The sequence below is a fragment of the Rousettus aegyptiacus genome, unplaced genomic scaffold (genome assembly GCF_014176215.1).
Source record: "Rousettus aegyptiacus isolate mRouAeg1 unplaced genomic scaffold, mRouAeg1.p scaffold_m13_p_3, whole genome shotgun sequence".
NCBI classification, from domain to species: Eukaryota; Metazoa; Chordata; class Mammalia; order Chiroptera; family Pteropodidae; genus Rousettus; species Rousettus aegyptiacus.
In genome coordinates this window covers 112,945,478-113,089,656 of record NW_023416306.1, presented here as the reverse complement: position 1 = coordinate 113,089,656, position 144,179 = coordinate 112,945,478, and the positions used below count along the sequence as shown (strand labels likewise).

Genomic DNA, 144,179 nt, shown 5'->3' with positions numbered 1-144,179 from the left:
CCAAGCCCACCAGGTGATTCCGATGCACACTGAGGTGTGAGAATCACTGAGCTATAAGCATTAAAATCACCAGGAAAACCTACCTACCTAACCAAGTAAGGCATAGCGAGACTATCGATAGAGGATAGTACTAAATACGGCCAATCGAGGACTGAGATTCAGCAGTAAGCCACCCATGGCCAGAATGCGTACCAATCTCCTCACCATAGTTTTAGTCACAATTGTTTGTTGCCTGGGCTATAATAGCTCGATGACCATCTGTCCTGGTTTGGCCAGGGGAGTCCTGGCTTGAATCTGTTGTCCTGGTCTAATGAAAAGAAGTCTCCCTTTCACTCTCAAAATTGTCCAGATTTTAAATATATGGTTCCCCTGGTAATAGCTTCCTGCCCATTTTCCCTGCTTTCATTCTCACCCATCTCCAATATGTTCTTTTCCCAGAAGCTAAAAATGTAAATCATTCATGTCGCCCATCTTCTTTGAAACCTTTCAATGACTTTTCTTTGCTGAGATAAAACTCACAGGCCTCACAATAGCCCACAGCACTTAACCTTCCATCTTCATTGCATTCCTTATTCTCACTTGTTTTCTTTGTTCCAAGAACATTAGCTTCCTGTTGATACTTTCACAAGCCAAGTTCATCAGACCTCGAGGTTTCTGCACATGCTGCTGATCCTTCTTCCTGTATTGTGCTCAATCTCCATCCCTCTTCCAATGTCAGGTAGTATATTTTCATTTAATAATATTTCAAGTGATTTCTCAAATATCCTTTGAAGATATTATTTTAATAATTGTATAATTTCCTATCATATGGATTTGACATAATTTACTTAACCACTCCCTAATATTACTGATTAATATCATTCTCTATTTTTTTTGCTGTTATTGTAAAGCTGTTTTTGAATCAGTCATGCTTGGTTTCTGGTTGCAACCAACTCAAACTATCTCAGTACAAAAAGGAAATTTATTGGAATGATACAAGGGTTTTTCTATAAATAAGAGTTAAACAATGAAATTGCAGAAAAGGCAAGGTTAGAGAAATAATTGAGACCAAAAGTACAAATGTTGCCAGGACACACTGGATAAGCAGGCAGATGGATGGATGGGTGGATGGATGGATGGATGGATGGTTGGATGGATGGATGGATGGATGGATAATTAGATAGGCAAAAGATAGAATATACATGTGTATATATATGCACATACATATCCATATATATATACATATTATATATATATATATATATATAGAGAGAGAGAGAGAGAGCCACACTCATATATGTATATATACACACGTATTGAAACTCTCATTTGTCTCTTCTTTCCTCTGTGTGCACTATTACTCTTTCTCACTAGAATAGACTCATCCCCTTGCCAATACTCTCAAACCATGGCTCCCAACATCAGAGAGAGACACTGATTCATACTCTCTAGTCCCAGGTTCAAAATTCCCCAAGGAAGGAGTCTAATTGGCTCGGCTTGGGCCATGTGTCCTTTCTTGGGTCAATTGGCTATAGCAGCATTTATACAAACACCATCACTGCCAAGGAAGATAAAACCTAGCAAAAGGGTCTGTTCTTCCCAAAACAAGAACAGAGCGAACACAATTATAGACACGACTACAGAGAAATTGTAAGAATATGGTGGAGAAGATTTTTTTAATCACATGCATATTTTTAAATAATTTAATAAAGATTTAAAAGAAAATGACTTTTAAAGTCCATAATTTTGATCTCTTAAAAATCTCATTTCTGATAACCTTTTCAAATATCTTTCCACACGTATATATAGTTTTATATAGTTGCATTCAAATTAAATATAAAATCATATATTATGGCTTTAAGCCATTTAACATTTTATGCAATATTTTTTCATACTTCCGCAGTCTTTCCTGATTTTTCTTTTTATCTCACTATAAAAATAATACTTGATCACTGTACTATGACTCCTACTAATAATGGCTAACACTTTTATGGGACTCCTATGTGCTGGACACTGTCCTACACACATTATGTACGTTGATACATTTAATTTTGGTCCATCTGCCTGATTCTGGACCTTATGAGGTAGGTGCAGTTATTATCGCTGTTTCTTTAGAAGAGGAAATTGAGGCACAGAGACGTTAAGCAACATGTGATAGTAAGTGGCAGAGCCAGTATTCAATCCCGGCTCTAGAGTCACAAGAGCAACAGTGGAAGGAAACATACCACATAAGATCCTGACTCCCCTGTCTACATACATTTCGCTGTATCATCCTCCAATCCTTTTCTTAATTTGCAGTCTTCTTCTGACACCGTTGAAATTATAACGTGAGATAGATGGCAAATATTTGGCAAGTATTACATCACTCCCTACCCTGCCCCCCCATCCCATCCCATGTCCACTTTCATTATGGTATTCTGTCCCACTGAGCCCAGATGTGGCCTCAAAATCTATCTGAAAAAAAAAAAAAGTCACACACAATCAATTCTAGTTGATATACAAGGTAAAACTATATATAATTTCTGTACTATATATCATGATTTCCTCATGTTGTTAAAAACCTTTTAAAACATTACTTTTAAGGTAAAATGGCTTGTTCGCTTCCTAAAGATAATCATTTTAGTCATTCACTTTAGTTGTTTAGTCGTTTACCATTATAAATTGCAGTTATATCAAAATAACATATAATACTGTAATGAATAACAAATTTTATTTTTATTTCTATTTTCTCCCCTTAGTATAGGTTCCAATAAACAGCATAAATGTCAGAGCTTTTATATCGCAACTTCCCCAATACTCATTTTTTACATTTATTTCTCAGGCATCTGCATGGTTTGGGGTGCAGAAAGGGGAGGTGTGAATTGATGCAATGGGAAGAAGGGGGATGCTTCTTCCTTACTCCCGATGTCACCAGTGGACCACTCCTGGCCCCTCTTCCCGTCCTCTCATTCACTTTTCCCTCGATAGGAGTTGAACAGTGACTTATATGACCAGCAACTTTGGCTAAAACTTAGATCTGTTTGGCATTGCCTCATCCTTTCTGATCCAAGCCTACCTTCAGGAAGCACCTCTTCTGCTTGGCCCCTCCATGCTGGATATTCCTCAGAACAGACACCCATGTGGAGAAGACACTTGTGGGTACAGCTATCTAGGCCTAGGGTTTAGTTAGGAAATCCAGTAGTCCGTAGACATAAGTCAGGTACAGTCTCCAATAAGGGGAATATTTTGGCCCATCTTCCCAACTTCTGACTGTTTCTAATTTAGTTCAGAACTTGGGCAGAGACGATGGGTGCTATTTACTGAACTCTAAGCCCTCAGGAAGTGGAAATAGTTAAGGTATTTTTCATGCTGTTTTCTAAAATCTAACGTATTTCAAACTATCTCTATATTTTTGTACATAGTTGTGCTGTGTATAAACTTACTTGCTTTTGACCAGTTGGCCTCACAACTTTGGCAATTTTGCTACATTTTCATCTGGATTTTGTTTTATAAGTGAAAGTTCTGTGGCCAGCCTGGGTGCTCTTTCTTTGTAGGTAAGTTTTACCCTGCATGAATGTTTTTTAAATCATTTTTTAAAAATCACTCTTTTTATAAATTTCAGTTTATGCTTAAAGATTATTCTCCCTTCATTGATTTTGTCTGAAATGTGGTAAACTAGTTCTATTTATATATCACATTTATTTGTTTTGAATTTTTAAGCTCAGGAAAATTCACTTTGATCATGGTTTGTTTCCATTTTTTTTTTAATTGTCAGAAGCATCTATTATTGGTGGATTAGAACTCCAATGCCTATCCTCCATGTTAATCATTTTCATCTCTTTGTACTCCCTGCATTTTTGAGAATCTTTTCAATTTTTTCTTCCACATTTCTGATTCAATTTTTACCACGTTTAACTCTGTTCCTTACTGCTTCTATACAATGCTTAGCATATATGTGAGCATTAAATGTTTCCTGAATAACAAATGAATGATTAGTATGGAATTTTACTTTTTCTATTTGTTCTTATTCTCCTCTCATGTACCTCTTTTCATTTAATGCCATTGTTTTTTCATGTCAGCTAAACGTTCTTTCTAGTTTTTTTATACCCATTTCATAGTGTCATGTCTTTCTGCATCCTAAGAGCACACCAAACAATTTTCTCCTGGTTCTTATGATAAACAAACCATTTTTCAGATGTCTGTCCTTTCTCTGGGTATTTAGAATGATGCTTTCTTCCTTTTACTTGGGGATACTTCCCCTACCCCCCACCCCAAGATCTACACTTCACTCTGTCTTCTCATCCCAGAATGAAGTGAACTCCGTTCATATGTTGTGTTGGCTAATACCTACATAGCACCCACACTTTACACTCGGCCCTGCTCCAAGTGGGGTGGTGGACTGAGTTACTTTCTCAGATCTATATCTGATGTCCATATATGAAGAGTTGATGCACAAAATTTTTAGCTAGTACCAAATTTCTAGCAGGAGTTTATTTAATAGGAATATGCTAAAATGAAATAGAATCCTGCCCTGCCCCACTGTGTGACTCTCAGATCCTCTAAACAGATGGAATTCATAAAGCACGACAGTCCCCATGTGCCGACAATGCTTGTCGATTGCTCCCACCGCAGCGCTTTACTTGTGGGAATCAAACCTCCCAGGATGAAATTCCGTTTTCCCTTACTTCCTGCCCAGTTGTTTCCTGAAAGTGTTTTATTCTGCTGAATACAGAAAAAAAAAAAAAAAAGGTACAGATGGGAAACAGAGACAACACTGGCTGCTTCAAGAGAAAGCACCAACACAGGGGAGGGAAGACTGCCCATTTTTTCATTTGGTACAGATCTTCTGTAACAGACAAAAAGGTGGTTTGCCTCATCTTTGTTCCAGTTGGCATAGCACAGAATAAACAGATCTCCAATCATGTTTTCCAGATCAGCTTCTTAGGCTTTAAAATTGCTGTAAAAATTTCCCAGAATCTGGCACAGGGTTAATCAATCGTCGTCCAACATTTGGTGATGGTTTTCAAAGTGTAGGTTCCTAGAGTCGGAAAGGCTTCCATTTGCATCCTGGCTCCTCTACTCACCAGCCTTTTGACCTTGGGAAAGTTATTTCACATCTCCCAGCCTGGTTTTCTTATCTGTAAAATGAGGATAATAATAGTATTCACTCTATCAGGATGTTGTAAGAAATAATTGGGTTAAGCCTTTGTCATAAAGTAAATGCAGAAACTCTTAGTATTATTGTAAGTTTTTGGTGCTATAATGTTTTCATCTTTATCTAACTACATAGATATTATCAACTAATTTTTATTTTTCTTCCACAATTAATTAATATTTATTTTATGATTCTGGGAAGATATTGTCAAACAAAAAGGAAAAAATCAAATCACCTAGAATCCTACCATTCAGAGGAACGCTTTTTCAGTTTCTTCCCAAGAGTGGACTGTGTGGTGGTGGAGGGGGAGGTGTGAGTTTGTGTAAACAAAAGCAAGCTCTTACTATTTTCCAACTTATTTCTTCACTGTTTTCCACAAACATTTTTAATGTTACTATTATTTGACACAGTTCTAATGGCTGCATAATATGCCATTACATGGATATGTCATAGTTCATTTTATTTAACCTATCATTGAACATTTAGGATTCCAGGAATTATTTTACTACTAGCAACGCAGAATGAATATTCTTATAAATTTTTCCTCTTCATCTATGTTTAATTTCTTAAATAAATAAATTCCTAAAAGTGGAAGTATTGGAGCAAATAACGCATAAGTTTTGTAGGTACTTCTTACATATTGTCAAATTACCCTCCACAAATTTATAGCAATTGCCAAATGTATTACCTTCAAAAACATAAAAATAACTCTTTTTTTAGTGTGATTGTTAGTAAGAATGAACATTTTAATGTTTCTTGGCAATTTAAATTTCTTTCTCCCCTTTCTGGAAATTGCCTATTTTCATTGTTTTTCTGTTTTTAACGAGGCATTTTTTTCATTGATTTCAAGAGAACTCTTTATTTAATAAACATTTAATCCCTTATCAGTAACAGATATTTCTTTACTAAATGTTTGGTACAATTCACTGGTGATGTTATATTAGCTAGGGGTTTTTTGGTTTTCTTTGTGGGAAGGTTTTTAATTACGGCTTCAATTTTTTCAATAGGGATAGGACTTGTCCGATTTTCTAAATTTTTTACATAAGATTTGGTAAACTATGTTTTCCTGGCAATTTGTGCAGATTATCTAAAATTCCAATTTTTTTGCTAGAAAAAAATTTATAGTATCCTTTTTGATATTTCTAGCTTATAAGATATATACTAATATCCCTTTTTGCATTCCTATTGTTAGTAAGTTGTGATATCTCTCTTTTTTCCCTTAGTCTTGCCAGGAGACTCTCCATCTTATTAGTCAGTTTGTTTTTACAGGTGTTTGTATCAGTACTATACTGATTTACAAAAGCTTTATATTGTTATGTAAATCCATCCTTTTCTTTCCTTGTGATTACTTTCCTATTTTCGCCTCAAAATCAGATATTTATCTGTATTTTCTTTTAGTTGTTTTTATTTCTTTTATAGTTGTTATTAAATTAAAAAATTTAAATAAAATAATATATGCACATATTTAAAGAAAATAGACACCTCAGAAAGGTGTAAGAGGAAAAAATTCTCTCCCTCTTCACCCCCACTCCCAGTTTCACTTTGCAGAACTCTTGTAACGAGTTTTTGTGTAAACTTCCATAATGTATTTATGCACAGACCAGAGCGTGTGTGTATGTGTATGTGTGTGTACTACATAAAATATATATTAACACATTTTGGGACCAGTAGTTCTAAACACTATATATGTATTTATATGTTGTTATATTAGATATATGCTTGTAACCATAATGATTTTGTTCTTCTAAATTAGCAATTCTCAAACTTTAACATGCATCAGAATCATCTGCGAGGTTTATTAAAACACAGATGGCTGGGTGCTACCTGCCAGAGTTTCTAATTCAGTAGGTCTTAAGAGGGGCCAGATTATTTGCATTTTTAACAAGTTCCTTAGTGTTCAGATCCTGCTAGTCTGAGACCACTTTTTAAGGACCACTGCACTAAATAATCATTTCAGAGCTCCAGAGTGAAGACCCCATTCAATGTATTTAATGAAGAACAACAGAACCTGGGATGAGTGGTCACTGATATGGTATGACCTACTCAGGAATTCCCTCTACTATGAATGCCGGCCAGCCCCCTTTCTACGCAGACACCTCTTGCAAAACTGACATCCAAGCAGGGAGTGTCCTTCATTTATTTCCTAATAATACGACCTCGAGAGACAGGAATTTAAGCCATTACATGAGACCACATCATTTTCACTGAAAATGATGTGGTTGCAGGGGAGAGCTCCATAGGGCAACTGTGTGGAAAGTGCAGTCCTGAGATCTACATCAGCATTGCCAGAGACACTCGCTTGAAAGAATCTGAACATGGGACCCAGGGAACCTGCATTTTTAAAAAGCACCCAATGCAATTTTTCCGTACCTTCCTTCACATTTTATAACTCTGGTCTGAGGAACAGAGCAGACAGCAAGACCACCAGGGGAAAGGTTAAGGAAACCTGTAGAAGTAGGGAGTAGCAAAACAAAAAGGAAAAAAGAAACTGAAACAAGGGGCTGCCTACCACCCCCAACTGCCATTTATTAGGTACCTCCTAATTACCTAGCATTCGTTTAGGCACTTCATATACTTTACCTCCTTTTATCCGCACAAACCATGATAAAAATGAGGCTGCAGAGTTGAAGGAAGGCCTGGTAAGTGGTGGCACTGAGATCTGAACCTGTGTTTCACTCCATTGCCTATGTTCCTTTTCTATTTCACGCTGCCTCCTTCAGCATTTCACCTGAGTGAAACAGGAGTTAGATGAGTGTGCTCCCACATGGACTGTCCTTTGAGTGGGAAGGTGGTGATAGTGGCGGAACTGTTGGTGCTCATTACGTGGATGTGCCAAGTGATGAAGAGGATAAGAATGACTGAGTCACTGGTGAATCTGGTGATATGGAGAGCCAACCTGAATGAGTAGAGCTCAAGTAGAGTTTTCAGTGTGAATTGCTCAACTTGGCCACTGGCAATGCCTCATTTCTCAGACAACTCTTCAGTCGACCATCCTGTGAGTCACCATCACAAAAAATCTGAGGGTGATTATGCCACCAGGCCCTAAGAACAGCAAAACATTGGAGTCTGGGAAGGCCCCAAACTAACATTGCCAAGATCCCCTTCCTTCTGATTTTTAAGCCCATGTGCGCTTCTTGGAAAATTTAATCCACATGTTTTGGGATTTACACTTAACCCATCAAAATGCAGTTTTATAAGAGCCATTTGATGTCTCTTTCTTTTTAAAACATAAGCCTCTAAAAGCACATTCTTTCCTACCCTTATCCCCAATTTCTGAAGCTGGAAGTTGTATTTTGTCAATAAAAACTAAGCCTAGAATCTGAAAACAGTCAACCTCAGGCCTAACCTAGCCTATGAAAAGTGACAAGTTTGAAGTCTGGACAAATATGTTCTCTCGTTTCCCAGAAAAGTGCCCTTGCAGCTGTGGGAAGAAAGCCCACCATGCTGCAGATTCGGCCTCCTCCACAGACAGCCCTCCGCCTGGCAGGGGAACACAAGATGTATTCCAGACCCTTGTTTTTAATTCAAAGAGCTCTACCCGCTTTTCTCAGGGTGGCATTCTGAAAGCCCAACTTACTGATTCATTCCAGTGAAATCCGCAGGACACCAAACCATGATGAATAGACTCCAAACTGTTTCCGTCTCACTCCCATGGAAGTGTTTCTCTGCGAAGAGCTCATCACCCACAGCCTCTCCAGGGACACCTGAAATAGAAGGAAAATGGTGAGCATTACCAATAACACAGTTCTAAGTAGGGAAAGAGTAATTCTATTCAAATCCAGCATTCATAATTTATTTCATATGCTCTATTTCCTTTTTGCTTTGCTAGGTTGGTTGTATTGCCATATAGCTTTCCCCAACTTGGGGCTATCATAATATTACTAGCATCTAATGGACTGTTTTCAGCTGTCCTTCAAAAGCAAACCCAAATAATTCAGGGTGAACTGTTCCCTAAAGATTCCATTTTAAGTTAAAAGAAATACATTGATAGAAAACAGTGTGGTGATCCCTCAAGAAATTAAAAATAGAATTACTGTATGATTTAGCCATTCCATTTTTAGGTATATATCCAGAAGAATTGAAAACAGGATCTCAAAGAGACATTGTACACCAATGTTCACAACAGCATTATTTACAAAGGCAATGATAGAAGCAACCCCAGTGTCTATTGACAGATAAATGGATAAACAAAATGTGGTACACATACACACACACACACAGAATAGAATATTATTGAGCTTTAAAAGGAAAGGAATTCTGACACATGCTACAACATGGATGAACCTTGAGGATATTATGCTAAGTGAAATAAGCCAGTCACAAAAAGAACAAATACTGTCTGAATTAAATTAGATGAGGTACCAAGAATAGAAAAATTTGTAGAGACAGAAAGTAGGATGGTGGTTGTCATGGGCTGGGAAAAGGAGAATGGAGAGTTATTGTTAACGAGTTTACAGTTTCAATTTTGCAAGATGAAAAAAATTCTGGAGATTTACAGTGGTGATGGTTGTATAACACTATGAATATACTTAACACCACTGAATCACACACTTCAAAATGGTTAGAATGATAAATTTTATCTTAATGTCTATTTTATCACATTTTTTTTTAAAGAATAAGTTGAACCCAAGCAGGTGAAGAGTGACTAGACTTGAGGTGATTTTTATAACTTATCGGCATCTGCTTTGGGAAGTTTTATCTTGTTTTATCTCCCACCTTGGAAATCATTTTTGAATGGATAGGAATACTAATGTGTTCCATGGTTTTTACTGTATCTTCATGGCTATCATTGTTATTTCTTACCCTTAATATTAATGCACAACTGGTAAAGCCTCCTTGAGAAACTCTACGAAGTAATCGGTTGAATAGTTCTTTTCCTCCCAAAGCAAGAGGAATCAAAGCCTTCCAGAATAGGGTGCCAGAGTGAAATCAGATTTTTAAATGTTATTCCTCAAAACCAAAGAAAAATGATCTCAAACTAAGTAAAATCAAGTAAGAAACACAGGAGCACAAACTCATGCTATGCTCTTTAAAAAGTGGTGACTGGAAAAAGAACAATTCAGAAGCTGACTTAATACTTCTACTTTACTCCTCCAACATAACCCCCCACAACAACAGTGGAGAAAAAAGGAGTGGAACGATATCCCTGAATCAACAAGGTTAGGGGTGGGTTGTGCTTTTATTTTATGCATGTTACCCTTTAAAACATAGTTATACTCTAGAGTTATGGCACAGGATGATAATCAACCCATTGATTCCCTTTGACTTGGACTTTTGACCTTCACCCATAACATTTTCAATAAGGCAAGAATTCGGATGGCCCTTGTGACAATGGAGAGAGATGTCATGCAGAGAGTGAGAATCAGGGCAAAGCAATTGCAAAATAGCCATAGTTTCTAGTGTCAGAAATTGGAGGGGGTGGGGGGGAATGGGAAACAAATTTAACAATGATTTTTTAAAAAGAGAGAAGGGGAAGGTGCAGAAAAGTTAGAGAAGAAAATGTATGAGACTACAAGAGGGTCTTTAGAGACTTATGTGCTGAAGAGGAAGGAAACAGGTCAAAGAAATCGTGAAAGAAGGTTTTGATCACAGATTGAATACTGGGTGACAAGCACATGAGTTGTTACACTCACCTTGTGATTATCTGTCTGGAAAGTCAAAGTACAAACCAGAGGACTTGAAAGCTGATCGGGGAAAGCTTTTAGTGGAAATATGAGAATTTGGATCTTTGCCATGGGAGAGGTTCAGGGAAGAATGATGAGAGGATCCCTGAGCTATTGTCTATCATACAACCAGAATAACACCTCAGCCCTCCCACAGTGAGTTCCATCTTGAATACCATATGCAGAAACCACAACCTCCTTTTGATTCTCAACCACTGCCTGACCAAACAGGAAGCTTGTCCTAATGTCTACAGAATTCAAACTGTTTGTGAAAGGTGGAAGTCTTGCCAGCACACAATGAGTCAGCTGCCGTCAACCAGAGGCGTGAGTTAGGGCAACCACTTTGGACAATATGTTATTTTGGAAGTGAGGATTTCTTTTACAACATTTGAGCCTGGGAACATGGTGTGCTTTATATAAAGCAGAAAATAAATAAAAGATTTCAAGGAATTCCTCTGCCACATGACCAATTCGAAAACCCAAGCTGACAAACCCAAGTACTAAATAGATTCAATGAGCATGCATTAGCTCCGACTTTAAAAATACAATACACATGAAATCATTTTAGAAGTTTCTCTACTAAAAAGGGAAGTCACTGAAATGGAAACTGGCCGCAATAAATTGTTTTTTTTTTTTAATATTTTTATCAAGTATATGCACTGCCTCTCCTATATTCCCTAGATATATAGGAAAGTTGTTAAGAGAGTAAATCCTAAGAGTTCTCATTGCAAGAACTTTTTTCCTTTTCTTTTTATTGCATCTATATGAGGTGATAGATGTTAACTGTTGTGGTAATCGTTTCACAATATATGTAAATCAAACCATCATGCTATATACCTTAAAGTGATGTATGTCAATTATTTCTCAAAAAAAAAAAAAAACGGAAAAAATTAAAAGAATATGTAATAGACAATATGTAAAGAAATGAGCATGTTTGTGTTCCAATAAAACTTAATTTACTTACTACATTATGTATTACTTTATGTATGTAAGTCTACATTTTATGGGTGGTGGGTAGGCTGGATTTGTTTGACTCACAAGCGACAGTTTGCCTTTTTCCCTCTAGAAGAACTGATTTCTCCAGACTCTAAATCCTGTTCTTTTTTTCTCTGGGCTAAGTTAAAAATAAGTAAATAAAGCACAAATCCTGGAGTAAATCTCTGTACTAACTAGTTGTGCTCATAAGCATGGACTCAAAAGAAAGAAAAACATCATCCTTGAGCCAGAGCTTCCATTTACCATCCATTCCTCACATTTCCATTAATCTACAAATGATAAGTGCATGGCATCTTCACATCACTCTGTTCCATGACATAGATACCATTAAAAAGAGCACATCCCAATTGTAAATAAACATGACCTCTAAATCAAGTTGAAAAGGGGGAGGAGGAAGGAAAGGCGTTTCTTGGAAACTCTACAAAGGAAGACATTGTACTTGGTCCTGGGCAGAACTGTTTTTCAATCAGTCTTTTGGTTTCAAATACTTGATGCTTCTAATTAAGCTTGGTTAATAAATTAATTAACCAAAAATATAAAAGTTAGTAGAGATAATAATATGTAATATTTAATGAACCTTTAGTTCAAGTCAGGCACTCTGATACTGCATGCAATATATCACATCGAATCCTCGTAAAACCCAGTTTACCCAAACACCCCATTTGATAAATGGTAGCAGGCAGATTGAGGAAGAAGACCAGAATTCAAACCAAATTGGCAGTTTACCATTTTCTTTTCCCTCTCTAGTATCACCAGACCTGAATTCAACATAGTTCAAAACCCGGAAATGGGCATTGGTCTGAACAGAGTTCTAGGTGAAGCCCCCTAGATTTGGCTCAGGGACAGGAAAGAGAACTCTTAAGCTCAGAGAGGATGTAGAGGCCCCCCTCTCCATTTTCTTGAACCCCGCGATCATGGTAGAGGTTGCAGAGGCTGCAATTCAACAGGTGCCAGCATTATAAGAGAAGGGAGATTTCCTCTCCATTTGGTAAAGCTGTGATCTCAAAAGAGTGTGGTGAACTTGGATGCCAGTTTTTTTCTTTGTCTCCAATCTTCCACCTCTTGGCCCTATGGATGGCAAAGTAGGGTAACTAAAGCCACAAGATTCTGGCCAGAGGACAAAAGGGTAGAGCCCAGGGAACCAAAAATTATAGGAAAATTACATAGATGAATGCGCTGAGGAAATGTGAACCTATAAAGTTTTTTGTGAACTACTGGCCTCACCTCTAGTTGTACTCACATGGGTCCGATCCTAATGGGCATAGCAAAGACTTTGAGAACAGGACTAGCAATTGACCACTACCCAGATTGCAGGTCAACCGCTGGATGGTGCACATGCAGGGAAGACAGCAGGTGTGACTATAAAGAGTTAGAAGGAGGGAATTTTTCCTGATATGAAACCGTTCTGCATCCTGACTGTGGTGGTGGTAACATGAACCTATGCAGATATTAAAATTCGTAACACTCTATACTTAAAAAAAAAACTATCTGGTACGATAATTTAAAAAACAACAAAATCAGTGAGATTGTGTTATCTCTCACATTTCTTAGACGTAAGCATCAGAATTGACTCTGGCTAACTTAGGCAGAAAATGCTTTTTTTTTTTAATTTTTATTTTTAGAAGACTAATATTGACTGGCTCAAGGATTCACAAGTAGGGCAAAGAACTAGGACTGGGAAGGTGATGCTGTAGAAACCTCTGGCTAGCACTGGGTGCTTAGTTCACCATAGCCACTCACATCTATCTGCCCCTTTGGCTTCCATACAGATTCCCAGAATGGGCAGGGGGACAACTGTACACAAGAGGAGTGCAAAAATAAACAAATAAAATACTATTACTAGCCTCTCCCACAGATGAGAAAACTGAGGTGTGCAGACCTTCTATAGCTTCTCTGAATTCACATGATTTACCAAGGCTCCAAACTTGGGCTCCCAACCACTAAGCAAAGATCGCTGAAAATGTCTCCAACCTTAGGAGAGCTTTGTCAAAACCATGTTGCCCATCTAAAAACAAAGAAGAGAAGTAATTTGAAGCAGAAACTCCAACTTCCTCTTGGCTCTGCAATTCAAGGGAATGCAAACCCAGCTGTTTGTTTTTCTTTTTAACCGTTTGTTTTGTCTTTGAAATATAAACACTGAAACTTTTTCGTGTATGCACTGCCTCTGATCTATTCCCTAGAGCACTAGCATACAAACTTTTTTGATCACATATCCATCAGCAAATATTTTTGAGCATTATCCTTAAAATACACATTTATTTACAAGTTATATATATTAGAATATTTATATATTATATGTATTCTAAAGAGCATCTAAAAGGGATGAAATAATATTTTTAAATAACATTAAAAGAGCAAAAAATCATTTTTATTTCATTAAGAAATTATTAATGTGAGCAATGCCACTGAATATGTTTCAAACATCTGATCCTAAATTCAGCTAGATTTTAATGGAAGCTATACTTAGAAAAAAATTTACAAAGATATGTAAATCTGAATGAAAGATGTACATCATTAGCTATGCTGATTAAACTGTGGTGCTTACTATTTAAACCTCATCTACTAATTATACAAAAAAAGTTTTTGTGTGTGTGTGTTGGGGGGGTGAGCAGAAGAATCTCGTTAGTAAATTTCCACTTTTGCTGCTATTGGGTAAACAATTGGAAGATGTTACGTTTTTGTATTTTTAACACATGGCTTCAAGACTCATTGAAATTTTTTAGCTAGAAAAATTTAAATAGGTTAGAAAACCATGATACCTACTTTTTTAAAAAAATTATTTATCTATTTATTTAGATATTTTCTACCCTTTTTAATTCCCCCCCCCCCACACACACACACACAACTTCCATCCCTGACCTATGGATGTTACCCTTTCCCCTTAAGAACTGGATCTCTGAAGGCGGAGCATCTCCTCCCATGCGCTTGCATGTACCCGAGGCTTGGCGCACCTGGGGTATGGTCCGTGGCTCCACCTGGAGTGTGAACCCAGGACCTTCAGCATGTAAAGCAGACGTGCTAACCACTACTCTATGGAGCTATCACCAATGATACCTAATTTTTAACTGCTGTGCAGATGAGAGATTTTATAAGTGCCAACCTGACATCATTTACAATAACAAAATCTTGAGATGATGGAAATGTTTTTCAAACATTTATTTTAAAAATTCTCCATAGCACAAATTTCTTTTAAAAAATGCTTCCTTGCTAACTGATAAAAAATCATCTTTACCTTGAAGAAATAGATCAAGAACATTTATTGTTTTTTTAAAAAATCTGCTAGGACACATCTTTGGCCATGCTACCCTGAACAAGCCCAATCCCATCTGATCTTGGAAGCTAAGCAGGGTTGGGCCTGGTTAGTACTTAGATGGGAGACCACCTAGGAAGACCAGGTGCTGTAGGTGTAAAAAATTAAATTTAAGGGATTGTAAGCTGACAAGGTCTTTGCAATCTGTGAGGTCAACCAAGGGTTTCCTCACATAAAAAAAAAAAAAAAAAAGCTGCTAGGATGCATACTATCAATAACTGTATGATATCAGAGAAAACATCAGCAAATTTGGTATATTTCACCTTTCCTAAAACAAATCTTGTACTTCATCTTTCCCTTTCAATGGAATTCTGGTTCCAGCTTGGTGGTCTATATTGTTTAGGAATTACTTTTTCATTTAAAACAACTAGAAAAAGTAAACAATAGCTCTTTGAAGGTCTTAGAGAGCTACTAAGGTGGACCAAGACCCAAGAGAGAGGTGAGCCCAGAGAGGCAAGCCTAGCATTTCAAGTTGCTTTTCCCTTGTAGGGAACTGCCCGTCTAAAATGTAACGGACAAAAGGCTCAAAGAGCTTTCAATAGATTCATAAGACTAGGGGAACAAAAACCAGAGGAGGAGCTCTGGTAAATATTTCAGGGACTAAACCTAGAAGTAAGGTGAACTAAAAATAAATCATCTCTCAAGGATTGAAGCCTAACTTCAAAACATGTCAATCCCTGTTTGAATCACGGGGATCTGCAATTGTTAGCATCCCTAGCCTAAAAAACTGCCTAAACAAAAGTAAATCTTCTTAGAGGAAGATAACAATCCAGAGCTTTAGACTATTTCTTCAATGTCAAGATCTCAATAAAAAATAACAGGTATAAAAGAAAATAAAAATAACTGAAAATTAAGAGAAAAAAACACACAATATATCAAATGCACAAGGAAGCCAAGTAATGAAATTATCTGATACAACCCTAAAATATATATGATTAATATGTTCAAGTAATTAAGAGACAGTATGGAAATGTTGGTAGAGACTGAAGCATGAAGAAGTAAAAGGATAGAAAATAAAGAAAGGAGATATTTAATTTGTGATATAGATGTAAAAACATCTATAATTAGAAAAGAGAGAAAGTTGGGGCAAAAGAAACATTTGAAAAAATAATGACAGAATTTTTCATAACTGATGGTCGACATTAAGCTACAGATTTAAGTGTGTTGACACAGGTAACGAGCAAATTTCTCTGAGATACAAAGTTATCTCATTGATGACATCTTATGGCTCTGCAAATTCCTGGCATTACCCATTTTTGGAGCAATAGCTTGCCTATGAATCAGGTAGAGGGTTAATTTCATATATGATGCTATATTTGTAACTCCAGAATCCTTTATTATTCTGGTCAAAGCAGCCACTCTATTTAGTGGTTACGTGTATACAAATTTTCTATAAATATGATATTTGTTAGCTTTAAAATATCATGTATTATTGAATACGAACATAGTTTTTATATTTCGTTATTGAAAAATTCCAGGAATTACAATATACTTTAATATATTAGGACCATCTTACTTTTCATTGAATTCAAGTGTCAGCAAACTTTTTCTATAAAGGACCAGACAGTAAATATTTTGGGCCTTGAGGGCCACTTATAGTCTGTCATAACTACTCAATCTGCTATTGTAGCATGAAAGTAGCCTCAGACAATACATAAATGAATGAGTAAGGCTGTGCCAGTAATATATCATTTACAGAAATAAGTAAAGGGCTAGTTTGAAAATCGGGCCATAATTTGCCCATCTTCTGATTTGACTGGATAGCAACACTTCGTTCTACATGTTTTCTTATATTTGTACCTTCATATTATCAGCAATGATTTATTTTTTCCAACAGTATCTCCTAACCACCTCATTTCTTCAACAGAAATTTGAAAGGCAGAAAAAAGTAATTGAGAGACAGAAGAGACATACCAACTAATTAAAACATTTGAATCTGAATTGTATATGGGTCCTTATTCAAACAAGCAAATTGTAAAAACAAATTATGAGACAAACAAGGAAATATGATGTGAACGTCAACTTAGATATTTGTTGATAGTAAAAAATTACCATTGTTTTTAACCGTTTATGATAATAGTATTGCTTATATTTTCATAGTAGTCTATATCTTCTAGAGAAACATACTGAAATATTTCTAGATGAGATTAAATGTAATCACTTTAGAATTTTCTTTAGAATATTTGAGGTGGAGGAGAAAGTTAAGGTATATATAAATAAGATTAGGCATGAGCTAATTATCGAAGATGGGTGATTTCCATATCGAGTGATTTATCTTTTTCTTCTTATTCCATCTACTTTGTTTGGTTTAAAATATTTTATAAAAAAACTTTTTTTAAAAACTAGTATGCTGTCTCAAATACAAGGCCTCCACTTATGGTATTCACAGGACACCAATCAGGCTAGTAGGGACAGAAGTCCTGCCCTGGCTGGCCCCTCTTGCCTAGCCATTTGCCTTGGAAGGCAGTGGTGACAGCAGGAAGAAGAAACATTTTTTAATGGTTCACTTGGGTCATCTTTTTGCTATTCGTAGTGGGACATCATCCTTTAAAAATCTGCATACAGGTGACTATTAGGGGGCTCAGTTAGGGGTGGCACTCAAGAGGTAGTATCACTGAGGACAACGTCTTCTCTAATTTGAAGAACTGCAGTGGAGCCAGCAGCAGAAGACAGGTAAGACTCCATGACAACAGCACCTATCACATTTTTCCAAGACACAGCAACATTAGAAGGGGACCCGGTTCACACAAGCTCATAACCACTAGGAGGTGCGTTAGACTCACTGCAGCCTCACTGATAGGCGGGGATAAAAGGCATTCTCAGTTCAAGTAGGAGCTTTGGACAAAGCTCTAAGCATTCACCTAGCAATTATATTCGAGCCTGTCCAAGGCGGAGATAGCCTCAGGAAACACTAGCTTACATAACACAGGCATATACAGCACCTTGCCCCAAAGCACTCATAAATCTTGATACCCTCAGGATACTGGCTAATATCTCACAGGTAGCTATCCACTGATTTCAGCCAGCTCTGTTAACCTGTATATTCCCAGCCTAAATTCATGTTCATTAGGTAACTAAATATTAGCAGCCTAGCCTTCAATAGGTACATTTCAAATTGGTGATTGACTTTTTTTTAGGTCATTATTGTTTCACAATGGCTAAAGATGTATTGAAATTGCAGGTGGTCAGTTAATTGGAAGTCAGCCTCATCACACTGCTGCACACACAGTATCATTCTCAATGCCCCAACTTATACTCAAGCACAGCCGCACACCCACACAGCCTCGCACATGTTCCCAGGCTGCATGTGCCCAGCAGAAGAAAATCCCGGTTCTCAGACTTGCTGCATAGGGAGCCTGACTCCTCGGTTTCCTCCCTGGTGATTTCCCGACTTGGCTTCTGCAGGAAACAGATCTGCTTTACTCCCAAAGGAGGCCAAATGTCATAACAGAGGAAAAGGCTGCTAGCAACGAGGGGGCCCAGAATGAGAGAGCAGGGGAAAGGTTAGACCCAAGAACCTGAACAGATCATTTTACTGGAATGGAGGAAAATAAAAATTTTTCTAAAGCTGATTCATTGACTCCAGATAGTTTTTGTTCCCATGTCTCTGCATTCCTTCCTGGATTCCGTCCCCCCCCCCCATTTATCCCCTTCATTGCTAGTTCTGGAAATCAATGAGTGATAGGTTAGCATGGTGCTCATCCCATGGTGTCACCTAGCAACATGGTGTTCATAAATAGCTACAATCATCTCTTCTACAAAAACAGCTGAAACTTCTTTTAAAGACATCAGGAAAAATGCTTAGCTCTTTCAGAGCTAGTGTGAATGTCCCCTTCTCTCCTATTCCCAGCCTTTCTCTTCCCCTTCTCAGTTTGACCTCCCAGCATGTTTATTGTTTATACTCTGCCTTTTTTTAAATGCACATTTCCTTCTACAGGGTCACATAACAGCTGCCCATGTAAAAGTCTCCCAGTAGTTTTGTGAACTTCATTCAGCTCAAAAACAACTCAAAAGCCAAAAACATTCCTACTTCATTCTCATTCCTTGCACTTTAAAAGAACTCGAACTAAAATTCATAGAATACTAAGGCTGAGAAAGAATCACTTCTAGATAAGTTAAGAACGTACTAATCAGATAAAAATTTTATACTTTATTAAGAGTTTAAATATGCAAAAACAAAAGGGTGCCTTAAAGTAGACCAATACCCAGAAAACCTTAATTAACTCGTAAATCCAACATATGTATTTTGGGTATCTATTATATTTCAAATACTGTGCTAGGTAATGATACAAAGATGAATAAGGTTCACAGTGTAATGAGAAATGTCAGGATATTCTCCTTGCAGGAGAACTAAATAGCATTCAGGAGAAGCCCCAGTCTTCTAATTCTGTAGTTGTTACAGATAGAGAGTCACAGATGAATAATCTTCAGGTAAAAAGCATGAGGAACCAGCAAAATGCTTGATATCTTATAATAGAATTGAGTCTTAGGTCCTTGGTTTGAGCGAGAGCGTGCACACTGGTGCCATGCACTGTGATGGGAGGACTGGGAGGTTTAGGACAAATAGGGGTCCTGTTTGGGCCATGTTAATGCCACAGCACAGAACTGTGACTGACTCTAGGCCTAACGGGGCAAGGAAAGGAAGGGTGGTCTTATCAGAAGCGAGAAGGAATAGCTATGGCCAATGGGGTGGGCTGACCTCAGCAGAGAAACACCTAACCCACGGTGAGCAGGCAAAGAGGAAGACAGAAAGATGCATACCCTGAACTCATTCTCTTCCTGCCTTCGCATGGATTGCCAATGCCTCCCACTGGGAAAACCCAACTGGTGTCCAGAGATAAGACAGGTTGGTGATGTAGCACATAATGGTTAGCCTCATAGGGCACAGAGCAGGGAGGAGAGGGAAAGAGAGTGGACCTGAAGGGGAAAATAAAAAATATCCACACCCATATTGCTGCATTTTCAATAACATGGAGAGAGCCTGAAATAATCATACTAAATGAAATAAGCCAGACAGAAAAAGTTGAAAATCACTTGATATCACTTATATGTGGGATATAAACCTAAAAGCAACAAATAGCAGGACAAACAAATAGAGACTCATGGACATGGATTATAGACTAGAGATTACCAGAGAGTAGGAGGTAGGGGAGGAGCAGGGAGGTAGACAGGGTAAAGGCGGTTGGGGGAGGGTGAAGTGGATAAAGGGGATCAAATATATGGTAGCTGAAGGAAACTGGACTTTGGGTGGTAAACACACAATAGAATATGCAGACGTCAAATTATAATGTACTCTTGAAAATTATATAATTGTATTAACCAATGTAACCCCAATAAACTTAATTAAAAAAAATATCCCACACCACATCCGAATGGAAATGTTGAGGGGTTTTTTTGTTGTTGTTATACAAGCCTGGGAGTCAGGGGAGAGGTCAAAATCAGAGATATAAATTTGGGAGCTCTTCAGTTAATAGATAGTAATTAAAGCCATGTTTCCGGATGAGATCACTCAGAAAAGATAAAAGGGCTGTGGCCAGGGATACAATTTAGCCTCTTATTGGAGAAGGAGGAGGCAACAAAGGGGCCTGGAAAGGAAATGCCCAAGAGTTTAGGGAAAACCAGAGAATGGTAGCTCCAGAGCTAAAAGAAGACCGTTTCAAGAAAGAAAGAAGTGTTAGTCCACTGTCCTGAAAGAGGTTTGTGAGGTTGAATAAATAGGGGAATATCTTTCACTTACACATATAAGAAGAAATACCATGCACAAATGAACAATTCCATTGAATAGCAGAACTTTAAGGGTACAACAAAAAACCACTTTATTCCCTGTCTCACAATTGCCTTAATAATCCTGTTGAGTGGGTTAATTTGCCTCACCCACATATATAAAATTTAGGCAAGGCTCATGATTTTTTTGGTCACACTCAGATATAATTATTTTAATTACATGGCTACCTGAATTTTCTCCCTTTTGGTTTTAAGAATTGGAAAGGCCCTAAGAGCTCAGGAACCAGTGGGTGGATGTCCTCTGTTCATGTGAGACCTCCAAGCAGACAAACCAACATGCAGAACCAATCCTGGGAACCAGGGAAACAGCTATGTGTCTTACCTGATCTTCAGCAATTGCTACTGCACCTTTCAATGTTCACTCTGCACTCTTGAGTGACCTGCAATACCAAATATACAATGATCTCAGTGCTCCTCTAGGTGGTTACTGTCATCAGGAAAACAGGTCTGATAACTTTGAGTGTTGTCTGGTCTCAAGGTACTTGGGATCCTCAAGGGAGGATCAGGGGAATAGGGCAATGCTTAACACTATTCATTTATTTTAAAACTATTTATTGAGCTCTTACTCTGTTAGGTGTTGGAGAGTCAAATGGTAAGCAAAAATAAACATGGTCCCTGGTCTCACAGGAGAGGGTGGGTCCAGAAGAACCACTGGGTTTCTAGATTGCTGACTGGTCAGGTGGTGATGCCAACCACTAATTCATGGAGCAAGGAAAGGCCAGAAAACCATTAGTAATGTAAGGAATGTTCTACTCTTTATACCATCTCTCAACAGAACCCACTTTCAGTCATTTCTGTCCTTTGTAGGTCACCATTTGTACAAAACAATCACCAGTTTTGTTCAGGAGATAGCAAGCTACCAAATGCAATGTTTCACTCTTCAGTATGGGCAGAACTTTGCATAAAATGCATAAACATTTTCAAAGCATGTCTGCATACAGCATATTATTTTATCCTCACCAAAATTTCATCAGTTCCCCTAATCATCCTTATTTAAAGATTGGCACATTTACAATCTTGATAGAATTGTGGTGAGTATTTCTGGGCACATCATCAAAAACCTGCAGCTGCTAAATCCATTATGAAATCTCAGAATCTCAGAGGTTTAAGAGAACATTAGCTCTCAGTTACTTCCAAACCACTTATTTTGCTGAGGCCTAAAGAGCTAGCTAGAGGCAAAGCCAGGAATGTAGTCAAATAAAACAAAGTACATATCCAATTAATACTCAAAATTTCTGATAGTTATTACATTACTTTCACATACAGTTTTTTTTTCTGATAGTTATTACATTACTTTCACATACAGTTTTTTTTTTTAATGCATGGAAAATTTAAGAATCACCTAAGCACATCCCCATCACGCGAACATGACCACCCAGTTCTGTTGACAAGTGGTCCTCATCAATCAGCAAGAGGTGTGTGGCTCCACGCAACATGCTGTGTGCACCAAGAGACAGAAAAGACTCAATCCCCTCGCCTCTGTCCTGCCCCATCAGCCCCACGCCTGTACTAGGAATTCTTGACTGCCCTCTCTCAGAAAGCTGCCTCCAGGACTCCAACAGAGAACCATAACAGATGAGGAGAAAATCAGAACTGCCTGCTCTTGTAGGCACCCAGGATTGAAGGTGTGCTAGGGTATTGTAAATTGGGTAGGAACTTGGAATTTATAGGTTGAGGGGTTTAAGGGCAAGAAGACTGCTAAAAAGAGAGGAGGGGATGATGAGTGGTGCGGTGGTACAAAAATAAACAAACACACCAAGGTTTATAACTTGCCCTTGATGTATATATGTATGTGTGTATGTATATATATATATATATATATATATATATATATATATATATATATATATATATATATATATAATTGACCTCAAAATTCCCAAGACCACAACACTCTTCAGGATGAATTTTTGTGACTACTTTACTCTTCAAACTTGCCCTTGATGTTTATTTAAATTTGACTTTTTCTTCAGAAAAATGATGGAGGAAAGAGATGAGAGAATTCCAAACAGAATTTGTCTCAAACTTAAAACATAATCCTCACCCTCACCCTCATGACTCACCCTTCTTTGGGTCATGAATTAAAAAAAAACATTCCTTTGAATACTCATCAGTGCTAGGTTTTGTGCTAAGGTTTGGGGACTTGATATAAACATAGATTAGTCATTCTCCCTGTCTTCAAGGGGACTACAGTTTAGCAGTGGACTCCAACTGGTAAACAGCTATACAAAGATGAGTTCATTGGCATGTGAACAAGTGCTGGAGAAGGTACTAGGAGAGACTGTTGGGGGATGCTTCATAAAAAGATGGCATTTCAGTAAGTTTTAAAGAGTACATGTAATTTGATAGGCAGCCAAGGGCAAGAGGGTAGGTATAGTGCGTGCAAAGTGCACAGAAACATGGAGTCACTGGGAAGAGACTGTCAGGTAATGGCAGGAGGTGAGAGACCAGATCATGAAGGGCTCCTAGGCCATGCTGAAAAACAGAAGCAATCCATTGTAATATACTCTGTGTATGCTCAGTAGATGCTCATTTTGCTGCAGTCATGGTGAGGAACAAGTAACTTTGAAATCTCAGTGGTTTCCAACAACGAAAGTTATGTCATTCATGTTACATATCAGCAACGAACCCACTGGGGTTCAGCAGCTTTGTGCCTCTGAGGTTCTGCTCCAGGTTGCAGGTAGACTATGCCAACCCCAGGTGTCTTCCCAATCTAGGACTCAGGCTGACAGAGAAGCCTCTTTTAGGGCTGCTTTCATGCTCCAATGGCAGAGGTGAGTAGCTGTACTTGTGATGACTGTATGACCCACAAAGCGTAAAATATTTACTATCTGGGCCTTTACAGAAAAAGTTTTTCTAACTCTGCTCTAGAGTACAAGCAAAGTGATGCTGTATAACTCCCCAGGCTAGATCATAAAAGGTGAGGCAGCTTCTGCCCTGTTGACTGAATACTCAGCTTTGAAGGATGCCACAGCAGCAGCCTGAGTGCCCTGGGGTCGCTGTGTTTTAAGAATGCACAAGGCAGCTGACATGCAGAGTCCCTGAGACTACCGGAGAGTGGTTCTAGTCCCACGATTCCAGCGCCCCCAAACTCCCACTGCAAGTGCACCATAAATTCCCAAGTCAGAAGTATCCAACTGAGCCTCTCCTGAATTCTAGACCCACAGAAACTGTGAGGAAACATTAAGATGATTGTTTTGTTGCTTGAAGCCACCACATTTTGGGGCAATTAGTTATGCAGCAACAGGTAAGTGGAATGCTTTTTTTCCTTTTCACCACTACAGCAGCCTCTTCCTTGCTCCCAGGCATTTGGTAGCACATTGTGTTGTCATTTTTAAGTGGTTGAAAAAAATTCAAAATAATATTTCATGACATGTGAAATTCACATTTCATTACCCATAAATTAAGTGTTCTTAGAACATAGCTACCCATAAAAACCATTCTTAGTCTGCAGGCTATGTAAGGCCAGCCTTGGCCCACAAGCTGTAGTTTGGCAATCCCTGTCTCACTGGTAAGATACTCAGTCGGGTATGTCCACTGGCAACTGGAAACACAGGTTTTATACTCATAAGAAATATCTGGGCAGAATTATAGAGTTAGGTGTCACTTGCATACGGGTGGCAGCAACAACTCCCCACGTGTATGAGATTTCCCAGTAAGTGTGCATTGAGTAGGAAGCGAAGATATCCTGGGATGGAATCTTTGGGACTTCAGTGTTCAAGGGATGATTAAAGATGAGGAGCCAATGAAGAAAGGGGAGAGGACCACAGCCCAGGTCCTCATTCACCTTTTTCTCCACTCTAATTTTAATCTTCTTGTCCCCCTATTCTTCAACCCCAAACTCTCAACCCTGGGGACTATTTTCAAAGTTAGAGGTAGAGAGCAAGCATGTAATACTTGAAATTCGGAGGAAAGTATTCTTCATACTCCTTTCTGTCCCATTCATTCAGGCAAAAAACACATTAACTTTGCGAAATCATATGTTATTTAAATACTAGGTAGCATTACTGCATGTTGATTTTCTTAAAGAAAGCTGGTATAATAGATATTTATAAACCATAATAATTTACCATGTAGAGAAACAGACCAACAAATTTAACCATATAAATTACTATTTGAAAACATTATTTTCTGTACCTTACTGAGAAGGAAAAAAAAATTCTCTAGAGGAGGCATTAAATTGAAGCCTTTGGGAAAGAGAATGAGAGTTGCTTAACTATATTTTCTCTATTTCTCCATTTCTTTCTCTGAAATCTGTTCAGAACTTCTTCAGAGAAGAGACCCTAACACTCAGCAAATAACTGAAGTAATGAGTTTTTTTTGTATTTAATGTTGGGGAGAGGGTGAGAAATGATAGCTGTCTTGACACATAAAAGGATAAAAGGTCTGTGCAGAACAGGCAGTAATATTTGAGAATAAAGTATTAGACGGGAGCACAGATAATTTCGCGAACTGAAGCCAGGATAAAAACAACAGAGAAGCAGCAGAGTGTCAGGATGCAGCTCAAAAGAAGCAAGACAGAAGCAGCTAAATCACGTGACAAGTTCTGGGAAGATAGATTTCTAACTGTGGAGTGGGAATATGGAAGGAGAGGAGGGACCTGAGCTTCTGTGATTCAATTACTGGTTCCATGTGGCTTTCAATAATATGTAGCCAATCATTCATGTATTCAGCAAATATTTAGTGAACTTCTAAGCTGAGATAGAAATAAAAATAAAAGAGTATACTGTGAGGCTGAAGGATAAGCAATATTTAAATAACATTTAGTCCCTGCCCAAGTGAAATTATACTTTGTTAGGGAAGATTTGATATATAAATAGAACTGCTCTGGACTGAGAACATAAAATTTCTATTGACCTCCATTCGATGACTGAAATTAGTAGAGGCAGAAGCCCTGACTAAGGAAACTATAATTTAAAAACTCAGTTTGCTTGTGGTGCTGAGAGCCAAGGACCAGGAGGTCGGCACCTTTAAGAAAACACCTTTATGAGTATTTTTTCTTGTTTTGCAAGTCAGGTGCTAGGGACCCCTTTGAAGAACTAAAGCTTTCCAGTCTAGTAATGTAAGAGGGTTACCTCCTTTATGGACAGCAGAAATCTTCCTGTAACTGTTTTTGCTATTTTAGAGGTTACTTTGGAATTCGTAGCATAAATATTTACTAGTCTGCCTTTAAGTGATAATATTTCATTTATAGTCTAAGAACTTTATAATTCCATGTCTTCTCTCTGAGCTTTTGTACTATTGTCATATATTTTATTTCTATATCTGTTAGAAATCACATACTACCTTGTTTTTAGTTTTGGTTAAACGGTCAATATCCTTTTTAAAAGAACTGAACATTAGTAAAGGATTTATTTAATCATGTGGTTACTACTTCTGGTGCTCTTCATTCCTTTATTTAGATCCAGATTTCTATCTGGTATCTTTTTCATTCTGGCAGAAAGACTTTGTTTTTACATTTAGTGCAGTCTGGGTCTGCTTATAATGAATTCTTTTAGCTTCCATATATCTGAACAAGTCTTTACTTTTGTTTTTGAAATGTTTTCGTTGACTATAGAACCCTGATATTCTTTATTTGTCCCTAGCTTATTTTATCCCTAGCTTATCTGATCCAATTTTACCAGTGGTTTATTAATTTTATTAATTTTTTCAAAATCAGAAGTTGGCTCTGTTGATCTTCTATATTGCATGTTTTCTAGTTTATTAAATTCCAATCTTTTCTTATTTCCTTCCTTTATAAACTTTGTTTATACTATTCATTTTCTAACTTTCCGTATTGACTCTTTAGTAGCTCATTAGTTTTAAGACTTTCTTCCTTTCTAACATTAGAATTTAAAGTTATAAAATTCTCTCCAAATACTGTTTTAGCTGCATCTTACATGTTTTTTTTTAATTTTTGATGTTATTTTTATTATTGTTCTGATTTAAAGAATCTTACATTTTTATTAAGCCCCTCTTTGAACCAGCTATTTAGCACTGTGAGTCTAACGTTTCTTATATATTTTTTCTAATTACCTTTTTGTTTCCTAACTTCATTGAGATTGGAGATGTGTCTCAACTAATTTTTTAAACTTGTTAAAATTTGTTTCATGGCCCAATATATAGCCAACTTTTGTAAAATTACTAAGTGTGTTTGAAAATAATGTATATTCTGCAATTTTAGGGTACATGTGTTCATAGATCACGCTTATTAACTATGTAATTAATAACCCTGAGTCCCACAAAACAAAAATTGAAAGTCAAGGCAAAATCATCTATATACCAATTTCACATCTTTAAACCTGGTTGCTTCTCAAAACTATATTCATAAAGTACTCACTTAACTTCTCTACTTGGATGTCTAATACTCCTATCAAATGTTTAGTGGACTTCCTTCCTTCCCCCACCAAGACGTGTTCCTTCCCCAAGCTTGCCCACATCAGTCTTTCTCCAGTCTTAAGCCTAAAGATTATTCTTTCACTGATTCCTCCTCCTATCCATTGATACTTCCTCCAAAATGTACATAAAATCTGTCCACTTCTTTTCATCCTCACTACCACCACCCTGATCCAAACAATAGTAATTTACCAAGACTACAATAGCCTAATTGACTTTCCTGATTTGTTTTGCCTCCCTCCTCCCTAACCAGTTCTCCATATAGGTGCCAGAATAATCTTTTAGGATTGTATATTATAAAATGTCATGCCCTAGTTAAAACCCCCCTATCATTTCTCACACTTAGAATAAAATCAAAACTCCTTACCTTAGTTTACAAAGCCAGTAAGATCTGGCTTCTGACTGCTTCCCCATGCTCACTCTGCTTCTATTCTGGTCTTCTAGCGCTTCCTGTAACCCACAAAGCTTGTTCCCACCTTAGCGCCTGCATTAGACAGGATAGGGTAGGTTATGCTGCTGCAATAAACAATCCCCAATCATACAAGTATCCAGTGGGGCTAGGCAATTCTTTAGGGCAATCGCTGTCTGTGACTCAGTAATTGAGGCTGCATCAATCTTGACTTTCCACCACTTCAGTATGTGGCCTCATCCATAACTATGTGGTAGAGGAAGAGTACTAGAGACTCTTATTTTGGCCTGGAAATTATTTCTATCACATCTTTTCACTGCCCATTTTCCAGAACGAGTGAAAAATCCCACCTACCTGTAAGATGTTGAGAAAGTACACTCCTGTATGCCAAGGAGAGGCAAGTCAGATATAGTATCCAAAGTCTACCACATAACTGTTCCCTGTTTCTAAAATGTACTTCCCTCTAATTTTCACATTTGGGTTTCATCTCAAAAGTCACTATCTTAGGTTATCATTGGCCACCCAGGTACTCCCTATTACAACTAAATATTAATTTTCTGTATGTAACTTTCAACTCTCTGATTTGGTTGTTTCTTGAACTCGCTCTCCTTTATCTGGAATATAATCCCCGTCAAAGCAGGTAGCTTGTCTGTATTGCTCACTTTTGAATCCCCTTAATATTGGTTGAATAATAATCAATCATCAATGCAAGTCTGATTATGGTATCCCCCTCCCATTAATGGATTTTTATAATCTGCATGATAAAGTTTAAACTCTCTGGCATGACATATGAAGGGAAGCTCAAACAAGGTAGAGAAACACCCAGATGCTGGATAAGCACCAACAATCTCTGGCTTAATCAGGTCATCAATTATTCCTTTAATCCTTTCCATCCACACAAAGGACACAATCCATTCTCAAGTGAGACAACCTAAAGTGACATCCTTTTGTTCCAATCAGCTTAATGTCCTGGATCTCCAAGTGATCTTTATGTTTTTCTCCTTCGAGACCTGTTTGTTCTCCACAGATCTGTGAGCCAAAAGAGTCAATTTATTTGTCTCACCCTCCAACACATCTAATATACAATGCTGAAGCAAGAACAGGATAACTATGATAAAAGCTCTCATTTGAAAAGCGAAAGAATAGCAAATATAAAGCAATCAATAGTCTACAGTTGTTCTCCCACCCGAGACACACCAGGAAGATCTCTTATCCTAGGCATGGAAAAGAATCCTTGATTAGCCTGATTCTGCTGAGAAAATTTCCTTTATCCATTGTTTTCTATGACCCAATGCTCTGCCTTTTGAGAGGTATGGTAATTTTCTGTGCTTGTCATAACAAATTACCACAAACTTCAGGGCTTGAAAAAAAAGAGCCCTAGAGGCCAAATTTTCAATTAGAATCACTGGGCTGGAATCAAGGTGTCAGCAGGGCTATGCATCCTCTGAAGGCCCAGGGTGAGGGAGAGCCCTTCCTTCCTCTTTTAGCTTCTGGTGGCCACCAGCATTCCTTGACTCAGGGCTGCAGCTCTCCAATCTTCCAATCTCTCCCTGCTCCATCTTTACATTGTTTTTTCATGTGTGTGTATAAACTCTTTTTCTCATAAGGACCTTTGTAATTGTATTTCAGGTCCACCTGAATAATCAAAGATAATCTATCTCCAGATCCTTAAATTAGTCATACCTGCGGAGATCATTTTTTTGATATAAAGTAATATTTACAGGTTCCAGGGATTAAGATCTACTATCTTTGGGGGCTACTATTCAGCCTACTGCAGGAAGTTATTCCTTTTTTTAATCTTCTATCTGACGTGGGACTTTGGAGGATACACAGCTTCCTCAGCCTGCTTCTTGCTGCTCAAAGTTTACTGGTTCAAGGATTATTTTTGTCTTAAACACTATTTTCCAGAGTTTTTGTTCTTGATTCAGTTTTACAATTTTCTCAATCGGATGACTTCTACAGAAGCAAAGAGGAATTTAAAAATTAGATACGCCTAATAAATAATAACAATTTAATTCTGGTTAAAAACACTATCATGAATTATTAGGTTTCCTCATTAAAAATTGCAGAAAATTAAGTCTAAAAAAAATCATTGATATAGAAGAAAGTGATTTTTAAATCCTGAAAAGGAGAAATTCTCTATCAAGATACACAGATTAAATCTACACTGTCATCAGAAGTAGAGATTTTAATCAACTGCAAATCAAACTATAGAAAGTAATAGATGGGTGCCAGTACTTACTAAGCAAACAGACTGAATGTTGCTCTGTTACCAGGAAGCAAATGAAGACCTCTTTGTCAGAAGGTAAGGTATTGCAGGAACATGCTACAGAGGCTGAGTCTGACCAACCAGTCAGTCATTTTCTTCGTATGTCTTCGAAGCAGAGACTTTACATATTTAAGTGGCTTTGACATCAATGGCATTCATGAAGCTAATCCTACATAGACTGTCCTTGGAAAAGTGACTATTACTTGAGTGTCACTAGTGGGTAAGAACAGGTCAGTGAAGATAATAAGAGAAAATGCAGAATAATGAGAGACACTACAAAGGCAGGAATTTGAGAGAAAAAAGACAGATTGAGCAAAAGCAATAAAGTAATAGAAATCAAAGTAGAAACTGATCAGGCACTTAAGGACACAATGGAGGAAAGCACCACAAAGAATGCCTGCCAGGAAAAGTGGGGAAGTCAGAAAGATCAGAGTGTGAACTTAAGCTCCCACATTTAATTACGAACTGATGTAAGTTTCTTAATTTCTGTATATCCTCAGTTTCTTCATCTATGAAACAGAAGTAATATCTACTTCACAAAGTTTTCGAGGAAATAATATGTGTATGTTCAACAGTGCCTAGTACTGCTAATAGGCATATAACAAATGTTCTCATTCCTCATTACTTGTTCACAAAGTACAAGCAGTAAGGAAAGGTACAGAGTAAGAGAAATAATTGCCAAATTATGAAAAAAAAATGTAATAACAATTCTGAAACTACGATAGGAAAAGATAAATATTCAATGAACATAAGGTAATAAATCAGTTCTAGAAATAAAAGATCAAGGCCACATGGTTAGTGTAAAAGCCATTTTTCTAATTCTCATAAGTTAGAAGTGAAAGGAATATACATGAGTGTTGGATGGGGGGAAAAAGTAACAAGAAAAGAAAGATCTAGGAGTGAAAGAGTGGAAGCAGGAAGCTGTTAGAGAAGTCTAGGGAAGAAATAATTGAGGCTTGGACTGGATGGTAGTTGTGCTCATGGTGAGAACTGTTCAGATTTGGAATCAATCGCTGAGTCTCTTGACGACAAAAGACTAATTCTTGGAAAAACTATGTAAATTATGATAATTTCTTATAATAAGGCAACGGGAAGTGGAGCAGATTTAGAGGGGAAATCAAGAGTTGTTTTGGCTTTATTAAAATTGAAATGGAACCAATGTTACCCCAATAAACTTAATAAAAAATAAAATAAAATAAAATTGAAATGGGAGACATCTGAGCAGAGATATCATGTAGATGATCTAAATAAGGTTACTAGCAATATATTTATGACAGGTAATTAGGATTGAATGAGATCCTCTAAGAGGAGAATATTGCTTTAAAAAAAAGGAATTTCCAACTTACAGAGATTGAACAGAAAATGATCTAGCGAAGAATGGAGAAACCAGTGAAATAGGAGGAAACCAGATTAGCATAGTGCCAAGGAAGTGAAGAATGTGTCATAAGGTGCTCAGTGAGGTGATGTCTAAGAAACATCAACCAGACTTAGAAACATGGAGGGAGAAACGAACTTTGTTGAGAGCATTTCAATAGAATGGTTGGGACAAAGCTTGAGGTAATACAACATCTGAAACTAGAATTGGGTTTTCTATTTAAAATAAATTTTTAAAAAGGCCACATAGCATCTAGAACATGAAATGTCCCTATTCTAAACCTTCCTATATTACCCTCAGAATAAAATCTGAACCCTTTCCTACGACCTACAAGTCTCAAGATCTGGCACCTGCTGTTATCTGTGAGTTTACCTCCTTTTGTGAGCTGCCTCACTCTGCCCTCTAGACAAACTTGCCTTCTTGCTATTCCTTAAACAAGCTAAGCTTCTTACTATTCAGAACCTTTGCATTTGTGATCTTCCTTTAACTCAGATGATTGTTTTCCCACTTATTTGCATTACCTTCCTTGACTACTATATCTAAAATGGTACCTGCCAAACATCCTTGAAGTAGTCAGCCTTGCCTGGAGATGTGACCTTCAAAAGGGAAATTCTATACCAGGTAGGCTATTTTTGATTTTGCTTTAGGGAAAAATGATTTGTAAAAACCAAAGAAAATCTTTTTAATAAGGGCTTACTTAAGTATTGATTTACTTAAAATGCTATTGGCAATAAGATTTCAAATGTTTCCACTAATGGACTCTTTTCTTTCACCCGAGCTCTCAGAAAACCATGACCACTACAAGTAGACAATGAGCTTATATTACATAAAAAGGGGGAATGGGTTTGAGGAAAGGCGAATATATATATACACACAACTGAGTTTATCATTTTTGTAAGTTTGTACTTTATAATTCAAGTTCATTCAGTTCCTCATTTTGACCATGAACCATTTATTTAGTCTAAATCTGGGGATATCTCAATCAGAAGATATCAACTTTTTATCACTGTTTTGTTGCAGGCTTAAGTTATTTTCATCTTCCAATCATATTTAAAATGTAGACCACTTTTTATTAAAGATCTCCAAGTGATTCAATTTCAAACCTCCAATGCTAGATGTTTGAGATAACTTCTATCAAGATAGTGATAGTAAGAACAGATAAAGGAACACTGACAGATTTGAGGGACACTTAGGAAATAGGACTACAGAAAACTGAGAACTGATGGTGAAAAATGAGGGAAAATGAGACATTAAGGATGATGACCAGGTTTCTGGCTTATTGACTGCTGGATGGGCAGTGGTGCCACCAGCCAACCACCCAGAGGAGAGAGAAAAAATGGTTTGAAGAATAAGAAAATTCAGCTTGGGGAATATTGGATTTGAGGTTCCTGCCAGAGATGTACTCTAGGTAGTTGGATGTATGAGTTTAAAGTATTATTAAATGAGTGAATGAATGACTTCGTATTACTATCTTAGCCTCCGTGGGCTTGTTTCTACATTTGTAAAATAAGGCTGTTGTACCAATAATCTCTAACATGTCTCACATTCGCAAAATGTCAATGAACTCAATTTTATCAGTGATCTTAATTTGGGTTGCATCCCTATTTCTTTCTTAAATCTTTGGCGTATCATGTCGTGTTCATTTTACTTTGTCAATTTAACAAGAACTTTAACTATTAACTAGCTGGGAGCTCATGAATTCATACAACTTTGTTTTCTCTTAAATTTTAAGAGAGTGAAACACTGGTTTCCATAACCGATAAAAGACACAAATTTAAGATGACTGGCTTTTCTTGAGAATATAAGAATTTTTAAAATAAATATAATATACTGTTAAAATTCCTTCTCAATGTTTTTTTCCTCTCATAGAGTTGGAGAAGTTGGAGACATTATTCCTATAACAGGGAAAAGGAGGTAGGAAAATACAGAAGGCGCAAAAGGGGTTTATGTTTCACAAGTAGAATCCGTATGAGCTTCTCTATCACAATATATTTTTTCACAATTAAAAAAACATTTAGTATCTTGCAATTTGGCAATGCAAAATTAAGAAGTAATGTTAACAAAAGTTATGCAGGTCTCCTTAAGTTTTATTGCCCAGAGAAGAATTATCTTATTTCAATATTAGAAATTCTGGAATTATTCTTATCCAACTTCTTTCCTAACTGCACGCAACCTCTAGGTTGTGAATTATTTCTAGTTTAAAACTGAGTTTGAGGGAAGAGGGTATACTAACCTGATCACTGTGATATAGGTGCAAGAAATAGCTCTGCTACTAAATTTAACTCTGGTTCAAAGACAGGATGTATGGAATAACTTACATGTGAATGCTGGCTATTTTGAAAAAGGGTGTATAAAATACAGTAAAAGACTCATTTGAGAGCACTGTTTTCTACTGCCTCAAAAGGAAGTATTGCTTTGGTGAAAAAGAATCCCTCCAACTCAAAATCTTTAGAGAAATGTCACGAATTGAGCTAACTGAACAATACCACACATTGAACTGTATATATCTTTAGTGCTTTCTATTGGATTGGCACACAATTGATACATATAGAAGCATTATCCCAATTTTACTTTCCCAGTTTTAAAGATCCCACAGACCGTACTGTGGATGGTATACAACCTAGTAAGAGAGATAAACAGGGGGTCCACAAATGAAACAAATGAGTGGGAATTAAGAAATTATTCCCCTATAATATTATTTGTTTAAAAAAATAAAATTGCATTTTAACAAAAAAATGTTTATTCTATAAAGTACATCTATAACGACAAAAGGAAAAACTGGACTGTGACTAGAAACAAGAGCATTGGAGTAAGCAGAATATATAGTTCAAATCCTGGTGCCTCTTTTGTGATTTTGGGAATTAATTTTTACCCTCCTGAAAGGAGGGTAAAAAGAGGAAAGCCTAAATTTCCTCTTTAGAAAAAGAAAGAGGATAATACTTACATTATAAGATTTAAGGATTATTTAAAATACATAACAAAAACAAAGATTGCTAAACAAAACACCATTTCAACTATGATTTTGCAGTCAGACTTTTATTAGGAATATATTTAAGCCATCATTTCAAGGGTTTAAAACTGCGAATCTTAAGAGCATTTAACTTTAAAGATGTCAACTCCAGCTTTCGTATTATTGTTTTTTTAAGGACCACTGTGTGCATACTATATTGATGACCAAGGAGAAACCCTAGTTTTACTTTCTCTAATGTAAAAACTATCCTACTTACTTGTGGGTATTAACTTGATGTGAAGAATATAGAGCAAATTTCTGAAAACCTGTAAATAAGCAAATGAGATTATATTTCATAATTCATGGTAAAGGTATAAAGAGTTCATTCTTAGCTTTTCAAACAAATACAATTATAATAGTAATCCAAAAGTTATTCTGGTGAAATACACTATTAGTTTTTGAGTAGTGTCCTAACCGTTTTTCATTTAGAATATTAGCTATCTTTGTTTATATTATAATTTAAGCAACACTGAAACTGATTAGGACACACACAAACAATTAGCAGTCTTGGGTTAAAAATTTCCCACATATTATTTCAAGTGGTTAATCTAGACTTAGCTGTAACATATCCCCAAACTAATAAATGTATTAGGTAACAGACTATAAAAAAAATCTGGGTACAATCAAGGATGAATAAATAAGTCATTAAGATGAACCACACATGAACTTTCAGTTAAAAAATTATGAGCAAAAGCTTCCACTTCTATTCATTTCTCCTTTGGTAATTATTATCTCTTATGTGATAGTTTTATCCTCTAAAAGAGTAAGAAAAAGTCCTTTCATATTTCATGACAGGTTTAATCAGGTAATTAAAACAAGTTATTTGATATTATCGGATATGTCCAATTACATGGGTATGATGTAACAAAAACAGTTACAAACTTATATATGCATATTTACATTATATACCCAAAACTATCAAGCTAGTCAACTATATCTAAGGAGATACATTATGACATGAATTAAACAATATTTCATTGCTTATTATGCAGTCAAGCTTTTAATGGAAATAATATACAAGTGAGGCACTTTTGAGGTCAAGAATAGAAAGCAAATGACACTATATACTGGCAATGTTCACAAAAATCTATGTGTATCTTTAATACAAAAGCTTTTCAACTAGATTATTTTTGAAAAATTGCAAAACTAGCAACTTATGCATTTTAAGGAGCTTTCAGACACAATGGCTAACATCAGTGTATCAAAGCATATGAAAGTTTTATAACCACCTGGCTGCTTGGCAAACAGTACCTTAATACCTTAAAGCCCTTTTTTTCTTCTTCTTTTTTTGGTTTATATAAATCACCTCAGGTTGTGATTTATATTTTGACTACAAAACACCTTATGGTGCTATTATTATTGTGGTTTATAGACCAATTTAAGTGCAACAATAACTTAAGTTTCTACTGCTTTCCCTTATACTTAGAAATATGCTCCTAGAGGTCAAATTAAGAATGAGAATATTTAGCGAAGAATCTGTCTTCCAGGAACTAAGGTTTTCAAAGTTTTATGTAGAAAAATGTTATACTTAATGTATCTCTGGGCTAAAACTAAAAACCCAATCTTAAACATATTCCAAAATGTAACTGTGAGACCAAAAATATTTTTCAAAAGCATCCTAAAGATTCTTTAAATTGCCCATGTGGAGAAAGTACATATTTGCTGTACTTTGGAGACTTAGATGGATATTAAGAAACATCTCTGTGCTATTCAATTAAATGATGGTGGGATTGGGGAGGGAGGGTACAATAAAAGAAAAAGACTTACCTAAGATATCGCATGGCACTATAACATCAATTAAAAGTGCATTTGTATTACTTCAAAGTTCATATTAGGCACTGCTGAATAACCAATAAAAATAGGTAGTTTCAAGTTTTCCCCTGTAAATTTTAACCCTTGCCCCAGTATCCCAGAGACATACACACACACTCTCTCTGAAATTGTCTTGATGTATTACAGGTGATATTTATTTAAATTTTCCCTGACTAGTCATGGGAAGAAAAATAAGAATACCATTTTGGTAATGGCTTGAGAAAGTTAAAAGAATTGGTTATATAAATGCTTGGGCACATTCATTAACTTTGACTGCCAGTTCCAAATATCAATAAATATTCTAAAACAGGATATATAAGAAAAAAGTGCTAAAATCTTTCTGAAACCAACAAGATACATTAGGGAAAAGATTCCTTTTAGAATTCCTTTGAGATATTTCTTACTCCACCTTGCTCAGTTTGGAGGTGGCCACCACTTAAATAGCCCTTTACTGGTAAAGGGGCTGGAACCCTGTCAGATCCCAACTGCCACCTTATTTCTCTGCCCTATAAATCATCCAGTAGGTGGTGCCGAAGTTCCACATCTCATGTTTTTTCAGAAGTCAAATGATCCTCCCCCCAGGCCTCTGCCACCTCTAACCCACCCATCTCTTCCTTTAAGGCAGGAGAAAAGTCATTTAGGAGATACCAAGTCTGAACACAACAAGCCATCAGTCATGCAATCTAGATGATTTCACTTTCAATAGTTACTATCCCTTAAGCAGTTTTGTTTACCCATTTGCTTATACTACCAGATTAAAAACAAAGAGGTTTTAGAGGAAAAGCCAATTGGCAGTGCCAAATCTGTATATAGAGTAAAAAAAGTCCCTAAACATACCTATACACTTTTAAGATCATGAAATTTAAACTACTCATTAGTTTTCACATAAGCATTCTAATTTAATCAAGAGAAATTTTCCAAATAGGGATTCAGATAATGTTAATATATTATCAGTTAGTGTTCTAGATCAATTTGGAAACTGGGTATGTTAACTATAAAGATCCAAGGTGAAATAAAAACCATTTTATTATCACCATAGTTTTTAATGAAGAAACTTGTTTAAAATTGTAAAGGAAAAAATGGGGATGGGACGGCAAAATCTTAGCAGCAAAGTGGTTAAACAATTTGAAAATATTAATGCACAAACATTAAAATATTAAAGCATATATGTTGCATATAAAATACAGTACAGAACCAGGAGTTGCACTATACTGATTAGTGCTTAACAGAAAAAATGATTAAATTTGTTCTTCCCAGAAGTATATACACAGTTCATTTCCACAGCATTTTCCTATATAGCCAGCAAGTTATTTTCTTCAGTTAGTCACACCTTGCTCAAACCTGAATTATAAACTCTGCACTTACAAATATGAAAATTGATTCAGAAGGAAAACCAATATTCCCATCCCACCAATAAAAAGTAATTTTGAAAGTTAACAGTCTATTCTGGATAAACGAGTTTAGCTGAAAACTTCAGGGATGAAGATCATCTGGTGTAGCAGCGTCCAAATATATAAACAGTAAAAATAAGACTTAAAACTGCTGCTACAGTGTGTCATGTTTGGATTTAGTTCATCCAATTGATTTTTAGTACAAAACTAGAAATAACCTCTTCTTCATAACATCTATAGTTATCAATATATTTTTCTTCTTTTCAATGTGAAATAATACTTCAAGATGATCTATATACACAATGTCAGTTCAAGCTGTCATATAAATATAAATGCTTTCTTAAAAAAAAAAGTATTTTACAGACAGATAGTGTTATATACATTGTTCAGTTTGATCTGGGGCAAAAGAAAACAGCTAACCCAAGCTAAAGTGTGAATGTAAAAAGAATGATACATAAACGACATTTAAAATCCTGCATAGAAAATGAGCTTCAAATGGTAGTGTGATTTTAATGTTTTTCACTTCTGAAACTTCAAGCCATTAAAAAAAAGGCACGCTTCTTAATTTTATCCTCTAAGGGAAAGTTCTTCAAGAACCCCTTACTTGGTTAGAGTTTAAATGTAACACAATATGAAGGAAGGAAGGAAGGAAGGAAGGAAGGAAGGAAGGAAGGGAGGGAGGGACGGACGTAGGGAGGGAAGGAGGGAAAGAAAGAAAAGACAGAAAAGAAAAATAAAAAGTAAAAGAAAAAGAAAAAAGCAATTTGACCCCAAAGTACTTTAAACAATTTGTTGGAACATTTATCCAACTACTTTGTAAATAAAACATCCAGTAATACAATGCTCTGCAAAAGAAATAGATTTATATGTACAAGATATTCCATTTACAATGTTGGATTTAAATACTTTCCTGGGATAGTTTAGTACACGCTTTAACATAAAATAATTTTGCTTTAGGCCGGTTTAAATAAAATGCAAGTGAGAAAGTTATTGTTATGTGAATAATAAGCACTGAGGATTAAGCTAAAAAATTAGTAACACAGCTGAACAAATTCTGGTTTAGCAGAATGATAAATGGAGATCTCAGAAGGAAACCTTTACACTAACTATCCAGTTATACTTTTTGCCTTATAAATATTTGTAAATGCAATATAATTTTTTGAAGGAGGAAACTGAAAGAAAACAACTTGCTGGTTGAATACCACAAAAACAAAACAACAACCCCAAAACCTCATTTTTTTTCTATAATGTTTGCTCAGTCTCTTTTTATATAAAAATAAGTGTTACGTTCCCATCAAAACATTAGACAATTACATCTGTGCTTTAAAAAAAAGTTGGTCACTCAAGGCTATTAGAATATTTTTAAGGATTTTAGATTACCAGAATGTACAGATATAACTCAATATAAACTGGAGCCAAAGGGAAATGAGGATGAAAGTATCAAATCATTCACATGGAATAAAAACGTTATTAACTAGATGAGTAAAATATTCAAAACATAATGGAATGTGACAGTAGATATATGTACATCTACTTCGGAACTAGGAAGGGGAAGAAAAGTTTAATATGTCATAATTCGTACCTTATATTTAGTTAAATATAAACATTTGTTATTTATACATAAAACTGCTTTCAAAAAACAATGATTTAGTTGCATTTGTTTAACTTCTTATAATTTCCAAGTGTTAACTTTTCTTAGATTGAAATCAGCTGTCCCCTAGTGCACTTTTTAGTTCATGTCCTAGAATTCAAACCTTTAAAAGTCCCATCACCTAATGCATAAATATACAAAAATGCCAAAAATTAATCCCTTTTAGTCAGATCATATTTTATGTTCACTTTTTATAGCCAATAACCAGAAATGATTTCCTTTCACAAATACTCTTTACAACCTGTAACAAAACATGCCATGCACTCAAGGGAAAAGTTAGGCATGGCTAGCATTTGTGAAATGCCAAGAACGGACGAGATCTGCTTCCTTCACGTGTGGCCCCAATGACACCAGGCAAGATTTCATATTGCTTGCCAAAAGCTTCCATAAATCCAAGTTAGCTAATTCCTGGAAACAAAGATTTTAAGCTCATTCTGGCACTGGATTCTTTCATCCAGCAGCTTTATGTTTCCCACCACAGCACCCACATGCCTCACCACAACGATGGCACATTCTCAAAGGGACGTAGCAGCACATACATGGTACAATGAAAGACAAAGCTACTAGGGCTAACCATCGTAAGCAGAACTTGTCATCGCTAGTGTCACATGAACAGGGATCTGAAAAATCTCCCTCTGAGTCTGACATACAATGATACAACATGCTCTCTGCACAGAGCATGCAACTAACTTGATATATGCATCTTTTAATAGGGTCTGGAGCATCCTGACATTTTCCCCTGCCATTTTCTTCATGATTAAACCTTTCCTGGCAGTATACGCAGCGAGAACGTTCACCATCTTCTTTTCTTCGTTTTGACTTCTTAAATTTTAATGAGGAAGGCTGTGTCTTAAATACCACAGAGTCTTTGAGTGAACTTAACTTAGTCTCATCCCCGTAAGAGTAGAGATAGTCTGATTTTTTACTGTCTGGTTTAGAAAACTGAATGTTGGAGTCAGTATCATCTCTCTCCAAGTCATTTTTCCACATGTCAGGATGTCTGTAGTCTGCATAGCGACGTATTAAAATATCTCGAGGGTTTATTCTGACAATCTCATCCTCATCTTGAAAGCTGACATGTCGGATTGATTTCAAAGGGACCTAAAAAAGAAAGAGATGAAAATTGCAATAAGGGCTGTGAATGCTAATTTTATGTGTCAACTTGACTGGGCCATAGTGCCCAGATATTTGGTCAAACATTATTCTGATGTTTCAGTAAAGATGTTTCTTGGATGAGATTAACAATTAAATCGATGATCTATGATGAGTTAAGCATATAATCCACCATGACATAGGTGGACCTCATCCAATCAGCTGAAGGCCTTAACAGAAAAAAGGCTGACTGGAACTCTTCCCTGGGTCCCCAGCCTGATTTTGCAACTGTACCTTGCAGATTTTGGAACTGTACCTCTACTATCACATAAGCCAATTCTTTAAAATAAATTTCTCTGTGTGTGTGTGTATGTGTATATATATATATATATATATATCCTATTAATTCTCTTTGGAGAACCCTGACTCATATGGATTTTGGTGTAGAGAAGTGAGTTGCTGTAACAAATACCTAAAAATGTGGAAATGATTGTGAAATTGGGTAATGGGTAGAGGCTGAAAGTTATGAAAAGATGATCACTTGCAAGCCAAGGAGAGAGGGCTCAGAAGAAACCAAATGTGCCACAAAACCTTGTCTCTGAACTTTTAGTTTCCAGATTCACGAGAAAATGAATTTTTGTTGTCTAAGCCACCCAGTCTGTTGCATTTTGTTATGACAGCCCTGGCAAACTAAAAACAAAGATATGTGTTTTTAAAGTTTGGCTATGTAGGTCTCTGAAAATAACCTAAAATGCACTGTACCACATATACATACACGTACATGTATGTATGCGGGTGCGGGAGTGCACACACACACACACACACACACACACTCTCACTCACTCACACTCTCTCTCTGTCTCTCTGTCTCTCTCTCTCTCTCTTTTCCCTTCTGTTGATACACTGTCTCCTTGAGGCCAGGGAACAAAGGAAATCTTGTAAAGATAAATCATATTAGTCTAAATAAAAATCACCCTTCCCTTTACCCACACTGATAAGCTTATTAGTACTCACATTTGTTATCTCCTAGCCCCTGAACATACAGTGACTTATCTACAAGTAAGCACCTGACCCTGGTTGGAGCAAACTTCCATTCCCTAGATATTTGGTATTGGGGAAAAAAAACCTCTAGATCTGGGCTAAAGGTGGAGTGATTAATGCAGTCTATTAAATTTACAATATAAAATTCTTATTAGTTTTGTCTGGTGATAAATATACACTGTGGCAATCACCCAGATTCAAATAAAAAAATTAGAAGGAATTTAAGTAATAGGATTTATAAGCATGAATGTAGCAAATCCATACACTAATTTTTTTCTAGTATAATTCAACTATATCGAGAATTAGAAAGACTATAAAATTTCACGAAGATTACTTACCCTATTTTGGGACTTTAAGCTTCCGCATTCCTTGGATATTTGTCGCTGTACATATTCTATACTTCTGCCCTGAATGTCTAGGCTTGGATGGCTGAACGTTATCTAAAATACAAACAGTTTCTACTTAATTGACAAAAGAATGAATTTTTTATGTTTAATAAAACTACATATATTGTATATTCCAAAATTCCATAACTTATTAGTAGTAAAGTTTTCCAAAATGATTTAATAAAAGGCATTATTTGAGTCTTATTTATTATTTAAACTTAGGTCTTTCCTTATACATTTAAAATTTAAAAAGTAATACAGACTTCTGGTTTCAGGTTCTGCATGTAAGGAGCTTGGAAGTTGCCACTCTGTCCTAAGAAGTAAAAAGCTAAACAGGAAAAAAAAATCAGCAGCTCTCTTTGGGTCCACAACAGAGAAAAAGACAAAGGGCAAACCAATGTCTCCAAGATTAGAGAGACAGATAAAAGAGATAAAGGGGAGTAACCACTTAACAGAGTGGACTCATGAGTGGTAATTGCCATAGAAGCCAGTGCTGGGTTAAGAAAAACCAAACTGTAATTGATGAGTTGCTGGAAGCTCAGTGTGGACAACGTTGAAAGTTAAAAACTCCAGGGGTACCCAGTCATAGTGAGTCACCCAACTTTTGTGAGTTATCTGAGGAAGCTCAACCAGGTTTCCACAGTAAATAACAGAAAAATCTCTACAAGCTTCCAGCAGGAAAGAAGAAAAAGAACAATTTTGAAATTAGAGAGCACTATTCTTAACAAGGCCTGCCCTCAAGAGAAAACTATTTAACCTGAGCCTGACCTACTGGGAATACTTTTTGCTTCAAAACTGCAAGTAAAAAGGACAAAGACTAAAAGAAAGAAACAAAACATTTAAGAACTGTAAGACAACTACAAGAGGTGTGACATACGTGAAACAGAAATACCAGAATGAGGAAAGAATAGAAGAAATATCTGAAATAATAATGCCAGAGAAATTAATGTCAGACACCAAACTGCAGATCCAGGAAGCTCAGGAAAGACCAAACAGGATAAATGCCTTCCAAAAGTTCACCTAAGCATAATATTTTCAAACTATAAACAATCAAAAATAAAGGTAAAATCCTAAAAGAAGCCAGAGGAAAATACACCTTATTTAAAAAGAAGTGAAGATGAGAATTACATCTGACTTCTTAGAAATTAGGCAAAAAGAAGAGAATGGAGTGGAACATCTATCAAGTATTGAGAGAAAAAGCTCACGGACCCAGAATTCTGTACCCTGCAAAATTATCCTTCAAAAGTAAAGAAAAGACTTTCTTAAGCAAACAAAAATTGAGGAAATTTGTTGCCAGTAGACATTCTGTGCAAGAAATGTTAACAGAAGTTCTTTAAAGAGAAAGAGTAATTTATTAGGTCAGAAACCCGGATCTACATAAGAATGGAAGAGCAACAAAGAATATGTGAAAATAAAACCCTTTATTTTTCTAATTCTTAATTGATCTAAGAAAAAAGTTTGTTCAAAAAAGAGCAACAATATATTTGATTATGTGTGACTATGTATGTATGTATGCTTATACACAAAATGAAATGAACAACAGCAATGATACAAGGGATAGGAGGAATTAGGATTATTTTGTTATAAGGTACTTGCACTACTTGTAAAGCAGTTCAGTCTATTTGAAAATAGACTTGAATTAATTGTAAATATATAATGTGAACTATAGAGCAGCCACTAAAAAAAGTTTTTCAGAAGTCTGATATGCTAAAAAGGAGAAAAAATGGAATTATGTAAAATATTCAATAAATCCACAAAAGATGAAAGAAATGTAAGACAAAAATAGGAATAAAGAACAAGGGTAACAAATATGATAGATTAATTCAACTGTATTAATAATCATTATTTTTATTAATGGCAAAAACATACCAATTAAAAGATTCTCAGAGTGAATAAAAAAATAAGATTCAACTAAATGTCGTCTATAAGAAACACACTAAATATAAAGGCACAGAGTAAATGGATGGAGAACAACATATCATGCTAACACTTATCAAAAGAAAGTAGGAGTAGCTATATTAATTTCAGACAGAGCTGACTTCAAAACAATAAAAGGTATCAGTGATGAAGGACATTACATAAAGGGACCAAATCTCCAAAAAGGCATAATGATACTTAGCATGTATGTGCTTAACAAAAGTTATGAGACAAAAACTAACAGAACTGAAAGGAGAAACAGATGCAGCACTCACAGCTGGAGACTTCAACACTCCTCCATCAGAAACGAACAAATCCAACAGGCAGAAAATCACTACAGACATAACTGAACACAATAACATCACCAATCAAATGTGACATCTATAGACTATTTCACCCAGTGACAGCAGAATACACATTCTTCTCAAGCTCAGATGGAACATTAATCAAGACAAACGACATTCTGGGCTATGAAACAAGCTCTAACAACAAAAAAAAATGTTTTTAAATCATATATCTGCTCTCAGACCACAAAGGAATTAAATTAGAAATCAGTAACAGAAAGATAACTGGAAAATTTCAAAATACATGTAGATTAAGCAACACACTTCTAAAACATGGGTCAAAAAAAATTGTTGAGAGAAATTAAAAGGTATTTTGAACTACATGGAAATAAAAACGTAACTCAATCAAGTTCATGGGATACACTGAAGTGTTTAATGAGAAACCGATGGTACTGAATGCATATATCAGGGAAAAAAAAAGAAATAACAAGAATTAGAATAGAAATCCATACAGAATATTAATGAAACCAAAAACCAGTTCTTTGAAAAGATCGACAATATTGATAAGCTTCTAGTTGGGCTAACTAAAAAGAAGACACAAATTACTAATATCCGAAATGAAATAGGGAACATCACTATAGATCCCATAGAAATTAAAAAGGATAATAAAAGAATACTATGAATAACTCTACACCCACAAATTTGAAAGCCTAGACTAAATGATCAAATCCTTGAAAGGAACCATCTGCCAAATTTAATAGACAATCTGAATAAGCCTACATCTACTAAAGAAGATGAATCAATAATCTTTCAGAACAGAAAGCTTCAGATTCAGACAGGTTCACTGGTTAATTCTACCCAACGTTTAAGGTACAAATTATATCATTTGTCTATAATCTCTTTCAGAAGATCTGTCCAAACAGAGGAAATACTTCCTAATTCATTCTATGAGGCCAATATTACCTCAATACTAAAAACAGACAAAAAAAACATTATAAGAAAAAAACCTACAGACCAGTATCTGAAAACACTGATGCAAAAATCCTGAACAAAAGGTTAGGAAGTTGAATCCAAGAATGTAGAAAAAGAATTATATGCCACAACCACAGGGGATTTATTCCAGCTGGTTTAACATTAAAGATCAATTAGTGTAATACAACAATAGAATAAAAGAAAAATCACATTTAATGATGAAGAAAAAGCATTTGATAAAACCCAACAACTATTCAGGACAAAAATTCTCAGTAAACTAGGAGTAGCAGAGAACCTCCTCAACTTATAAAGAATATCTACAAAAAAACCTACAACTAACATAATTAATGGTGAGAAACCTGAAGCTTTCCCACTAAGATCAGGTACAAAGCAAATATGTCGTCCCCTTTTACCCCTCCTTTCCTACATCATACTGAAATTTCTAGCATAAGACAAGAAAATAAAAGGTATGATTTAAGGGAAGAAACACAAATGTCTCTATTCACAGATAGCACGGTCATCTATGTAGAAAATCTAAAAGAACAGACAAAATATCTCCTGAAACAATTAGTGATTACAGCATAGTTATAGGATAAAAGATTACTATATAAAAGCTAATCACTTTCCTATAAACCAACATTGAACAAGAGGAATTTGATATTAAAATCACAATTCCATTTACATTAGCACCCCCCAAAATGAAATACTTAGGTATAAATCTAACAAAATGAGAAAAACCACAAAACTCTAATGAACAAAATCAGAAAAATAAATAAATGCAGAAATAGTCCCATGTTCATGTATTGGAAGACTCGGTAATGTCAAGTCAGATTTTACTCACATGGTCTGTAGATTCAATACAAGCCCAATTAAAATCCTGGCAAGCTATTTTGTAAATATTAATGAACTACTTCTGAAGCTTATATAGAGAGGCAAAAGATTCAGAATAGTCAGTACAAGACTTACCGTAAAGATACCTTAATCAAAACAGTATGGTATTGGCAAAAGTATAAACAAATAGATCAGGGGAACAGAAGAGATGACCGTGCTTATGGTGATGACTTTTTAGATATAACATCAAAGGCATGATGATACATGAAAGAAATAACTGATAAACTGGACTTCATTAAAATTAAAATAGGATGTCGAGAGAATGAGAAGATAAGCCACAGACTGGGAGAAAATATTTGTAAAAGCTATCTGATAAAGGACTATTATCCAAATATACCAAGAAATCTAAAAAAAAAAAAAATCAACAATAAAATGACCAACCTAATTAAAACATGGGCCAAAGACTTCAAAAGATACTTCGCTAAGGACGATATACAGATGGCGAATAAGCACACGAAAAGATGCTCAACACCATAAGCCATCAGAGAAATACAAATTAAAACAATGAGATACCATTACACACCTACAGTAAGTCCTCACTTAACATCATTGATAGGTTCTCAGAGCTGTAGGAAAACAACTTATAACAAAACCAGTTTTATCATACAATATCAACTTATCGATTGGTATAACTTATCAATTGACATAAACAAGAGTTAAGTTCCTAGGGCATCTCATCCAGGTTATAATGAAATGATATTGAACAAAACAATGTTATTTGAGGACCTGCTGTATTAGAACAGCCAATATCCAAAACACTGACAACACCAAAAGCAGGAGGGGGTGTGGAGCAACAAAACCTCATTCATTGCTCATGGTAATACAAAATGATACAGCCACTTTGGAAGACAGTTTGGCAGTTTCCTATAAAATAAACGTATTCTTTTTAATATGATCCAGAAATTGTGCTACTTGATATTTACCCAAAGTATTTAAAACTTATGTCCACACAGAAACCTGTACACAAATGTTTATGGCAACTTTATTCATAATTGACAAAACTTGGAAGCAACCAAGATGTCCTTCAATGGGTGAATGAATAAACTGTGCTACATCTAGACAACAGAATATTAGAATATTATTCAGGGTTAAAAAAAGAAAGAAAAGAGACACAGAGGAAACGTACATATTGCTAAGTGAAAGAAACCAATCTTAAAAGGCTAGCTACACACTACATGATCCCAACTATATGACATCCTGATAAAGGCAAAACTATGGAGATGAGAAAAAGAATTAGTAGTTATCAGGGGTTGTGTGAGTGTGTGTGAGAGGAGATGAATAGGTGGAACACTTAAGGGTTTTAGGGTAATAAAAAACTGTATGATGTTATAATGATGGATACTTTCATTATACATTTGTCTAAACCTACAGAATATACAACACCAAGTAATGCAAACTATGACTTTGGGTGATTTTGATATCAATGTAGGTAATTGTAACAAATGCACCACTCTGGTGGTACCTTCCACTTTTTGGTTATGTATTTTGGCTATCCACACACATGCATGCATGCATGCACATATGTGGATCTTTAAAATTTAAATGTAAATAGGATGGCCAGATGGGAGGGTGCTTGGAGAACTAAGTGGAAAAAAAAAGTGAAAAGATTAAATACAAATTGGTAAGTACAAAACAGTCAGAGAGATATGAGGTACAGTACAGGGAATATAGTCAATAATACTGTAATAACTACATATAGTGCCCGGGGGGGAGGGTACTAGATTAATTGAGGGGGATCACTTCATAAGTTATACAAATGTATAATAACCAGGCTGTATACCTGAAACTAATATGAATCTCAACTCTAATTGAAAAATAAAAATACATACTTAAAAAAAATAGCACCTTTGTACTATGCTTTGCTTTTTCATACTTACTAACCCATCATGGACACTTTTGTATGTTTATACATATAGCTCTACCTTATTTTTTTAATAGCAACTTAATATTCCATTGAATGGATACTTTTAAGTTATTTACCTAGTCTGATTAATATACACATAGGCTGAATTAAAAAGCTGGTATACTTCAATTCAAAACGGAATTTAAATGGATATATCCAATTTGAACCACCTACTGGGGTAGTACTGTAAACAGAGAAGGAAGTTTAGTAAAAACAGTTAAAGACTAAAGAGGTTATCTCATTCCTGGCCTTGTTTCCTATAGTTTTGCAATTTTACTTTCATTAGCATTCTAATCACACAGAAGCATAAACAAAAGCATTCAAATTTTAATTATGCTATAGAACTATAGGATTCATATGGGATGAAGTAAGATTTCTGCATTGAGTTTATTTTCCTCAGCCTCTCTCTATTATCCATTCTTCTATGCCCAGTTACCTATACCTAGTATAGAAAATTATGAGCCAACACTTCCCACTCAATTTTTCTTTTAGTTTCAATATTCAACAATATCTCTAATTTCCTAATAAATACACAGTACTAGTCCCTTTGGAAGGCCCAATGAAACAGAAAAACAGCTCTTATACTTACAGGTAGAATGATAAAGCAGTTATATAACTATATTATAAAGAGTTATAAAACTACAACTTAAGGTATATTACGTAAATTATATAACTACATATATACATATACAGCTATATAACTATGCTTTATCATCCCACCTGCAAAATTCTTTATCTATTACTGAAGGTGGAATATGTAAGAATTCAAGAATTACTGGAGGAAGAAATCACAATGATTAAATGGTCTGGGAAGGCTTCATGAAGGAAAAGGAACTTTAAAGTAAACACAGAATAAAGTAACCATCTGTTCAGACTTTTCAAAAGATGAAAGAGCATTATAGAAAATAGAGGAAAATTTTTGTTTTCCTGAAATATGTATTTCTTATAACTACAATAACCACGTTATATATTAAATGTACATTTCCAAGATTTTTAAAAGTAAAAATGTCATTTTAACTTATTTCTCTAATTCACTCAGAAAAAAAGTCAAACACTACCAAAACACATTCACACTTTGAAACTACCTGAGTTAATAGAATCTATAAATATTAATCCTCTCACATGATCTTTATGTGAAAAGACAAACAATGTTGACTCTTTACACTTATTAAACACAGAAGTTCTAAGATACACCCCAATTCACTACTGCTTTTTAATACCCTAGGAATGTGATGCTGTTGCTATAGGTCTTTAGAAGAATTCATCAGCTGAAAAAGCCATGGGAGATGCTTCTTCAAAGTTGGTCACAAATAAAATTTTAAAAGGATTCCATTTATAACGTTAACAACAACAAAATAGTACAAAGAATAAATCTTATAAAAGATATACAATACCTTTTCATGAAGAAAATGTAAAGCTCTATTGAGAGATTCAGAAGAGCTAAACAAAGAGATATATCATCTTCATGACTAGGAAGGCTAAATTCCACCCCACCTCACAACCTAATATAGACATTCGGTGCATTTCAAATACAAACTGCAAATAGACTTTTCACCAAACTTGATAAGTGGATTCTAATATTTTTGGAAGAGTAAACAGAAAAACAAAAACAAAACTAAGAAGAAAAAGAAGGTAGAAGGACTTACTCTACAGATATTAAGTTTTCTTATAGAACTAAAGTAATTCTGTAGTAAAGAAGACAATATGGCAGTGGTGTAGGGACAAACAGACCAACAGATTAGAGAAACCCAAAACATCTCAATGAATATGGAAACTTGATAGATGACAGATAAGCAGTCCACATCTGCTGTGAAAAAGGTTCTAACAAATGGTGCTAGAACAATTATTTTTACATATGGTAAAAATAAAATTGGATCCCTATCATAGAAGAGAAGTCAGTTCAAACGGGTATAGTCAAAACTAACTTTCCCAACAAAATCCGAAGAAAATCTCTGGAACAAGGATTGGGAGGAGTTTGTAAAAAAACACCAAGAATGATAAATTCAATTGCATTAAAATTCAGAATGTCTGTTCACTAAACACCATAAAGGAAGTGAAAAACAACCACAAACTAGGAGATTCTGGACACAAATAAAACTCAAAAAGGAGAAGTGACACTGCAAATCTTATTACTCAGCAAGATTATTATATAAGAACATGTTGTTAAAATTAGTTTGTAAAGGAACAACCATAGCTATTTCTGTTATCTTTCAAATGCTCAACACATCTCTCTTGTACTCACAGAACACATGAATCCTATTGACTTATTTATCTCAGTGCCTTTTGTAGCACATCAACCTCATGAGCTCATTCCTATACACCCCAAAGAAACTCCTAAACATATAGCTGGGGACAAGAAAGTTTGTACTAGCAGCATGCCTAATAGCAACAAAAATATGAAATATCCACTGGCAAGAGAAATATAAATTGATAGAACTATCAAGAAAAGAACAGGAACACTAACCAAACAAAATCAAAGTTAATGGCAACCTCTAGGATAAAAAAAGTGGATAGGAATGGGAGTGTTCCTTTTTGTTGTTTGGTGGTTTCTCAGGTGTTAGTTACCTATGTTGTTCTCTATGTATTAAATGTCATAAATCTTTGATCATAAACTCATTGATACATATTGTCTTATTTCTCTATAGTGAAATGACCTCCAGGAACTTGAAGGTAAGAAAAATTGAGTAAAAGAGCCATAATAGCTTCTAGACCTATTAGGCTTAAGTAAAACCTGAATGAGAGTATAAGCATTTTGAAAGAATGAACCTTTCCATCAAAAGGACTTAAATAGCCCATGGAAGCACAGAAAATGAGTCAAAGACAAACAATGACAATGCCTATTTAAGCATTACTAGAAGGAGAAACCTAAGCCAGTGTTAGGCGACAATTCTCTATGGGTCTCATTTCTGCAGATCTAGTGGGCAGGGGCACTGGTCTGCCTTTGTTTCAGACTGTTTTCAAAGATGTGTGTTTAATGGAACTCTTGGAAGGTACAGTGTCTCCCCTGTGACATTAGTTTGTTTAGTATCCAGTGTAACAAAAACACTGACTCCCTCCATGACAAAAGTCAGGTATTGCCCATTATGAAAGACCTGGGTTCCCTAAGCTCAGGGGTTCCAATGCTGTGATGTTAAACCACCATGTGTGCAATATCCACCTGATCAGTTCAGCACAGTTCCCCTGGGACTTGGGAGGCAAGGGGAACCAATACAAACATGAAATTCCCACCACTCTACTGTGCTGTGAGTAGTGAAGTCCTTTGCCTCTGATCAAGTAGTCTTATGTCTTCTGGTAGCATCCATATAACTAGTTGGCAAATTAACTTGTTAACTTATATAAATAGGGTTAAATCTTTGACTCTTCATATTTTTTGACAGTGAGGAAGTAAGTAGTTTAGTCCTTTTGGCAAGGTTGTTCCTCTCTTGTAGAAAAGGGTGAAAGCATTTAATTACCCTGCGGAACACATTTACATAGCCAGCTTTTGACAATGATGCAGTAGTACATCATGAAGATTTATTTTATGCAATGTACTAAACAAACTGTTAATAATACTATGAACAACATGATGGCTTAAATTAAAACTTTATATTTGGCTTTTTACATATCATTTTCTAAAACTTGATTATTTTAGTCTCTGAAAGATGACTCCAGTTCAAAGAGCATGACAAAACAAGGTTTCTGGTTTGAAAGTTGAGGGCCAGGTTCTGTACTATGGAAAAATTCACCCTGTGAGATCTTTCGAGTGACATCCAAATGGACAACTGGTACACAACCCTAACAGTATTGCACTAAATGCAAACGTGCATTTATTATTCCTGTTAATAAACTTCTGCAATAATTACTAAATGTATAGCTTACATCTTTTGTAGCTTTAAAAGAGAAAATCTATTCCATCTTAATTCCTAATAAACTGAGTTCACTTATTTCAACAACAAATGTGTAAATATCTAGTTATGCAAAATCATACAATATAACCCTTGTTTCTCTATGTCACATCAATCTTGGAGGTAAGGAGAAGTATTGACAGTATAGCTGGAATTCAGAATCAAATAGTCTGGCTGCCTCTAGAAGCCATATTCAAAGTCCCCATACTAAGAGCTATCTGTCAAACACTGTCCACATCCCTCTCTACAGTTACCCAGTACTATTTTGTAGTTTTCTACATGGTGACTACTTTTAACTACTATTACCATTATTGCCATTTTGGGAGAGGGGTACAGTTCTCCCCACCCCCCTGTCCAACTAATCAAAAAAAAAAAAAAAAAAAAGCTAAAAATTTAGTTCCCTAAGCTAAAGAAGGTAAGTCAAGTAAATTTCCGGAGTCTAGATGATGATATTAGTCTACTGTAGTTTGGGTTACATTCACCAAGTTCTTTCTCCCTGTTCATCTCTATGAACCAGCGACCTACCTCAGGATGTGTGTATCTCCACTCTCCCCTCCACCAAAATGAGTTTCTCTGCCCATCGTTCAAGATATTAGAACATATTTTATACTTAGAATTGTTAAAGTGGGTACCTCCAGACTTATTTCCTAAGATTCCTAAGAGCTTATAAGCAAATATGACTCCAGATATTGTTTTGATATCCCCAAATTCCTGAATAAGTGGATTACTTTTTGCTTTTATTCTTGCTATCATTTTGCTCAAAGTAAAACTGGTCTACAATTACTTTTTTTCTTTCTGGTACCAATATTTTAATTATTCTTGCATTTTTAATAAAATTTCATAATAAACTTAGACAAAAAAGCATAAGTTATAGATAATTTTTATCCTCCATATAAGGAACCTTGTTATATGGGTTGTGAGGATTAAAATGAATTATATTAGTGCTTTAGACAGTACCCAGCACATAGTAGGCACCAGCTATGACTAAGATTAACAAACTACAATTAACAGATTTAATAAAGTAGAAGGCTGACTGTTTACCATAAAGAGAAATATTTTAATCTGAGCTAGAATACAGCGGAGGAGAAGAGGAGGACATTTACTTACCATTTATAAGTAACATTAGAATTCCAATAATTCAAAAATTAACAACCTTGGTTCAGGTACTTATATTCTATGCATTAATTTCTTCACTGATTTTAAGAACTAAAGATATTAGCTTTTCTCAAATGAAATATTGAACTCAAAAGCACTTAGTGAGGCACCAAAGTACTATAAAATTTCCTTAACAGTCTTCTCGATTTCTTAAGACAACTACAGAGGAAGAATAAATTATTAAACACAAAAACACATAAACACTTTAACTGCTATTCTGAAATGAAAGTCACCCCCCAAAAGTAGAATGATTCCACGAATGAGTGTTGCTTTCAATAGCTTTCAGTAATATTTTTATTTTCCATAAAAGTTAATGAAAAACACCAGGTAGGAATAACAACAGGTTTATTATGCCATTTCACATACTGTTTCTTCTGTAACATATTAGAGGGAAAAAAAAAAAATCAAGTATATCAGTACAAACTTCAGTTCTAACATTCTAAAGGAATAGACACTCTTTTGTCTGTTGAATAGAACAACAAATTAAGATAATCAAACATTATCAAAGAAACAAGAGTCTTGTCTTTTGAGAAAAATAAATCCTCCTAAGCAATAGATAACAAAACTAATGTGTTTCAAAAATGGCTGACAGGAAACTGAAAGGTGCTATAAAATTTGATGTGAGTAGGAAAAGTACAACTTTAGTTAAATAAATAATTTAAAACTATCTGATCACAAGAAATACTAAGGATGATTGTCAAAAAAAATTAGACAACAGGATCCATGCTGTTACTGTGACTCTTGCTGAAACCAATTTTCCTTGAGTGACCCTCAGTTCCTAGAGGGTTAAAAAACTATAATCTTTAATTACTCTGGCCATGGAACTGCACTCCTCCTTCCTTCCTCATTAGGAAAATAAACACCACTGATGTTTACTAGTATTTTATCTATGTCTTACTGAGTCTGTAACCCAGTAAGATCATAAATAAGGTAAATGTTTACAGATTCTTAATTCACTCAGAAGAAAATCAGCAGAGTTATGTTATCTGTAGAATTAGGTTTGTCCTTAAGCCAGATCGACACATTGACCCACCAGTCAGACCAATTATCATGTCCCCTCCCCAAAAAAACACATATGCTCACGAGCATATCTATGTGCACATGCACACACACATACCCTCTGAGAGTAAGCCAATTACTGGTCCTAAGCCGAGGCAAAGGCTGAAATAGCAAGTGTTCTTATCAAGACTGTCTGCTAGCTCTCTACTGAGGAAAGCTCATCATGTAATCATTGTCAAGGAACCCTAAAGATTTAAGAGGTCAACTTCCATACCAGTTAGGAATGTATGGCTTATTTTACATAAACAAACAACAACAGCAACAATAAAATGTATTAACTATTTGCTCTGTCCTGTAAGCAGCGCAGTAACAACGAAATTAGAAGTAGTATCTTAGGACATATATATTTCTTCAACTTTATCTCTTCAGACTATTTCAAACCATTACAATGTTTAGAAAATTTACTTTTTTCTTTTCATTGTTTTTAGCTTAAATTATCATTTATCTCTCCTCTTATTGCTCTGTTTTTGAGAATTTTGTTCTTTAAATGATTGGTTTTATTTTTTCCTTTTTATGCTACTTTTCTTTAAGTTTTTATACTTTTAATTTCCCGATTCACACAAGTTTGGGGATTTTACTTTATATTCCATCTATTCTTCATTAAGAAATATTTATCATTTTTTATCCTCAATTTCTCAGTTTCTGGTTCAAATTTAGTTTTAAATTTTTAATTTTAATTACTTTTAAAACTCCTGTTTTAAAAGTACAAGTCAACTCCTGTTTTTTATCTACTTTTTCTGGACATTTTAGATTTTATATCTTCTTATGCTGAATGTCAGGACAAGCCATGTCTTTTATAGCCACTAATAATCATGACAGTTTATTTAATCATGAAATGTAAATATAAATATAGGCAGCTACCTGTTCTAAAATGTCCATGGTTTCTAACACACAACCTTTGGATATTAGGCAAATCACTTACTCTATGCTCTCTGACAAGAACAGGAAGTGGTAGCAGTGTTGTATTGGTGGTAACAAAGGTAGTCTTCTTCCCCAATCTTCATTCAGATGATGGTATTAACCACCTACTCGACTGCTTGGACCTCAAACTCATAAGTCACCCTTGACTATTTTTTCTCTCATATTCCATATCCAATCTATTATCATGTGGTTTTATTTTTTTCAGGTCTTCCTCCAGAATTTATCCCAAATTCAACCATTTCTCATCATCTCTACGTAGTCCAAATCACAATATCATTTACCTAGACAAAAACAATAGCCTTCTAAACTGGTATTAAGTCTGCTCATGACCATATTCTGTCCATTCTCCACACAGAGCAGCCATGTTTTAAAAATGCAAATTAGACCTTTATTAGAGATTAAAAACCTTCCAATAGCTTCCCTTTAACACCAGAACAAAATTCCAAGTCTTCCCGATAGCTTACATTATCTAAACACTACTAAGTTCTCTAACTGTAATTTGTAGTATTACCACCTTAATTCCCTAAACTATAGCCTGTTTCTCTAAAATACCAAGCTGCTGCTTGGATTATTCCCGCCCCTCCCTGCCCCCAGATTTTCATATGGTTGTTTCATTTTGAAACTTCATATATCTGCATATAAATATTTCTTCAAAAGCTTTCCCCAATCATGTTACATTCCTGTATAAGTCCCCCTACTATTCTATTTCCCATTACTTTGTTTCATAGCACTTATTACTATCTGAAATAGTATTGATTTTTAAACTTATTGTTTATCTTCCTCACTAGCATTTACATCCTCCATGAGACTAGGGCTCATATCCTTGTTCACAGTGCTTCCCAGGGTTTAGAATAGAGGCCTGATATATAGGTATTTGAAAATTTATCAAACGTATATGTATCATATACTTATCAATATGAATGACTTTTTTTTTAACTCCTAAAATAACACTATGGGAATCTTACTATTATTGCTATTTACATATGAGGAGCTTTGTAATTTTAAGTTAAAAAGCCTGTAAGTAAAATTAGATCTGCCTGCATCTAAAGTGTGAGATCTTACCCATTACTGCAAAAACTTCTATCCAGGGAATAACTTTCCCCTAATGCCCAATTTAAGTAAAATAAGTAAACGAACCTTAAAGAAAAATGGCAGCATAATGAGTCTATGCAAGACATGTAAAACTCACAGCTCCAATTTGTACAAAGCAGCAAGAAGCATCTCCTTCCTCAAAGGCTGCCATTGATTAGCCATGCAATTCTCCTCTCAACCAGCCGTAAAGGATGTAGCACTTGACACAAAGGCAGGCCATGTGCTTGTAAGATAGACTAGAACAATAGCTTTCTCTAAAAGTGGCAATGTTGGGTGGAGTGTGTATCATTTTATCTCCTCTCTGCCTAAAATCTGTCTATCCTATAAATCTTGGAATGGACAGCTTTGTGAGCTATATAAACCTGCCCTAAGCAGAACCAATCAGCTTTCTTGTTATAAGAGTATGACGCTGGTTTATAGAATAGGGATCTAGTATAACCACAGAACCAGCTCAAAATGGTCCTATCCTCTTTCAACATGATACCAAGTTGCTTTACAGCAACAACAGACTGAAATTACAAGTCATGCAGCTGAAGCATGTGCAGAGGAGAGAACACTAACCTCCAGCTAGACCCGGAACCAAAGTCTCCCCCGTACTCCACCAGAACCAAAGGAGCAGGACATAAATAGAACCTGAACACTAAAACCCTTTCAGAAACAAAGAGTCTGTTGTCCTGAAGCAAAAGATCCATTGTTCAGAAGATCTTGTGTTGATGCCCTTTACCATAAATGGCCAAGCTCCAAAGTCTTCTAATTAAAACTTGCCCCATCAGAGCTTCTGCATACCTGTTTCCCTTAGACCCTTAAAAACCTGCCCTGAACCCTGGATCAGGGAGTTCAGGCTTTTGAGTATTAGCTTCCTGTTCTCCTGGGTGGCACCACTCATAATAAAATAGCCAATCTTTCTCTATTGCAATTCTTGGCGTTTAGTGTTCAGCTCTGCCAGTGCTGGGTGGACAAACTCTCTCTGATCTGATCTGTAACTCTAGGTTGGAATATCATGTAGATTAAAGGGCTATGCCTGATATTCTGATAGTCATGACTGTTTATAAACTGCTGAGGCAACAAAGAACCTAAACTATAGAGAAAAAGAATGAAACAGATGTGTAATGAGAAACAAAGATAGATGATCACATGGGGTATGTGTGGGTAGAACAGAAGAGAGGAGAGGGAGTGGGAAAAGAGAAAAGTTACCTAATACCTTTCAGTTCCCAAAAGTCCTAGCTCTATTTATTCTTAAAATGAATTCTGAGAAATGCCATTCTGTCATTGAAATAGTCTTCTTCCCTTAAGCTAGTTTGAATGGATCTGTTACTTATGACCAAATGATCTTAAATTAACCAAGTTTCCAATACTGAATGATAACAAGACTAGGAATAAGCTGACTCAAAACACCTTTCACTTCCAAGGTGAAGCTGTTAGCATTTATTCATTTTCTCTCAACAAATGTTTACTGAATGCTTACTCTGTTTCAGAAACTTCTAAGTTACAGTAAATGTGAACAAACAAAAAATTACAAATAGAAAAAATATATATAAAGTCCGGAAGTAATAAGTATTATGAAAAAAAATAAAGGAGAATAAGAATATAGCAATGGAGAGGCTGCTATTTTATTTAGAGTGCTCAGGGAAGGCTTCACAGAAGAGGTGATCTGAAGTGAGTGAGAAACTAGCTCTATGAAGACCTGGGGGGAAAGTGTTTCAAATAGAGGAAAGAGGCACAGATGAATTCTTAATACATTTAAAACATGGAAATTCGGGGTATTTGAGACAGTGAGAAAGATTAATAAAAAATAAATCTGGAGAAGCCAAGAAAGAAATCATCTATATAGTAGCTTTGTTAAAACTCTGAATATTATTTAAAATGAGATTATACACTTTTTGAAAGTTTTGAGCAGGTTGGTGATATGATCTAATTTATATCTTTGAACAATTACTTTGGCTACTATGTGGAAATTGGAGATGTGTGTGGGTAAGATGGGTAGAAATACGTAAGAAATTACAGAGGTAAGAGAACAAGAAATATACTTTGAATGTAGAGCTTACGAAATTGCTGACTGGTTAGGCAGGGTGTCAGAAGAGAGGATGAGTAAGGATGAATTTAAATTTCTGCCCTGAGCAAATGAATAAATTATATACTGAAACAACAAATACTGGTAAGTAGAACTAATCCGAGTGAAGGAAAACCAACAGATAACCCAAAGTAAAGTTGCAATTTTGGGAGAAACAGCGAGGTTGTCTGAATATATGCTTTTATCATTGTATTTGCCCAGGTGCTTACAGTAAGTCCTAACCATCTTGAAATAGCCTGAGAATATATGTTTCTTGCAACCTTTAATAACCTAATCAGATCTATTAGCAAAGAACCTTTCACAATCTGTGTTCGACTTGAATATTTCAAACTGTATTTATATGCCATAGTATGGCTGTATTGAAAGTTGCTATTAGAAAAGTTCCCAGATAATCTATAAGGTTTTTCATTTTCTTCTCAACTGCGCATCCCCCTAATCCTATTCAAGTCTTTAGGATTTAAAAAAAAAAAAAAAGTTAAATTTTAGGCTCATCCATGAATGCTAGGGTCCACAATGCTGAATTGATAAAGACTAAATTTAATTAAATTTGTCTCCTTTATAATAAACCTGTAATTCTAAATAAACTTTTCTTTGGCCTTAAAGGCTGAAGTAATGATACCTCCTTAACCCGTCTATTTGTTAGCCTCCTTTGCTCTTCTACTCTATCATTCTCTATCCTAAATCTTTATCTTCTCTCCTTTATTCCTTCAAGTTATAAGCATTTTCATTCCTTGGCCCCACACACCTCTAAGCTCTAAAAAAAAAAGAACTTTATAGTCATACTTTTTGAAAGGAGCCCATAAAAAAGAAATATGCTTCCTCTCCTGTCATGAATGTCTCCTAATCCCACTAAAACTGTGCTGTTACCAATTACTGTTTTAGAGATGAATTCAAATTTTATTGGGTCATTTAACTGCAAGACATTAACTACTCTATCATTTCCTTTCAACTCTCCTTCCTAGGCTTCTGAAACATTACCCTTCCCTAATTCTCCTACCTGTGTGACCATTTTTCTTTACCTCACTGTCTTTTAATATTTAGATATCCCAGTGTTCTAGTTCTGAACACTGTTTTTAACAAAGTAATTCTAACTGTTCTCATAGTTTTAATTTCCATCCTTGAATGACAATTTTCGAATTTTATCTCCAATGCTGATCTCTCCTCTTAAATCTCAGATCTAAAAATATTATTTGAAGAGACACTTGGTGGAGAAATTTCTAAATCTGTTCAAATATAAAAAGGCACAGATTCAGGAAGTTCTATAAACCCAAACTAGATAAATAACATATTATCTAGACACAGCAAAATCAAACAGCTCAAAGCCGAACATAAAAACAGTATTTCTTAATAGCAATGATGGAAAATTATAAGACAATGGTATGACATCTTCTAAAGTGTTAAAAGAAAATAAATGTTAACTTAGACACAATAGTCAGCAAAACATCCATCAAAAATGGAGGAAATAAAAGATGTTTCCAAAAAAAAACAAAAATTGAGATTGACAGCAATAAACAGCAAATAATACTAGATGGAAGTATGGTAATAAACAAGGGGTTGAAGAATATAAAAATTCATAAATAAGTAGATAAATATGATTATTGACTGTTTAAAATAATATTTTGTGAGGTTTTTCATATATATATATATATAAAGAGTGATAAAGTGAATGAAAATGAATTAAAATTCATGACAAAACCACAAAAAGTAAATGAGGGATAAATGGTGTTAAGGTATTATAGGATTCCTGCATTGTCCAGGAAATAGTAAAAAAAAAAAAAAATTAAATTAAAAAAAAATCAATTCTAAGGAGCCAATGACACATACTATAATATTTAGAATAATTAATATAGAATAATCAATAAAAATATAGAACTGTATTACTAATTTAAAAAGAGGAAAATTAAGTAGTTAAATAAGCAAAGTGAAGAAGGGAAGAAATATACAGAGAATCAATAGGACAGACAGAAAACAAATAAGATGATAGATTTATAATTAAATTTATCAGTAACTGTAGTAAAAGTAAATGAACAAAAACCTCAAAGACACCTAGAGAAAAAAAGTCCAACTATATATGGTTGAAAAGAGACTATATATATATATATATATGAGATACAGAAATGTTCCAAGTAAAAGGATGGGAAAATATGTACTGTGCTAACAAAAAAATAACTGATGTAACCATACTAACATCACACAAAGCAGACTTTCAGGCAAGAAGTATTACCAGAGATAAAGAAAGATATTTCATAATTGCAAAAAATCCAATTCAAAAAAAGATAGAGCAACTGCAATATTATATGCAATGTATAACGACTATGAAAAGCAAGAGTTGATTGAATTAAAAGATGATTCTACAATCCTAGTTGGAGATTTTTAAACATACCTTGTTTAGTTACTGACAAATTTTTTAAAAAAGTATAAGTATATATATAAAATTTGAACATAAATTCAAACAGATGTCCAACAACAAACCTGATCTAATATATATAAAGAACACTGCATCCAACAATTAAGAACACACATTTCAAGAGTACTAGCACTTGACCATACATTGAGTCATTAATCAAACAACAAAAATCTTGAAGGACAAAGTTTTAGGACATAACTCCCAGATTCCAGAATTACTATAAATCTGTATAATAATTTTAAAAGTCTGGTAAAGGTGAAAAATAGACAAATATGCTCAGGGAACAGAACAAAGATTAGAAATAGATCCTATTAGTCATGTGACAAGTGCAATGCAGTTTTAGAAACCACGGACTTATCACTAGATGATGCTAGATCAATTGGCTCCCCAGGTTGTGGAGAGATCTTGACCTAATCTCACACCATTTATAAAGATCAAATGAAAGGAAAAATAGTTAAGCTTCTGAAGACAATATAAAATATCTCTATGATCTGGTGAGGGTACCCAAAGATTTCTTAAACAGCACATAAAAAAACGTTAACAATAGAGGAAAAGATTACTGAGTTGCTTTTATTAAAATTTAAAACTTTTACTCAGCAAAAGGCATTACTATGAGGCTGAAAAGGCAAACCACAGGATAGAAGATACACCTGCAATATATAAATCCAACAAAGAACTTATTTGTAAAATAAAAAGAATGATTATAAGACAACTCAATATAAGAATGTGCAAAAACAAAATAACACTTCACAAAACAATTTCTAAATGGTCAAGAAGCATATGAAAAACAGTTGCTCAATATCACTAGTAATCAGTTAAGTATAAATTCACAATATAAGTATTCCTTTACTTCCATCAAATGACTAAACTGGGAGAAAAAGAAGACCAATACCAAGTGTTCAGGAAAATTCCCACCACTGACACACCACTTGGGAATTTCTTGTTTTTGAGTAAAACTGACACTCCATAAAAATCCACTGTGTTTATAAAACTGTGGTTTCTTGTGTCTTCTGGTATGTGACCATGTACCCAGATTTGTGGGGCAACAAACAAGATAAAGTCCAGGTGTTTTTGCAGAACATAAAAAACATAACAATCTGGGTCTTCATCCTATCTTCCTCTTTTCTACCCTCCACATTGTTTTTTTCCCTAGACTGTGCATGCTTTTATTTATGTTGCTTCCTGTTATGAACTAAATGTTTATGTCCTGCCAAAATTTGTATGAAAAACTACCCGTGTGATGGTATTTAGAGAGATGAGGCATTTAGAAAGTACGTTGTCATAAAGGGTGTGGTCCTGGTCTGATAGAATTAGTGCCTTTATAAGAAAGAGACACCAGAGTATGCTCACTTTAGTGCTCTCTCTCTCTCTCTCTCTATGCCACATGAGGACACAGAGAAAGTAGCTGTCTGGATTTGATTCATTATAAATCATATTTTCCTAGGTTCCTACTGTTGTTCATTTTGTCTGGAAAAGGGTAGATGGCTTCGATGTTCTTGTCTAACAAATCTGATTTCTATTCATATGAATAATACACTGAAAATTATCTTCTCACCTGATTGGCTTGGCTTTGCAAGTAGACTCTTCTGGCGTTCAGATCTTCAAAGGGAGAAGGTCTTGAGCTTCTATAAGGCTCACTGGTAATAACTGTCTCTTGCTGGAAAAGATGATCTTTCACTAGAGTACTGGGAGTATCCTCTTCAGTTGCCTAATGAGAATAATTCCCAAATCATCAGTTGCCAGAATATAAAAAACAATAAAAAATTAGATACTTGGGGGGAGGTCGATGGGATAAAGGGAGTCAAATATGTGGTGACAGAAAGAAATCCAACTATGCGAGGTGAACAAATAGTGTAAATATATACATGCCTTACTGTTAAAGTGTACAGCTGAAACTTACTGGATTTCATTAACTAATGTCACTATAAAAAAAATAAATTAAACAAAAACTTACATATTTTACTCTCTAACAGATATTTTGCAAATCAGTCAGAACACACCACCACCATCGCAATGAATAGAAACTCCCAAAATTCAAATGTGCATGATTCTGAGCCAAATCAAAGTAAAATTTCAAAAAAAATTTTTAAATCGATTTTACGAGCAAACTAGGCTTTCTTACAGAAAAGAACTTAGGAAGAATAAGAAGGCTAACCATTCCGTGTGAGAGAGAGCTAATTATAATGAAGCTTTTAATTATAACTAAAGGTGGTATCATACACAGAAAATGAAGAAAACATTAGGAAGAAAATACAAATCAACAAAACTTTTGCAAGTCAAAAGAAAGGCATGTAACAAGGACTGTGCTATCGTATGTGATAGAGGGGATCAGAAAAAGACAGCAGTCCATGATCTTTTTGAATAATGAATGAATCAATCAAGTAGCCTGAACTTGCTGATTATTTAGAAATATTAAAATCACATGAGGTAGGGGATATGCTCAATGACAGTCAGTAAAGAGTTGCCTTTAAAATTTCATAAACAATAATTCCTGTGAAATAAATGTTAAATAAGGGAAACAGCACACTACAAAATGAAAGGTCCTACACGCATTTTAATTGTTTCTTTTCTTTTTTCTTTTTTAAAGAAATGAAATAACTATTTGATGTAACTTTTCCTATTACAATTATTTGGGAAAAAAACAGTGACAGCCAAGCAAAAATGACAGAAAACACTTCCACTGGTTCATTCTAAAATAATTTAGAGAAATCATAATAGGGCTAAAAATTTTAAAGGCACAAAACTTTATAAGTTTTTAAAATAAAATTTTAAAAAATTAAATAATTTTGGTGTTACTTCTAAAATTAAGCAATAAAGTTCATTAATGTCTAAGATCCTTTAAATTTATAAATTCAAGTTCTAGTCTTTGCTCTGAAACAAAGTAACCTTGTGACATTTAATTTCTTTGGAACCCAGTTGTCTCAATTATCAAATAATTATAATTCCTATACTCTTTTATGACATAGATTATCATAAAAACTTAGTGAGATGAGAATACCTATGAAAATATTCTGAAAATTCAAAGTCATTATTTTATTAGGGAAGAAGATATTAAACTTCAAATATGTCTGAGAATCTACTGTCACTTAAAACTAAATATGTAAAACCCAGTTAGTTAATTGCTATATTAAGCTAATTTTCATAACAGTTATCCAAATGTGTTTCGACAGTTAATGCTAAATGACTGGAAAGGAGTTGGCTAAATACTGGTATCCAGCATACATTCTTTTGAAATGCATGATCAAAATTTGGAAGAATAAAAACACACTTATTTGTTCCAGAGAGTTCTCAAAACAAATAATTCAAGTACTTGTCAAAAATTAAGCAAACTGAATAGAAGAAAACACCAGGAATAAAAAGAATGAGAATAAGGGCTTAGGCTGGAACCTTGTCTCATCCAACTAGGTAATAAAATTTAAGCAATTTTCTCCTCTGAACCACAATTTCTTTTTATTATAAATTGGGTATAAAATTCATATTAATAATCTCAGGGTTAGTTAAGATTCTCAAAGGATTAAAAACTACAAAAGATGTTTACTGTTTTGTCATTATATAAAAATGTGTATATTTGGGTAACAAATGATTTAGTTCTGCTTAAAAGTTTTAACCAAAATAGCTGAAATTAACCCATTAACTAGAAGTATTTCATATCGCACAGTGAATTCAACTATATACCTAAGTGGGTCTCAGCTAATAAAATAACTAAAACATCTTTCGGATGTCTGATATTGTAAAAACAAAAAACAATAATCCTCACTGTTTGAGAATGCAGTCTACAATCTATAATAAGGCACATACTATGCATGAATTGTGAAAACAAACATTTTTAGAGAATCCTAAACTAAAAAGAATATTTTCCTACTATTTAATTATGTATCTTTCAGCAAGTTATGAATTTAGAAGTATATTAAATTGATAGTTAAAAAAAAGTGGTGATGAATGGTCATTCTTTCATTGCTAATTCTATATACAAGAATAAAACCTGCGACAACCATTTTGAAAAACCATTTCAGTAATATATAGCAAAAGCTTTTAAAATATTCACATATTTTAACCACTTCCTGAAATTAGTTAAAAAAAAGTATTACGTGACAGGAGATTTAGGCACAATATATTTTTCTCAGAACTATTTTTAATAACGAAAATGAAGAAATAACCTTAATGTCCCAAAATAAGGAATTGGTTAAGTAAATTACTGTATGCCCAGTTAACAGTATTAAGTGGTCACTTGAAATTAGGTTTATGAATAGTATCTACTATGTGGGAAATGTTTAGTGTTAAATAGTATATATAGTTTTATTTACAGCAGTATTATAACTATAACAATATAAAAGACTGATTTTTCTACTTGGAACCTTTCGAGGTCTCCCATTATAAAGCTGTGTTGGGAAATCTCGCATATACTGGAGAGTAGAGGAAAGACAATCAGTATTGTCTGAGGGACACTTTCATAAAATACGTAATTTACACAATCCACAGAAATGGGCCCTTTCCCCCTAGAAACACTGATGTACAGAATATAAGTTCAATTTTATTTTATAGAGGAAAAACAGACGATGAGTATATGAAAAGATGCTAAACTTCCCTCAGTTAAAGACATCAAAATATGCCAATTTTCTATATAGATTAGAAAGATGGAAAAGATAAATATTCAATGTTAGCAAAAGTTTGTGGAGAAATAGGAATACTTTTACACTGTTGGAGGTAGTACAGTTCTTCTTTGAGAAGGTATATAGATAGATATATACACAAATAATCACGGTAGCTCTATTTTTAACAACGAAAAAGACAAAAATCATATGGCTGTATCAGTAGAGGACTGGGTAAAAAATTATGATATAAATATATGATAGAATTCTGTGCAGATATTAAAAAGATCTGTATGCAGCACTCACAAGATATTGTTAAATGTGAAAAAGCTAGGTGCAGAATTGTCAGTATGGCATGATCCTATCTGTTTAATTGATAGGTGGACAGGTATTTTTAAATTTTATATCAGGAAGGATATATACCAAACCACTGATATTTCCTTAAAGAAATATTATAAGGGACTATACATATAATAGCATAAAAATAATGAAATATGTATACTTGTCACCCAATATGAGACTATAACCAACACAAGTAACTCCAATGCGTTTTTCCATGTTAACATCTCCCGTATCTACCACTTGCAATGCCAACAGGTAAACAGTATCGTCAAGTTTATTTTTTCATTTTCTTCCTCTTCCTTACAGTATTCCCACAAGGTATTATCCATAAACTGTAGTTTTAGATGCTTCTGAATTTTATTTGATTGATATCATGCTATTTGGGACATTACAGCAATAGCTCTTATTTTTACTCCTCTGTAGCAATGATAACTAACACATATTGAACATTTTCTATGTATCAGACAGACATTGTTCCAAGTACTTTTATATGCATTAACTTATTTAATCCCCAAACCCTTGGAGGTAGATAGTATTATCATGTCTCTGTTCCATATGTAGAAACTAAAGATCAAAGAAACTACATAACTTGCCTAAGATGAAACAGTTAATTTTTTGCTATTTCAACATGTTTCTAAGAATATTCTTGTACAACCCTCACGGTACATATGTACAAGAGTTTTTATGGTAATATATCCAAGAGTGGAAATGCTAGATTGTAGGATATACATATGGTCCAGTTTACATAATAAAAATTACTTTCCAAGTTGGTTTTAACAATGCACGTATACACAAGCAACACTCCAAATTCTCACCAAGAGTAGACATTATCACAACTTTCACTCATATATCTGTATGTTATTTTAATTTCTATGATAATTTCTGTCTCACTAAAAATTACATTATTTTCTTTACAAACAAGAAATTTTGAGAATGAACAAAAGAACAATAATTGTTCCAACAAATGAATGAATGTATATGTTTTACTTTTTACTTTTTCCAAAGAGGTTCATTATGGAATTACTTTTTGTGTACTTTGAACTTTTAACTTATTAAAATTAATTCTTTTGTGAATGAAGATTTTTTTTGTTGTTGAAGAGTTCTTTTATTTTTAGAAATGTATGAAATAGTACATGACAGAGAGACCATTTCCTTACACATCTGCCCACATTGGGCATTATCATTTACCAATCTTTGCCAATCTAATTAAGAAAAAAATTTTACTGTTATTTTCCAAGAAGAGTATCTGTACCACTTCTATAGGTAAAATTAATAATAACCAAAACATTTCCTTAATTTGGATGTGCAAAGTAAAATGTTTCCAGGCTTAGTCAAGTCTTGATTTTTTTTACTGGATTATAATCCTTAAAAAACAAACAAACAAAAATAACAATTACTATGGGGATGTGGACAGAATCTAAAGTTAGGTGTGGGAAAAGCCAAATATCTTTCACAAGAGTAGAAAATTTAATATACAACATGTACAAATACTGCACATACATTTGCATGATCTTCACCTTTTAAAAAAATTGTCTATAGCAGTTATATGATGCACATTCAATGCTTTTAGTATTGTGCTGCCAGAGGGTCACCTGCATCATCTATAAAGTATCCCACGCAAAGTTTAATGTACAATGGAAAACTGTTTCACTCTCAGAGGTTGGTATAATAATTATTCTCCTATGGATGCTAAGAGATTGTTTAGCTCTTTCTTTTTCCAAGACTACTATAGCAATTTTGTTTGTAGAGGCAAAGGGATATAGGTAAAGCAATAAAATAATTCAGGCTGTAGAGAAAACAAACACAGACTTTGCTATTCTCCTCCCTTTGTCCCTTTTCCCTGTATTAATTCTGAGGCAGAGGAAATGTCTGAGTTGTTCTGCAAACCTTTTTAACATGTATTTCCCAATAAATAATCAATCAAACATGAAAAAAGTGATATCACAGTCTACTTATTGCTCAAGAACTTCATTTGTACATAACAAATCAGGTTTGAAAATGTGTAGCTGTGTCATATCTAACAACAGAAGTTAATAATTATACTCTTAGTTAATTTTAGCATTATGAAAGAATTTTAAATGTTCTTTGATAAAGAAATCTTGTATTTTAGCTCTGCATGTTGAAAATGTGACCAAAACTATTTTTGGCATTTAAAATTATATACTGAAATTATACAAAATTAGCACAGAAAATGGAAAAAAATTACTAACAATTCCACGAGCCCAGTGAAATCATTGTTAACATTTTGGAGTAGTATCCAGTAGCAGCAATTCAATGCATTGTCTCCTATTTGTTCATTAGATTCCTTTAGTTACTTTTGATTAGTTTAAGGATATGAATGAACTGACCCTTGAGTTTCTAATTTTGCATTTGTCTGTGAGCTTTGCCTGAAAATATTAATAACATACGTATTATTTTGTTTAAGCAACCTGAACATAGTAATCAGTGATGAAACATGAAAGTATAAGACATTTACCAAGATAACATGCCTAGCAAAAAACTGAAAACAAGTCCTTCACCCTATCAACAACAGAAAAACAGAAAACTTAAAGCACCTTTCTAATTGAAAGTTTAGTCTGACTTAAAAGTGAATATTAGGTTTTCAGGGATTGTTCATTGTCTATAAATAATCTGTTTGTGTTAATAGGCAGTAGTTACATAGTTCTTGATAACTACATAAATCTCTATACAATCTTTTAACTGGAAAATATACTTCTAGAATTTTATCCTAAGGTCACACTCATAAATACCAACAAAAATTAATTTAAAAGGCTGTAGAAAATAAAGTAAATATTCAATGAAACATGAATGGTTAAATAGACTGTAGTACAGTTACATGAAATAATGGCTAAATCCAAAGACTATGAAGATAGACTGTGTGTGTTCAAATTTTATATACTGCATAAATTCCAATTACCACCATCACTCACTATAATCACCAATACAAAAATCTTATCAATAACAATCAAAATGGAAAAGAGATCAATCTCAATGGTGTTTTTAAAAAAGATGTATTTAAATACAACATGAAAGACTAAGACAAACATACCAAACAAAAGGGGTACCTAAAATATTAATAGCAGTTATGTCTGGCTGGGGACAAATGATTCCGGATTTCTTCTTGATAATTTTCTAATTATTCAAAAATTGTGCATAAAGATGTATTTGTCTAGGAGTCAAGAAAAATTTAAATAATGAAAAAATGTTATGCAAAAAGGTTATATAGGTTTTATTTTGTCCCCTCATTAGATAGCAAATAAAACTCAATCTAAAATGTACTAAGATGTTGGGAACTTAGCTATAGAGTATTACTTAATGTAGGATGGTGATTAAGTCACAGTAATATAAAATCCATTTTGCTAGCTAAATAAAACCTATCCAGTAACTTAGAAGTTTTCAGATATAGAGCCTTATTAAAATGTTACCACCTTTGAAAATAAGTACATGAACAATTTATACCCCCTTGCCTAAAGCAAAATTACCTTAAAAAAGTTATAAATCACAGCCTATTAATCATTTTGACTCAAAAATGGCATTACCTAATTATAAAAAAAGAGTAAGTTAGTCAAGTACTTCTCACTTCAGATCAACTAAGTATCATCTTTCTTCTGCCTCAAAGCATGAAATCTGATCTCTTTCCCCTTAAAACCTGAAGTGTGTTTTGAAGTGAGTTTTATGGGTTTTGTTACCAATCTAGCATATCTGAACAATTAGAACTATTGTAACTGACGATTCCAGTGAGGAAGATACTAAAAATGATCTTAAAACAAATATAAACTTGCATTAAAAAACTATCAACAAAAACCCTTAACTGGCTCATTAGTTGAAAAAAAAAATCAAACTTAAAGGTCATTCCTACCTTATTACTGCTTATGATTTAAAAAATTCTAATTTTAAAGAATTTTCTTCAAAAAAAACCTTTCTTGAGTAACATTATGTATGTGATCAGCACTATAATAAACATCAGGGATAAAAGATGGGCAAGAAATGATTTTATTAAATTCAAATGATGTTATGAAACCCTTAAAATATAGATATGAAATAGAAGGTAAATGTCTTGTTGATTTATGCTAACTGATAAGGATAGGGAATTGTTGAAAGCAGAAAGTTGCCCACCAGCAAATAGCCAAGTGTCTAGCTATTTATTGGCACTGAATAGGTACTCAAATATTTGCTCAATAAATGAATAAATACTCAAAATGGAGAGGATTTCCTCTCTGATAGTTAATATCTTTGACACTTGTGATCTAAATATAGCATAATCATTACCTCCTCGGGTTTAAAATTTTAGATAACAGGTTACTCATTTAACACCAATTTAATCACCAATAAAGTAAACATGACATAATCATTACCACAAATCAGTCAATTTGTACTCAAAATAATTTCAAAATGTTTATGCCAAACCCATAGGTGAATTATGAAACAAAGATGTACTTTAAACCTAATAAAGTAGCTCAATAAATTAGAATACTTTATACCTCCAATATACTATTCCAAAATAAGAGTGAAAAGCAAAAACTTTGACATAAGATAATAAGGCAAATTTAAGAGTTTTCTTTGGTAGTTTTAATTTTAGACATTGGTTCTTTTGAAAAATTTTCAAATAGGTGTTCAGAAAATTTTCTCTCACATATTTGCTAGCATCTCAATACCTCCCCACCCTTTTTTAGTATGTTACATGACAATGAGTGGGCTCCAAGTCCTGGCGCCTCTATGAATGAGTGATGTCCAAATCTTTTTGACTACTATTTTAAGTTGAATTTTTACCAAATTTACTTTCTTCATAGGGAACAATTCAGATTGTTTACCCATTTCCAGGAAACGTTAAAAATTACAAACATGAAATAATATTTAAAAACACAGAAAATATTATGTATTTAAGTGGGAAAAAAATCTAGACTATAGTGTAATGGTATCATAAGAACCTATGTACATACACATTTATGTGTACAGAAAAAAACCCCAAAGTCTATATTTAAAAATAACTATGGTGGTTATCATGGATGGTAACAATTTGTTTTTTCTTTAAACTTTGCTGTATCTCTCAAATAAAATAAAAACATTTCTATATTCTGACTGTACATAAAGCATTTTTCCATGTCTTTAGGTCGCAACTATTTTTATAACATGAATTACTGATCATTAATACAAGGTATATACAAATTTAGATTCTTTTAGTGTTATTCTAGAAGTATTAATAGTATTGTAGTAAACTTAAAAAATACATAAAAGTACTAATAAAAAAGCCATGTTGCTCAGAATCCCATAATCTAAAAGTTAACAAAAATATTTAACATTTTAGCTGAGTAATGACACCATACAATTTTTGTTTTTATTACTCAATAACATGGCAAATTCATAAATAAAATTGTAATGACTGTGAAAAAAACATATCTTAATTCAACCATTATCATTCTCCTAAATAGCTTCTCATTTCTATCAATATTTTATACACACAGCCCTCCAAAGCTGTGTATAAAATATTTTTGTGTATCTCTCCCCTTAGTGAGATTACTGGAAATTGATTCACTGGATGAACAGGCATAAATGCTTCTACTTTTAAGGCTCTTGAATACATATTACCAAACTGCTTTCTAGATAGAATCTATGAATTTATATTTTCTCTACCAGTGTATCAATCTGACAGTCTCATGGATAGACACAGTATGGGGTAATATCAATTTTTAAACCTTTGGTCATTGTTAACCAAAATAACGTTAATGTAGACTACCTGCTGATTACCAGCATGATAAAAAAGAAGGATGTCCATATGCTTAACAACTTACAATTGCTTTTCTGTGAATTTTTATAGAAGTACTTTGCCCATGGGATGGGGTATCTGTGATAGTTAATTTAATGTATCAACTTGTGTAGTCTATGATGCCAAGCTATTTGGTTGAACCCAGTCTAAATGTTGTTGTGAGTCTATGGCCATGCTACCCTGAACAAGCCCAATCCCATCTGATCTCAGAAGCTAAGCAGGGTCGGGCCTGGTTAGTACTCAGATGGGAGACCACCTAGGAAAACCAGGTGCTGTAGGCATAAAAAATGAAAAAATAAGGGATTGTAAGCTGACAAGGTCCTTGCAATCTGTGAGGTCAACTAAGGGTTGCCTCGCCTGAAAAAAAATGTTGTTGTGAAGGTAATTTTCAGCTGTGAATCTGTAGACTCTAAGGAGATTACCTTCCATAAAGTGGGTGGGCCTCATCTTACAAACACTTAAATGACTGAGTTGCCCCAAAGAGGAAAGACTGCCTTCCTAATCAAGACTGAAACATCAACTAGTGACAGTCCTTCCAGCATGCCTGGCCACCCTGTGAATTTCGGACTTGTTAGCCTCTATAATCTCATGAGCTAATTCCTTCAAAACAAAACAAAATGAAACGAAGCCAAAAAAAAACCAGTCAAACCTAAACCAAAACAACTCTCTATAATACATACATACACCCTGTTTGTTCTATTTCTCATTATTTTCCAACAAATACAGTGTCAGAAATTTTCTTAAAAATTTATAAAAGTTGTTTATTAAGGCTAGTCATCCTCTATATCCTTTATGTTTAGAAATTCTTTTCAGCCAAAATACTTACTTGTAAGTCATCTTCTGCTCCTTCAGTTTCATTTTTTAATGCTGGGCATCCTAAGAAAACAGGTAAAAGTTAATTAAATACAGAATTTTTGTATTAGCTTTGTAGTATTACTAATTGAACATATCATTAGTATACTATAGGAGAATAATCAGAGATTGGTCTGGGGCTGCCTAGCAACGAGTCAGATGTTGACCACTCATACTTGCCCCTCTCTTAGAAGAATAGAGAATAAAGTGATTTCCTCTTCTATAGGTAAATTTCCAGTTACTTACCAAAGAGATTTCCATCCCCCCACCCCCCAAATCATACCATTTCTAGCAAGCCCTGCTCCAGACTTCTCCAAAATACTCAAATTGCTAGACAGAGCAGATGCACTTCACACCTCCAGTGTTTAAGTAATGCCCATGTATGATTTCTCAATTTTTCTAAATACTTTGAACCAGGAAATAGTTATTTAGTAACTAGAAATAAGATTTTAGTTGTGTTACTTAGAAAAAAAAAAAAAAAAGCCTTAATCCACTATTGATAGTTAATGGTCATTTGTACTATTGACCGTTGTGCGTTAATATCTCTGTACAGATTTTCATTATGCTCAATATTTTTAATGTTTAAAAATAACAAGATAGGCTGAGTACTGCAGTCTACTCTACATGGCTGGGAGTTTATAAACTTCTTTAAACTGTCTTTAAACATAAAACTCAATCTATTTGATCCTAGTTTAAGAAGTATGTTGTTATGGGGACATGAGTGTAGGCAAAAATTAAGAAAATAGTCAAGAAAACTTACCTTGAGAAATATCCTCTATAGCTCTTCGAATACCTCTATCAAAAGCCCTAGCATCGGCAGGACTTTGAAAGGTAAGGCCAAATTTCTTGTCATCAATCTTCCAGTGGTGAAATGTTGGAGTGACCTTATTGTAAATGAGGTCTTTTTTAAGCATACATTCCAAAACCACCTGTCAAAAGTTAAATGCCAAAAATTACTATAGATATATCAAATGCATCTAATGTAGCTCTAAAAATACAAACTGAGGTGCGAAAACAGCTATTATATTTTAATAAGAGTATTTCCACTCTATATTAGTACACGTCTTGTTACTTAACCTGTTTCACAATACCAAAATTAAGATGGGGTTAAAGAAGATTCAGATTAAGAAGCACCAGGAATCTGTCTCCCCACCAAGACAACAATTAGACTGGCAGAATCTGTCTGATATAACTATGTTGGAAGTCTCGAGTCTACTGAAGGCTTTTAACCACCAGGAGAAGACATGGACAGTAAATTGTGGTTAATTTCCATCAATTTCAGCTATTAGAACAGTAAAAGCAACCCATCCTCCACTCCCAGCCCCATGACTAGGAGTAGTGCGTGTGTTCCTGGAACAGCTTGTACACAAATCATAGGAGCCAAAGTGGGTAAAAAGGATCCTGTCCTCCAAATATCAGGTATCTGTGCTCTGATCACTGGCTGCTGCTTCTGATCATAGAGGTGAAGACACAGAGGAGGGCAGCCACTGCTGTTGTACCTTGCCTTGTTATTTCAAGTCCTTCCCCATGAGAATGAAGTGACTTGCAGGGTGTTTAAAGAGCCAGTACCTTTTTTTAAAATCTGTCATTCTTCACTTTTCCCATTTTGACGGCCAGACATTAAAAACTAGAACATGCAAAAACAACTACATATATGGGAAAACTAAAAGGGACTATGCATACCTGGGGAAAGACTCAAAAGATGAGAAGACTTTAAGTTCATACCTCAGGCTGATCCTTGGTACAGAGGAAACCAATAACAATTAAAACAAAAACACAAAACAAAAAAACAATAATAAAAACAGCAAACCCTGGGGAAAGGAGACAATCTGACTTCCAGAGTTACCACATTATTAGATTCAAATACCCAGTGTTCAACGAAAAATCCCAAGGCATACAACAAAATAGTAAAAGTAAGGCTGGATGAAAGAAAAAATAAAAAACAATCAATAGAAACTGTTCTTGAAAAACACTTGATGGCAGATCTACTAGACAAAGGTTTTTTTTTTTAAAGGTCTTAAACAAATATAATTTTGAACGTCTACTATAATTGAAAAACATTTTAATGTCTTAAAGATGCTCATAGAACTAAATGAAGGCATGGAAAAAATCAAGAAAATGATTTATAAACAAAATGGAAATACTAGTAAAGAGGTAAATCTAAAAAGAATCTAAAAAGTTATTTTGGAGTTGAAAAGTATAACTGAAATGAAAAATTTAGTAGAAGAATTCAAAAATCAGATTTGAGCAGGAAGAAGAATCATTAAGCTTGAATACAGGACAGACTAAATGATTAAGTCTGAGAAACAGAAAATTAAAAAGAATGAAGAGAAGCAAACCAGCCTAAGGGACCAGTGGAACACCATAAGAGGGCCAACATACACGTCGTCGCAAAAAGAGAAAAGAAAAAGGAGTACAGAGACAATGGATGAAACTCCTGAAATCTGATAAAAGACACAGATACAAACATCCAAGCTCAACAAATTCCAAACTGAAAGACCTTCATACAGGGAATCCTGAAAGCAGTAAGAAAAGTGAATTATTACATACAAGAGATCCAAAATAAGGGTAACAGAGGACTTCTCTTCAGAAACTTTGGAGGCCAGAACATAGGGCATATATATTCAAAGTGCTAAAAGAAAAACTGTCCACCAAGAATCCTGTATCTGGCAAAACCATCATTCAAGAGAGGAAAAAATTAAGTCACTCCCAGATAAACAAAAGTGAGGGAGTTTGTTGCCACTAGGTCTTCCCTATAAAAAAGGTAAAGGGAGTCCTACAAGGTGAAATGAAAGGATAGTAGACAGTAACTTGTAGCCATATAAAGAAATAAAGATCTCAATAAAGGTAAAACCATGGACAATTATAGCAGCAGTATTATTTTAACAATGGCTTATAATTGCAATTTTTGTTTCTGTAAAATTTATGAGAATAATACATTTAAAGAAAAAAAGTACTAATGTAAAAGCCAGTTATTAATATAACTTTGGTCTGCAACCTCAAATATAAAATTCAAAAGACTAATGCGTTTAAAAGAATTATTATTTTATATTTCTGGGCACACAATGTATAAAGTTGTAATTTCGTGACATCAACAACTGAAAGGGGTAAGGATGAAGCTGTAAAGAAGCAGTTTCTGTATGTTCTTAAAGTTAAACTGGTATAAATTCAATTAATGTTATAACAAAAATTGTAAATGTAATCTTTATCGTAACTACAAACAAAACTATAGAATATACAAAAATAATGAGAATTTAAAGATTTGACTACAATCAAACACAAAAGAAGATAGGAATGTAGGAAATGAGCAATAAAAGCTATAAGGCATATAATAATAATAAAAAATACCTCAAGGAAAGAAACAAATCCCTCCTTACCAGTAATTATTTTAAATGTAAATGGATTAAACTCTCCAACAAATGAGATTAGCAGAAATGGATAAAAGCACATGACCCAACTATGTGCTGCCAACCAGGAACTCACCTTAAAGCCAGACATGACAGGTTCAAAATGAAAGATGAAAAAGATATTCCATGCAAATAAAGAGAGCAGAAGTGGCTTTACTAAAGCAGACAAAATACACTTTAAATCAAAATGGTCACAAGAAACAAGGGAGGACATTATATATTAATAAAAGATTCATAAGAACAAGAGACTATAAGAATAAACATTTATGCATCTAATAACGTACTATCAAAGCACATGAAGCAAAAACTGGTATATTAAGGGAGAAAGAGTTTGAAGATAATTGAAAACTGCAATGACCCATTCACAAAAATCAACTCAGAGAACAAAAACAAAAACATAGCATACCAAAACCTATGGGATGTAGCAAAAGCAGTGCTAAGGGGAAAATGCATAGCTATAAACACTTATCTTAAAATATATATATATATATATATATATAATTGACCATGTAATTTTACAACTTAAGGAACTAGAAACAAATAAACTAAACCCAAAGCTAGCAGAAAGAAAGAGATATTGATGAGAACAGAGAGAGAAAAAGCAGAGAACAGAAAAACAATAGAGAAAAGCGATGAAACCAAAAGTTTTAATCTTTCTACACAGATGAAAAGAAAAGGCAAACCTTTAGCTAGATGGACTAGGAAAAAAAGGGAAGATGCAAATTACAAAAAATTAGAAATGAAAGTGTAGACATTCCTACTGATTCTACAGAAATAAAAGGGATTATAAGAGAGGACTACGAAAAATCACACGTCAACAAATTGGATAACAGGTGAAATGAACAAATTACTAGAAACAAAACGGACAAGGTCAGAAATAAATAAAAAATCTGAATATACCTGTAACTACTAAAAATAATGATTAGTAATCATAAATCTCTCAACAAAGGAAAACCCTGAAACTGATGGCTTCATTGGTGAATTATATCAAACTTTTAAAAAATACCAAAATTCTCAAACTTTTCCAAAAAATTGAATAGGGGAAAAACTTCAGAAGTCATTCCATGAAGCTAGCATTATTACCCTGATACCAAACTAGATAAAGACACGACAAGAAAACTATAAACCAATATCCCCTATGAACACTGATGCAAAAATTCTCAGCGAATACTAGCAAACTAAGTTTGGCAACATATTAAAAGGATTATATACACTAAGATCAAATGGGATTGAATTCTAGAAATGCTAAGATGGTTCGACATATAAAAAGTGTTTAATGTAATATGCCACATGAACAGGATGAATGATAAAAATACATGAACATCTCAACTGATACAGATAAAGCATTTGATCAAATTCGGCTTCTTTTCATAAGAACACTCAACAAACTAGGATTAGAAGGAAAATAACTGAACAGATTAGACAACAGTGTCAAGACCATTTAATGGAGGAAAAGAGTCTTTTCAACAAATGGTATTAGGAAAACTAGATATTCTTATACAAAAGAATGAAGTTGGACTCTAACCTAAATCACATAGAAAAATTAACTCAAATAGATCAAGGGCCTAAAATAAGAACTAAAAAACTAAAAGTCTTAGAAGAAAACACAGGACACTAGATTTAACAATGATTTTCTTGGACATGATACCAAAGGTACAGGTAACAAAAGAAAAAATAATGGTATACTACTGCTCGCTTCTTCCAAATTCCATATGCAGTGATGTTGTAGTGACTGAAATCAGTTGCAGTGGGCGCATGTATGTAAATGCTATAAATCACTGCCGTTTCCCCCCAGGAGAACTGATTCTTAAACCTTTATCAGCATATCAATGAATATATGATTTTTTGATAGCAAGTCTGATTAATTCTGAAACAAGTAACAAAGGTGATTAGATTCTGTCCTGCCTGCTTAGACGCAAAGTAATAAAACTGCCTCAAGAGTTTTATTTCCTATATTTTGATGATTCTACATATATTACAAAACAATCAACATTTATTCAGGACTTTTATGTGTTTGCACTTTGTTACAGCATTTTGCGCAGATTTATTATTTCTCACAACCATTTTGCAATAATAACAATGTAATTCATAATTAAATTAAGTTCTGGAATTAAAATTAATGTTACGGATTACTGTAATATTTTTACTGTATTCGTAAATAGTAATATGTATTTCAGAAAACGCTAAAATGAAATTGTTAAAAAGATATAAAAAGTGACTTTGGTCATATAGTTATTCCATGTAAATATCACTAAATTAATTTTTAAAACATAAAAATATTGCTGAATCAATCACTGTTAAATTTTCCAAAGTGTTTTCCAACTGTATTCTCTCAGATAAATAAAATTTCAGTGTGGTCTAAACTCCTTTCTACCAATTGTTTACAAATGGCCTCTATTTTCTAGAGGCTTCTAAAACACAGAAAAATGAGTGTTAAAAATGGGCTTTAGATTACATTGAAGAAATGGGAAGGATAATGAACTAGCTCTTTGACTCATGCAAATACCTAAACAAGAATGTGTTCCACCTAAAAGTCATGTAAATGTTGAGGTTACATGCCATACCAACTGGTACAAAAATAACATCCCAACTAATTATGAACTAGATGTCATTATGTGTTAACTTTCATCTGTAAAAGGATATTACGAAACAACATTTTACTATTATTATATATTTAATGTAGCATAAAAATAATTATCCCTTAAAAATGGCTGTCATGGTGGTAGCTCCCCATAATTTAGGAACAGGCAGTGAGATTAAAAATAAAAAAAAGAAAAAAAAGAAAAGAGGCATGTAATCTATTGGTACAACCACCATTGCTTTTTATAGATAAAACATCTGTGTCACTCAGCATTTACATAATCTCAAAGCCTCCATGTCCAAAGTATAACAATTTCTCATCTAAGTCACACAATGTATTAGGAAATTGTTTTGCTTCTGACATTAAGTAGCATTAAAAATAAATTAATGCATTTTCGTCACATTAAGGACAATGTATAGCAAATTTTAATGTATAGCTCACCTCAAATTAAAAAAAAAATCAATAAAATTAAAAAGCTGCATTTTAAAAAAAAGCAGGTAGAAAAATTCCTCAAAAGACTTTTACCCACCATGTGATCAATACTTAATCTGCATTCTTGAAAAAACAAAAGTAATTTTAAGGGCGAGAAGGATTCTTAAAAATCAGTGAGTTCTGCTACCCCTTCTTTACATTGCCCCTCAGTTATATCAGAACTATGTGCTCCAACTTTGGTCCACTGCAGTTTTCACTATACTAATTATGTATCTTAAGATAAGAGTAATGTTAAGTGGCATGTACTAAGCAGAATTCAATGTTTATCATAGTCATGATTAGCATATAATTAGCAACCAAACCACAGAAAATGGCAATTACATTTTTGTCAACAATTACAATCAACTATTCCAATATTAACAGCTGATTTATTTACCCTGAAGGAAAAATAGGGAATAGGATAAATTATTTCTGGCCAATGTAGTAAACTATAAAAAGTACTCTATAGACCTAAAATGGTTACAATCTCCCAGAATACATGACCTATTGTTACTCTTAGAGATTCTTTATAGCCTTGGGCGGGGGTGGGGGGGGTGGGGTGTGTGTGTGTGTGTGTGTGTGTTACAAAATGAATAATCCTAAATTCTTTTAAGACGATCCTAAAGGCAAATGCCAGAAGCCATTAAAAATGTAATCTGAAAAATATTCTGCATACAGCTGTTAAACCTGAAACATATCTGTAACCCTAATTAATAGCTGAATATACCTCTTTCTGTGGTTAAGGAGCTCTTAAAGTATGTGAATGTCACCAGACTTCCATAGTAACTATGAAAACCATTAATAAATTTAGAGTAAAGATAAATTAAAAAGTAGATCAGTGGCCTTGCTCTCATTTCTACCCCAAAGAAAATAGTTTACATTAAATTAACAAAAAGAAAAGATATCTGGAGTGTAAATAGCACTTGTAAAGTGAATATTAAATGTTAAGACTGACTGAACAAGAATAACTAAAAAAGAATATGTTGCCAAAGTATTCTGACATCAATAACTCTTAACTGATCCATTAAAAATATGACTAGTTAACAAGTAAGAACAAATTAAAGAGTCATGTTTTAGAATCAACACAGTACTAGAACCTTTTAAACTTGATCACTTGTAAGTGTATTGGGATAAGAAATGAAGTATTAACAAAAAATAAATGATCCAATTAAAAAATGGGCAGAAGACCTAACAGGTACTTCTCCAACGAGAAAATACAGGCGGCTAACAGACATATGAAAAGATGCTCAAGGTCGCTAATCATCAGAGAAATGAAAATTAAAACTACAATGAGATATCACCTCACACCTGTCAGAATGGCTATCATCAAAAAATCAAAAAACAAGTGTTGGTGAGGATGTGGAGAAAAGGGAATCCGCATACATTATTGGTGGGATTGCAAATTGATACAGCCACTATGGAGGTTTCTTAATTTTTTGGAGGTTTCTCAAAAAATTAAAAATGAATATACCTTTTGACCCAGCCATTGCACTTCTGGTTATTTATCCAAAGAAAATCAAAACAATAATTTGTAAAGATCTACACACCCCAATATTCATGGCAGCACAATTTACAATAGCCAAGATATAGAGGCAAACTAAGTGCCCATCAACAGATGATTGGATAAAAAAAATTATGGTTCATATACACAATGGAATATTACTTGGCCATGAAATCCTACCATTTGCAATGACATGGATCAACCTAGAGGTTATTATGCTGAGTGAAATAAGTCAGACAGAGAAAGATAAAATACCATATGACTTCACTTATATGTGGAATCTAAGGACCAAAAAGAACAAACTAATCAAAAACAGAGTCAAAAATATAGTGGACAATTAAGTGACAGACAAAGGGGAGGGGGATTAGGGGATTGGGAGAATGAAGTGAAGGGTTAAAGAAGTACAAATTAGTAGTTGATAGTTGGTCACAGGGATTGGGAGCATGGCAGAGGGAATGCAGTTAGCATTAATATGATGGCTAGGTGAAGAACCAAGGGAGGGAGGGAGCAACTGGGGGATCATTTTAAGAACTATACAGATGTCTAACCAATGTACTGTATACTTGAAACTAATTTAACTAAATTTTTAAAAATGAAGTGTCATTTATTATAAACTAAAATAATGTATAATGAAAAATCTTAAAACTAGAAAAAGCATCAACAAATTCAAAAGCACTTAACTGTTTATAATGATTGCACCAAAAATATTTTTTTTCCAGACTTCTACATACCGAAAGAGGTGGCCAGATTTGTAAAGAATATAATTAATGCAAATAGACTGGCTAGAGCCAGCTTTAGGAAGGTGATTATAACAGTGAAGCAAAAATACAACTATATAACAGGTATTTGGTAAAATGGCTTTGCTTTCCAATACAGATCTACACAGATTTGAGTTGGTTAAGACATATAGGTCTAAATGTTTTCTAGCTAGATAAATACTTTTGGAACCATGAATTATTTTAATAATATCTCAAAGTCTTTCAATCTAGTGGTAACAATTTTTTTCTCTTGTTAAGGTTAAATAGATGTTAATTAAGGGAAAAATACAGCTGAACAGGTGAATTCTAAAATTAAGAAAAGGGGAACTACTGTTAGCATAAATATATTAAAATCTGATACAGATTAAGGGCAAGAGGGGAGAGAAGTGGTTTCCCTACAGTACCAGGCTAGGAATTAAATGAAAAGGGAGAAGAACGTAGTTAAGGAGAATAGGTGTTTACATGAATGAAGTGTCCAAAATAAAATAATTAAGGTATAAATAATAGAAGGAGCAGGAAGAGGATACATACACTTCCCAAGAAGAAAACTATTAGTACAGTTTAAGAGGAATTTGAGATAATAAAGTTTGTGGGCTTTGCAGCTAAGACCAGCTGGGTCCCTGCCAGTTTCCACCACTCATTATCCATCTCACTTTTCAGAATTAAATGAGGTAACATACAGAGTACTCAAATACTGCCTGACACATAATAAACTTTCAATAAATATTAGAAGCAACGGTGATGTTCGTCTCTAGGTAATGTCACTAGCCCATAATAGAACAGTTGCTATAAGAGACTGGGAGGTCATTCATTATTTAAGGGGGGAAACTTTGAGCATAGGAGGGGGAGGAGTTTGGACGATAATAAAGGTACTCAGGACCTCAAAGAGCTAGTGAATGGATTCTGAAGAGCTTCAGTTAATAGAGTCCAAAGACAGTGAAAACATTTCAATCTCCAATGTTTTTCTTTCTTCTGAAAGAAATCTATAGAGTGTTTTATAGAGGGGAGAGAAAAAGGAAATGCCACAGTTATTAAATAACTAAAACTTCTGAAGATATATCCCAAGTTATTTTGGGAAATATAGAGCAAAACTCCCATCATAAAATTACTAGACTTGTTTTCCACAAGCATTTAAAATAGACTAAGGCAAAAATGGGTACAAGTGCATTTTTGTTTCACTAATAACAACTAATAATTTGGGAGAGCAGAGTAAAATTAAATATGTACTTTCAAACTACTATGTACTTTATTATAGTTGCTACCTACAAGTATATAATTATATGTTCACAAATAGTATTATCTAAAAAGTAGTATCGTTTGCAATCGGACCATAATTTTACTAGCAACGTTCTGAAATACCTTTGTTTCCAGGAAAAAGATCTTCATTTTGAAATAAAATTCCAAATTTAAATTATTTGATAACAAAAATCAATAACTGGTATCTCGAATAGTTGCCTCATATTATGAACTTTAGTCTTTCGGAAGATTAAAAATTAGTATCCATTCTGAAGGACACCAAGGCATCCTATGAAACATGAAATTATATTGTTATCAAATAGATATTTTACTAATTATAATTATTAATAAAAATGTGTATTTAACACTGTGTTCTGAGCTGAGTGCAATTTAAGAAATTTTTTAAAAAGTAACAAAATGAACAATGGCAGTGCTTCATGCATAAAAGCAGTTCACTACTACAAAAGGGAAAAAGCCAGTATTTTTAAGTATGTCTGTCATAAAAAAGAAAGACTGAGTAACTGCTCTAGATTAAAGGAGAATAAAGACACATGACAGCTAAATGCTACACGATCTTGTACTGACGGAACAAAAATGTTATAAAAACATTATTAGGGCAGTTGACAAATCTGGAATACAGAATGTAGATTAAAGTACTGTATTTATGTTAAATTACCTAAATAGGTTAATTATACTGTGATTATGTAGGAAAATATCCTTGTTCTTAGGAAAATTACACTGAAGTATTAAGTGGTAAAAGGAGAAATGTATGCAACTTATGTCAAATAGTGCAAAAACAAGTGTGTGTATGAGTTTATGTACTGGGGAAGGGAGAGAATGATAAAATCAAATGTTAAAAATTGGTGAATTTGAGAAAAGGTGTATGGGAGATCTTCTCTTGTTGAGAGTTGACTCTTTGCAAAGACCAGTGGAATAAAGAAACAAAAAAGGCACAAAAATACACATAAACATAATTAGGAATGAAAAGGGACAAACTAAAAGCACATCAAAGATTTAGAAATTAATAAATACAATTTAAGGTTTTAAGACCCCAAATTTGGAAAACTAAGTGAAATAACTGATTTCCTAGAATATCTATTACCAAAACAGATTGAAAAGAAAATAGAAAACCATTTGATATCTGTAACCATTAAAGAAATTGAATCAGTATAAAGTGAGAGTGAAGAGGATAAGGGAATGGAAAGTAAAAAACTGGTATTCTTTCAAAACTCAATAGAAAAAAAAAAAACGCAATATAATGAGAAAAATGGAGGACAGGAACAGATAATTTTACTGAAGAAGGTACGAATAATGAAAACATATTCAACATAAATAACCATTAAGGAAATGCAAATTCAAACCACAATGAGCTACCGCTATGTAACTGTCAGAATGACTAAAATAAAAAACAGTGACTACACAAAATACTGGCAAGAATGCCTGGAAGCTGGATTGCTCAAACATTGCTGGTGGAAATGTATTAACATAGTATAGCCACTCTGGGAAAAGCTTGTCAATTTTTTAAAAACTAAACATGTAACTACCTAACAATTGCATTCTTGGTCATTTATCCCTGAGAAATAAAACAACATATAAAACAACATTCGTAGAAAAACTTGAATATTTATTGCAGTTATATTGCAATAGCCCAAACTGCAAACAGCCTAGATTACCTTCAATGAGTTAACAGTTAAACTTTGGTACACAGTTATCACAGAACACTTACTAGTCAACAAAAAAAAAGGAACAAACTACTGATACACTCAACTACCTGAATGAACTCTCAGGGAACTATGTTGAATGAAAAAACCAATCCTGAAAAGTTACATATTACAATTCCAATTATATTAACATTTGGTTGTCAAGTCAAGAGGGAGGTGGGTGTAGTTATAAAAAAGTAACAGAAAAGAGGATTCTTGTGGTTACTGAACTGTTTTTGTGTCTATGGTAGCAGATACTGTATAGACCTAAATACACCCAAATGGATACAAGTATAACTGGGAAAATCTCAATATGATGGATTGTATAAATGTGTAAATATATATTCTGGTTGTGATATACTAGTTTGGTAAAATGTTATCATTAGGAAACTGGGTAAAAGGAAAACAGGGTCTTCTTATATTGTTCCTTACAAGAGCAATTTATAACTTACAATTATCTCAATAAAAAGATCAATTTAAAAAGTCTATGGAACATTTGCAAAACCAGATTTCAGAAAAATTAGTCTCAAATTCTGATGGGAACATAAGAAACATTAAGGACACTTCCTTATTGTGATATAAAGGACATCTGAAAACAACAGCTAACATCATGCTTATTTGTGCAACACTATATATGCCACTAAATTCAAACATTCGCCAACATTACTGAATATTATTCTGGAAGTTCCAGTTAACACAATACAAACAGAAGGCAAGTTGAATGAAAGACCTTTAAAAGATATCAGAAAACACCAAAAAAAAAAAAATCATATACAATGGTCATAAAAATTTTCATGTAGGAAAAAATGTTTAGAGTTCTGAAAGAATGAGCAAAAATATACCAAAAAAGGAGTAAAGACCAATGAGGGAAAACCAGTACTAGCAGATAAATAAAAAAGTACAACTGTATAGGAAGTGGTATGGATTGAATTGCATCCTTCTGAAGTCTACAAAGAGAGCTCTCAACAGATACCAACCCAATGAGCACCTAGATCTTGGACTTCCCAGTCTCAAGAACAATGAAAAAACAAATTTCCGCTTTTTAAGCCACTCAGTCTATGGCATTTTTTTTATGGCAGCCCAAGCAAACCAATACAAGAAGTCTAGCAAATAAAAAGCACTCACACAGCTATTGATTAACTAAAAGAATATATCATCAACCAATTAATTAAAAGCACACTACATTCAGATGATAATTTAGATTTTAATAGAGCAAAAGTAGTGAAGAAATATTTAGAAAGTTAATAAGTAAGACCAATAATTTGAGATCAAAGAGTATGGACTTCAATTTAGCGATTGAGGAACTTATAAACTATTATAACAGTTTAAAGGCAGCTTGAATGTAATGGAAGAGATGTGAAATATATCACAATCAGGTATAAAAGAGAAGCCACAGAGATAATCCTGATGAGCCTGAAAGACCAGATCAATCAATATAAATCAATAATAACGAATTAAACATTAATTTAAGACCAACCAAATAATAAAGAGGAAGTGTAGTATAGTCAGTAAAGAGAGTACTAAAGGAAAGTTGTGTTAAGCTGAAGTTTTCTAAAAAGAGGCAAAAAAGCAACTAGGAAGGAAACACAGGACATAACTCTAAATCTTAATTTTTAGGAAACAGCTCCAAAAGAAAGATAATAAATATGCTAACGAGGCAAGTTTTTTTCCTCTTCAGGCAATACTGGCAATATTAAAGAATTAACTGTGGTAAAACAACTGCCAAGATAAAGTCACAAAATTTGTGGTTGTACAAAAGTCATAAATTCAAGAAATTGACCCTAAAAACTCATTTGCCCAAGGTACTTTCTAACTCAATTTTCCTATTTTCTGTGACTTTCCCATAGACAGTAAAAATGAAATTGTTCCTGACATTATTGTTTCCTCAGAACTAGCAAGCTAACTGTATACACTCTCTTCTCCACATAAACTCTTAGTATGCTATTCTTATAATTATTTAATTAATGAAAAAGAGGGGTGGGCATTTCCGTAAATTCAATGTTGCTTTGGTGAACCATTAATAACTAAGTAAGGCAACTTTACTACAGTGACTGACATTGGGAACAGGCAAACAGATTCAAGATATAGGAAGTAAGGGACAGATTATAAAAGTTCCTCCCACAAAAAACTCCCTATACTCCTTTCCCATTTTTTTTATTGCCTACTACATAAACTTTGACGTAGTACTTATAACTGTCTAGCATACTGTTCATTTTAGTTATTCATTGTAATATTTCTTTGTCCCTCACTAGAATGTATATTCTCTCAAAAAAACTGAATTTCTGTTGTTCGTTTACATATGCCCAGCCTAGAATAGTGTCTACCACACAGTAGCTTATCAATAGTACATGAAAGACTTGCCTTTAAAAAGAGTATTCTCTTTTAATAATGTAGGATTCAATGAAGTTCCTCTAGTGTAAAGTAAGGTAAAAACTCAGCAACATACTGTTTACTGAAATATGAATGAGTAGTTTTAAATGACTGACAAAAAAATTTTAGACTAGATTTAAAAAGAAAATAGAAAAAGATATTCAAGCCAGAAAAATCTAGTGAAATTGGAAGAAAATAGGAGGCACAAAGTAATAAGTAAGCATGAAATTGTAAAGCAAGAAAAGGAGAATAAAAAAATGACAGGAAATGGTAAAATTCTTCAAATGGAACATTTCTGGGTAACAACCAGATTCAGGAAAGCAGCCTGCTGAAATGAAGACCAGAAGGTCAAGACTGTGTAAAAGCAAAGTAGCCAAGAATAATGATGAGGTTCAGATGTGGAAAAGTTGGCTCTAGGAAGGAACTGCTCAGGTCACTAGATGAAAACGAAAGCTAGAGGATGGTAATGTGAATGGTACACAGTGTCAGTACAGGGATTTATTTACATACATGGGTGACAGAGTAATACTCTGTGAGGAGAATAAGGCACAATAAAAATGTGGACACCATCTCTACTTCCACTCTCACTTTTTTTCCTCCCCCTAATTGTGATATTATGGTGAGTAAGAGAACCAGTATCTTTAAAAAGACAGGCTGCTGAATCTTAGAGGGAAAACTAGTTAATGCAATTGGTTTTTAGTGGAGGAAGAGCTCTGTAGAAAAACTATGGTTCACAATGGAATAACTCAAAGAGGCACAGTGGGAAAAGCTAAGCAGAAAATTGTTGTTCTGTACTTTTATAAAGTTCAACTTAAGGCAGAAAGATGTTTCCCTGGTCTTTTAAAGATTCCCACGGTAAAAAGGGGATGAGTCTCATCTTTACTAAAGTTACTCCTCTATTATAACTACTTTATTTTCTTCCTAGAAAACAAATACTCTTAATTTTGTTTTAGGCTCTAATAACTGGGGGGGAAAAACCCATTTTTAAAATGTGTCATTTTAAACAGAACTATTATTTTATAGACAACTTCCTAAACTTGAAATGTTTCTGGTTTTCTCTTTCCTCATTTCATTATTACCTCTGTCACTTTTAAAGTTTAGAATAACATCTATCTTATAGCTTTGCTCTGACATAGCACAATGCCTTTTACTTGTTTCCACGTAACATCGTAAGTAATCAGATGTTGTAAAAGGGTTCTACTGTATCCTTCTACGTAGCCTATTCCATTTTGTTGTCTCTTATGTGCTTTTAGAAAGCAATAACTTTAATTAAATTTTACAGCATTTTATTGCTCTTTACATAAAATTAAGGATACTTAATTTAGTATATAAAACTGTTTCATAATAAATATCTTAGCAAAATTTTAATGTCATTATTGACGGCTTATTCAGCCACTTATAAAGATGCTACAGGTATATGATAATATTTTAAATTTACATATCACATACGATTCAGCTAAAAATGGTCAAATAATATAACCCATACATATGGTAAACACTTGGATTAAATATTTGCTTATAAAATAGAAGTGTCATACTAACAGAGAGGAACTGCTATTGTATCTAATGAAAAGTGAATGCAAGAGAAAGTTTCTATCATGGGGAATGTGGAGGTCTACAGTAAAGATTATCTGTACAAATTAACAGTTAAATTTCAGCTAGCATTTAAAAAAATATGTGATCCAAGATACTACTAACTTACACTAAAGAATTAAAGGAAGAAATCAAGGCTATGAGGAAATGGAGGTTATAACTTACACAAATCAAGAAAGGTGGTTCTCAGAATCTATCCTTCTCAAAGACCATTCCATCCTGGAGTGTTTGGGACAAAGGCACTAACTACACTTTGATTATCTGAGGGTACAACACCAAAGCCTGGTGTTTATTTTTCCTTCCTTCTCAATTATCAATAAAGTATGAAAGCCAACTATACAGAGCAGTGCTTTCCAACTTTTTCCTAAGCATACTTTAAAAAATAACATTTATAAGGCAACCAGGAAAGAGGATTTGCTATTAGTTAAGAGGCAACCAGCCTGAAGGCTCCAACAACTTTTATTTATGGCACACAGCTTGGGAAGCTCTAATTTAGAATATCAAAACGGTAACCTATAAACTCTACCATGAGGGTGTGAGGTGCAGGTTATCTTACTTTATTTCTAGAATTTATCTAAGGTATAGGATTCTAAGATATGACCTACAGACAAATGGATACAGGACACAGTTTTTGGCAAATATCTTTTACATGATTAACTATTACATAGGAACAAAATTAAAATGCACCAAGTAGAATTTTAAAGAAAACTATCAACTTGGGAACTTTGTAAATTTATAGACTTGACAGTCACAGAGTTCTTTACGTTTAGAAAAATCAGAAACCTAAAACCCCAAAAATGAATTAAAATAAACCCAATTGATAAATATATGGAGAGAGACATTAAAGATTCCCCCAAAGCAGTGACAATGAAAAAGAATACATATTTTAATTCTGTATTGCTTCAGAAGTATCTTAGTCAGAAATCTATTACCCAGCAGAGGGGGCAATTAATCCACTTATTTCAATGTCATTGTCTTATTTGTCTTGAAACATACAAGACTTTGTACCATTTTCAGTTCATAGCCATGCATTATTGCCTCTGTCTTTGATTATACAAGTCCCCACAATCTAAAATGCTTTACTATATAGCTAATCCCTACAAAAATATGTCAACCTTCCAACGGAATGATTTTCCCTTTATATCTACACTGAGATATATTTACCATCCCTGTTTCACAAATAACAAGTTCCCTCAAGAAGAAATGGTTAGGTGAAACAATAAGTATTCTGACTACTAAGTCAGTGCTTCTATCAGAAGAATATATTTTCTTGTTAGTCTATTATGATTCTAAACCCTAGGATTAGGTTGTGGGCTCTTTTATAAAATCATGTCATAAAGAATAAGTTCGTGATCTTTTTGAATCCCAGGTTCATTCTCACTAGCTTTATGTTCAAGCCATACTCTGAACAACCACCTAATCCATCAGTCAGAGCTGTCTCTGATAACAAGCTTTATTCTCAAATTCTCTTTTTCCACCTTTGACATTTTTCTTCTCTTTTTCTATCTTTACTATTAAAAAAATGCCTTCACTATTAAAATCTACAACTTCTCCAACATTTCCCAGTTATCATTAGCTCACACGAAATGCATTGTATTTTGGATAGATAACTATAAACTCTTTCTCAGAAATCTATAAAGACTTATTTTAAATAAACATTAGCATATGCCAGCCACCATCTTATCCAAGGCCAGAATCACCTTTAAATATTTAAACCGTTATAGAGGACATATCAAATTTATTAGAGACCCTTCTGAATTTAACTGGGGTTCCCACAATCCTAAAACCACATTCTGATTGAGATACACTGCCAGGAGTGAATCATAAACTCGCAAAAAACTACAGTTAGAAGGTTTTCAAGAGGATTCAGGATAACTCTCCTTTTAACTGAGGCAGGAACTGGGGCAAGTTAGGCAACTTTCTAAATTACTGAAATAATTCAGCAGTAAAAAATATCCAGAAACCAAGGACCAAATTAAAAGGTTTACTAAAAATGTTCATATATATTAAACATTATTTGAAATTTAAAACACATATTCAATAGAAATATCATGTACGTTAAATAGGCTCACAAACCAGTCCACAAATATATATTCAAAGGAATTCTAGTTATTTTCAAGGGTCTTAAAAGTTTTGGCCCTTTTCTCGTTTTTCTTCTAAGTGTATGCTCTCCTTTTACTTGATACAGAAATAATGCTAACATTACTCAGCTTTTCAGATATGATTACAGAGTTGTTTTTTTTAGCTCACAAATGAAATAAAAGAGAAAACTTTCTACACTGATTAAAATGTAAACAGCTAACATTACCAAAAGGGTAGGTTCAAATTTAAAAGTACATAGATATAAGAAAACACTCATCTGAATAGAAGATAGTGACAAAAACTAGGCTGGCCACCAGATACTTTTATAAGGCTAGAATAACTAGATTAATAGGAAATGAAGAAAAGGAACCAGAGACTACAGAAATCTAGGGTGTATGTCAGCAAAATTTTTCAGTTTAAGGGATCAAATGTTTACAGTCTCTGTCACAACTACTCAACTCTGTCATTGCAGTGTAAAAGCATCTATAGACAAATTATAAATGAATAAGCTTGGTGGCTATGTTCCAATCAAACTTTATTTATGGATCAAACTTACTTTATGGACACTGACATTTGAATCTTATATAATTTTCATGTGTCACACAATTATTACTCTTCTTTATTTTCAATTATTTGAAAGTTCTAAAACCATTCTTAACTCATAGGCCATATGAAAATAGGTGGCAGGCCTAGATTTGGCCTGTGGACTATAGCTTGCCAGTCCAGGGAATTGTGGGAAGAAGGGGAAGCAGGGTGCACCTGGTTTGATAACTAAGGGTACTATCCACAAATGTTTTTGCATTAAAACTAACCAGAAAAGCAGCTTCCCTCTAACATGTGTTATGTTAATGTCAGTCCCAGCTGAAAAGAAACAGACTTATTTTACTGTCCTTAAGAGCTCCAGAAACAATCACTGATCCTGGGCAAAAATAATTCTCATAAATGATAGTCCACTAATCACAATTTTAAATAGATCATTATTTCTATAGAATCTTAAAATTATAGCAATAAATGCATTATTAATTACCATTTTGTCCCTGAGTCGCTCTCCGCGGATAAAAAAATCAGCACAGCCATTCTCTTCCTGGTGAGGGACTTTGAAGATAGTAACGCAGCTTAGTCCACTCCCTCCAAGTGGTAACCATCCACCACTTGAGTCATCCCGGGTCATCACCACAGCTCGCACTCGTGCATAACTATTACTAAAATAGATGCAAAGATTACAAATTAGCTTTTCCATAAACAAAAACCAGCCAAGCTGTCAGTCTTGTTTGAGATATCAAAGACCACATTAGTTAATGGCTGGTAACTATAGTGTTTACTACTTTCATGATAGTCCACAGAAAGTAACCAACTTGAAAGAGGTCGAAACCCACAAACTAAATTTAAAAGGTTAACCTTTATTTTGAAGACTAACCTCACAATAAAAGGCTACAGAACTCTTATTTCAATTCATCATTTGAATAGTTCAACCACATTTGATTGCCATGAAACAAGTCACGAAAAACTCCAGAGACAAACACTGCCAAATTACAAAGGCCATCGTCAAACTTGTCTGTATATACTTACCTGCTGCAATATAATCAGGACAAATTACTGCTGTATTTTGGGACATTTAACAGTGACACCTCTAAGTTTCTAACTTTTCTGGAATATGTTATACATAAAATGCTGAAACTCAAATACCAAATTTTTTTCATTTCTTCCAATGACAGGGAATCCAAATCACACAAATCATATAAAAGCAAATGTTCTCTTTCAGTAACTTACCAAGCAAGTTAGTGTGTAGCAACCTTTCATATCTTCTTTTTGGCAGACTCCATTTTTAAAGAAACTGCATTCTAGTTCAATTCAGAATCATTTCCCAATATTAACCACAACCATTCTTTACATAAAATCACAGAAATCAGTCTCATATACTAATGTTCTAGACAACTGACATCTAAGCATTTTAGTTCTAAAACTTTTAATATAATTATTGATGAAACCCTTCCTAAAAATAGTATACCTTACTGACATCTTAGAAAATTATACTAAATATAACTTAAATTTGTCTTGGTTATTAGGACTATCAAATGAGGGTCTATGTAATAGTTCTGTGCTACTTAGTGTCTCTGTATGTTCTAAGTATTAGGTTGCCAGTCGTCATTCCTCTTGTCATAGTGTTGGTGTAAAATCTCCCTCTTGCTTTTTTACTTTACATATTTATTTTATTGAGGTATATTTTACACACGATAACATGTTGAACTTAAATATACAATTCAACGAATTCTGCCAAATGTATATATCTGTATAACCAACATAATAATCAAGATATAGAAGATTTTAATGACTCAAGAAAATTCCCTTAAACCTCTTTCCCATCAAACAGGTAACAACCATGGTTCTCATTTCTAATATAAACATTCATTTTGCCTGCTACGAGACTTCATATAAATGGAATCAAACAGAATCACTACTTGCACCCTTTAAGTCTTACTTCTTTCACTAATTATGTGGTATTAGTAGTTCATTCTTTTTTACTGCTAAGTAGTCCTCTCACTGAATAAATATATTACATTTCATTTATTCTTTTACATTAATGTGTATTTGGACTGATCCTAGTTGTTGACTATTATAAATAAGCTGTTATAAACATTCTGGTACTAGTCTTTTTGTAGACAGATGTTTTATTTCTCTTAATTACCTACGAATTGAATTGATGGGTCGCATAGTAGTATATTTAACTCTAAACTAATAAACTAGTTTCCTCAGTAGTTGTACAATTATACATTCCTATTGGTAATGTATGATAGTTTCAGTTGTTCTACATTCACGTCAATATTTGGTGTTTTCAAACTTTTAAATTTTATTCATTGTAGTGAGTATGTAGTGGTAACCCACTGTGGTTTTAATGTCCATTCCCCTGACGACTAATGATGTTGAGCATCTTTTCATAACCTTCCTGGCCATTTATATATCATCTTTTTAAGTCTTCTGACCATTTTGTTTTATTGCGCTGTCTTTTATTAGTGATTTTCAGAAGTTCTTTATATATTCTGACACGTCTTCTGTAACAGTGTTATACACTTTTAAAGCTGTACTGTGCCATGATTGAGTGAACAGTCTGTCAAACTTTCTTAAGTTGGATCTTGGCTCAACAACTTACTAGCTGTGTGACCTTGAGAAGTTACAGAACCCACCTTTAATAAATGTAAACAATGCCTGACATAATAAACAGTATGTAAGTGTTAATTATTATTGCAATGAAGAATTTTAAATTGAAGTAGTTATCATCCTGGTAACTGAAAGCCAAGTAGGATCTAGGAAAAAATAAAATTTACATGATCAACTACAATTCTCTACTACTGGGGTCAAAATAATTCTTTAGGTAGAAGCTCTGAAAGCCTTTAGTTTTAGCGATACAACCTTTTTATTATTCAGTTATTCAGAGGCTCTAATTCTTGTTTGGGCCCAGTTCTTACCAATATTCAACTCAGAACAGGTCAATGAAGGTGTGGATACATAAAGGGTGGGCTGACATAAATATCGAACTGAAATCCTTCTAAGATGGGATGGAACAAGTACTTCTACTATAAACATGATATGCATCCCAAGAAGCTGGGGAAGCTTATTACAGTGGAAACCAAGTAGGAGGGATAGAATCAATACTAATTGGTGGTCATAAGACATATTAGGTTCAAATTAAATGTCTATGAACTAAATTCATCCATTTAAAGCTCAACACTTCTGAAGTTCAGTGATGTTAAAGTCACAAAAGTAGAAGTGGATCAAAATCTAAATTCGAGTTCCCAATTATCATTTAAGTGTCTATTTTACTCCGGGATCCTGATTCTTCCTTCTCGTATAATTATGTAATAAACTGGGAAATGTTAAGAATTTTATACTAGATTCCATAAGACTTAGAAAAACCAAGAAGTAAAATACCCAATTTAGAAGCTCAGGGTATATTTTGCCTTCAGAATGTGGGAGTAGTTATCCTCTTTAGGGCACAGATTCTTATTTCATTATCTTTGAATCTTACTAATTTTCTCATTTACAGTTTATATGCTTCTCAGGCATATTTTATATTTTAAAAATATTAAAATATGCATAATATATTAAAAATATATTTAAAAACTGGTTATTTTAGGATAGTGAAATAAGGTACTTTCCCTTCATTTCTGAGTTTCTTCAAAAATTACTTAGTATTTATGAGTTAAAAGTAATTTAAATAAATTAAGAACCCACATTCTAAACTGTGGCTTTACCCAAGATACTGTAAAAATTGTTATTTTTAACAGTGCATAAATGTTTTAAACAAAAGTACCCCTAACGTAATTCCTCTCACTGCCCCCATCTTCTTTTTTTTTAGTTATTTTACTTTATAAAAATGTGCCACCTCAATGAGATGTACTGTTCTTTCTAGGAAAATCAGATAAAGATTTCTTTACTGGAAGAGTAAGGTTGTGTGATTTACTGTTCACCTTAATACAACAAAAGAGGTTTCAAAGGTGGACAGTAATTTACATGAACTTTTTTTGAATTTCATGTTTTCAACTGTACCAAATACAAGTTTCCCTTATCTATTCAAGTTGATCCTTCAAGCTTTAAAGTATTCCAGAAGCTTACATAAATCTGTAATCCCCTACACCATAGCCTTCACTAATTTATAATTTAACAATTCAGCTTTCAACTTCATGACCTAAGAGTAGATTACTTACCATAAAATTCCTCAAGTTGTTTCAGTAATGGTGTTTTTGTGTGTGTTTTTTTTTAATAGGCCTTCATTCTTGCCAAGGTTAATTCCTTCTTTCAGCTGTGTTTTTAATCGCATAACCTCTTTGCCTACAAATGTCCTTCTCTTTTCCCAAATAAAAGCAGTAACTCTTGTCTAAAACATGCAACCACTCACCAAAGACTAATAGCAGCTCTTACAAACTTTGTCATACTCTGCCTTGCAGCATAAAATTTGCACTGATCATCCCTTCCTTAGATAAAAGTGACTTACAAGCAAGAAACCAAATTGAATTCTTCTATTTAAAGTATTAATAAACTAATTTTGCTGACCATGTAAACAAAAGTACAATTTAATGTGGAAAATAAAGAAAAATAAGATTTACCATTACAGAATTAAAAATCCAAAATCTGTTGGATTTTTACTCTCTCTGGGTTTGATATCTGCAATCAGTGTCTGACACAGTAGTCATTTATAATGACAACTTACTCTTACTGCCAAAAAAAACTCTCAGAAATTTCACTCTTGAGTTTCTTTAAAATACTTATTAAAAGGCATTTGTTCCCAGTGATTTATCTAAAGTCAAATGACAGTAATTAGTTCTTTAATATTATTTTCAAAAATACTTCAAGCTCTATTCTTCACTTGATAATGAACTATATAACGACTTTTCAATCTAGCTTACATTCTAATGAGATGAAGAGTCTCTCGTAAAATGTTGCTTGGTTTCTTTAATTTTATTCAAAATTTTATTCATTTGAACAATTATACCAAGTATATTCTTTCACCCACAGTAGGGAAATTAGACAACTAATGCAGAAGTCCAGGTGAGAGGTAACGTTGGATTGGAATTAGGGTGGTAATAACAGACACAGAGGAATAGACTGATTTGAATCTATTCTGGAGGACAAAACAAGAGGACTTGTTGATGGGGTTATAACTATAAATAAATATTCTAAGTTACCTAAATCAGCAACCATGAGCTCTGTTTTCTAAATTTTCAACTAGTATTTCAATAAAGTTAAGGCAAAAAGAGAACCAAACACAAAGGTAAATTCTGCCTCATTTATATTGATACATGCAGTTTCTTTTGAAATAGCAATACTGTGTTATATATGATGTAGAATCACTCTCGAGTTATACTTTATTGCATTTAATGGTTAAATGCAAATTATAGTTATATTTTCAAATTTGCATGCTGGCAAGATATTTCTTATCAAATTAAGGGTATAGTTATAAAAATTTTTACAAGGTCTAATAGTTTCAGCTGTCTACACAGAAAGTGGCATGTTTTTTTAGTTTCTTTACTCCCTGTAGAACCCTCCTGCTGCTATTACCAAGTCTATTATATATTTACCCAACTGCCTTCTTGCTCTATTCTTTCTTCCTATACTTATCCCAAATTTTCAACTAGATGTTTGTTCTTTTTATCTTCATAAGTTCTTTATGTTATAGATACTAATTCTTTGCTAGTTATGTGAATTATAAATATCTTCTTCCAATCTGTGGCTTCTTTTACTTTTTTAATGTTAACTTTGAAGGAAAAAAGTTATTTTACCATGGTCAAATATATTTATTTTCCTTTATGATTTATGCTACTGACTTTTTATAAGATCTCATACATACCCATTTTAAACCTTTTACATCCTACTTTTTTTTTCTTTTTAAAGTCATTTCAGCAAACAGAATACTCCATTTTCTGTGAAACTAAGAAAGTCCCTAAAATCACCTATGTCAGGCAGAGCAAGTATTCATTATTTATACTGAATTATAGCACACACTAGTCCTTTTCCATTGCCCAGAAGTTAAATCCAATTTGGTCTTTGTTTCTCAGCTACACGTGATCTTCTGTTCATGTGATACTCTGCTCTCCTGGGCAGGGCCACCAGGCCTTCACAAGTGCTGTGTAGTGTTGGTGAATTGAGACCCCATCTCCATTAAGCATGGATTTGAAACAGAAAACTTCCCTATCTCACTCCTAAGCAAATCCACATTCTAAACCTTTCTACCCTTTCGTGCTTTAAAACTTCCAAGTTTTTTTTTTAACTTCACCGATATATTTAAGCTACTTCAAATAACGCTCAATTATATCTTCACCAAAAAACTGCCAAATTATTACAACTTGTTGCAAATATATGTCACTTATGTCCTTACCTAAGAAGTTTCCCACCAAAGGAGGGTATTTAATATTTACACAGCTTGAAAATTATAAAAAAAAAAAAAAAAAGGGCACAATAAGGAGAGACTGTGGGCAGAGATTACTAGTTATTATGACAAATTTTATATAATAAAATATCTTAATAAATATAAAGTTACATAGATACTTCTGTTTATAGCACATTGTCTCAATATCAAACCTATCTAATAGGAGAAGCCAGGCAATGTAGTCTGTATTTCCAGGCAACATGTACCCATCTAAAAACTGGGAACACTATTACTAAGTTAAGAGAAATGAACAAGCTCTGTGCCAGAAAGGTAAAAGAAAAAAATTACAAGTAAGGATTTCTAACATCTTGGAATCAAACTGCCCTCAACATGGAGTCCAGAAGTGGGGTAGGATGGACAGGAGAGAAAAAGATAGGAGAGAGGAACGGGGGGGGGGGGGGGGGGGGAAAGGAGAGAAATACAAAGGAAAGTGTTTTAGAAATGTTAAGTTTAAGAACAGCTATAACATTATAAATGACCAACAGGCAATTAGAAATGTACACGAATTTAGGAAACAGATCTGAGAAAAAACCAGAGCAGTGTAAATAATTTTGTTGGTTTTGTGTAGTAATGGTTCTTAAATTGAGGTACCAGGGTAATTAATCATTGTGGCTGCTGCAATTGTGATAAAGCTATATGAACTATCTTCCCTGAAGAAAAAATATATATGGCTAACAACTCATATCTGAATACAATTTGGAGGGTCACAGTCCCTTCCAAGAAGTTCACAAGCCTGAGATTAAGAACATTTGGTCTAAAGGGCAATGCTGCTCTGCAATAGATTATTAGTCCTATAATTTACAGATTTATTGAGATGATATTTCCTAGCTAATTAGTTACCTGAATGCTGATTAAGTGGAGTTACATTATCCTCTCTCAAGGAAACCACAAATTACGCTTTCAAGGGAATAAAATATGTTAAGTAACATTCAGAAAATGAAAACAATAGCAAATATAAGGTCAGTTAAAGTGGGAAGGGGAGGCAGAAGCGGAAGTCAGAATAAGAGAGATTTTAAGATACTACACCGATTGGCTCTGAAGAGGAAGAGTCATGAGATAAGGAATTCAGGCCTCCAGAAGCTGGAAAAGGCAAGGAAACAGATTCTTCCCCAAATCCTCCATTCAGAAGGAATGCAGTCCTACCAATAAATACCTTGATTTTAGACCAGTGAGATGATTTGGACTTCTAACTTTCAATAGTATCAAACAAAATAACTCAAACCCTCAAAGAGAGAGAGAAAGAGAGAGAGAGAGAAAGTACTTAGAATCCCTTAAAAGTTGTTCAATACAAAAGAATTTATACTATTTTTCCAGAGAGGAATACTTACAGTGACAAAACATCCTATGTTCTCTACAATAATATTTTAAGTAAACATTACCATCCAACTATTAAACATTACTAGAAACTGGATATAAGAGAAGAGGGATGCCTTTAATAGAAGTAGCTTATAATTTATAGTTTTCCCCAGTCGTACAGACTTGTTCAAATATAGCCTGGCATCCCAGCCCTCTCCATATACTTCTATAGAACATACCACAAATCACATCATATACATGTAATTCTTCTAAAGATACTGCCTCATTTTACTAAACTTGAAGCAGTTGCTTTGTGGAAGGGTAGACAGCAAATAAGGCTGTGCCTGAAAAAAAAGCTGGATGTTCTCATGTTGAATATATAAAAATAGGTATGTCCTAAGAGAGGAGATCCGAACTTAGAAGACAAAAAGGCACAAGAGTCCTCTTGCATCTTAGACAGAGACTTTGAGAAAGAAAGATCTGCTTGAGAGGGGTTCCTTGGTGGTAAGAGATAAATGATTTTCACCGTTTGAAAGCACAGGTTTAACAGAGAGCTATTCTTACAGACTTCAAGGTGAATTTGTACAATCTCTAAATAGTAATATGTTATCTAGCTTTATTTCTTACTCTTTGGGAAGTCTTCTCTGATGCTTTTCATTGAGTTAGGTACCCTCTGTAAATGTAGGAGACTCAAATAATTGATACTTTATGGTTAGCTGTGGTTAATATTCTTATTTAAAGCAAAAAGGGAACATTGTTACATATTCCCAATATAGACTAGGTACATGATTATCTTGGTCTGTACCATTATGTAGTTATATAAGTTCCTTTCCAACAAGCGGGAAGAAGGTATGTTACTCTTATTTCTTGGGATCTTCAGTAAAATTATATTGTTTGGTCTTATCTGTGCTACCAGAGATATTAATGAAAAAATAGTGGATTCATAACTAAGATGAATATTCTTCTGACTGCTTTGGGGCAATGGCAAGAGCATCAGTGAGAGATCCCTGCTCTCTCTAGCGAGGGCACAGACTCACAGAAAGTCAGTTGACACTCCAGAGGTAATTCTTTCATTGTCAACATTATAAGATGGCTTTCACTAAGGAAGCCAACAGAATCCCTCATATTTAGTACCCACAACTTTTCAATATGTTGTTGACTCCTTCTATATGGTTCTGTACATGCAACTTTGTTTAGTAAAGTGAAGAGCATTCACAGTTTCAAAAGCACGTGGAGGCAAGTATTTAGAGTACAGCTTTACCCATGCTGAGAATGTGTATAACATCTTGGCATTTAATGGGAAGGAACAGAGGAATAACAAGGGAAGCTAGCAACCCTGCATACCTAGAATGCAAATTCTACCTAAACAAGCAAAGGATACTAAAATGATGCAGAGTCAGAGGCAGTGATCTAAATTAATCTGCAGAATAATCTCCTGACAAAAAGGAAATATCTGTACATATAATATTAAAAATCACCAACATCCAAGAGTCTTAGATACAGCCAAAATTGAAAAACGTCCTAGAATTATTTCCATAAAATAAGCATTTAATAAATACTTGTACAATTGAATCCAGAAATAAAAAAATCAGATGAAGCAGGAGAAATGCTCAGTTCTTATAAATACATACCCAAGAGTGCTTTCCAAAAGTAGACAGCACAAGATGTCTTACTTGATTAAATGAGAATCTAGTCGAAATTTAGTAGACTTCAGCCATGTAGGTACATAATTACACAACATTAACAATGTTCAATCCTATACAAGAAAATTTACAGAGTTCCTCTAAAAGTGCCACACTAAACAGGGAATAGAAAGTATAATGATGGCAAATAGCTAATACTAATTGTGCAATGGTGGGACCTTTGAAAATTTTAGATATTTTTCCCTTCCAAATGCAACATACATGGATTCGATTTTCACTGAAAATGTGATACTCTACTGCAGTGATGTCCCATAGTAATATAATGCAATCCATGTATGTAATCTTCAATTTTCTAGTAGTTCCGTTAAAAAGTAAAAAGATGCAGATGACAGTGAAAGTTGCTCTAAGGGCCTCACCCTTAACAGAAATACTAAAAACAAAGTAAAAAAATGTCAGAATAAATTCTGTCAGAATTCTAGCAAAGCTAAATTGAAAGGCAACTTAAAAATGGTTGGAAAGTTTTGTGGCACTTTTACTTGTCTTTGGCCTAACCCCACTCCCCACCCTTGCATATCAGCAGTGGTCTTGAAAATGAAAGACAGCCTATGTTCTCAGCATGGGATCCTGGTTCCTGATTCTGGAGAGAGCAGAATAGACCTTAGTCTCAAAGAACTGTATCTAGAGCTATGGGAAGGACCGACACTTGGAACTTGCATTCCTCAAGCACACTATAAAGCAAAAAACCAGCTATGAACTACCAGTTACTGCTAGGGACAAAATATTACAGAGGCCAACAATAGATGTGCCAAAGGCCTGGGAAAAAAAGCTAAAGAGACAGATTCTTTAGAAAATTAGAGCTGATTAAAACTGATCTCATATACTGGGGAATTTAGGAAGCCACATGCATACCCAGGGCAAGACACATGTTCTGAAAAGATCTGAGAAGATCTCTTGGTTCAGACCTCTAAGCTTAGCACAAACAGAAAGTAAGAGGTAAGGCGGAGTTGTAAACATCTAAGCACTGAAGCAATGCCTTGATCCATTAATAATCTACAAAGGTTGAAAGAGGTTTTCCTTTTTCCTTTCCTTTCTTTACTTCCTTCTTTTTCTCTGCCCTTGCCCCCGCTCCCCGCCCCCCTTTCTGGTATTCAAGGAAATCTCTATCAAAGCATGAGAGAGAAGATCACTGGCTAAAGGCACTAAGACTTCAGAGGCCACACATGGCAAAGAATAATGACTTCACAAAAAGTTTAGAAAAGTAACTAAACAAACAACTACAGCCCACGACTAGCAACAAAAGCAAAATCTGAAGATAGGGAAGTATGTAACTTCCAGTTATCACATTATAATATTCAAACTGTTTAGTTTGTAACAAAAATTTATGAAACGTGAACATATGGATCAGTCACAGATGAAATTAACAGAAACTGTCCCTGAGGAAGCACAAATACTTTTACTCAACTGACATATATATACTCAAAGAAGTAAAGGAAACCAGGAAAACAATGTATGAATAAGTGGAAAATATCAATAAAGAAATAATAAAGAAATAATAAAAAGAAATCAAACAAATTCTAGAGCTACAGTAAATGAAATGAAAAATTCACTGGAAGTTTTCAATAGATTTAAGCAGGAAGAAGAATCAGTCAGCTTCAAGACAGATAAACTGAAATGATCCAGTCTGAAGAACAGAAAGAAAAATGAATGAAGAAAAACAGTGTCGGAAATCTGTAGGACATTATCAAATGTATCAACATCTGTATAATGGAGAGTCTCAGAAGGGGAGAAGAGAAAGGGGCAGAAAATGTATCTGAATAAGAGCCAAAATATTTTCCATATTTGATAAAAGATGTACACATCCGCGATTCCTGGAAGTTAAACTCCAAAAAAAGATAAAGAGAGAAAGAAATCAAGACAAATAAATAATCAAGTTGCTGAAAGACTAAGAACCTTGAAAGTAGCAAGAGAAAAGCTATTCATATATGAAGGACTTTCAATAAAATGAAGAGCCAATTTTGCATAGAAAACAATGGAGGCCAGAAGCAGTAAGAGGACATATTTAAAGTGTTAAAAGAAAAAAAAACTGTCAACCAAGAACTATTCACAGCAAAACTATCTTTCAAAAATAAAGGAGAAATTAAGGCATTCTCAGCTAACTAAAAAGCTGAGGAAGTTTGCCAGTAGTAGATCAGCTCTACAAGAAGTGCTAAAAGGAGAACTTCAGGATAAAATGAAAGGATACTAGACAGTTATTCAAAGACATATGAAGAAATAAAGAACTCTGGTAAGGGGTTACTACAAATATAAAACATTAAGGTATTTTTGGTTTGTAACTTCTTTTTGTTTCCAATAATTATAAATCTATATTAATAGGCTCATTAAAGTATAAAGATGTAATTTGTGACAATAACAACATAAAAAGGAGTGAGAGCTATATAGGAGCAGAGCTTTTATATCCTATTAAGCTAAGCTAGTATCAATTTAAGTTGTTATAAATTTAGGATGTTAATTATAATCCCCATGGTAACCACTAAGAAAATATCTAAAAATATAGAGAATAAGAAATTAGAAGAGAATTAAAAATACACTACATAAAAAAATCAAATACTTAAAAAAAAGAAATAGAGGAAATAAAGAACAGAAAAAGTATAAAACAAAAAACAAAAGCAAAATAGAAAAAAGTACTTCATTATCAGTAATGACTTTACATGTAAGTGGATTAAACTCTCCAAACAAAAGGCAGAGACTGGCAGAAAGAACTAAAAAAAAATAACCATGACCCAATTATATACTATCTATAAGAGATTCAATTTATACCCAACACCACAAAACAGGCTGAAAAGGAAAAGATGAAAAAAAAGATAGTCCATGAGACAATAACCAAAAGAAAGCTAGGGTTGTTATAGTAATAGCAGAGAAGACAGTCTTACTAAAGGTCAATAAATAGTGATAAAAGGGTCAATTAGTCAAGATAGTAGAACAAGTATACACATATCTGCACCAAAAAGCAGAAACCAAACTATATGAAGTAAAAACTGATAAAACTGAAGGCAGAAAAAAACTACAATAGTAGTTGAACACTTCAATACCTCAGTATTAATAATGAATGTAACATCTATTTTTTAAAAAAAATGAAGTACTGATATGCTACGACGTAGAACCTCGCAAATATTAGCTAAATGAAAGAAGCCATACACACAGATCATGATTACACTTATATGAAATATCCCGAACAGGTTAATCTATAGACAGAAAAGAGACTGGTGGTTGCCAGTGAACTGGGGATAGGGGTGAGGGTGGGAGGAAAAGGGGAGTGACTGCTTAACGGATATGTTTTTTGGGCTTTTGGAGTGATAAAAATATTTTGGAACTAGAGATGGTAGTCGCACAACAATGTGAATGTATTACATGCCACTAAATTGTACACTTTAAAATGGTTAAATTTGTGAATTTCATCTCAATTTTTTAAAAAGTAACATGAAATATTAATAGTATATTTTAATTAACCCAAAATATCCAACACATCATTTTAATAATCAATATAAAATGAGATATTTTACATTTTTTTCATACCAAGTCTTTGAAAATTGGTACACATTTTACATACACAGCACATGTCAATTCTAACTAGTGCTTGACAGTCACATGTAGCTAACAGCTCTCATATTAGACAGAGAATTTTACAATAATTATAAAAAGTTGTTAGGTAAGCTTATATTGAAAGAAGATGGTCTAAAAATCTGGAATGTTCACTTGTTATCATACACTTGGCAGCTAATCCCCAATGCCTACTCTTTTTTTATAAATTAAGTACTGATCTAAGAAATAAATACATGAATATCCCTACCTTTGATTGTACTTTCTCTCCTGGAATGCTCTTTACAGCTACATAAAAAACTGGCATTTAATTCTCATCCTGGTTTCTAGAGGCTATAAGGGCTTCTTCTGGTGAATTCAATGTATTTATCATTTACATTTTTCATTATGCAATTACTACCCTTATGATTCTTCTAACATTTTCTATTTAACTTCAAACTTCTCCCATATACCACATCTTAAACTTCCCTGTACCACTGATGGTGCCTCATATGCAGCAAGGACTTGATGTTCAATATTTACCTTATCTATTCCATCACAACTTTCTCCCTACAACTAATGAACAATATTTCATATGCAGGTAATGATAATACCCAAAAGATGTCTGCTATATCTACTCTCAATGGGTTGTTTTCAGATAAACTAAACAATCGAAATTCATAAAACCTGAATTAGGCTACTTAGCATCCTTAACTCAAAAACAATCAAACAAACAAACAAACCCCAAAACAGGACAGGAAACACAGCAGGGCAACTTCATACATACATATCTAATTTAAATAAGTGCTTGCTCATTGTATTTCACTTTATTAATATCAGCTGAATATTAATATTGTTTGATTATAGGCAATTTATTCATTATAATATACTGTATAAGAATAAAAATGTATTTTTAAATAATCTGAATTGTAAATCTGAAAAGCACCACTGCTTTTAACAAATAAGATATCCTACAACAGCATATCATCTAAAATGTCACTGACAGCGGTAGAAAAAATTCTAGTAGCATTTTATTTAAAAAGTGGACTATGATAGAACATTTTTAAACAACAGTGAATATGTATCTGGAGTCGAGACACAGAGCAGGTGAGACTAAAAAAACCTGCCAGCCAATTTGTGCTGACACAGAGTAGATTTATTTAAAAGTATAAAGGCAGGACATATGCTCCTCTGAATCAAGCCTTCTGAGGAGAAAGTCTTGGCAGCTGCCAATTAACCAAAAGAATAGAAATCCCTTTGGGGATCAAAACAAAGACACTCTTGATAATGTGTCTGCAGTTAGACTAAAATAACTAAGATTTAGTTTCAACACTAGTTTTTCTTAGTGAGATTTCCTTAACCTCTCGATTCTTCCATATTCAATTATATACATAGTAAATAATAGAGCAAAGAATTAAATGAAGGTCTGAAGAGACGGCCTATGATTTTTTAAATCACAATTACAACTAATCAAATGCATGGTTAATATAGCTCACTGATAAAAAAAAATTATGTTTATATACATTCATCTACTCAAAACAATTACTTTATCTCATTCTTCAGGGTTCCAAGAAGCTGTTGGACTGCTGTAGAGTAAGTTAAAAAGCAATCTCTCTTGCACATGTACATGCACACACACACACACACACACTGTCTGATGTGGACACAGTACACAAATGCCAGTGGGAAATTTAATAGGATCTCTGCCCTGCTTATTAAGTTGTTTGAAGTGTACAGACCATGCTTCGAACCAAAAGTTTTAATTTTAAATAAAACTGACTTCATTTCAAAGTTGGTTTTGGTTAAGTTACCTTATTTATCTCCCCCACCCCATTAGCTCTAGGTACACAAAATCCTTATAGCCGCAGCCCAGAGTGCCTCTTCTCAGAGTTCAGAAGTCTTAGAATTGAGTCTTATTGTCTCTGATTTGTCTGGCTTGGGTTACTGGATAAATCCCTTGACAAATTACACCTACAGAGAGTCCAACGAAAGGCCTGAAAGTGAAGATGGGCTGATTCCTCAAAGTAGAGCTTTTAACAGAAGAAGAATCAAGGTACACTTGGCAATCCAAAACAACAGATGGCTATTATAATATTGAGGGAGGGAGCATGGGAGTTGATTTTTAAGATCAGTTAAAGTAAGTGATACATCATAGAAGACGACACAAAAATATGCAATATATGTTCTTCTTGCTTGAGCTGGAAGATTACAGAAGATAACTGGTAAAAGCCTTGGATATTCAAAAGGGAACTATTCTAGGCTTCTGCGGGGGGCGATATCATTAATTTGATATCTAAGAATAATTATATTGAAAAATAGGATCAGGAAAGCTTGGAATAGTCAGGAAGCAGAGACAGAAAGGCAGCTAGAAAGATGTTATTTGAATCCAAATGCTATTTCAATTATGAAGCCTGGGAATATAGCCGTGTCTTTGTAAGACAGATGTAGCAGGCAGAAACCTAGATCTGTTATTTAAACATTATTTAAAGAAAGAATGAGTACTATGAAAAGTACAAAAGAAAAGGGTACAAAAATACCGAGTCAAAGATAACCTCCAAGGCCTTAAGTTTTGTAAAGATTCCGTCCAGTGGTGCTGCATATAATGTAAAAGATGTAGAAAAGAAGTTCTTGTCGATCTAGAATTAAAGAGTTCAGTTGTCAAGTGGGGCAAGAACACTTAAAGGAAATAACTAAAAAGCTATGGAGAGCTTAAGTAATTCAACACTCCCTGGCACATAATAGATATTTGATAAAAAATCACATGTATAGATTGGATGCCTTTTACAGGCCATATATACTAAACAAAACGTATCCAAAGATAAATAAGGTACAATCCCTATTCTCACATAATTTACAATACAACTAACCCGAATAAATAATAAGGGCAATAATTTTTTTTAGCTGCCATCAGAGTTCAGAGGAACAAGTGATTATTACTGGTAACAAAAGCTTCAAGAGAATAGGCTGTGTAAAAGAAAAGTATAATCTATGACTGAAACTGAGCTTTAGGAGAAGTACTTCTTTTAAGGAAGAAGAGAGGAGTCAGTGATGGGGGTCAGAGAGCTTAAGACAGATGAGAAAATTTGAGGAATAAAATGTAATGAAAGCCAAGTCAATGACTGTGTCTTAAAATGAAAAAAAGGAAATCTAATTTGAATGCAAAAGTACTAAGGAACTGATATCAATATATATGGAACACTCATTTCTCCAGCAAGAGAATAATTAAAGCCACAATTCAGATTTTGTTAATATCACTTTGTTAAGCCAAATCATTTTAAGACAGTCTGCATTTTAGTAAGGAATTAATAGCTATTAATAAATGTTTGAATTTTTCTTTTCATTTCACAGAAGATTCAGATTCAGCCTATTCTAATACCTTAATACCTGTAATATTATCTTAGACCTTAAAGCAGAGGTTAAAACAAATGAGCAAATATTACTACTTTAAGTGCTTATAACACTTAACGATGGTGGGGACTGTGACCACGTAAATGAAACACTTAACACTCCACATTCCAGCAGCTGCCTAGAATGTAGGCTCAGTATTATAAGAATGTTTACCTTTTAGAGAAGCTGAAAATCCTGCCTATAAGAAATCTCCTGATTTCTTAAATACTGGCTCATTTATATGCAGACTGGCTTCACCTGCAGTTTTAACTGAATGTTATTTTTCTTTCGTTTAACAGAAATATAAATTAGTTTTACCCATTTTCATCACTGCATGTATCTATTTAACTAGGAAACGATACAAAATATACATACCATATTTTAGGATCTCCCAAATGCAAGTAACAAGAGCAATTAGCCAATTAACATTTTATCCTTAATTCCTTAAACTAAATGCCACTTTAATACAAAATACAAAATATAAAACAAAATCCCAACAATTTCATTTAATAATGACCACACAAGTGACCAGGAATCATGGCCGAACTTGTTCTAGACAAAAATTCCTCTGGTTAGGAGGTTCCTAAATTCACATCTAAGGATTAGCTCTATGAGTACTGTTTGGAGAACTTTTTAAAAACACAGATTCCCATGGTCCACTCCCTGATTCCTAAGGGATGAGGCTTAGAAAACCTGTATTTTAAATTTCTGAAGTAGTTCTGACATATCGCTGTATTTGGGAATAGCTACTTATTTAGAATATTAGGAAACTATAAAACTAATTTTAAATTTGAATGAACAAAAAAGTGATCACTACAAAATTCTGTTAAGAATTTCTTTCCTATCACTTCAGACAATTAACAGATAGTTAGTCTAGTCTTGGGATTAAGATAATCTTTAAATTCCAAAGGAAAGCACTAACAAGGGAACTCAATAGTCAAGGCAAAAATATTGATTTAAGACAGCTTGGCAATCTAAAATCTTTTAATAGCTCCTTGCCATAACTTATAAACCTACACACCCTCTTGACTCTCTCCTAGCTCACTCTCTCCAACCACGACAACATTCTTTCCACCCCTTAAACAGTTCCATCCACCCCAGGACCTCTACACTTCCTGTTTCACTTGGATGTTCGCTCCCCTGAGATATACTATTGGCTGCCTCCTTATCCATCAGTTAAGTGTCATCAGCTAAGTGTTACGCATCCTCCTCAAAGTGGATTCACCCCATCTAAACTAGCCCCAACACCCAGCTTCCCGCCATCCTACTCTGTTACACTCTATTTCTTTTCCTGGTTTTATTTTCCTCGTAATGTTAATGACTATCTAAAATTATCTTATTTCTTTAGGTATTTACTGACTCTCCTATTAACAATAGGATTTATGTTCTGTAAGTGGGGACCTTTCTTTCCTTGCTCATTACTGTATTGAATAGAACATTCCCTGAGATGTAGGAAGTGCTCGATATATATGAATTGTTGAGTAAATGAATAGAAAAGCATATAAACTCCCAATCTAACTCTCGATTTATTAATGTGACGTATCGATGAGCCTCTATAAAGACAATAAAATGTTTTATAAAATTTTAGTCCTAAGCAAGATTAAAAGAGGAAAATTTCAGTTCCCCAGCTTCCTCTACCTTCCTCCTCTCAGCTCCCTTCCTCACTCCTCTGTACTCTTATGGTTAGGTAATTTTTACCTGTGTTCAGTAAACATAAAAGACCCCAGAAGCAATTCTAATGACATGGAGAAGCGCAAACAAGAAAGTTCATACAATCCAAGGAAAAAAACACAAAAATATATAACTTTTCTCAATTATGTGTCATTCTGAGAAGACCACCTGGGATCTCAGAGTGATTTGTCTTTCTAGGAACCAGGAGCATTCTGAAGCCTAAAAGAGCTGAAGGATGAGTAGAGGTAAGTGAGGAAAAGTAAAGGAAAGGGAAGAATGATTTTCCTGATAATTTTTTTTTATGCAAAGGGCTCTTATTTCAAGTTCACCCATCCCTTTCTTCAAAGAGTTCACTATCTAAATAGCATTATTAAATAGCATTACAGACACTACAAATGGCGAGAACAAATAAAAATACATAAAAACTAAGAGCAGAATCTTAAATATAAATTTGACAAACTTAATAAATTGGGACAGTATTACTTTTAATTTATACCTCAAGATTCAAAAGCTAAAAGGGGAACTAAACTGGGACCTGAGAGGCACTGTTTTAGAAAAACCTTACTACTTTGAATAATGCTTTAAAAACCTATAAATTGAATGTTACTTCTTTAAATTATTCTTGTAAAGAAATATTAAAAAGATGCTTCTTTACCATGGTAAAGGCTGCTAAAATTCAATAAGTATTTCCATACCTCAGAGAAATACCTGAGACATTTGTATTATAGCAAGATATATAAGAAGACATCACTGGGAAGGCTTTAGAAATTTTAAGAAATATGATTAAAAGGAGAGGAAGAGAAAGAGAAACAAAATATAAATATCAATTAAAAAGTATCCTTATTTGTGAATTACATGATTGTTTACCAGAAAGAATACAAGCAAATTTATTAGAAACATATGGACTTTCAGTTTCCAATGCAGCCTGTAAAAACCTTGGAAGCCGCCAACCTGTGCTAAGAATGAGTAAAAAGCTAAAGAAAATGAAAAATTAGTAACTTCTTAGACCCTTAAGAGAAATGAAGCCACAGGGCCAACCCAACTGCTGCCCCTGAAATTGGAGAGACAGGCAAATACAGAAATCACAACTTACTGGAGCAGATACCCAAGAAAGCTGAGACCTCTGTGGGAAACAGGGCCACAATAGGGAAATCTGATATTCAACTGACAACGGCTGGAGGCTCAGTGTGAACAACCCTGAGATAAAAACTCCAAGACGACCCAGTCACCTAAGTGCCTCAAACTTTTGTGAATTTTACACGTCTTAGGAGTTCTACCAACTTCTCGCAGTGAATATTGGAGAAAACCCCCCTCATGCTTCCAGAAAGGAAGGGGAAAAGAAAACATTTTGAAATATATCAGAGCACTGTGTTCTTACAGTTTGCCCTCAGAATAATTTAACCAGAGTGTAACCTCCTGGAGTTTTATCAGCACCTAATTAGTCTAGGGAAAGGGAAATATCCAACTACAGTCCCCTCCAGCCATCCTGTCACATCTAAGATCGGTTAGAAAGGACATAAAAAGTACTTGAAAATTTCACGATCCCGAGACACATAATCAAAAAAACTAAAACCTAAGTAAATTCTGGAGATCAAATGTACAGCAATGTAATTATAGTTAACAATACTGTTACATACTTGAAATTTGCTAACAGCAAAGTCTTAAGCTTCTTACCACACAGAAACAAAAAACAAAGAAAATGTAACTATATGCTGTGGTGATTCTTTCACAATGTATTCCTATACCAAAACATCAAGTTGTACACCTTACCTATAAACAATTTGCCATCCTGCCTCAATAAAGCTGGGGGGGAAAGACTGAGAACTAATAAAGCACTTCTCATACTCCTACCCTTTATCACCACATTACTAAAGGCCTATTTACAGCAGTTTCAGTACATTAAATTTGGCGATCAAGAAAAAAATGAAAAGGTATACTAAAAGGCAAAAAAACACATTTAAAAACAGAGCATAACCAGATAGAAATGTAGGAATTATCAAAGCAAGAATTTAAAACAACTATGATTAATATGCCAAGGACTCTAATAAATAAAGTAAACAGTATGTAAGAACAGATGGGCAATGAAAGCAGAGATGGAATCCAAAGAAAGAAACAAAAAGAAATGTGAGAGATTAAAAACACTGAAACTGAAATTAAGAGTGTCTTCACTGGGCTCATTAGTAGAATGGACATGGCTGAGGAAAATATCTGTGAACTTGAGGATATAATAGAAATTTCCAAAACTAAAAACCAAAGAGTTTAAAACAAAAGACTATCTAAGAACTGTGGGAAAACTATAAAATGTTAACATACAAGTAATAGAAATACTAGAAGGAAAAGAAACAAATGAAATATCTGAAACAATAAGGACTAAGAATGTACACAAATTAATATGACACAACAAACCAAAGATCCTGGAAACTCAGAAAAGACCAAGCAGGATAAATGCCCAAAATGTGCATCTAAGCATACTATTTTTCAAACTATACAAATCAAAGGTAAAGGGAAAATCCTGAAAGAAACCAGAGAAAAAAATACCTAATTTATAAAGATAAGAATTACATCTGACTTCTCCTCAGAAACCATGTAAGCAAGAAGAGATTGAAATAAAATATTTAAAGCATTGACAAACAAGAAAACAAAAAACGCTACGGACTTACAATTCTATACTTTGCAAAATTATTCTTCCAAAGTGAAGGGGATATAAAGACTTTCTCAGGCAAACTAAAATTGAGGGACTGTGCTGCCAGGAAACCTGCCTTAGAAGATGTTAACAGAAGTTCTGTAGAGAAAAAAAAAATAATACAGATTAGGAACTTGGATCTACCTCAAGGAAGATAAACGACAATCGAATAAGCGAAGGTGAAATAAAAACTTATTTTTCTTATTAACTGATACAACAGATAAGTGTGTTCAAAATAATAATGCGTTCAACATGTTTATGTGTACATAAACATGTACATATGTGTACACATATATGAAACAAAAATCGAGACATTTTAAATATTTTGAATTAAATGAAAATGAAAACAGGTTGTTGAAATTCGTGGGATGCAGCAATAGCAATGCTCAGAGGAAAATTTAAAGCACTGAATGCATATATCAGAAAAGAGACATCTATTATCTATCTAAATCGATCATCTAAAATCAATCTAAAATTAATCATCTAAGCTAACACTTTAGTAAAGTAGAAAAGCAAATGTAATCTAAACAGAGAATAAAAATTAAAGAAATCAAAGAATTGAATACAGAATAATGAAAATTAATAGAGAAAAATCATGAACACCAAAAATGGTTCTAATAAAATTTAATAAAGTCTACCCAAAAAAAGAAAGTACAAATTATTTAAATCAGAAATTAAAAAGGAAGCATTACCAAAGATCCCACAAACATTAAAAGGATAATAAAAGAATACTACGAACAACTCTATGCCCATAAATTTCATAGCATACATAAAGTAGACTGAGTCCTTGAAAGACACAATCTGCTAAAACTCACACAAGAAATATACGATCTGAAAGGCCTATAAATAAATCTACTTTAAAAAATGATTCAATAATTAACCTTCCAAAGCAGAAAGCACCAGGCTTGGGTTCGCTGAGGATGCTCCCAAACATTTAAGGAAGAAAGTATACCAATTTTCTACAATCTTTTTCAGAAAATAAGAGAGCATACTTCCTAACTCATTCCATGAGGCCAGTGTTACCCTAATATCAAAACTAGACAAAAACATTGCAAGAAAACTACAGACCAATATCTTCCATGAACACAAATCCAAAAAAGTCTTCAATCAACATTTAATTTTAGTTGAATCCAACAATGTGTAAAAAAAAACTTCTACACCACAACCAAGTGGGAATTATTCTAGGTATGCAGGCTGGTTCTCCATTAGTAAATCAATGTAATCTATCACATCAAGTTAAAGGAAAAAAAATAATGTAATTTTATCAATAGATGCAAACAAAGCATTTGACAAAACCCAACACCCATTTAAGGTAAAATCTGTCAGCTAGAAATAGGTAAGTATTATCTTGATTATCTAACCACCTACAGCTAACATCATACTTAATGGTGAGAAACTAGAACTTTCCCACTAAGCTCAGAAACAAGGCAATGAAGTTCCCTCTCACCAGTCTTTTTCAACAACATACTGGATGTTCTAGAAATGCAGTGAAACAAGAAAAGGAAATAAAATGTAGATAGATTTCCCGATGCTGTATTTAAAATTTCTAGCTAATGAAAGAGGGAAATAAAAGGTATACAGATTTAGATGGAAGAAACAAACTGTTTTTGTTCACAGACATGATCTTCTATGCAAAAAATCTGAAAAAACTGACATTAAAAACTTCTGGAATTAATAAGTGATCATGGCATGGTTGCAGGGAACAAGGTATATATACAAAAGCCAATCATTTTTCTATATTCTAATAATTAACGAGTGGAATTTGGCATTAAAAACACAATCCTATTTACATAGGCACCTCTAAAAAATAAACAAAAGAGGCAGAAATCTAACAAAATATGTACATCTATAAAAATTACAAATCTTTTGTGAAAGAAATCAAAGAACTAAATAAATGGAAAGATACTCAATATTCATGAATAGAAAGACTCGATATTGTCAAGATGTCAGCTCTTCCCAATTTGATCTATAATTCCAATGAAATTCCAGTAAAAATACAGCAAGTTATTTTGTGGATATCGACAAACTGATTCTTAAGTTTACACGCAGAGGCAAAAGACAAGAATAGCCACCACAATACTGAAGGAGAACAAAGTTAGAGGACTGACATTACTTGATGAGAGTTACAGTATCAAGACAGTATGGTATGGGCAAAAGAAAAGATAAATAGATGAATGGAACAATATAGAGAGCCTAAAAACACTATAAATGCAGTCAACTGATCAATTCTTTTAACAAAAAGGTACTTCAAAACCACTGCAGTTACATGCATAAAAATTAAAAGCTACACAGATGATCAATCCTCTGTCTCAACTTGAAAATATATTGAAAAACTCCCAACTTCATGAGACAGTCTATTCCATTATCGGTCAAATCAAGAAATTATCTTTTGTATAAGACAAACATTTACATCCCTTCCCTTTAAGCTCCATCCACTGATCCAGTTTTACTCTTAGGGACAAGAGAGTCTAAGTTTACTCCTTATATTTTATGAGGTTTTCAATAATTTGGAGACAGCTATTATTTTTCACCGAATAACTCTTCTCCAAGCTCAAACTGACAAGTTCCTACTTTTCCTCATCTAACTTACTTTGTAAATCTATCATCACATTTATGAATGAATTTATCATAATGGTTATGTGTGGATGGGAAAAGAATCAACTTTTTATGAATTTATCATAATGGTTATGTGTGGATGGGAAAAGAATCAACTTTTTAGATATGGATGTAAGATGATAAACTACCATGCATTCTACAATTATATTCCTGAATAATGGTCAAGAGTTCACCATGTGTTTCTTTTAGTTTTAAGAGATGATAAACAACTTGCACTTATTCATTCTAATTCGTTTGGTTTTGCAAACAATTGTTTTTGCTTATAAAAGTAAATGTAGTTTGCAGGTCTACGTACAGACTCATTAACTTTATGAATACAGTACCCAACCAAATGTCCTAAACAATTAAGAATGAAACATCACAATGTTTTCATCTCTTCTCTCTCTTTAGGTAAAATAAATTTTAATAGCCTAACTGAATTACAATTACCACCAAAAAATAACTTAAAAAAAGAAAACCCGTGACAAAGATAACAGTGGTTAATTTTGGATAAGGATATTGATGACTATTCTTTGCATTTTTGTCTCTTAAATTTCTAAAGAATAAATAAATAAGCGACTCACTCAAAAGCTAAAAAACCTATTTCTTGCCAAGACCCTGGTTGCTACTAGCATGGAAATCTAAACAATGTGCTTTTAAAGAAGATTTTTCATTGACCTGTTGCTCATGTTAATGAAGGATTCTGATTAAATGCATTATTATGCTTATCATACTCCCATAAAGAGGTAAATTAGATACTTCTCTTCCGATTTACACTGGCTACATTTTAGAAACCAGTGTTGATTACTGGTATTAATCATTCCTACAAAGGATGATGTCCCCAAATAAATTATTTCCTTTAATAGAGATTAGGGTTTCCAGGGACATACTATGAAAAAAAAAAAAAATTGGCAGTGGAAAGAACAGTGAATTAACAGCCATGAAGCCAAAGTTTCCACTTACAGAGTAAAACAAGCAACTGTAATATTTCATCATTCCAGGCCTTAGTACCCTCTCATCAAAAAACTAGACACAAGATGCTACTTAATCAAAATCCTTTCTCATTCTAAATTTGATTCCATGAAATACCCGACTTGTAAAATTATCCCAGGTAGTCACCATAAATGTTTGTGACGTATTATTTAACATTTATTTTATAGTATGAACTTTTAACATTTCTCTTCAACAAATTATTGTCATTTTACAGATGAAGTTTTCAAAAGTCCAAGGTCACAAAACTGGTTAAGTGTCAAAGCTGAGCCTTCAACTTAGGCAGAACAAACTCAAAAGCCCCCATAAAGATATACAAAGTAGATTTGTTCACCTCAACATCAAAACTGAGGAATATTCTGAAAGCCTGAACAAAATACATGTATAACAGAAAGTTATTTCACACAGTAAAACATGTAAAAATTGGATTTAAATTCACCTTATGACATTTATTAAGCCTTATGAGCTTAGGCAAGTCACTTAAGTGTCTCTGCTCACTTGAAATATGAGACAAATATCAACTCAAGATGCTATTGTAAGAATTAAAAGCAAAAGGGCTTAAGTGTGTTTAGCAAAGACATATCACTTAATGGTTACATAACATTACTGATATTATGAAGTGACAGTGTAAGAGGTACATAAATATTATGTATGTAAATCTAAATACCACATATATTTATACGTAAAATATAAATCACTAGACCTTTTAGATTTATGAATAATGAATTTACAATAGCCACATCACCCACCCTCATGTCTTAACTACATAGAAGGGAAAAGAAACCAGTTAACAAATTTGCAGCACAACGTCCCTCCAAAATATATATGCCCATACATACCACCAATGTCTAGCACACTGCCTCGTCCAAAGCATACATAAGAAATGTTTTTGAATTGCAATGACTATTTTGATTTGAAATAGCCATACCGATGTTGACAAATAATCTTCTTAAATATTAGAATTAAATATGCCTTGTCCTTGCCAGAAAAGACAAATGATAAAATTAATGGAAAAGATAAGTGTAAGAAAGGATTATTATGAAAAGTACACTCAGGACTTAGGACTGGTAAGGTCTGAGTGTATGTATCAAGTTTATCACTTTTATTTGGGTGGTATGAACAAGACTTTAAACCTTCTGCTTAGTTCTCTTCATCTGTAATTTTTACCCTAATGCCATGAGCACACTAGTACCCAGATGATAGTTTATAAATATAACTTTCCAATAAATGGAAACAGAGTTCCTTAGATAAATGGGATGACTCTAAAGCTGATGCAGGAAAACCATGAGATGAGCCTGGAACACCTTGTGAAGCTTAAAAGGAAATGCTCAAAAATAAAAGAATACGTCAAAAGAGCACAGAAGTCAACTTGATGGGCTCCCAATGACCAAATCTGGGACACTGAGTATCAAAATAATGACAGTAATGGATTATAATCCATACTGACAGAAATAAAAAAAACTGTGGGGAGAAGAGAACACCTGTCTATAGCATTCCAATTAATAAATGTGGAGGAATGATGGAAATAGAAAATCACCATTTGGCAAATATCACAATTGTTACAGGCAAGAATCAGCAACAAATGTTAGAAATAGTGGACAAGTGTAGAATAGGAATTAGGATGTTTAGTTTCAAAATATCTCTCCTCAGAGAATGCTTCTTATAAAGAAAACTTACTAGTCAGATACCACCTTATCCACATGATCAAAGTTCACATCATCGGTATGAGATATATCAACATCATGTACCTCCAGATCTGAAGGATGGAGACACCAACACTCTATAGTATTGTTGCCCAAAATACTTAGCTTGAATTTAATCAAGAGTGAGCATCAGACAAACCCAAACTGAGGAACATTCTACAAAATACCTGGCTAGTACTCCTCAAAAGTTTCAAAGTTATGAAAGACTGAAGAACTGTTTCAGATTAAAGGAGACTAAAGAGACATGAATAATTAATACAGTAAGAGATGCTGCATTATATCCTTAACTAGAAAAAGGACATTAGTGGAACAATTGATGAAACTTGAATAAGGTCAATAAATAATAATTTTATATCAATGCTAATTTCCTGATTTGGCTATGTTAGTTAAATGTTAACATTTTAGAGAGCCAGTTGAACGTATGGTTGAATGATAAAAGACGACAGACCAGCATGTTTATATAACCCCTTCACTGCTTCTACCTTGACCTTCACCCATACACATCTCCAAATTTTAGTACAAATAACTGAGAGAAAAGGGAGAAAAATCAATAGTTTCAAGACAAGTTATTGAGGAGTTTAGAACCACAACTGTGTACCTCACCTAAAATGCCCCTTAATCTTCCAATCAGAAATCTAGGCTGTTTGAATCATTTATGTTTCTTAGAATGACACATCTCATGCTCTTACAGTAAAGCCTAACCCAACAGAGCTAATTCATTACAAATTACTCACGTCAAAGCTTTTGCTTAGTGAAAAAAGTAATTTTTTTAAAAAAATTAAGTCATAAACATCTCATAATCACATGTAAAATTTTATTTACAACGCTAGTTATAAAAAGACTAAGTTCACAATAGTAAACTGATCCTTAGCTGTTATTGACATTAAATCTTTTACCTTTCTCCCACAATCTATCCTACCATACAATCTTCAAAGTAAATCATAGACAGTTAAAGACTGTAGCTACTTTGTCAGATCACAAAACCATAAAGTTAAGCATACCTCATAAAAAATGCCTCTTCGAAATGTAGTTATTTTTACTTTCCATCGTTTTCTCACTCTTTGGGGAACACTATATTTTCCTCTAGCAAGAAATCAGTATGTCCAAGTCCTTCATTACCAAAGATGGAATCATTTGTTTCTAATATCAGACTGAGAACTCCTTGAGGGCAAAGATGCAGATTTTATTCATCTACATCCCCAAAGCCTACTGTCTTTAACACCTGGAACACAGTAAACCTCAAATATATTAGTTCTAATTCTTCTCCAGTATATAACAAATGCTCAATAAACGTTTGCCGTAGCTATTTCATTCAGTATCTACGTTAATGACTGTGCCAAATCTAAGAGTAATGTAAAATCCAGGAGACGAACTAGAGTTGACTAACAAATGCTGTGATATCCTGATCTCCATATGGCTGCTTCTATCAGCCTACCACTACAACACACGTCATTGACCCTTTTGTGCCCAACGCACTGAGACATTTAACTACCACTAAAATATGCAGCATACACATAATGGATCTGAATCACACTCTTCCCTAAGGAAAAGACCTAAACACTTTTTACAGAATCTAAACACTTTTAACACCTGAGGTTTAGATATTATCCTACTTTGGCAAGAAACATGGGTAATTAGGTATTCATTACTGGGTCTAGCACTTTGTCATTCAACAATTATTAAGCAAATAAGTTCACATCTATCAACAGAATTTTAAAATAGTATTTCATCTTAAAAAATTCTGTAACTAAAAGGTAAAACAAAAAACGTCTCTTGATGAGAAACAAGCAGATGAGAAACAAAGACAACATTAATTTAATGTACAGATTAGGTTAAAATTACAAAACAGTAGAGCCAAAAATGCTAGAACTCATCTGAGCCATCTTACTCATTCTAGAAATAAGAAAACCAAAGTTCTATAAGAGACTCCTTTTTAAAAGAAGGCTGCTACACAACAAACAATGCTAATTTATAATATAAGAATAGTATAATCAACACTCACCATCACAACCACATAAAGGCCAAGAAATTGATGGGGGCAGGAGGAAAGGGTAAGAGGATATGAATTCATGTTCAAATTTGAGCATTTGGAGAGGTAAAATATACCATTAGTTAAGAGGATGGACTCTGCAGCATGACCTGACCAAATCTGTCATATACTAGCTTAACCTCACAGAGCCTCAGTTTCCTCATCTATAAATGGATAAACAGTACCTACCCAAAAGGATGGTCGTGGGATTAAAAGAATTTATAAATTCATGTTAAGTCTTTAGAAGTATCTGACACATAATAAACACTCAAAATATTATCTTTTATAGAAAAAATGTAAATAAAGACAATAAAGTACAATTTTATATCCATTCTTACATTTCTATTAGTACAAATTAGAACTACATTGGGACACAATTTGGCATTATTCTGTAAACTTGAAAATTCGTATGTCTTGCAATCCAACTACTTTACTCCTACATAATACTCAAGAGAACATTTAGCACATATATATCAGAAGCATATTAATGTTCGCAGTAATAATACTCATGATAATACCTAGAAACAACTCAAATACTCTTAGACAAGAGTGTCTAACTATGGTTACTTCGCACAATGGAATGTTATATGGCAATGCAAATAAATTAAAAAGTATACCTGAAAAATGGATACATCTTGGCAATGTATTGAGAAAAAAAAAATCAAATTCCAGGAGCTGACACATAAGTAAATAAAATATATTCCTTTTATAGAGTTCAAAAATAATGAGACTTTGTTTAGGCATACATATGTGATTAACTCTATTTTTCAATAGAAATGGAATGGTAAACACACAACTCAAGTTAGAGTAACCTCTGAGAAGTCAAGGGAATATGATAGGTACACATTAGGTAGATGTTAGTTATCAATAATGTCCTGATTCTTGGACTGTACTATGAGTGGGTATTTGTCAAGTAAATAAAAAAATTAAAATAGACTTCAGAGATCCACGCACAGACCAATGATGGCAGTATGAACCAAAATAAAGATTAGCCCAATTCTAGATACCAAAAGGATTTTTTTTTTTATTGTAGTTGACATATATGATATTAGTTTCAGGTATACGACATAGTAATTCAATATTTGTACATTAATGAAGTGATCACTATAATTCTACCACTGTACATGGTTATTACAATATTATTGACTACATTCCCTATGCTTTTATTTTTAATTTTATGTGTATACATATATATATATATATGTATGTATATATGTATTTTTAGGCAAGGCGACCTCTGGTTGACCTCACAGATTGCAAGAACCTTGACAGCTTACAATTCCTTATATTTTTATTTTTTGCACCAACAGCACCTGGTCTTCCTAGGTAGTCTCCCATCCAAGTACTAACCAGGCCTGAGCATGCTTATCTTTCAAGATCAGATGGCCCTGGGCTTGTTCAGGGTAGCATGGCCATAGACATTCCCTATGCTTTGAATTACATTCCATAATTTATTTTATAACAGAGATTTTTTAAAAAAGGATTGAGGGTTAACTATAATCTGCCTTGGAGTGAAAAATTAAATAATTCGTGTTTGACATAGAGCAAAATGCTTAATATATGTTAGCTGACATTTTACATGTTATGATCAGAAGTTATTACAGAATAAAATGTATTTAAAATTTTAAATCACTTCTCACTCTAAACCAATCTCTTCCCTTTTTGCCAAAGCAGAAACTTTACCTAAAAAAGACAGACACTGACTCAGCAAACTAGTGGCACAGTAGTCCTCTTGATTCCCTATTAATCCAATTTTTCTGCTAGATAGATATGTCACAACCTTGTTTTTAACATTCACTGCCTTCATCAATTTTCTGCCTTATATGTGTAGCATGTATATTATCCCCAAAAAAGAAAGTTTTAATCATTATAGCCAATTAAAAAAAAAACTATCATAAGCCATACATAGTAATCAGAAAATTAATACAGTAAAAATCAAATAGTATGGCTCCTCTACCAGAGACTGAGATTGATATTACTACTTTCTTATTAAACACACACATACACAATTTTTAACTTAATTAAAATGCAAAAAGTTACTGAGAAAGAAATAACTTGCCAACTTAATTTAATACCATGTCTATGATAAAAGTGAAATTATGTTACATACAAGGGCAAGTTCCACACTTTGGAAAAAGCTGCACTACCTCAAGCTAACTCCTTATTTTAAAAAATTTAACTTTCTTTAGCAAATTGGCTAATATCTAATAGAAAACATTATTTTCAAAAATTTGCTGAGATTCAAGAATTAGAAACACTCAGTATCTGTGCTATTCAATACAGAAATCATTAGCTAATGTTAGCTATTTAAATTAAATAAAATTTAAAATTTAGTTCTTCAGTCCCTCAATCCATTTTTCAAGTACTCTTTAGCCGAATAGCCACATATTTGTTACCATACAGAATTGCACAGAGTATTTCTATCAACACAGAAAGTTCTACTGGAAGAGATGCTTTAAATTGTCAAAGGATTCTGATAAGGCCTAAATGGTAACAAATGAAAATAAGGAAAATTTTAGCAGGAAATAAAAGTATCTTTCAGTAAATAGAAACATTTTGAAAGAACTGTGAGAGAATGAATTAAAAGCTAGCAAAAATTTTTTTTTCTACAATTCCTTCAGTTTGATGATTTCAAAGGCTGAAGATGTACTAAAGCAAGTTGGAATCCCTTCCCAACTAATATGATTGCATTATTATTACAACTGAGAAATGGATTTAAAAACTTAGAAAATAAGGTTAAGAGACTGAGGCCATATCTGAATGCATATTGGCGAACACTGCTTACTGTGTATCAAACACTGTTTTAACACATGAGCTTATAAAAACTCTTAATTACATTACCTCCGTTAATAAAGCAATAAGGAAAGTACGCTCAAATAATAGACAGAACATCAAATCTATCTTTTAAAAATAAAGGGTCTTGCATAATAAATTATCATTTACCAGCCCCTGATCACTTTAAAACGTTTAGGTTCTCCCCCTGCCCCACCTGTATGAACTCAAATTCCTTGTGAATTTGTTTTGTTGTAACTGATATTTTTAAAGAGAATTTTCCAGTTCACTTGATACACCAAATTTTCAGACCAATTTTTACTATGCATAAATTCTGAAAACATCCCAAAATCTAGGTTATATAACCTATGAAAATATTTACATAACTTCCCAATATACAGGTTATATAACTTTTAATTTAGCTAATAATATTCCTTACACAGAGCTCATTTACCTCCCAAAACAGGCCCAGACATTTCAAATCTAAGGCCAAGGTTCATTTTCCTCAGCTTTCTTCCTCTCCCTAAGGTTTAAAGAAAATCATTTACCTATCTGTCTACTTTCTGCTTTATCACCCGTTTTATTCCTATCCTCCAGTAAACCCCCTTCCTCCCCTATAAGAAAATCAACTTACACAGATAAATCCATTTACATATGCTTCCCATGTAAAAGTAATTTATAGATGGGCAAAAGGTTACTGTCTTAACACAGATGCTTTGATAACAAAAAAAAATCTACTCTAAGTCACATAAGTAAATGGAAAAACTAAGATGAGAATCAGTTTCCTTTTCTACACATCACTGCAGAGTTTTGTCTTTACAATACTTTTAATATAAATAACTAACTGCACGAAAGAAAATTTCTTTTGTGGGTAATTTCTTATCATCTTTCAAGTTTCCTACAATGTGATTATATTGTTTCCATATTTTAAGAAGTTTATATTGATCTTTGCTGAATCTGTATGTTCCTACTTTTTGTTTGAAAACGGCAACCACTGTAATTACTCTGCACAATCCTACACTTGTCTCAGGAGCACACTCTGGATGCACTCCAAATGCTACCTCTAGAGAGTATATTTCCTCTCAGGAATGGCCCACATGGGCTAGGGACACAAAATGCCATAGGACACAAATAGCAAAGATTTCATGGTTAAAGAGTTTCCATTTTTCCTTAACATAAACAAACACATTATTGATCCGAATGTAATATTCACATGAATCTTTGAAAGTTTACTAGATTTCAAAATAATTGTATACTTTTTAAAGGCTGATTTTAGGATGTATTCCCTTATCTTTCAAGGCACTTCAGTGAAGAAATCTGAGAAGCAATGATGTAACGTTTATATTCTATAATTTAGCTACACCAATTCAAATCCTGCAATTCCTCACAACCTGACCTTGAAATGCACTCCTCTGAGGATCCTGTACCTTTCAGTATTCTCTTATTTCATGAAATAAGCTGAACACAAATGTAATCTCCAGTACCAGTAAGAGGTACATCCATAGAGGACAACATCCCATATACGGTACTGTAGTTCAGAACATGGGATTTTTAACTGCAAGAGTCGTGACCAGCATCATGTTTTTACATAAGAGTACAAAAATCAGCCTGTCGTCACAGTTAAGTCTAAGTTGTCTTATAAAAGGTTTTCTCTTTGTGTGTATATGTGTGTGTGTGGGAATCCAAAATGTGCTCAGATATTAAAGTTGCTTCATTAACAAGCTCTTGAAACCTATTCCTTTTATAATTAGTTGTATTAAACACCAAACACAAAAAATTGGCTAGAGCTAGGTCTTTGCTTTATAGCGCCTTTTCCAACACATATCTACCTCATCAATCAGTCTTCGCTCAGAACATGGAAGAAGATATTCACAATATAGATTTATATTATTTACTGCTTGTTGGAATTTTTAGATTTTAAGTTTTTCTGAAAACATGCTTTTTAACATTAAAACTGAAATACAAATTTTTCAGCAGGTCATTAATCCTTTTTAGAAAGTATCGTTTATCTACAGGCTAAATGAAAATGAGCAGTGATTATTTCATGAACATAGTACCTTTCTTCTCAAGAACTAAAAGTTCTTTTTAATATTCCCTTATCTCTAATCAAAAAAAAAATGTTATTGGGGGAGGGAAGATTAAATTTATTTTAACATTCCTCTGAAGTAGGAACATATTATACTGGTTTAACAGATGGAGAATCAAGCACAAAGACAGGTTACGTGATTTGCCAAAGTCTTGAATGCAACATTCATCAGTAACCACAGGATCATGTTCATTGTAAACACCAAGTTAACTGTAGAAATTTAATTAGTAAATTTTGTTTTGAAAAGGCTTTTCTAACCACATTAAGACTGATGTACCAAAAGAATACAAAGCCTTTCATCAAAGAAAATAAAATTTATTTGGATAAAATAAGTCAACATCATGGTTAGCCTCTCAGAAAATCAAAGTTCTTAATAAAATCCAAACTCAGATAATTTATTCACGTGTCTATCTTCCCTTCTAATTCTCAACATCTCCAATCCATGTCAGGACCATTATTACATGAGATCCTATCATTTCCAATACTCTCAACTCCTCCCCGTTATACTCTTTCCTTTTCTTATCCTCCTCCCCAACACCTTCCTCAAACTCCAACTCCAAAATCCTTATTCCTGTCTCTTTAAACTGCAGAGGCAGATGTCAACATTCATACTCCCACTCCAAGCCGTTCATCCCCCACACACATTAAGTACTTTGGCACTGGCTCAGGATTCCTCTCCACCTCAACTCCTGATACCAACCCAGCAACTTGAACAGCCACATTGCTGACCTTTTAAAATATCTTAGCAGATCCTGGCTCCTCTACTCCAGCAACCTGTTTCTACTCTAATCTTCCCTCATATGTCATCACCCTGGAGTCTGTGTTCTCTAATCAAAATCTATCTTTCTATTTTTCCCACTTCCACTCCACATACTCTTTAACTGTATCAAAACTTCCAATCCCTCAAAACAGCTGTCAACTCTGTATGTCTACTTACCTACTTCGAGCTTAATTTTTAATTTAAAATTAAAATTATCTAGTTTTGTATGAGGTACAGTATGGTATAAATACTCTGCAATTTGAATCTCAGTTCTACCGCTTACTCCCTTGTGTGTGGCTATGGGCAACTTACTAAACTTCTCTTGTCTCAGTTATCTCTATCTGTAAACTATTGTTAACACCTAGCTCACAAGATTAAATGAGAAGCAGTGAAATAGTCTGATGGACTCTTTTTCCTGGGCCTTAAGAGCTCTACCAATTACCAGTCTTTCCTTAGAACTTTTTTTCTTCCTCTCTAGTACTAACACCTCACCCAACAAATAATCTCAACTCTTAACTTCCCCTGAGTATAATCTTACTTTGCTATCGCCATTTCATCACTTCCTATTTTGCCTTTAACACTTTCTCTCTCAACTCTCCTACCTCTCAAGACTTTGACTTTGTCTTTTGGTGTCTCTTCTTACTCTCTCTTAAAAATGCTGCGTTAATCACTATTCAACTTTCCATTACTACTTAATATTCTCCTTGGGCAATTTACCACTAGCTTTCAACCATTATATATGCTGAAGATATCACCTCTAACTCTACCCTCTTAACCTTCTTTGGGCACCAAAACTATAATTAAAACACCTTATGAGGACATTTTCTACATTGACCCCTAGTAGGCACCCACAATTTAAAAGATCAAAATTGAGTTATTTTCCCCTTAAAAATCTTCTTTGCCTCTTCCCACTTTATTTAAGCTTCATAGTAGCCCAAATTTAAAATGTTGACGTTATCCCACACTCTTCCTACTCTTTCCTTCATATCCAGTCATGTAATCATACTTACTGGAAATCTAAACTGCCCCACAAATTCGTCCTCAATAATTCCAAATGCACTATTTCCAGCTGTTTTTTTTACCATGATTATTACATCCTCCTCATCAACTGAAGTTCATTTTCTTTTCATTCGAATCAATTATCCAAACAAGCCCTACTATTCAGCTTTCTACACAAATGTAACATCACTCTCTCACTAAAAATGGTTCTCTGCTGCCTACAGGATAAAGACTTAAACTGGCACTTAACAGTTATGGTGAAAAGTGAGGGACATTAGCCCCAAGAACAAATTTCCTTTGAATGCTTACTGCTTTAACTGAAAAATTAATGGGAATTCTGTTAGAAATTAATGTTATTCCTGACCAATTATATAAATTTTCCTCTGCTTTTTAAAAAAAAACTTTTGAAAAAACGTTTTCAGGAGCGTCTGTCACATTCATTTTGTGGGTCTCATACTCCAAAGCCTAGCCATCATCCTTTACCACAAGGTTGCTGATACATAGTAAAGCACAAATCCAGACTGCTTACAATGTGGCCCACTGACACTTTACTTATCTCCCCACTACTCCTCCAAACCAGTGTATACAAAAAGCTATTGCTTTTCTTCACTTTCCTTTTCTCCTTTTATGCTTGTTTTTATGCCCCTCCTCCCTCTTTCTTGGAATACCCTTTCCCTTTCCAATTCCCCTCTTCTCTGGCTGATTCCTAAATTGCCAAGTCTTTTCTGATGACTTCCTTCACATGTAACTCATACCCTGGCATCCACACCCACATTGAATCACCATCTCCTTAAGCCTTAAAGAACTTCATAAGCAGAGTACTCATCCCATTTCAGAGGAATCTAGTACCCTTGCTGGATAGTGAAAGCAGTTATCAGGCTCTACTTATCTTTGTATCTCCAGGGCTGAGGAAAAGTCCAGTGCCTAGTAGGCACTCAAATGTCAATGACCTGAAATTCTTGAAGAAAAAGTTACTAATGGTATCTGTCCCAAAAAACTGTGAGAAATTCATATATACGATTTAGCCACTAAAATTCTGAAATGTTTTCACATGTTAAAGGAGCAAGCCCAGAAATGAACCCTAATTTCAATCTCAAAATATCAACGTAATTTACAATAAACAATAAAAAAAAAAAAGGTTTGGTGACTTTATGCCAAAGTTACTAAAACATTGTGATGCAGTGAAAGTCAAGATAACTTTAAAAAGTGGCATCAGAAAAGTCATGATTCACTAAATTTCATCCAAATGTTTGGTGATCCCATCATATGACACTAACAGAGAAGCCATTAACAACTACTGTGTCTTGGTGAAAATGATCTCTAAATGTGAATAAACAAATAGGATGTCTCTTATCATATGCAATAGTATCATTAAATACTACCAGGCAAACAATTACTTTCTACATTCCAAGTCATAATAGCCTTCATCCAAATTATACAGATAAAATTAAGAAAATTATAAAATTGATCATATTAAAACTTAATTTTTAATTACTCTTGAATTTACTAAAGCTTATTCTTTGCACTCTAAATGTGGAAATACTATAAATTTATATTTATAAAATTTACATTATAAATATATAAATTTACTACGGGCAGAGATTGAATGTCAATATTGCATTTCTGGCATTTATTAAGATTGTATCATTTCTCTCCCTTAATCTTCAAATACGACAAACTACATGGATTTTCTCATGTTGATGCATTCTTATAATCTCAAGACAAACCCAGTTTAACTGTGAGGCTTTGTTCTGTGTTTAGTTCACTGCATTGGGCTGGATTTGCTACTTGAAAATTCTCAGCCATTATCTCTTAATAGTTCCTCTCCTTTATCTCTTTTTTTGGAAATGAAAGTCATATGTTAGATTTGTTCATCTTATCCTTCATGTTCTCTTTTTATTTTATATCTCTATCTCTGGGTTCAGCCTTCTGGGCCTCAGTCTATAGCAGGAGATTTTAACCTTTTGTGCCCTGGACCTCTTTGGCAGTCTGATGAAGCCTACGGCCTCCTTCTCAGAACAATATTAAAGGCTTAAAACAAAATACAAAGAATTACAAAAGAAATCAATTTTATTAAAATAATTACCGAAGTATTTTTAATTTTGAAATAGTTATACAAAATATATTAAATATATGTGCTTCTTTATTAACATTAAAATATAAGTTCTAGCAATGTTTTGATAACTATAACTTCAAACTAGTGATGGCTATAAGTGCTGTTTTAGGTATCTATAACCACTGAACAGCAATTGTACTATAAGAAAAAAAAATCTGATTTCTATGGGTGTTAGGGGTTGTATTATATCCTGCCAATGATAATAATAATGATGATGAAGATGATGAAGATGATGATGATGATGAAGAACCCCTAGTACCTCAGAAAGTGATCCTATTTGGAAATAGGGTCATTTACAGATGCAATTAGTTAAGAGGAAGTCATACTGGAGAGGGGTGGGCTCCTAATCCAATACAACTGGTGCCCCTATAAGACGACCATGTGAAGACACACAGAGAATGCCATGTGATGATGAAGGCAGAGAAGGGAATTAGGCAGATGCAAGCCAAGGAATGCCAAAGTTGCCATCAACTCCCAGCCCAGAAGGAAGGAAGGCAAAGGATTCCCCTACTGATTTCTGAGGAAGCATGGATGGCCCTGTCAACACCTTGATTTGGAGACTTCTCATCTCCAGACCTGTGAGACAATAAATTTCTGTTGTTGTAAGCCATTTAGTTTGTAGTACTTTAAGGCAGCCCTAGGAAACTAATACAACTGCTATCCAAGTAGTTCTAATTCTGCGGGTTTTTTGGCATTTCCTTCAATTATGAATGTAGACAAGTTTCAGTTAAAAATTAATAAAAACGATCTTAATTCTGAGAACTCTATATGTCTAAAGCAATTTTTAACACCATAGTCTAAGGTCCATCACTAATGAACTGTTTTAACAACAACAGCAACAAAAAAAAATAATTGATTTTCTTTTTTCATTTCAAACCATTCTGAGTGCCACAAAACTAACATCTTAGGAGTTTTTAATGACTTTGGTTCTGGACTATAAAACGAAATGCTACTATGACACAAACTTTGCCATAAATAGCTCAAACTAAATCTAAATATTAAAGAACGAAAACATCATGTGTTAATTTCTTAAATTAATTAAATATACAATTACCCTTTAGTGTTAGGACATGATTTTTATGAATAACCAAATGAAAAGACTTATGTTTTTGGCACATTTTGGCCAATTAAAGCATGAGTCCTGGTATCTTGTTAGTGAAGTATTCCTCTTACAACTACTCAAGTTGGTGTTTAAACCCAATAGCCTTAAAAAGAGGTTTAAAAAGAGCAGTACAAAGTTCTCCATCTGTGATTATATATTATATATATATATATATAAAATCAAAGACAAATGGCTATTACTAGAAGTCTTTCACTTGCTTAAATATGTCAAAAACAACATAATAAAATTAATCAATTAAAAAATACGTATGTTACAAGTCTAGAGACTTGCAATGTACCTATCATATTAATTAATGGTTATTTAGCACAGGAAGGGCTCATACAATGCTTAGTTCAAATACTGTCATTTACAAAGGAGCAAAATGAGGCTCACAGAGGCTGTCACTTGCCCAGAATCACAGAACAAATTAGTGACAGGTAGGATACTAAGGCATTTCCCAATTACAAGTCCAATGTTCTTTACACTATACCACACTGCATAAAGGTTGGTAAAATTAAATAAATTATCTACAAATGCCTTTTGTATGATCGCAATAATTCTACTTATAGTATTTTAAAACAGTCCATGGAGCTGCCCAAAAACAACCTGAAAATTTTTTATTTTAAAAAATTTCATTTACCATCCAGCACATTCTAAAAATAGGCAAAAGATCTCATTCCCATCTTCAAAATTTGCAAAATTTTTTTCAAATGGAACTGGATAGATATTTCAAGGTATAAGTACTCTCATACACTGAGTTTTCCTTTTCTAGAGAGCAATCTGGCAGAAAGAATAAAATAACTTAAAGTTTGCATTTCTTTTAACTCTATTCCTAGACAATCTCAAGGAAAATGTAACAGATTTGGTTAAAGGCAGAACTCAGGATCAAATGCAGCATTGTTCAGAAATAATAGATATATCCAACAATGGTAGAATGATTAAAACTAATGCATGTTATGTTGATTATAATGTAGCCATTAAAAATTATGTTCTAGAAAATACTTAATGACAGAAAAATACAATATATTAGCTATCTTAGACTCTACTACGTAATTCCATTCTGTTGAGAATACATGCATATACATAAATTATATAATAATACATATGTAAAGCATTTATCACAGTGCTTGGGACATAGTAAAAATCCAATAAATGAGTATGATTCATCAACATCATAGGAAAATAAAGGTTTGATTATATATTGAATGTTAAGATGTTATCTTAGTACAAATGCAAATAAATTATTATTATTCACTTAAAAGACCATTTTGTACATTACTTGAGGTAAATTATTATTCTTGCATGAAGGGAATTATTTTTTTAAACTGGCACTTTTAATTCAGTTCTAATTCCTACTGAAGGTTAGAGAAGAAAATCACACTTTTACCAACATTTCCCCAAGTCTGACATTGCATAAGACAAAGTCTTACATATAACCGGTCCTTCAATAATTCCTGATTAAATATATACTCACAATTAACTTCTGGGAGCGTTCCGTCTCTCTACATAAAGCTCTTATTTCAAATAATAGAGCACTACTACAGGATTTCAAAATGAGGCCTCTAAAAGCTTTACTGGACTTTACCACAATGGCTAGAAAAGATTAAGGTTTCTCAAGATAGTAATGATTTTCACTTTTTTTTTAAAGGTTGAAATCAGGTGGAAAAACACTTGAGTGTTAAGAACAGTCTCTACTGCAATTAAATTCCTATTGATTGTGGCTTTAAAAAAAGAGAAAAGGAAAAGGAAAAAATATACGTAAGGATTTTACAAATAAAATCCACATTCGAGGGCAGTTTTAAACTATGCTAAAAAAAAGCATCTGCTATATCTCTTTTGTTTCTTCATAATATATAAATATAAATAATAAATTACCATTTTAAAACATTTTAAAGATGAGAAATATAAATTATCAGAATAAAAGTTATGTTCCAAAGAAGTTCACTTTGTGGTTTAGCTAAGGCACAATATTGGCCCTAATAAAAATGATCACCAAATAAACACATTACTCTCTAACATAAAAAATTCTTAAAGTAAAACCCCAAGAGTTTGTCCCCATGAAGAGTTAACATCTAACGGCAAAATATTATATGCTAAAACACATTAGTCTTGTCCTACAAAAACTAACATAACAAAGCTCCTTGGGAGTAACTTATTAATAATAAAGTGAGGTAAATTTGTAAAAAAAAGAATCCTAAAAGTCTAGGTAAGTGAGGTAATTTCCAAGTTGTCCCATACTAAATAGATTCAGAAAAAAAAAAAATTAAAAGAAATCCTCCCAGTAAAAATTCCTATTTGGTATTTCAAACATCAACATCTTTGGGACTGAACCACTGAAAATATTTATTCATTTTTCGTGTAACAGATGCACCGACTTCACTACACCAAAAACTTGCATTCTCAATATGCCTATGGCAAAAAATGTGCCCACTTAGAAACAATATTTCATACAAGTCAATTCACATTCCGTCGTTTTTCTATTAGCTGCATCCAACATTTTATTTTAAATGTGGTATTTTCCCACCTCTAAAATAGAACTTGACGTTTTGATCCAAGCTACTTTCTTAAAAGATAATAGTAAAAACTATCGTCATTCTGTTCATAATTTTAGGAGTTTTTCTCCTAACTAAGCGTTATCTGAGATACAGTACTTCTTGATCTCTTTCAAAGTAGGTCTAATCTGCGGAAGGCAGTGAGACAGTGTACTGCACTGTGAATGGACAGCCAGGTATTTTATGAATGGAGGCGATCACGTGATCCCAGCACCTCCCCGAACTGATATTTCCCACATAACTGTGTCAACATTCTGAGAACAGGGGTAGTTGTTTGTGTGTGCGTATGTTTTTAAATTTAACCTGTAACTTCAAATTCTCCTTACTTCCTGAACTCAAAAATCTACATGAAGACCGACAATAAAGCTTCGAATATTTTTCTTGGAAAATCCTTTTAAGATGTCCAAGGTGATGGATGTTTAATTATTTTTTTATGAATGAAGAGTGTGCTATGCAAATGAGAGCGATTCACAAAAAGGGAGAGAACATGGCGGCCACTTCTGCTTCTAGGCTGCACTGACACTGCAGCAATCTACCTTCTCCCACAGCCGCTCATCAGAAGAGTGTGTTGGGGGGGAGGGGAGAAGGAGAAACACTGCTTGGCATTTCTCAAGCTATTTTATGTTAAACGGGCCTAGGTTTTAGACTTAAAGTTTTCTCAAAAAATTCTGACTCGAGGAATGCACTTTATTTAAAGGAATGCATCCTAGGGCTAGCCCTCACTTAACTCTTTCCAACCCTCCTAAGATAAACAAAACTTGAACTGAATTACAAGAAAACGGAAGCTAATATTCTGCATGGAGTTAAATCCCGTCCCAATAAAAAACTGTCATCGCACCATCATTCCTCCAAGCAGCTGTTACATTAAAAAATATTTAAAAGGCAAAGTATTTCGTCTGGAAAGCATAAAGACAGCCAAAATAAAAACTTTAACCGGGATAGTCTAGAAGTTAATCAATGAAGTCATCAACATGTTTGGCAATGTAAATACTGTTAAATCAGCATAAATGCTGTATTTTAAAATAGCTGAAGTATAAGAATTAGCACTCAAAATTCTTCTATGCTCCTAATAAAGATATGTCCAATGTTCGCAAAGGTAAAATATAAGAGTTCAACGTCTCCTACGCTCCATGTATCCTTATCCTATTAAATTCTAAAAATGTTTTCCTAGCCCCATTTTTTACAAGAATCTTACAGGTCATAAGTTTAAAAAAGGAGGGGAGGTGGATGGAAGCTAAATCGGTATTTAAGAGTCACTGACTCATCGAATTAAGATTCAAGAGCAGTTTGCTGCAGGAGGTGCTCCCACACATCAGTTTCCAAGTGAAACAGCTATAAAGGAAGCAGGATGGATATTCAGGGTATGCTGATTGACATGTTAAAGTAAAAAAGGACAGGCCAAAGGTCTTCCAGGCAAAGGGGTAATTTCCACCCCGCCTCCATCCATCCACATTACTCCATCTCCTGAACATAAAACCGCCATCCAACCTCAACACTCAATACCCTTCCCCAGAATAAAGCAACTAAAGGCGGGGGAGGCGGGGGGGGGGGGCGGAGGGAGATAGAGTAGGGTGCTACTAAATAAAATGGCAAAATAAGTCAAATGTTATCGGCAGGACAGGATGCATCGAACTCTCCCAGGTTGCAAGCCTTCCGGGACCCAAGTCTCGGAGGACCTGGGGGACAGCGGAGGAAGGGGGGGGGGAGGTCAGTAATCAAGATCAGTGAGGCTCTTACTCGTTGTCAGAAGTCGCCGTCTCCTCGCTCATCTTTCCCTCACCGTGATCCGATCTGGAGATGGAGGAGCAACAGCAGGCGGAGGAGCGGCAGCAGCAGCACCGAGGGGCAGGAGGCAGCGGCGGCCGGGGGGGCGCGGGGGCAGCTGCTCAGGGGCCTCACCATGGTGGATGCCTCACCCGGAACGATGCCCCCCCCAGCCGGGAACTCCGGCCACCCCCACAGGGGGGTGGCGGCAACAACCTCCGCCGTGGCGACCCCAGCCTCTTCCCCCGCTTCAGCGCCCAGCCAAAGGATCCGAGGAGGCCGGGGACGGTGGGTGCAGAGGGAAAAAGGAAGGGGGGCTGCGAAGGCTGACTGAAGAGCTGCTCCTCCGGCCACTGGGGTGGAGTGCGGCGGGGTCCGGCCAAGGAGGAGCGGGCGGGTGGAGAACCCTGGAGCAGAGGCGGCGCTTCCCTCAGGGATGCGGCGAGGAGGAAGCAGAGCTCCCCTGGGTGGGGGCCGACAGGGGGGAGCCGAACCCAGGCTCCAGGCGGCGGCGGCACGGTCCTGCGGGAGCGCACCCCACCATCTCCCGCCTGGCGGCCGGCTGTCCGCTCAGCCCCCGGCGGCGACTGGGACGGTCCCCAGGAACGAGCAGAACCGGCGACGGGCCTCGCGGCGGCGGATTCCTCCAGACACGCTCCAGCCGGGACGACTCCAGAAGGGGGAGGAGGGGGCGGCGGGGAGTGTGTGAGGCGGCGGCAGGCGAGCCGATCGCCCCCACCCGGGCAGGCTGGGAGCAGACGCGCCCGGGGGACAGGGTCCCAAGAAGCGGCTTGAGAGCGAGGACTGCGGCCGCAGGTCGCCCGCCAGCCGGTGCCCACCAGCAGCTCAGCCGGCCAGCTCCTCACCTACTCACGCCCGCCAGAGGGGAGCTGCGAGGGGGGCGGCGGAAGCGCTCACGCCGCCCGCTCCTTCCGCCGCCGCCGCCGCTGCCCGAACCGGGGGCGCCCGCGGGAGAAGGAGGCGAAGTAGTCCCTGGCGACTTCTCCTGGCCGCCGACTTCCCCCGAGGGCCAAAGCGAGCACGGGGTGGGGTTGCCGAGCGGGGACCCGGGGCTGTGAGGGCGGGTGGGTAGGAGGACCAAAAGCAGCGGCCTCCGGGCGAATCACTGCAACTCGAAGTCGTGTGCAGCATAGCAAGTTTCAGGAAAGTAGTTCCCTCCTCCCTTCATTTCCCAAATCGTTGTCGAGCCACTGAGAGGGGAGAGGGAGGAGGGAGGCGGAGGGATACGCCATGCACCGTTCTCGGTGTGCGTGCGCGCGCTCCAAACTCTTGGCACGCTGCAAAAGGGGGCGGGGGTGTGAGCTGCACAGGGAGCTGCTTGGGAGGTTGCATTGTTGCGGCGCGGTACTCCCGGTTACTCATTTTGGAATGTTCTGGTGGTTTGAACGAGGAGACTAGAATGATACTGTGCTCAAGGAGGAAACTGGAGGCTACTCTGTTCTGCTGTGGCGTGTGTGTGTGTGTGTGTGTGTGTGCATGTGCATGTTCCTTGCAGAGCAAAGAATGGAACTGGCATGAGTTCATTAGTTAGTGGGGGTTAGAAGAGGGACTGTACAAAGAGAGCTCCGCCTGCTGTCCCTCTCGTTGCATTGCTGCAGTCTCCTAGCTGCATGCACAGCGGGATTGTGTGTTTGTGTGTGTTAGAGACAGAAAGAGTGTTAATACCTGGGATTATTACTGCTCAAGGAGTATGCTGTGCAGGGCATTCATCTCCGAAAGCTAAAGTGGTTGTTAATGGAGAACGGCTTCCATTGAAGCCCGAGGTAGGCGTGTTACATGAATCTGGCGCAGCCAGAAGCACAGGAAATAACTCCCGCTGCGAGTGAGGTTGCATAACTATAGCGCAGAAGATGCCTCTGTGGCACGAACTGCTCTGAACGGAGGCGGAACGAGAATTGAATAGGCAGCTGTCACGTTTGCATTGTTAGAGGACAATGTATGCATTCATCTGAAAATGTTTTTGCACAGAAATCTGCCGGTGTTGTGGGCCGAAGTATTGGGTCTCTCGGACCAGAGGACTCAAGGCTCTACAAATTCTATTATCTCTTCTCTACCTAGAAAGACAACCTATACATGATTCGGCTTGGGGGACTGAATCCCAAGCGCTCCCGCTTCTGACGCATCTCGCTAGGTAATAAGTCTACCTCTGAGCGCAATGCTCTGCTATTCATTCTCCGCTGTGAGCGACCTGAGAATGAAGGTTGCCTCTCCTTGCGAGGTAGAGCAATTTCTAAGGAAGAAGAAAGTGGGAGAACGTCCCAAACACGCCAGCATGCCCCTTCTGCCATCTGTCCAGAAAGTTTCAGGATTGCTGTTTTCAGGAGCGCATACACTAGCCTGTTAACAGTGTTTTGCACATAGTAGGTACTACTATTGCTAACCACCTCAGCTGCTCTGATTTGAATCAAGTCTCATCAGTTATAATTATAGGCAAGTTACTTAAACTCTGTGCCTGTGTAAAATGGGGATAAGAGTAACTAACTCATTGAGCTGCTGTACTGATTAATGAGGTAATGATATACATTAAGCACTTAAAACAGATTAAGAGCTCAATGAGTCCTAGCTCTTACTATGATTTTGTAAAACGGAGATGGTAGGTAATAAACTCCATGACAAGGTAGTGGCACTTACTCTAAAGGTTTAATGTAAAGTATTCAGTAGCCTTGTTCACTCATTCAATAAATAACTTGGGTTTTTCTTCTGTATACCACTCTTGCTAGACACATAGCCTGGCCCTTAGTAAGCTATCAATAAATGATAGTTTTGAGTTATGATTAAGTACAGGGAAAGTTAGGTCACTTGCAAAGCCTTGTTTTCGTTCAAAGAAGATCTGTATCTGTTTGAGGTTCAAGAGCATCAGGGAAATTATCAATAACAGACTTTGGGAGAAGATATGAAAACTGTCTTGACTGTCGTGTGCAAGACACTGCGCTGGCCAGTTTCACAAATGTTGCTTACCTAAAGGGGAAGGTTATGATCAATAGCCCGCATTAATGCTTTTAGATTGTTCCCAAATCCATGACCAAGACACAGGCACCAAACAGTTTTTATTTTTAATCAGTCCTCACTTAATGTCGATGAGGTCTGACTTTAAGGAAAACAACATATAACGAAATCGGTTTACCATAGGCTAATTGGTATAAACAAGAGTGAAGTTCCTGTGGCACGTCATCAATGTTATAACAAAATGGCATTGAGCAAAATGATGTTATTCGAGGACCTGCTGTACACTGCAGGTACTGCTTTAATGCAGATTCCTAGATCCCACTCCAGAAATTGATCAGCAGATCTGTAATCTGCTTTTTCAGATGTATGCCAGATTCCTCTTAGCCTTTCACAGTCTACTCCCCCTTTCCTTGCAGCTAATGTCATCACATCTCTGAACACACTAATTGAAACCTCTATTCCAGCAGAACACAAAAGAGGGTGGCCCAAGCTATATTGTATGCTAAGGCAGATAACAGTCAAGGCCAGAGAACTGGCTCAGCTAAGGAAGATGGATTCAACAAGAATTGAAAAGCTGTGTGAGAAGGTAAATACAGATTACAGTTTCACTTTACGTTCCAGCAATATTCAGCTGGTTGAGCACTAGTCAAGAAGGGTTCTGTGGCCATATCAGGGTCAGGAGGGCAAGGGACTCGTATTTGCTTGACTTTATTTTTCTCAAGAGGGTCTGTGGGAAGGAGGCTGGTCACAGTAGTTGGTGCCCACAGGTGGCTTTTGGTACTATTGTCCTCAGTTTAGGAATTAGCCACAACCACCTGACAATTAACAAAATGTTATAGATGATTAATTATCTAAAGCATCCATGAGCCAACAGCACAATTGCCAAGTAATTGCCACTGTAGGACAGCATCAAAGTTAAGAAGGTACAAGTGGGTTCTGAGTTCCAGGTAGGTATCAGACCAGAGTTCACAAGGACAGAAAAGTGGCCTTTTTTCATTAGAGGCCCTGTAAGATGGCATGGAGCACTCAAAGACTTTCTCCCTCTTTCCAGACTATTTGGTCCATAATGATCATCTTTCTTATGAACTCAGAACTTGTCTTTTCAAATTATTTTTGCCTTTACTATTTTATACCTGTATTAATGATTATAACTTTTTTTGCTAATCAAATTTTCATGAGTTTTTTTAATTGTTGTTGTTTTCCCAGTTTCATTTTAAGAGACTTGAAGGCAGAAGCAACATGTCATATTTTTTGGTGTTCTCTTCAGTATTGGTTTTTAAGTAATGGAAGCTTTTCGAGTGAATGTATAAAATTTATAGGTATAAAAATGAAGCTGTATTTACTGACACTATAGTGTAAATCAGGAGTCCCCTTATTAAGACTTGAATACTACTGCAGTTTAGCATTTCACATGTACCATGCCCTGTACTAATAAGTTCTCAGCAGATATATGTATACTTGAAAAGCCAAAAGAGGAGATAGCCATGCCAACATTTGAGGTGCTAACAGCATATAAAATACATGTACACATTTCCATTCTAAAACTACTCCTAACAGTAGTTTTTGTAGTTTGTATTTTAAAACTGTAGTTAATACGCGCCTAGATCAAAGAGAACACATTTTCATGCTGTACTTTGTTTAATGAACTTTTTTTTTTTTTTTTTAAGTGTAACCAGTCTCCTGGCTAATGAGCTCTGCCTCTCAGTGGAATTACTAAATGGTAACCATGTTTCTAAATAGTTTCCTTGCCTCTGGCATGAGTCTGTTTCTCCATCACTAGGGTTTCCATGTTCTTCCAAACTATACAAAGTATAGAGGAGAAGTATGCTATTTTATTCTTCTCCCAAAGGACTGCAATTGTTGGTCTGGTAGTATCCGGTGAGTGTGAAATCAGTTTACTTTTAATGCTATAACTGCCTTTTACAGGAAGTTTCCACAAGATTACAATGAGTACAAGGGAAATGAGCAGTCTGCGATTTCCTTTATTTTCTGTATAATCTTAGCAGGGAGGATGTTTACTAGGCCCCATGCTACTAAATAAAGCACTTCTCCCTAGCCATCATTCTCCCAAATGGCTTTGGCATGCTCTTTTTTTTTGAAGATTATATCCCATTACAACAAATATAACTGAAATATCTGTCACATAAGGTTTCCAAAGCCATGTGCATGCAACACAAATTCAGTATACAACAAAAGTATCCAAGTGGTTCCTTGGATTTTGGTTTAAATATGAATTTGACTTTCCTTTTAGTGAGTAGTGATAATTAGCCATTGTATAGGACTACAAAACTTCTGATGCATCTCAGTTACTTACCTTTTTAACACTCTGGTCTGCTAGGTATCAACTCCAACTTACAGAGAGAATTAGGAACTGAAACTCAAGAGAAGTTAGGTGACTTGCCAGAGGTCACACATTAGTAAGGATGTAGCTAGAGCTCAAACTCAAATTTTTGCCTTCAAAAACTGGTGTGTATGTGTGTGTGTTTACATATGTGTTAATATTTTATATAACTTGTCAAAGATGGGATCCCTGGTGGGATATTCTTTCCATTTAGAATCATTATTACTGTAGATGATGACTTGGCAGTAGAGACATATTTTAAAGAGAAGATAGAATTCCTTGGCTGTTATAAGCTGCCTTTTGTGGTCTTCGGGCGCATAAATTCCTTTAGACCGGTCAGAGTGTAATCTGGAAACCTTTGGAGGCTCTTTTGTAAATTGGTAGCTAATCTAAAGCCTTAATAGGAAGACTACTTCCATTAGGAGGCAAAAAAAAAAAAAAAAAAAAAAATCTGGTTATTTTTTCGTGATACTAGCAGCTTCGATGATCATGGTAACCACTAGCCAGCATCTGTGGCTATTTAAATTTAAATTAATTAAATAAGATTAAAAATTTACTTCTCAGTTTTACTAGCCACATTTCAAGGGCTCAATAACCACAGATGGCTAGTGGCTACCATATTGGATAGTTCAGACATAGAACATTTTTATTATCACAGAAAATTCTACTGGAACTTTAATGTGAAGATGTGTTGCTATAAAGAACACAGGTAGTTATATAATTATTAATATAAGTATCTAACAATGATTATGCTCTCAAATATGTAATTATTGGTTGAACTGGGGCACTGTATTCCCTCTTTTGACCTCAGTTTGTCTTCAATGTCATCCACTAATAGTAAAAGGAAGGGTAATTTCATAATTAAAGTCTTTGATAAGCCTATCTATATCGATAAGCACTCATTCATTGACTTATTTTATAAAAATATTTTAAATGCTCCTACTTACTACTGTAAATCCTTGCTATTGAATGCAGCAAAGCTTCTCTTGGGAGCTTTTTAGAAATGCAGACCCCCGGGCTCCACCCCAACCCCATTCACTTATAATCTGCATTTTAACAAATCCCCAGGTGATTTAGCTACACATTAAGGTTTAAGAAACCCTGTTATGAATAATCTCTTTCTCATAGTGGCCCTTCCTAACCTTGACCAGGTATATTTTTATTTAGGCTTTTCCACCCTCCAAGTATCTAAAAGTAAGATAGGCCCCCCATCATTTCCAGCTTTTTTCCTATTCATATTTCTTTTCAGCCTCTTCTTTCTGGTCCATGATTTAGAACACTGAGGAGCACCTTAGCTCTGTCCTCTAAGTTAAGCCTTGATGCACTCTTAGTTTCTTGCAGTCCTGGAACTCTCCACCAGGGTACTGACCGTGCCCTTGAAGGCTGCCTCTTTCCTCCCCACCCCTTCCCAATTTCCTCTTTTCTATCAAATCTTCCTACTTTCATAAAAATTATTCCTTCTTTTTTTTCAACTCTCTCTTTCTGACCTATTGAAGGATCCCTCCTCTTTCCACTCTGCAACATCACACTTTAGTAGGGCTTAATCACACTTTGTTAGGCATGTGGAAAGCCTGATAGTTCTATACAACCCACTCGGGGAGTCTTAAAACTTTGTATTTTGTTGTAACTCTGTTTGCTCTACCATGATTTAAAAGCAAAACAAAATTTAATACCCTCCATTTACATACAACATTGACCCCTCTAGACTTCTACCTGTGTTGGCAATGTACATGGGTGTATAAATATAATATTTGGCTGAACATTTATAATTCAAAGAATACAAATGATTAGGTGCTAGAGGAAGGAAGAGCACAATAAAGGAGTGTCAGTATTAGAGGAAGAAGATAACGGATATTTTTCTTATCTGAGTTTGTATAACATCTTATATAAATGTTTTCTTTTGATTTTCCAGATCTTCCTAGATATATTGTATGATTTTGGAGACTAGGAAAAAGGCTGTTACAATAGTCTGTATAAGAGAACAATTTGGGGCTAGAAAGAAGAGGATGGATACCAGTACATGTAGGTGCCAAGATACTCGAGGCTATTTTAGCTGCTGGGAGGCCTGCTTTCTGGAAACTTGCAATCTAGCTGGGGATATGTGGAAAACCAAAAGGAAACATTTAGAAAATACAAGATGTTATATGAATAAATGCCATGACAACTAATAAAAATAACTGGTGTCATTTTCTCTAATGATACCTTATTAGCATTCTCAAATATGTCCATTTTGGAATTTTATAATAGCTTTAATATCTTTGTATGAAAACTAAAATATACACCACATTGAAAAGTTCTGTGTTTAAAAATTATAACACTCTAAAAACTTCAGTTCCAGTAACATCTGGCCAGTCCTTACCTCACTAGATAAAGATGGTTTTATTCTTTATAAGATTTAAAATCCTAAGACACTGACTTTCCTTCATACTATTGAATGCCACCTCAGCTCTAAGCTTTTATCAGAAGCCCATAAACACTTCACACTCTTATTGTCGTCTGGGTCTTAGCCAGTCTTTGTTTATTTCCAGTTTCCTTCCTGGATCATCCCAGTCTTCCTTTTGGGTCTCCTGCCAAGCTGTGCCAAGTACTTTGAACAGTCTCTTTTTACTTGCCTTATTGTCCTTGCTCATTTTAAGTACATCTCCTGGTATTTTCCATAAAGCTTTTTAGAACCGATGTTGGGGGAAAAATGATTTCTACAATCCTATAACATTTGGTCCAGTCTACATCTTAGAAGTGTAGTTAATTCTTGATATATTCCATAATACTATTCTTAACTATGTATTTGTCTAATGTCTGTAGTTACATATTGTTTCCAAGTTTTTATAAAACGCAAATATATACATATATGTATCAAATTATTTTTGTACAATAACTTGTCAAGTAAGATGCCTGATAGGTGCTTATCAAATATTATTTTATGTAGTACTGGTAATTTATTACTCTAAAAGGGCAACTTTCAATTCCCATTTTCAATTTATGTCTCTGGAGTTTGTATCCATTTAAATGTATAAATGACACTAGAGATTTTGCCAAACTTTCATTCAAATTCATAAATTCTATTTGTGTATAATCTCAGTTTTTCTTTACCTTTCATATACCTACAATGTCACATTTCCTTTGAAATCACTCGAAATGTAACTCATTTAGTTGTAACAATAATTATTTCTTGGTTCTTTATTCTTTTTTATCACCTTTACTTCTGAAATTGATCTTTTATAAAACTGAGAGTACAAAGTAAAGGATAGAGAGAAATTTCAGAAAACTATCATGAGAATTTATTAGAGTGGTGTTTAGGTCCATCTCTCAAAGGATTCATCTTCAGTAGACTCATGGAAGATATCTATACTAGATATATTAATTAGTTAATTAATTTTGTATGCCAGGTTCAGTAATAGAGATGAAATTAAAGCAGTCCTTGACTTCAAGAAATTTGTGTGTAGTGAAGATGTAAATTGATAACTTGCCATTCCCATGATAATTACTATTTGAACAACTGATGTTACTTCACATAAAATAGAGGATTAACAGTAGCTGAGTTACCATAAAACATTGTGAAACATAAACAAGAGTAATGAAATGAAAAACCATCCTTGAAAATGGTTTCATGGGTGTGTTCAGGGAGAGTGTGAATAGAAAAAAAAAATGTTGATGGTTGTATAACTTCAACCTCTAAAGCAACAATTAGAGCTGAGAGATTTGATAATTGCTTCTTTTTGTGTGTGCACATTTATAAAATAACAAGGTCAAAATGCTAAAGATTAAACCCCATGAGGATAAAGCTTTCACAGCCACTCCCCCAACCTTCAGCCTATTTAAATATATTACCCTTTTCACCACACCTATCTATCTTTAATTTCCCTGTCTGTTAGTTACCATCCAGAGACCTGATGAATGTTTATGTAGCTAGCTTGTTTGTTTGTAGTTGTTTTCTGGCAGTTATTTATTAAACAGGCCCTTGTGGTATATTTCAGCAATCTCCTAATTAATACTTAAACACTCAAAGAAAATAACCTTTTACATAATGCACCTCATTTTGATTCTCAACTGAAGAGTTGTCTGTGGTTGCTTTTTATGTACTAAATGCCCAAGGCCACCTGCCCTGCTTCTCATTTCATCCATCCCAATGTAGTTTTCACTGGGCCTTCCATTTCTCTTGTCTCTTCTGAATGCATGTAAAAATTCTATGTTGGACATATTGTTGTTGCGTTTATTTGATTTCACAATATGTTCTTAGGTTCCTAGTATATGTTCTGAATATCTAACAAAACAGAGGCCTTGTTCCTTCTTCAAATGTCTAGTATTGTACCCTCAACAATGTTGATAAATAAAAGTTGCCTCCCCAAATGTGAAGGACTCTCATGTAAACCTGGATCCTCATGTTCAATTTAAAACAATAATTTTAAAAGGCACAAAATAACTAATATCAAGATGAAGAAATCTGAAGATTTAGTCAGTTACCTCAAATCAGATATTGGAGTAGAAATTTTAAATGGACTTTTCATACATCACTAGTAGTCCCTAGGTGCACTGTCAAAAATACTAAACTCTTTTGGTTCATTTTCAAGTTAAAAATGTTCTTTGTAAAAACTTATAACTCTATAGAAAAGTAGCAAAATAAATGTGAGGACTCCAATTCTACTCGCCTCAAAGGTGACCACTATTAACACTTGAGAATATATCGGTCTTTTCTATATATTTACACATACAATATACACATTTTAAATTTATCCTATTTCCTTTTTAACATGCCATGTACATTTTCAATGTTAATGCTCATTTTTTTAAATATTATTATACAATATTTTATAATATAAGCATACTATAATTTATTTCTCTTTCTCTCTATAAATAGACATCAATCATTGATTATTTCCAGACTTTGTTTTTTCTATAAGAAACAATGCTTCAGTGAGCATCTTTACACACTCACCTTTGGGCTTATAAAGGTGAAGATTTCTCTCAAAAAGATTTATGTAAGTGAAATCACAAGGTCAAAGAGAATAAACATTTTAAATAATGAAAGATAATGCCCCTTTCTCTTCCAAAACCACTCTTCTATTTTTCATCTTTTCATCAAAGTATAGGAGAATACCTTTTTCTCTATATCCTCACTCAAAGTAGATATTAATCTCTTAATTTTGGCCAATGCAATAGCCCTCTAATGTGGTATCTTACTGTTGTTTTACTTTGCATTTTCCTAATCACTTGGTTTCATTTTGTTATGTTTCTTCTTCAGTGAAGTCCCTAATCCATCTGTTTCTCATTAGTTTCTCTTCGCCTCAATTTCCTTAGCTGTACCTTTACCTGAAGATTATTGTGAAGTAACTGTTAGGAGAATACTTATTTATTAAACACTATAATCAATGGGTCACTGTCTTTTCTAAGAAAAATAATAGATAAAAAATAAAGTATTTTATAGTCTTTACAAAATTATCTTTTCTGTGTTTGATATTTTATTTTTATTTATGTAATTTTTCAAATTGCCTTTTCTCCAGTCACACAGAAACACTATATATACATTGTATTCAGGCAGGAAATGACAATATATCAGGGAGAAGTTCAGTGGAACTATTTATATCCTATTACTATAAAATGTACATTTGTTCATAGTATTCCCCCAACATAGTTTCCCCAGCACAAAGGTGTTAAATAAAATGAGCATTATTCCTAAAAGTGTTATGAGACAGATACCTAACTTTCTCTTCTCCAGACCAGTAATATAGAATAATCCACTTGATAAATACAAATGTGCAAATGTTGCTGGACTCTTTGATATAAAAGTGTTCTCTGGTGAAGGATATAAAGATAATTATAATAGCTAACATTTATTGGGTGCGCACTGCATGCCAGGTGCTGTTCCATGTGTTTGTCATACATGTTAATGCTAACCTTAGTGTGAGATAGTTACCATTAGTATCATCTCCATTTTAGTGGTGAGGAAGTGAAAGTACCCAAGGTTAAAATAATTTGGCTTGAGTAGTTTTCATTTGAGAAAATAGAGCCCAGGTTCAAACTTAGGAGTTCCAGAGCCCCACTCAGAGTCACAATGCAGAACTTCCATGACAAGCGTTTGACTAAAATAATAACAAAGGGGGGAAAAACAATAAGAAGAAGGATATGAACAAGGGGGAAGAGAAAGAAGTGAGGGCTAAGAAAAAAAAAAAGGATTGGAACCAAAATGGCATAGCTGATAGAGGCTCTGCTCATCCTGCTGGTGACCAAATCAAGGAAATATCACCTGGGATCTTGATGAACAAGCCATACAACTAGGGAGAAATCCAAGAAAGCACCCTGCAATGGCAGAAGGTAGAACGAGGAGAGGACGCAGGGCTGCCCAGTACTGAGCGGCTGAGTGAGACAGAGGTAGCAGCAGCAACAGCAGCAGCAGAAACAGCAGCAGCAGCAGCAGCAGCAGCAGCAGCAGCAGCAGCAGCAGCAAAAACCTCTTAAAGGGGCCGCACCTGCAAGCAGATGTTCCCAGTGACAGACCTACTCGGTCTGAGCACCAGTGCCGATTTGGCTACGCACAGTAGGCACCAGGGACTTACAGGGAGACGTTGTCGGAGTGAGGGCCAAAGGACACTCGCTCTTTACAGAAGTGCCAGCGGAATCCATTGTTCCTTGTTGAGCCCTACCCGCCACAGTGCACAGACAGAGCACCTCCATTGCCGTGAGGTCATCAGATTAGATAACAGAAGTTGTTCCACCCAGAGGATTTCCTGAAACCCTGTCTCCCACAACTC

The 144,179-nt window shown here is 34.5% G+C and overlaps 2 protein-coding genes, 1 non-coding gene and 1 pseudogene across 4 annotated transcripts; 3 read left to right on the top strand and 1 right to left on the bottom strand.

Moving 5' to 3' along the window:
• Nucleotides 1–15,060: 15,060 nt before the first annotated feature.
• LOC118601262 lies at nucleotides 15,061–15,179 on the top strand. The gene has a single exon (XR_004950277.1). It is a non-coding gene; the product is annotated as a 5S ribosomal RNA (ribosomal RNA).
• Nucleotides 15,180–35,081: 19,902 nt separating this feature from the next.
• Nucleotides 35,082–133,005, bottom strand: SPRED1 (sprouty related EVH1 domain containing 1). Of its 2 annotated transcripts, XM_016152171.2 has the most exons (7): nucleotides 132,099–133,005; nucleotides 90,507–90,681; nucleotides 72,541–72,709; nucleotides 71,755–71,804; nucleotides 61,789–61,941; nucleotides 41,630–41,731; nucleotides 35,087–40,259 (listed from the first exon to the last, which is right to left on the bottom strand). In XM_016152171.2, the coding sequence occupies exons 1-7, from the start codon at nucleotides 132,128–132,130 to the stop codon at nucleotides 39,609–39,611; spliced, it is 1,332 nt and encodes a 443-aa protein (XP_016007657.1). In that variant the 5' UTR covers nucleotides 132,131–133,005; the 3' UTR covers nucleotides 35,087–39,608. The 2 variants fall into 2 exon arrangements, with proteins under 2 accessions (XP_016007656.1, XP_016007657.1); XM_016152170.2 differs by lacking the exon at nucleotides 132,099–133,005 and having other exon boundaries at nucleotides 35,082–40,259; nucleotides 90,507–91,497.
• LOC118600963 lies at nucleotides 71,091–71,209 on the top strand (annotated as a pseudogene).
• On the top strand, nucleotides 132,269–133,204 carry LOC107514518 (basic salivary proline-rich protein 2-like). The gene has a single exon (XM_016152330.2). It carries the CDS (start codon nucleotides 132,269–132,271, stop codon nucleotides 133,202–133,204), a length of 936 nt encoding a protein of 311 aa, XP_016007816.2.
• The last annotated feature ends 10,975 nt before the right edge of the window (nucleotides 133,205–144,179 follow it).

Bases quoted from the DNA above. Each gene is read 5' to 3' on its own strand.
- SPRED1 (XM_016152170.2), bottom strand. From the start codon at position 90,719: ATGGAAAAGCTAATTTGTAATCTTTGCATCTATTTTAGTAATAGTTAT. The intron at 72,710-90,506 runs GTAATTAATAAT...AACTTTTGACAG, and splicing joins AGCGACTCAGGGACAAAATG to GTGGTTTTGGAATGTATGCT. The intron at 71,805-72,540 runs GTAAGTTTTCTT...CTGTTTTCTTAG, and splicing joins TATAGAGGATATTTCTCAAG to GATGCCCAGCATTAAAAAAT.
- LOC107514518 (XM_016152330.2), top strand. From the start codon at position 132,269: ATGCCTCACCCGGAACGATGCCCCCCCCAGCCGGGAACTCCGGCCACC.